The following is a 144,179-nucleotide window of genomic DNA, read 5'->3' on the forward strand; positions in this document are numbered from 1 at the left end:
CACAGATGAGTATACACTTTACTGGAACTCTGCAAGTGTTATTAACACCAAATGAAGACTTTGTTAATGCCTTGTTTAATAACAGTATAAGAGTAATACATGTATTTTTGCAGTCCCTAAACTAAAGTGTTGCTCGACTCTTTTATTTGCACAAGGTTACCAAACAGGGACAGAAAGTGCCAAATCTTTTCCCTGTCTAGTTGTTAGTTTACTTTTATTGCACATTGCTAGTTTAATAAAGTCCCAAAAGACAGTTCTTAAACACTGTATTTTAGGTAGCCCTTTAGATTTGTTATTTCAAGGTGCAAAATAAGTACTTAGTTCCATATATTATAACACTAACTTGTTTTAATTTTCCAAAGTTAAAATACTACACCCATCCCTCCAGCCATACATCGAATATCCAACTTATTTAACCAAGTGTAGGGTCATGGTGGTCAGGGTCCACCCCAGTGGCATTAGGAGCAAGGGCAGGAACCAGCTTTCAATGGTTCACCAACAAAAGCGCGATAGACATATGCGCCCCGACAAAACCGTCACGGACAAATGCGCGCCGACAAAATCGCGAGAGAGGCTAAGAGTGTGGGACGTCCTTGCTGCTCTTCCTACATATGCAGGGTGTGATCTTAAGGCCTATCTGCGTGCCGCGTCTCATAATATTGACTTCTAAAATAAACATTATTATATATGCTTTAAACTAGTAAACTTTCGCGATTTTGTCGGCGCGTTTTTAATCTCTGCTATTTTGTCGGCGCGCATATGTCTATCGCGCAAATGTCGGGTCACAGCTTTCAATATGACAGTAAAGAAATTGAAGAGTCACAGAGTGCTACAGTATTATGATGCTCCGTAGTTAAAGTGGAAAACAGAAGAGGTGGTACACCACCTCCGGCTTCTTCAGCTAAAAGTTGGACAGGAAGGGGGTATTTGGTCATATGTTAACCAGGAGACCATGGAAGTGGGTGGGTGCCCCCCTCACTACAATTCCCAGGAGATAGCTGCTGGTTACTACATATGGCATTACAGTACTGAGAGGTTGTAAGACATGCCGGTACGGAGTACTGAAAGAAATCAAGTGACTCCAAAGAGTACAAAAACAAGTAGAAGTTCTTGTACTGAATAATGGTGAGTAACGGCTGACTTCAAACATGTATGTAAGAAAAATTTTCAATAGTCTGAACAGCAAGATGGAAAAGTGCCGGTATGCTGTTCTGGTGAGCACCATTCTACTTCAAGTACTGATGATGTTCATAAAAAGGAAAAAAAAAATTCACAGTGGTTCACTTTGGTATAGCACACCTTTCCTTTGAGCACTTGGCTGCTATTAGCAGGGTCTGAGAATTTTATATCCTTAGCAATATATTTAACATAGCTGCAGGAAAAAAAAATGAATACATGTATTGATTTTCTGAACTTGCTGATTCAAACACGTGGTGCAGGATGAGAGCCATCCCTGGGTGGGTGCCCAGTCATACCTACGTCCTATCAAATAGCCCATCTTGCATCTCTTCAGGAGGTAACCAGAGTACAGTGAGAAACCATCCATGCAGACATGGTGGCGACGATGAGCAAACGCTACACAAACCGTCACCGGATTGTATTTGAACCAAGGACTCTGGAGCTATGAGATAGCAGTGCTGACTACTAAGCCATCATGATGTCTACTATAAAAATATATTATTGGAACAACAAAATCATACTGCAAAGTAACTAAGAGTAATACAATGGAGTGATGAGATGATAAAATATAAAGAAGGTTTAACATGATGAAACTTTGTAAGAAACGCTAACCCCTATGATCCCATTCCTTTAAACCACAATATTCTGCTTCATTCCTAAACTGTAAATACCCCAAAAAAGCTTTTTTTTATAGTCTACAAAAAAGGAGTAAAAATACTCATTAAAAATACTGCCTTATTTTATAAGATTATCATATCTAAGTACAGAATGCAAAATATATATAGTGTACAGTATGTATAAATATTTTAAAAGACAAATATATACTCAACAATGTAAACCTGGTCCTAAAGTTCTAACATTAGTAAATTGAATTTGCACCACTCGTCTTCGGTCCTCTCACAGAGAGTGCTCACATCATAGTCTCTACAATGGTGTGGGTTGGCTTTATCAAACCATTGTTCCCATTTGGATCCATGCGCGAGAGGGGTTCTTTCTCCTTGATGCTGTTTTGCAGGTGGAGCTCAGCAGGACATGAACTTGCCCCTACAACTGGGGCTGCAACAGCTTTAATCCGCTGAAGGAAGCAAAAAAAAGAATTCCAATAAAGCAACGAATCTACTATAAAGATTACCTATTTGTGCATGAATTAAAGCAAGAGAACATTTACAATTCAACTGCGTACATGAGTTATTAAAGATGAAAACTAATGCATTTCGTTTTTAGGGGTAATTATTGACTCTGGCCTAAATTTTAAATCACACATTAATCAGATTACCAAGACAGCATTTTTTCACTTAAGAAATATAACAAAAGTTAGACCTCTTATAACATTGCCAGATGCTGAGAAATTAGTTCACGGTTTTGTTTTCAGTCAACAAGATTACTGTAACTCACTCTTCTCAAGACCACCGAAAAAAGACAACAATCAGATACAACAAGTGCAGAATGGGGCTTCTAGAATCTTAAGAAAAAGAAATCTTAGAATCTTAAGGAAAAGCAAATCCGAGCACATCACGCCAGTTCTGATGTCACTACATTGGTTACCTGTGTCATTTAAAATTGACTTTAAAATGCTGCTTATGGCTTACAAAGCCTTAAATAATTTCGCTCCGTCCTATATCTCTGAATGTCTTACACCTTACACTCCAAATCGTAACCTTAGATCTTCAAATGAGTGTCTACTTAGAATTTCAAGAGCTAAACCTAAAATCTGGAATAGCTTACCAAGCGGTGCAGACTGCCGGCGGAGCGAGGAGAGCGAGTACGCAGGGGCTGGCAGGACACTGACTGATGAGTGCCCTGGGTCCTAGCGCCCTGCGCTCAAAGCCCGCGGCAGTCTCCTGTCGCTCTGCAGGGACGCAGACGGGGCTGGATTTGAGCTGTCACCATGCTCAGACCCATTCTTTATATGTATTTAATTATCATTATCATTCATGGTCCGAAATCCATACCAACCCTTACTTTCCCTGCTGTTCTTTTTCCGGTTTTCTGTGGTTTTGAGCTGTGCCACAACTGCCTGATCAAAGCACCGTGATGTCCCTACATTGATGGATTAAAGGCGAGAAGTCCATGACCGTCATCATCAAGTTCTTCCATGTGAACCCTAAATACAATGAGGACTGATTGAGGTCATTTATGTTAGGTAGAATGCCCAGAGGGTGCTGGGTGGTCTTGTGGCCTCAGAACCCCTGCAGATTTTGTTTTTTCTCCATCCGTTTGGATTTTTTTTTTTTGTTTTTTTCTGTCCTCCCTCCTGTCCTTACTTTTATTCTGTGTTAATTAGTATTGCCTAATTTTATTTCTTATATATTTTGTCTTTTTTCTCTTTCTTTATCCTGTAAAGCACTTTAAGCTACATCATTTGTATGAAAATGAGCTTGTGGTATCCGGCCAGGGCTGGAGCCCGACCAGGAGGACCGGAGGAGGGCTTGTGCCTCCTCCAGACTGCGAGGGGGCGTCCGCCCTGGTTATGTTGGGGGTTATGTTAGGGGCCTCGGGTAAAGGGCTTGGAAGCCCAGCCCTGTAGGGACCCGTGGCCACCGCCAGGCGGCGCCCCGGTGCCTGAATATCCCTGGATATGCTGGGGGGAAGACGACAGGGGACACCCGGACGGCTTCCGGGTGCGCAGCCAGCACTTCCGCCACACTGGGGTGTGTCTGCAGAGGAGTGCTGGGAAGCAGCTGGAGCCCATCCGGGTTCCTATTTAAGGAGCCGCCTCCCTTTGGTCGATAGCGGAAGTCGAGTGGAAGAGAGACCGAGCTGGAGAGAGGACTGGAGGCGGCCAGGAGAGAGAGGCATTGAGACTGCGAGGCCTGGACATTGGGGGAACTGTACAAGAGGCACTGGGGTTTGTGGTGCACGTGTCTTGTAAATATTGTAAATAAAGGGTGTGTGGTGGAGCCAATGATGTCCGTCTGTGTGTGTGTCCAGGTTCAAGTCCACAAGCTATATAAATAAATGTTTTTGTAGTTAGTACAAAGAGCATTATGGGGTATTGGGGGGCAATATCTGTTAGACCTCAAACAACCTGCAGGCTATTGAACTTACTTGAGGTATATGAGGAGACGCTGACACAAATGAACAAAGCAGCTACCACAGTTAAATTTTGCAGAATTAAAGCTCTCTTGGTTCTTGTACACTAGCCCTCCAGTTCAACATGACATGAAAACCCCCCGTCTGAGCTTTGGAATTTGGGTTAATGCAGGTCAGTGATATGAAAAACAGGATGTGTTCTCTCAGTTTAGATTACAAGGCCGGCAAAGCCACAAGGTGAAAATACTGTATGTAAACTACAATGACTGAGTTCTGTCTGCAGATTGCCCCACACCTTCATTTTCCAAGAATTACTTAATAATTGCTAATAACATGTGGTGCAAAGACCTACAGGCAGTAAGTGAAAAACAAACGGTGAATGTTTATTTTAGAACATAGTTTATGAACTGTGTCATGTGCACATATTTTGTAATGTGTGTACACTATGCGTCTCTCGTTATAATAGCCATGTGATGGTGCCACATGGCAAACAGATGTTGATTAAGAGATCACAGGAGGGACCTACTTTTTAGTATTCGTGGGCCTATATTGCACAGAGTGTTAGAGAGGCTATAGAGGGTTTGCATTACCCTTTAAGTAATAGGTATGGTCCAGGACTGCAGGATCACCTAGGACTGGTAGAGTTGGTCCCAGGTGTTCCAGGGGTCACCTTTAACTCTGAAAGTAATCTGAAGTTTTGATCCCTGGTCAGAACTTAAGCACCTTCCCATCAATGCTATAGACAAAAGCTTGACTGGCCAGAGAATTGAAGAGAAAGGTAAGGAAGATGAGCGAGAGAAAGCATTTTGGTTTCTGTAGAGATATGGGAGACAGATCAGCCACCACTGCTAATGAACAGACAACTGGCCTGTTCACAGACACCCAGACAGATGTCAGGTTAGTCGTCTTTTCTTGATTTTGATTCATTGTCATTCTTTGCACAGTGATTATCGTTCTCAATAACAACACATTTTTATATCTTTGGCCTCCTTGGCATTAAAAAAAAGATCCTGAAATCCATCCTTCTAACAATGAGTTGAATTGCCAGTCCAAGAGATTTTTGTCTCAATGTGAAGAGAATTTGAAAGTTTAAATCCTACCTCAATGAGCGGTCCATCTGACTGAAAAATCTTGATCACCACCACCACTGGGATGCATATCATTGAGGAGAGTGCCATGGTCCAACCAAGGCCAATTGCCCACTCCGGATATTCATATGTCTTGTTGTATCTCAACGGTGTATATTTGGCCAAGGAAAAGATAAAGCAACTCTTTTTGTGAAGAGAAGGAGACAAAGAAAATCACGTATTAAAGAAAGAGCTTATAACACTCGTAAGACTTACTGCCATCTTTGATAAAAATGAACATACAAAGCTTTATAAAACAAACAGCAAAGAAAATAATCTGTACTTTCGGGGGAAATATGGGCTTGTGTTCCATTACAACTAATCGCAACACATTTTCTAACATAAATAATATTTCTTAACATGCAAGTGTCAGACTGACTGCAGCCACTATCCCCAACACTTGGTGTATTCTCCCTTTTCCTACATATCTATCTATCTATAATGGCACAAATCCCTTTCCTACGATGTAGAACAAGGAGAATACACCAGGAGGGGTCTGGGACCACAAAATGTCTACATCTGGATGTTGATAGTTCTAAAGTTCACCTTTCAATTCAGTTCACACATTTTCAATCACGTCTACAGTAAATCCAGCCAGAGAGACCGAGATTTTTCTTTGGTCGTTCAGTCATTTCTTTATTCATTTTGAAGTGGGTTAAGAGTCTTTGCTATGCTGAGATGTCCACAATAATGCCAACCATATTATGTTTTTTTTTGTTATTCAATCACTTTGACACCTATTCTTTTACAAAAACATTAGAGCTACTTGTTCAGAAAATGTTTTTTAAATTGTTTTACAATTTTTGTGGGATAAAAACTTATCCACAAACCATGATGAGGGGAAAAATTTACTGTACTAGTATGGTATTTTTCCAGCATGTTATTTTAATGATAGACTAGTACAAAGATGTCATATTTTAGCTAGGGACTCAACTGTGTAGCTATATATTATATATTTATATTTTATCAAGTGTAGCTTAATTTTCAGTATCTTTTTGTTTTCTTAAATATTATTATTGTGTATATTATGTTATTTATTATATTTTCTTTCTTTTATTATAATTTCTTTTAAAGTCTCTTAAATTGTGCACTGAATTCTTTGTTCTCTCATGTGGGAATGAAAACCGCCATTAAACGATTTTACCATAAATGTGGAAAGATAGTGACCTCTAATAGTATTGTTGGCTGCAGAAATTCTGATACGAAAGTTTCATTTGGCTGGTGCCTGTTCCAGAGGTTGTGCTCAGTGCTTGCTGGGATAGACTTCAAATTCCCCAAGACCCTGCTATGGATTTAGAAAAGGGAATGGATGGAAGTTTAGACCACATTTATGTCAAGCGTTTGTTCTTTTTTCATTTTAGTTTTTTTGTGATGCAATGGGATAAACAGACCTTGATATATTCAACTTGCACATACAGCGAAATGAAAATCAAATACTTGTGCAACACAATAAACTTAAGAGCTTCCACTGAGCAAAGCATAGCAAAGGTGCTGATGAGCATTACACTAGCAGTATTCGAGTATTCACAGTCTTACTGTGGAGACTGATGGGATACTTGAGTTTCATTTAGACAATACAGTTAAGCTGATTTAATTATTTGACTTAAGGGTATTTCAAATTAGGTACAGTACAATAGATTAACACATTTGTGGACAAAGAAAAATAGTTTCAGCTTTATTTCAGTTAACTAAAAGGAATGATGAGCTATAATACAAAATTAATCACAAAGGAAAAAAAACTTTTAAAACATTGTGAGATAAATATTGTGATATCATAATCCAGTGTTTGTTGCAAATCCAAATTTTGTTGCCTGTTCCGCTTACTTAGATTGTCTTATTTTTTTTATGTACAGTATATTTGTTGTGAATCTCAGCTCTAAATAATTATTTTTGATTTGTATTCCAAGCTTTTGGTAAGGGTTTAGTAATAACTTATTCCATGCATGTCTTATTAGTGTTTCTGATTACAATTTCTTGCTAATCCTCTTAACCACAGTTTTTAGTTTGCATTTTGCCCTCTAGTGCTGGCTTCAGGCATCCAAGCAAGAAATGGCCCCAAGGGGTGGATGTTACTGTAGTGCGGCAACACAAATATGTAGCGATGCTTGAAACTTCAACTCCCAGCAGTCCCTGCAGTGGTTCTGATTGGTCATCTCCTGAAGGTGCAGGGGCTGTTGGGTACAAGGAGGCCGGTGCAACATTTAAAAGGGGGCTAGCATTATCAAAAAGAGGAGAAGTATTTTGTGTTTCGTGTCTGAAGTTTCCTGTCTGTCTACCTTCTGTTCTGATACCTTTGGATTCTTGTTTTGTCCTGGATCGTCTCCTGTTTTGCGTGTATGGACTGTCTGGTGTCTTCCTGCTACATGAGGACTGTCTGAGGATTTGTTGTCATCCTGCTAAGAAAGGAACGCTCCTGATCCCATTCATACACCATCATCTCATCAGGAAATACCGGTAGGACTGACCTTTACATTAATATATAGCGTGCTGATCATTGGACCATCTATTATCATTTCATTTCATTAGTTGCCATTTTCATGGACTTCATAATGTGTGATTATTGTTAGTGGTTTGTTACTGTTGAATTTATGTTTATTGTACATCACCGTAAGAGGGAAATGAGGTGGGATTGTTCTTTAAATTTATTATTGTTTAATACATTCTTTAATTTCTGTTTTATTACTGGTCACTTTTTTGTCTCTGCTTGTGAGTGTGTATGGATCAGGCCAAGGATGGCAGCGTGCCTGGAATCTCCACCAAAAAAATAAATAAATCACTGTCTCTTCAACGGTGTGAATCTTAGCGGCTCCGGACTGCTACAGATTTTTTTGGCAAGCCGGGTACACACTTCTGCTACACATATGTGCACATATGTCTCTCCGATAATTGTCTCTACAATCAGATATGTCAATAGCGCATCAGGTGGGAAGTACCTAAATGAATGTGCTGTTGTATACAAATAAGACCCCTGACCCACCCACACTCTTTGATTAGGTGTACAAAATGGGGGAGCATCCACCCACCCACCACTGCCTGTGGTCATCGTATACTTTTGAGCCAGCCCTGGGTGGATTGATTTCTTTGACTTACAGTTTTGGCCCTTTTTGTGAATTCTGATCAAATCTTTTTTTCTTTTCCTGGTCCCAGGTTTTCTGGTTTTTTTTTTCTGTTAGTTGTTGAGCTCACTGACTCTAGCTAGATATGGATGTTCATTTCAGAAGAATGAAAAATAAGACATTATTTGAAGTTGCTAGGACTGGTTTTTCCAAACTCAAATCAAACAGAACTCTTTCTGTCTAACAAGGCAAAGCTCTTAGTTGAGGGTATTGTTGATTACAAAATGGTGTAATTAGTTAGAATAAGAAGAAATGACTGGCCAGCTGGATCTGCTGTACTTCATCTGCTGTTAAAAAACACATTGCTTGAACTTTAACCTTATTCTGGAAACATTAATATAATTTTATTAAAAAGTTTAGACTTCAAAGTTCTCATTAGAAAAGGGAAATTAATATTGTGACATAGCATGACTTGTGATACAAACAATGTTTCAAAATCTGAATTGCAGCATTTTCTGAGTAGCATGACTCGATTTTATGGAAATGGACAAAGATTTTTTTTTTTTGTGCAAATCTGTGGGTGAGCGTATATATGTATGTGTGCGCACTCTGTGATGGACTGGCATCCTGTCCAAGATTGGTCCTGCCTAGGGCCCTATGCTTGCCGCGATAGGCTCCAGCTTCCCCGCAACCCTGCAATGGATAAGCGAGTTTCAAAAATGGATGGATGGAAGGTAAAACACATTTTCATCCATCAGATAACAGCAGTGACAGCAGCAGTAACCTGTTACCATTCAATGTATTTGTATGTGCTGGTGACACCAATGCATAGACTATCAAAAAAGCTTCTTTGTGTGCCTCTAATTTAAAGATGGGAACTTCTATATAGCACTACTGGATGTGTCGGGTGGGAGGCAACTCCAGCAGTCAATGAAGGTCTGCAGCATCGTGACTGCATATGTATGAGGTTCCTTAGCATAGAACCATATATAGTTGTTTCAGGGTGGTAACAGGGTGCAGTTGTGATGTGTTCACAAATGCACATTTACAAGATGATTGTGATTTACAAATGACAAACTAGCATATATACTTGTGTACAAGATGGGTCTTGAAACTCAAAAAATTGATCATAAAATCAGACCCCAACTTATACGCCCATACAAAAATCCATCCATCCATCCATTTTCTAACCTGCTGAATCCAAAGACAGGGTCACGGGGGTCTGCTGGAGCCAATCCCAGCCAACACAGGGCACAAGGCAGGAACCAATCCTGGGCAGGGTGCCAACCCACCGCAGCCATTCAAAAATACGACACTTAATTTTTTTGTTTTTACATCTTCTTGCCTCCTCCAATCTCGCTTCAGTTTCTCAGACATGTCAAATTTTGTTGCAGCAACACAGTTACTAATTTCTTTTGCCACTTCAACGCCTTTTAATTTAAAAGCAGCTTCATATTTTTTTCTGATTGAACGCTCCATCATAGATAAGGGATGCTCTTACGATAAAAGTGTATGAAGGTATGAGATACAAAAAACACAAAACTGTGCAAATTTCTCTTTGGAATAGTTCGGGAATTACTGCGTGGTCATATAGGCACAATACATAGAAAAAAAAAAGGCAGTGTGCTCCATGGTTACTCTCTCAGGAGGGCGTTAGCAGATTATAATCTCTTGGATATCCTAAAATTTTTCCGCATTCAGTTTATATGGCTGAGATTATAAAATACTGGAAATTATACGGTAAAATCAAGCTACAACTTGTGTGCAGAACTTAAACGAGAGTATATACGGTACATACAAACGTATGCAAACATGGTTTTAGAAATTTTGGATTTTTTTTTTCCACGTTATATGCAGAATTTCACACTCAGATCCATGCAATGTTTTATAAATGACATCCAAGGTATCTGAAGTCCACATATGAATAAAATAAGAATTATAAATGGATGAATTTTATACTATAAAACAGATTGAACAGCATTCCACTGTGTTTTGAAGAAAAGGGCACGGGATTCAAAATGCATCTGCCTGGCTGTTTGTAACTTCTACAGTTTTTGTGCAAGTATTTAAACCATTATTCATATTTAATACCCACATGGTGTAGAATTTAATTAAGCAGCCATTTATTTTTGTAATATCCTTACAATAAAATCAGCAGTACTAACTAGAGTTACTTACCACACATAAGACTGGGGTGATTACCGACCAGCTCCATTTCATCCAGGGATTTGGTCTATAGCCAATCATATCTTCAATTGCATCATAGAAATTATCAGCGCCTTTTTGAGGAAAGCAAAGAAAAGAAGAGAAAAATATTATTCAAAAAATAATTATACTAGTGTTACTCTATTAATAACTATTTTTAATTGACTATCATACTATCTGGGGGTTGCCAACCAGGATCCCAAGCTGATTTGTTGTGTGGTGGGTGCAGGAAAATGCTGTATCAGTGCACGCTCCCCGACCTGACCTGACCTGACCTAACATGCCATATTATTGTACAATTAGCCACGGTACCTGTCAAAGACAGATAATATCTCTCTATTATAATAAAAAAACTGGGATGAGATGTGACTTTTTTAGAGAGATACTGTCACATCCTGCGAGACGAGACTGTACCAAGAAATTTAACCACGCCCAGTGCCAGAAATAAAAGACAAAGAGTAGATGACAAAAGTAGAAAGAATTCAAAAATGTTGGCGCGATTAGAGACTAGAGATAATGAAAGTCCTAAATTCCGAAAGTCTCAAAAAAATGATAGCATAAAGATCGCATTAGCACAAACAAATGGAAATTATTACTCTATTAGAGTAATAATTAGAGATCGAATATATTATTTGGATTTAAACTTTAAGTCGTAGACTTGTAGATCGTCTAATTTGTGTTGCCATCAGGGAAAAGTATTGTTTCTTCCCAATGAAGAGGCGTATCCATGAGAATGAAAACATTTGTTGTTTGGTGAACGTGAAATCCACATACACGAGCATGAGAGAGGCGAAGTGGCTGGCATGTAGTGCTGGCCGGTGTTTGGGCGATGGGGGGTTGGTTGGTGAGCGAAGCCCCCTAGTAAAATAAGAAAATATTGACCAACTAAACATGATTTCAAAAATCAAAAACAAAAATAGAAACTCGTTCTGCTAAACTCAGAGCTTTCATGTAAACGGTGAGCTTAAACTATATGATTACATTGTTATTAATTTGGTCCTCTAAGTAGTGCCTTTGCTTGTCTCATGGTTTTGAACTTTGCTTTGTCTTATGCTTGGTATTTATGTCAGTTCAACCATCTTATTGTTTTCTTGCCAAGTTCACAGCAAGGCCTTCTTTCATATTCTGCTTATTCCTTCTAAATTTTTGTTTGTTTTTTTTTGGTTTGTTTTAACAAAATCAATGGACTGATCTTTGTACAATCATATCTTTGTCTCTTCTCCCCAAAAGTTTCCAATCTGTCTTTAAACAACTTCACTAGTTGGCGTAAGCCAGCATAACAAAAATGAATAAAAGAGTTAGAGCTCAAAAGGGCGTGAAATGCCAGTGTAACTCACAGTGATCTGATACAAGTAAGCAGTCTTGATCTTTATCTTAAAAGGTTACATGTGGGCACACCGCAACAAAACTGACAAGTGTTCTAATCTGCAAAAACCACTACAGATAACCAAGGTCAATGCACCAGAGCTCAATACCATCTGATATACTCGCTGCCTCAGGTCAGTTCACCACAGCTCAGTGCCCCTGCTTCAATTTTTAAGTCTGATAACCGCAGTCCTGGGCTGCATTGCTGTGATATGCTTTGTGTAAAGGAGCATGCCAGTGTCTGCATGGGACAAGCAATATGTAAAACAGTTTCATGTCTCTGTTTTAACCTCCTTTCACAAAAAAACATGTAAAAAGCATTAATTGTTTGGCTTGAAAAATTACACTTTTATTAAATCTCATCTTCCTACTATAAAATGACCTAAACACCAAAAATACAAAGGCTGAAGTATAATAATAATAATCATCATACCAGATATCATCAGTAGCTACTGTTTCCCATCTGTTTGAACAAGAAAACTACTTAGGTGTACAGTCATTTACCCAACATTGTTCAGCATAATAGTTAGTTTCTACAGTAGTTTTTTTTGATCACGGTCATCATCGAGAAATAACTTCAAGTAAGTACATAACTAGATCTTGGCTCTCAACATTCACTTTTATTCCTGGCTGCCCCACAACATCAAAGTGAGGTAGTGCTGGTTTATTTGAAGCAGGGTCAACATAAACTCAAACGTGAGCGTCACTTTCAAATTTATCAGAATTGCTTTCGGTTTCACTGTCCATTTCGATTTTATTTTGTCATCAATGCTGATGAGAGGCTCCTCAACATCACTGCTCATATCACTGTCAAGAGAATGTAACACCATGGCTGCTAAAAAACTTTTTCTACGAGATGCCATTATGAGGCTTGGAGAAGAAGCATGTACACCGTTGACCAGGTTATGCTCAGGTTGTGCTTACGTAACACACGTCTAATACCATTGTCCAAGTAATTCTCAGGTCTAACGCTTACACGAGACACATCTATAGAGTTGCCCGAGTAACACCAGAGACTAACACTTTTATCTCTGGTTTCACAGCCAGTGTGACACTCGGGTCTAATGCTAAGGAGGTTAAATGATTTCTCTTTTACCACTTTCTGGGCCAGTATTGACAGACGTCGATATACTGTAAAATTTAAAGCAGCATTTCCCAGTGGGCCATGATGGCATTGCAGGTGGGCCACAGCCAATCCCAGAAAGAAATGCCCACCCAATCCAATCATACTCATTTCATAGCGGCAGCATTGTAGGTAGGTCTCGGCCAATCCTGGATGACCTCCCCAACCCTCACTCTGACAAATCTGCCCAGTTCATCTAGGAGAAAAAGCACTGATGATCGCACTTGAGTCATCTGCTGCTATAATACTTTTGTGTGGGACCTCCCCTACTGCTTTGATGATTGCCCTTGTTTCACCAAGAGTGACCACGACACTTTCCCAGCTTAGACCATGATGAGGGCAAACACATTGGCATGTGAAAAACTGGGTCGTGACACCACAAAGGTTGGGGAACACTGGTGTAGTGAATGGGTGTTAAGAAAAGACACCATTAGTGATGAATCCCACAGAGTTTGCTTCACTGTGAGTTTGGCAAAATCACAGAAATGTTCAGGAACTTCACTGAACTGTACAAATTGCAGTTATTGGAGAAGAAGGAATCAAACTTGTTTTGAATGGATTATAATAGTGTAATGGTCTTTTAAGTGTCCCTGAAGGTTACAGAAATGTCTGTCTACTATGCTGGACTGAGTATTGTGGCCAAAAATGTGATTTGAGCTGTGAGCTGAGCTGAGCTGCCTCAAACAACCAAAAAACTTGGACAAAACAAAATACAACAAATGGCCACAAACTACAAGTAACAATAATTAAATAAAATATAGATTGTTGCACTCAAAGAATTCAATTTTGGTGCACACATTGGCCTTGCAGAGTAGCAGCAGTTTGAAGTTACTCCAGAATGTCTTTTTTGTTTCAAATATATCTGTGCAGAAGCTTCACACTTTTTTTCTCCATTAAGAAGAAAGTCATACCTTATAAACCATAAGAAATGTTTTGCTATTTGTATTATCTCACAGGGTCTCTTGTGTTTTCTAACAAGGAGTGGACTCCTTTAATGCTTGTTTTGAGATTAAAGCTGGGCACATGGCTAATTATACATGCAAATTAGCCATGTGGTGCTGCACTCAAGGATTAGTGTTATATATTCGGTGGCAGTACTCACTACGGTCAGCTAATGAAACCCTTAAAACGAAAATTGTGCAAGTTTTTTATTTTAATTCGACTAGAGTACTGATTGGGTCATGACATCATGCATGCTTGAAACTGATCAGAAAGGATCTTATAGTAGGATTGCATGAAAGTTCTGAACATAGATGCTACAGCTCTGTGATGTCACACTGGCCTCAAAAAAACAGCACAGGGAGCTGGGAAAAAATATTCACCTAAGCTGGCCACACACCAAAATTTCTAGAAAAATATTTGTTGAACAAGATTTCTAGAGAACGCAGCATATTCGATGTGAATTTCACCAATCAACACTAGTCACCATCTTGAAGTAGAAGGCTAGTTAGTGAGAATAGATGCTTAGCATGTATTGTTTGGTTTTATCAACTAGATGGCAGCAAAAAGAAAATGCAAGATAAACTGAAGTACTTTTGTGTCAATCATTCATTGTTAATATACCACAGGATCAAATACCGACAGACATTCTCATCAAAAATATATATACAATATATCTCTGTAGGTATTGTTTGTGATGAGGAATCTGCTTTGTCAGATGAGGATTTTGGGCTGTGAGAAGAAGGTGACAATGATAGTGCTGCTGAAATATTCCAAAGGGTGAGTAAAAGTGATCTTCCCATACAAATTCCAGCAAATGTTGTCTGGGAAGGCTATCTAGACACTGACCCCTGGAAGCTCTCTTGGTTGCCAGATTTAAAAAAAAAATACATGGGATCCTGGTGAATACTACTGATTGCCGCAGCACTGATTAGATTTTTTTTTTCTGGAGAATGCTTTTGAACTGACAAGTGTGAAAATTAACAGATATGCCGAAAACTTTTTTATTCTTCCCGTTTTATCATTTTAGAGACACTTGTGAGAACAAAAACAAAAAACACAATCTGGACTGCGTAGTCTGTAGCAACAGACAGAAAGTAAAGTGTCAGCAGTGCAGCAGGTATGGTAGACAGTGCGACTTCCCAATGCGAGTAATTACAGTAGGTCCTTTGAAAACACTTCAGAATTGTCAGGTACAGAGTGTTCATACATTTGGTAGTTGCATGTTAAGCAATTTGATCAATTTCAGTCTTTGCAAGGAAAATTCAGTCTCCAGTGATAATGGGGAAAAATTTGGCCTCAAAATAGTTTATATGACGATGGTTAACTTTAATTTTTAAAGTCTGGCTCAATAGCTCAAGGACATTTTTTTTTTCAAATGATAATTTTATTGTGCAGATTTTTATTGTATTTATTTTCTGTTTATTTACCCAGCTGCCAGAATCTTAACTAGAAAAAGAAAATCTGAGCACATCCCTCCAGTTTTAATGTCATTACATTGGTTATCCGTGCCATTCAGAACTGACTTTAAAATATTGCCAATGGTTTACAAAGTCTTAAATAATCTCGTTCTGTCCTATATTTTGAAATGCCTGTCACCTTACACTCTAAGTTGTAACCTTAGATCTTCAGATGAGTGTCTGCTTATAATTCCAAAAGTTAAACTTAAAAGAAGTGGTGAGGCAGCCTTCTGCTGTTATGCACTTAAAATCTGGGGTAGTTTACCGATAGACATTCATCTGGCTAATATGGTGGAGCACTTTAAAAAAAACTGCTAAACTCATTACTTTAACATGGCTTTGTCATAGCTTCATTTTAGTGTATCCCTTTTAAGCTATATGTGGCATTGAAATATCATTTTCATCAAGTATCCATAATCCATACTAATCCCTACTATTGTCTGCTGTTCTTTTTCCGGTTTTCTGAGGTGACATTCTGTGCCCCGACCACCTGATTAAGGAAGGCATCATGCAGTCCCTACATTGATGGATTGAAGGCCAGATGTCCACATGACCATCATCATCAAATTCTTTCATGTAAAACCTGAAAGCTATAAATTCTGATTTAGATCATTTATGTTAGGTAGAATGCCCAGTGGGGGCTTGCTAGTCTCTTGGCCTTGGACCCCCTGCAGATTTTGTGTTTTTTTTTTTATCTCCAGCCCATCTTTAGTTTTCTATTTGTTTTTTTTTTCTATCCTCCTGGCCATTGGTCCTGACTTCTTTGTTACTTAGTATTGCCTAATCCTATTTTTGTTTCATTCAAACTTTCTTCATATTGTAAAGCACTTTGAGCTACACCATTTGTATGAAAATGTGCCAAATAAATAAATGTTGTTGTTGTACCCAGGTAGCAAGCCTATATAGATCCAATATGTGTTTTATGTAACTGATTCCCTGGTACAGATATGGTCGGAGTGATCAAAAACCTGGACAGTTTAGGGGTCCTCAAGGACTGGGTTGGGAACACCTGGTCCAGATAGCATACTTAAGCTAAAAAAAAAAAAATAATAATTTACTTATTTGGCTAATGCTTTTATCCAAGGAAACATACAACATTTGAAATACCATTAGTTACATTTTGTCACACGGTGTTAGTAGCAGGTTTAGAACCCAGTCCAAGAATTTTACTTACTCCCAGCAATCCAGGAAATCAGTAACATATGATCATTGGGTGCTCAGTTTGATGGGTTCTTATATTTTGTCCAATATAAAACACATAATTGGCACATATGGGCTTGCTACCTATGTAACTTCTAATCATGGCAGTGTATTATTGTACATTGCTTTTATGAATTTCATGTTTATATTATGATCAGATGCTCTATTTAATTTTGTTCCAGTTTTTAAATTTTTTTTAAAGCTCACTAGCAACTCCTGTCATCAACAGGATCTGAAAATAGTGACAACTACTAAAACAAAATAGAGTTGCAATTAAAATAATTGAAAACAATGGTAACAGATTTTATGTACTAGAAAATTACTTTAAACTTACATTCAATGTGAATTCCCGATGCTTAGAGCCTACATTTAAACTAAAGGAATTGCTCTGAATAATGCACAAAAGATTAGGAAAAAATTCAAATCAAAATGAAATCGCAACATGTATAAGGTTGAAGGAGCACAACCACCCTTTCTTATCCTGTATTTTTACTCTATTTTTATAGTAAAAGTATGGCACTTACCATAAACCCAGGCTACAGCAACACATTCAAAGAATGCAACCCACAAAAGGCACACACCACTGGCTGCATAGTAGTCAAAGAGTTGAAACACATACATGCCACCCTGAAAAAGACATCACAAAAGGACAGCATGATGCAGCAACCATTAAAAAAAACTGATCATTAGTCAAGACTATTCCTGAAATGGAGACTTTAATAATTAGGGGTGTGCCAAAATAGGTCTGCAGTTGTGAGTATGTGAAACACAGAGTTTATTCTTGTATTATTTATTCGCTCGCCAACTCCCGAGCCTGTGCTACGCGCTAGCTTCTTTGCGGTTCTGCTGCTCGCATATAGGGATGCGGATGTACAATTTAAACAGGCTTTATATTTTCAGGGGAATTGTTACATATGCATAAAAGAACTAACTGTTTTAGATTACAGCGAGTAATTAACCATATTAAAAAATCGTAAAATGTAATAATCTGAAAGTAAATTATGTTTCATGTTACTTTAGAATTATTTATTGAGTAATACCATTTTGTTGTGTTTGGCTTTGAAATTAACACCCAAATACCTTTTAAATTTACACTTGTTGGGATTAATAAAGTATCTATCTATCTATCTATCTAATATAGTGCCTTTCATATCTATCTATCTATCTATCTAATATAGTTTTTTATCTATCTATCTATCTATCTATCTATCTTGTACTGTACAACTTCATTAAAATCTATTTTTTTGAATTACATTTTCATCAATATCGCATTGAATTTTGATTCTGTGTTTGGTCATTCATCATGACAACGCAACGTATAACTACCCGTGATTGAATTTCATTTCTTTCTCTCTATTAAATAAAATTACTTTTTCGAATGTTTGGCTCTGAGATTTGTTCATTGTCTTTGCAAAAGCTATTCTCATGGGAAACTGTTAATGTTTTAATGCGAATGGCATATTAAGATCTCCGTTGTTGTCTAATGTTACCGGTGAAGCAGCAAGATGTACTACATTACCTTTCTTGGATGCATCGTTCTTTCTACATTAATTTGAGTGGTGGAAGACCGGACAGTGTTAATGGCTGTAGATATTCTTCGAGATATTGTAAGTTGGTGTTTTCATCTTCCGCACCATCACCACCAACCGTTTCAGCATAGTCTATTGATACGTATTTAACCAATTTGCCATGTAACCGATCAACATTTTTGAAGTTAATTCGTTTGACTTCATCGCTTCTCAGTGTTAGGATTGCCCGTGTACTAATTTCTTCTGTTGATAACCCTTCATGATGAAATTCTTCAATAGGATTGGGACATAATACGTTGTCTTTAATTGCGAACTTAGTGGAGAAAATGTTAAAATTTATAAGAGCTGAGAGAGCAGGAACTGTGTCTGACAAAAGCATTCACACAAATGACAGGTGAGAGTACCGTGTGCGTGGTTGAATATAAGTTGAAAAACTTATGCTGGGTCTACTTTATCAGTCAATGTAATGAGATTGTCAGGGAGTTGTCTCCATAGGTAACTACGGTGGTAGAAATGTTTGGGACATCTGGTGAGAGTTTTTTCAATGTGGCCTCCTTACTTTTATGAGGTTTTAAAAGACCCAGAAGTGATTCTTGGATCTTCAAACATAGCATTAAATGTACTCCTGAGTCAGGCATTAAAAAAGCCTCTAGGCCCATAAACAAAAAGCATGGAACCAGGAGAACGTTTATTAGTAAGGTTTTGCCTCATGTAGAGGAGGTGCCATTTTTTTGTGTGTAATTAAGATCAAGGGGCATAGTGTTTGTTCTTTTCTAGTGTGTTACCTTGTATGAGACAATTCTGTAGGTTCAGGTTTCAGGTACAACTTAAGAGCTTCCGTCTTAAAGTTGGTTTATACTTGACACATCCGCGCTATTCACAATGGCCATTTGGTGAAAATGACGTCAAACACAGAGGCATGCAGCTAATGCACACTGGGTTTTGGTCATGTACTGCATGTGGAATGTTTTCTAACTGTGTGGTGACGCAGAGGCGGTATCATGTATCCAAAGTGGTGAATTTCGAGTACAGGCTGGTTAACTGGGTGCCAGAATGATGAATTAAAGGCTGAATTTGATGCATCAGGCCTTCAAAGTGCAAATTCATAAGAATATTATACTCAATTTTCTATTCACCACTTTTGTTCAATAGATCTAATATTCCACCTTCTCCTTTAATATAATAACAGACACAACTCTTCTTTCATCGTCAGAGTCTCACTTCCTCTGCTGTGATATTGTTAGCTATGTGACATTGACCAAACACTGTCACCTACTGACTAGGAGACTGTCAACGTGCAGGTCGAATGGGATGCAACAAGCATGAATGTGTTTCGGTTGCTGACTGGGCATGCACTTTGCGTTGCTGTCTGTGCACAGCCTTCATGGGGTAGGTATAAGGAAACCTTCAGGCACACTACATACATCTGTCAGTGTTTCTCTCCATACTCGGGGGTTTCCTTCTACATCCTGAAGATTTGCAGATTAAGGTAATCAGTGACTCCAAATTGGCTGTTTATGAGTGAGTATGGGCATGTGTGTAAGCATGGCTTTTAATAGACCTAAAGGGGTTAATTCCTGCTCAGTGGCCAGGATGGATCTGATGACCCTAAATTGGGAAAGAAATGTACAGATGATAAATTTGTGACTGACTCTTAGAAGGCCATTTTTGTGCTGTGACCCTTTTCTGAAAGATCAACAGATATTATCACAGACTCACATTCATTATACGGTATATAATGGTAGCAGTGCTAATTGAAAGGGACTACAATTCCCAGCATGCTGTAGGATCACCCTCAAACAGACTATCTTGGCATACTGGGAAGAAGCCTGGTATGGCGTAAGACTTCAAAGGGCACCAGTTGAAAAAGCGAGGCATGTTTATTTTTCCATTCATACTACAAAGCTGCAGCAAACATTTCCTCAATCTCTGGATTACAATATCATTAACCTACAAGGATTACAGCTCTTCTTGGATTTTGTGTGCATTTTGTTTATCGCGTGGATTTGTTTGCTGGAGTTTGTTCAGTGCTTGCCTTCCACCACAGGTCATCATCAGACATTCATGTTATTCGGTAGGACAAAGGTAACATCTTTTCCAAAGGCTGTAGACTTGGTCATATTTCTGTATGTCATCATCGTTTTTTTTTCGGTAAACTGGACTGTGCTTTGGACTGTGTCTGTCTTTGCCGAGTGTTGTTATCTGGCGATTTTAAGGTGGGGTTTTTTTTTGTAAATAATTGTAAATTTGCTTTGTGGTTGTAAATCGTTTCTTCAGTGCATTATTTCGGACTTTGATCTTAGTGTGGTGTATCTGTTAAGGGGACAGTGGGACATCAATCAGCCTGGTCCGACACAAACACATATCTAAATTTCTGCTATTTTCAGTGTGAATCATAGAGCCCTGGAGCCACTACAAAGCAGCACTGAGCACTGTCAACATAAAGCTCAAACAGTTATCATCATCAAGCTATTCCAATAATTGCTACATAAAATTTCATAAAACTAGCAAGCCAAATGATTGTTGGGTGATCTCAAGTAAAGGCAAATTATATTCAAAAGATTCATTGTGGACCTGGCTAGTATTTGTGACAAAAGACAGCTACCCAGTGAAGAATACATTATCGGAATACAACTTTTAACTTATTAAAATGTAAAACGAGTTACACAGCTTTACACAACTGCTCTTTTATATATAAAAGAGTGTTCTTGTACTTACTTCAGTAACCATAGTAAGTCCCAGAAGATAGCTGAGAATGCACACTATAGCTGTGAAGATTTCCCGTCGATAACCCTTCCTTAGGAAGGATGGGTACAGATCAACTAATGATGTGATCTGCCCTTCCACTTCGACAAACTGTAAAGAGAAACATCACCTATGTTAATTGCTTTTTCTCTAAGCGTAAAACACAGAGTAGCTAATCAAATGGCCAACTAACATTCAGAGAGAATCAGGAGATCACACATATCTAGACCAGGATAAAATGTGATTTAAAGACAAACATAATGACAAAGTGTCTAGGCAGAACTACAATTCTCTGATACTGTATGGCTGGCATGAAGCATGAGCCACATTACATTAGTGTTCACCAATATTAAAGCAATTCACGTCAGTAAACAGTTGGAGGGGTATCCAAACTAAAGGAAGTCCTAAAGTCACCTCTGATGATGTTTCCCAGTTTTGACTTTATATACTTTTATTTGTACTGTTTCTGCCACCATTTTGAGTTTATTTACAAAGCAGCCATTTGTTTATGTGGTGTCTGTGTTACAACTAGGTTGTGTGTGGACCCATGATGCCATTGAGGCATCAGAACAAAAGGTTATCTATCGAAACTTGTAGATAACACCCATACTTTTTGCGGATTCAAACAAATTCTACTTTTGTTTGTGCTAACAACCTCTTTGCTCTGCTCTGCTTCTCTGATTGTCGTCTGAGGTTTTGGTGCTCAACTTTTTCAGTTTGTGGGTACAGAGGCGGCCTTTGGGGGTGTCGACTAGGGCAATCGCCCCAGGCCCCACACCTGAGGGGGTCCCCGCAATATGAGATTCTTTTGTCACCGTCAGCTCATCATACAAATATGCGGGGCCTCTGCAAGACATTCAAATCCGTGTTAGACTGAAATACGGCATGTGGTGGATTTCTTCGGAAACCAATCATAAACAAGGACTTGTTATTTTAGAAGCCTTTCCCGGCATCTATACCAATAACCAAGAAAGCTCTTAGGACGACATTTTTGGTTTTAAAATACTGTAATAATTATGCCCTTCAGTTTCGGATTTACACTGGGTCAGCAAAGAAGGCGATGCTAATACCATGCAGGTGTCTCCAAATGGCCTTATTTCTTGCTTTTGGGTGAAAAGATTGGTCCTCAGCAGGGCGTTGGTAAGTGTTCGTTTTGTTACAAGTGTTCTGGTTCTCCGTAATTAAATAAATTTGCCGACTCCAGCGGGTTCGGCAGAAACAACTGTTATCTAGTTTGTTAATTTTGCGTGCAAAATGTTTCTGAATCATTAATTAAGTTGGTTAAAGGCCACTAAACCAATATGAGAACAATTACAATACGTAATGTAATCAAACGGCCAATGGTACCTACATAAGGCACCATGTTTTTTAACAATAATAAGGCGTACAGCATTAGAGGCAGACAAGCCTGTGAGCGTGGTGGTACGGTATATAGCGTACACTTATGGCTCTCAACCCCACATATGACACTCGCCCAAGGCCCCGCATACTCCTAAGGCCACCTCAGGTGGGTATGACCTTTGCTAAGCACTCCAATTACATCTTTTCTACTGATCTTTTTTCTTCTTTTCCTGTCTTCTTTTTTTCTTTATTTTGTACACCTCAGACTATAAATATAACTAAATTTGTGTAACACAAGGTCATGTCACTTAAATGAAACTGCACTATGGGTGTATTTATAAGGTAGCTAGCTGAGACAAATTAGCCAAGTCATATGGAGAACTTCATTTTTTATTTCAGAAAGAATTGTCTGCAATTTAACATCAACCAAAACACCAAGGAACTGGTGATTGACTTTTACCGAATCCAAGAGCCTCCCCACCTGTTCAGGAAGTGGATCTGGTGTACTGCCACAAGTGTTTGGGGGCAGGGGGGGGCAACATCAGTGAAAAGCCGGACTGGTCTTGTAACATAGAGGAGCTTTAGAAGCTTTTTAGGAGACTGCACCCTTTTAATGTGGGTAGTGTCATCCTTCACATCTTCTACAACTCTGTGATGGCCAGTGAGATTTTCTACGCTGGCCAGTAACATTACTTCAAGAGATGCCCACCAAATCAACAAGGTAAAAAAAAAGACAGGCTCATTTATGGGACATACGCCTGACAAAATGGAGGTAGTAGTAGAGAATGAAAACATTTGATGGCCATTATGAACAATTCTGCTCATCCTCTGTGTAACACCTTAACACTGAGGATTATTTGCCAACAAATTATTCAGCGAAGTGAGTCACGGAGTCCTTCATACCTACAGTACTGTAGTAATCCCTCACTATGACGGCTTTTTTAATCTTATCTATTTATTTATTTAATCTTATTTATTTATTTATTAAGCTTCTGTAAAATGCCAATTTCCCCCTGGAGACAAAAAGTTCTTTCTTTCTTTCTATCTATCTATCTATCTATCTATCTATCTATCTATCTATCTATCTATCTATCTATCTATCTATCCAGTCATAGGGGCAGTTGATAGGTTTTAGATGTTCTTGTAATAAATAAACCAAAACTAAGTTCATACCATTACACTGTTATTTTTGTAGCCTGATTTTTTATTTTATTTTTTTTTTTACATTTAGTCTCAGTTCAGATTCAGCCTAATGATTTGCTGAGAATAAAAGAAACATTCTTTCATTAAAAGAGTGTTACTGATTTATTGAGATTAGTGGAGATGTTGTTTTTGTATGCATATTTTATATGAAGACCTTTTCAAACATTGATTACTCAATTATAATACAGACATTTCTACTTATAAATTGAAAGAATGTATTTGCAAAAAAAGTTTTTTTTTTAATAGAAATACCAATTTAATTAATCTTCTGACATAGTGTTGCGAGGCATTTAAACAGCCCTGTTTCTATTTATGGCTCATTTCTTTTGGGTTAATATTTTTCATCTTGTTTAAATGATTATTGTAAATCGTTGATGATTGTTTTGATTTGCAGTTAAAGTGTCATTTTCGTTAAATATTCAATCTTTCATGCACCATTAGAACCAAGAGAGCTATTTAAAACATGACTTTTTCTGTTCTGTGTTGTCTTCTATTAAGTGTAAGTTACATGAAAATAAATGAGAAAACGGCCTAGCTAGTACAGCAAATCGAAGATTTGTTTTGATAAGTCATATGAAGTCTTTGTAATCAGAAAAGGCAATAACAGAATTTTTCCTCTTATTTACAATGATGGACCGTTGCACAATATAGCACCCTCAACAGGCTGTGTAAGTGACTTAGCACGTATTGTGGATTAAGGGACACATACCACACTTGTACCCTCTCAGCCTCCCATACCTTTGGTACACAAATCCAAGTCATAGGAAATGTTTTAACCAGTCAAGTTTAAGGACATCTTGTTTAGTATGAATGACTACTTCTACTACTGTATAAGCTTAGACCACAAGTTGTGTTGTCGTTATTACATATTGTGACGTGTTATAGTCTCCTGCACCTAAGGAGATCTTGATCAATTTGTATTTAAGCCAGGCCAAAAATGGCAGTACTTCTCCCATTGGGAGTTCTTTCCTCTCCGAGATGCAGAGTCATACTGATAGCAGTGCCCTTTAGGAAAATGATTTGAAGTGGATTAAGAAAGTATTCAGACTCCTATAATTTCTGCACATTTTATCATGTTGTAGATTGGATTTTAAATAAATGAACTTGCCATTTATGCCCCTCAATCAATACTCAATAACTCGTAATGACAAAGTAAAAACCTGTTTTCCGAAAGGTTTGCAAATTGCTCATCTCCTGCCTAATGCCTTCCCTACAGTAAAGCGTCATGTTATGGGGGTGCTTCTCGGCACCAGCGACAGGGAGACTGGTTAGGATTAAAGGAATGATGGATGCAGCCAAACACAGAGAGGACCTTGAAGAAAAGCATCTGCAGAGTGTACATGACTTCAGACTGAGGAGACAGTTCACCTTTCAGCACTTCAGTGAGAAGCACACAGCCAAGACAACATTGGAGTGGCTTCAGGGCAAGTCTCTGACTGTCTGTGAGTGGCCCATCCAAAGCTCAGACTTAAACCCTGTAGATCAGTGGAGAGACCTGAAGATGGCAGATTACAGACACTTCCCATCCAGTCTAACTGCACTTGGAAAAATAATCTGCCAGGAAAAATGGGATACACTGCCCAAATCCAGTGGTGTAAAGAGATTAACCCAAGAAGGCTAGTTGCTAGAATTGCTGCTCAAGGGCCTTCTACAAAGAACTGAATTTAGAGCGTGAATACTTACATGAATAAGAGATTTCAGTTTTTGATTTTTAATAGTTTTGCAAACCTGTTTTCACTTTGTTGTTATGTGCTATTGAGTGTAGACAGCAGAGCAAAAGTGTCAGATTCATTCACTTAAAATTTAATTTACAACACATTAAAGTGTGTAGAAAGGGGTCTGAATACTCTCTGAATCCACTGTAAAGAAGTTGTTCTTTACCAAAAGTGACAGATTTTTTTTTTTGACATCACTCTTACATTTTTCACAGTGGACATCTCTTTCTTGGGTCTGTGTAGGCCACAGCCTGGCTCTAAAGTTTGGAGTAAGGCTCGCTTTGAGGTTGCACCTTAGTGATGACTGAATGTAAATTATGGAGGCAAGCCTTGTTTTGTGTATCGAGAGCTGGGCAGGCTACAACATCTGTAAGTTGCCAACCTGGAATAAGAAGTACTGTGACTCTAAAGCGACTCCATCCACCCTTTTATTGGCAACCAGAATATTTTAACCATCGTAGTTTACAGTTGAAGCTCTTAATGGAAGGCCTGGGGGAGAGAACATAAACAGGTCATTATCTCCCTTGAAATCCTAGGGTTGCAGTGATGCTTCTGATTCACCACAGGGCTTCATGGGAGCTGGAGTTCGGCACAGTCCCGTTGAGTTCTGTGGGTACCGTCAGGGGGTGTTGCACAGACTGTGTAGCCCTACTTTGTTGGGCTTCCGCCTCACCTGGAAATGCTTTCTGGACCATGCTAACGGGCCACTGGAAGTACTCCTGGTCTGCAGGATAAAAGAAGCCTGCCGCCACTGCTCCAAGAGCCAGAGTCGGGAGCAAAAGAGAGACAGCTTGCTGGAGGAGTAGTGGAGGTGGAAGGAGAGACAGAGATGGAGAGAAGAAGAGAAAGGCATTGCCGTGCACTGCTTTTATTATTGCGCTTTTGTAACTGTGCTGTGCAGGTGGGAAATGATTGAAAAGTGTTTCCCACTGAAATAAAACCTGTGTGTGTTGCTAGACTTGTGCCTTGCATCTGTCTCTGTTGGGTTTGGGGAGCTGGTGCACCCCCTGTAGGCCCAACCATCTCTTTACCAGATGGTAGCAATCCCACTTCTCTCTCGTGACTGGTGTGCAATAAGCACGTAAGTTCACACCCTACTCATTAAAACCTTTATCTCAGTAAACAGGAATTGTGACTGAAACTCCATTTCATCTTTTCTGTTCTTATTTATAACTAGGCTGACCGGCCTTTTAAAGCGACTGACTTTTAAGTTGACCACTTCTTAAGGCAATTCAATATGTAGATCAATTTGATATTTTATACAAACTCATTAATTTGGTTATATTGCATTTGAGCGGTATTACTTTAATACTCGTAGTTTCTGTTATTTTTGTGATGAAATTTAAACTTTTTTTCTATATTGAGGTCGCCCTTTTGAATCCCCCTGATATTTACTATGCGGTGAGGTATTTGTACTCTCCATCAACATTAATTATTTCCAGAGACATAATTTTGTCTATTTTTCCAGCGCATCGCTCACAAAAGCAAGGGAACGATGGGAGCACCAGAACTCTGCTCACATCATGTCGCTTCGTACCACAAGCTGCAAGTAGTAAGTCTGTGGTAAGCGGAATACCGCTACGCTTTCCACTCTCGGGACGGAAGGACAATCCCGACCTCTTTTATATAGTAAGAAAGAAGAAGAAGATATCACACAGTCTGGAGTAGAAAATCATCTTTTACCTGGAAAAACGAAACTACAAATGCCATCGTGCATTGCAAAATGGACGGGGTGTGTGTGAAACTCCGCGTCTGCGTAGCACTTTTGGGACAGAAGGACAATCCCGACCATTTTTATATAGAAGGATGGTCGGAGCACAGACACTTTAGTGACTCAGTCAGTGAGTGCGTTTATAAACGCTTTAATAATGTGCTTATTCACAGAAACCTGCTTTCAGAAATGCCCTTATTCTGTTAGAGAAACCAAGATATTGCTCTCTGAGAAGCAGGATTGCCACATCTATATTTCTCCACGAGAAATCCCAGTTCTGTGGCCATGCTTACCCAGATTGCAGTTAAGGTTAGGGTTTTCTTAGATGCTTTGCACATGCATCTAGCAGCCATGGGGTACAATGCAGTGGAATTGCAATTTCCTCAGAAAAATGCCCGGACAATCGTATTATTCCTTCTCCTCGGTGAAATAATCTGTCACAATATTTCAGAAATCGCTAAATTTATGTTGATCAGCTGAACGTTCAGTGTTATGCTCAGTATCACAATCTCGGAAGTCACAGGCTCCATGCTTGTTTTCAGATTCACGACAGATGATCATGTTGTTTAATCTTTTCTTTACTTCATTTTTATGACATCAGAACATTTTACCAAAGGAGAACACCATAGGTGGACCAGTGCATACAAATGGAGATTTTTAAGTAACCAGGTTTCTGCCTTAACTGTGTTAATTAACTTATTCTGGTTTCGTTTGTGCATGTAAACCCACTCAGTGACCCTGAAAGAGTCTGCAATGGGGACCAAACCAGAACCTTAAGCTTTTAAAGGCTAATGCCCACCATACCACCCATCCTGCTGCATTCAGAAGGTCAGTCCAAACATGTGACTGAGTAAAAACAATGGCAACTTACCTGACTGTCAAGACCCAACAGCAAAAGCATTAGAAAGAAGAGAATAGCCCATAATGTTGGCAAAGGCATCATGGTCACTGCTTTAGGGTAGGCAATAAAAGCCAGGCCAGGACCTAAAAAGACCAAGAGACAGAAGATGACCATTACAAGCTGGATTTGATTGAGCTGCCTTGTCTGGGGCAACCCCGTGGCTTACTGATATGAGCCTGACGGCCTGACAGGAAATTAAGTTGTGGTGCCATTTAAAGAGAGCAGTAGCCTTGCTTGGAACTAATGCATTTTTATATTGGTTGAAGCTATATTTTTTGTGTTTTAAAAGAAATAAATTAGTTTTTGGTTCTAGTCAATTACTTCCCTCGTCTCTGTTTATCATCCTCGAGGAAGTCAGTTGTGAGCTTCTCGAAAGCCTCAGCACTTTCAGGTTTAACACTAGAATTACCAGAGCCTACGAAAAAACTCGTAGATCTGTCCCACCTTAAATCGCTTCTTAATTCAGATGCCAAAACATGTGTAAAATAGGGTTTGTTAAAAAAAATAAACAGTTAATTATGGTTGAAGTTTTTGCAGAATATTAGCAATTTTGTCAGTTTAGATTATGCTTTCTATGAATTATTGTTAAGCTTATTACAGCAAAAATTAGGTCTAAATTTTGCCCCAGACACAAGACCAGGGAGCTTTCTGAGCTCCAAACGTGCTGTTGCTACAGCCGAAGAAAGTGCACTGTGGTTCATTTATAAAATAAGCTCTAAGGAAAAAGACCACCCATTTAAACACAAGGACTCGCTTAACATACTGTATGCTAGGGTCTCTATTAATACTCCAAACTATTTTACACCTCATATGAATACACTTTAAACAGGCATATTTAGGCCCCGTAACACTGTCATCCACTCAACCTAAAAACACTACCATAAATGCATTGTGTTCGCACCTTTCCATGGCTATCAGAATGTTTGTTAATATGTTAACACAATGTTCTTTAAAAAATTTTCTGTAGTTAAAATTATATTTTACATTGTTTGTATTTTGACATGAAAATATGAATCAATGGACAATTTATGGGAAGCAACAAAACTGTCAGAGTGTACTGCAGCAGTTTGCTTGCTGTTGTCAGCGATGGGCTGGCGTCCTGGTTGGGATGGCAGGTTTTCCCTTACCATGAGCAGGGATGATGCAAGCAGATGGTTCCTTCCTGCAACCAACAGGAAGGGCATGGAAGGACAATATCATGGATGGACAGTCACCCCTTCTGGCTTGTATGGTGTTCCCTTGACTGGCTGGGAAGTTTAACACGAGGGATGGATGGACGTCTTGATCTGAATGAGTGTTGCTCCCTGCCCCAATAGTGGATGGACAGAATGGGCTGCCTCACATTCCCTCTGTTCACTTGGTGGCAGTGCTCCATTAGTGTGGTTCCACTTTGGATACCAGCTGGGATGCATGGAAGCTGTAGTCCTGTTGGTCTCCCAGAGGATTACCTTGCTTTGTTACAGTTCCACCTGACACCAAAGTATTTCCTGGGCACAGTATCTCAACACTGGCACCACTCCTGGGTCTGGTGTAAAAGCAGCCACTCTGTGAGGAGGACAAAGCTTACCAGTGGAAGGAGCAGAGGAAAAGAAAAGAAAGAGAAGATGACTCTGCATTGTCTTGTTATTAAAAAGATGTCTGTGCAAGGTATCTGTTATGAAATAAAAGGGTTGGTGTGAAGCCAGGGATGGTGTCTGTGGAGTTGTTGTGCCAACTGTTTGGGGCTCTGCTATGCCCACTAGTGGCCACAATGTCTTAAACATTAGTAGTAAAGGACACTGATTTAACCTGCCTCCTCCAAGTTCAACATGAATAGATTTGTGATGGCAAGAAATGAATACAGGGTGAGTCGAAATCATGTTAACACTAATGGATTATTTTAATTGCAACCACACCTTTCCAGGTCGTAGTGGACCATTGCCATGGCCTCCACACACCCCCGATTTGACACCCTGTGATTTCTGGTTATGGGATATGGTAAAGGAGTGTGTGTATAGCAGGAAAGTTTGTGATATCAATGACCTGAAGGACAGAATACGGACTGTGGTATCATCATCTATCTATGGTACTGTTGCTCGTTAGTTTTTGTGTGTTGAACATGATGGCGAACAGGTGGAGACAGTCCTGAAAATTATCTTGCACATATGAAGTATGTTTTGTGAATAAATTGTTTCCGCCATTCAAATGTTAACCTAATTTTGATTCACCCTGTATTTGGTTATATTTTTATGGAAACGCTACCTGCACTGCCTATCTAAGACAGGTTGAAATCTACGTAATCAACACAGACCTCCGCATTAACGTGTGCACAACTCTGTTATATGCCATTTATTATGGGATTTGAGAAAGCAGCGTTAATGTTTGTGATGCACCATCTGCTGGAAAAAAAAAAAAAAGATAAAATTATCAAAAGGTGAAATCAAGCTGTAGAAATCGTCTGGAGTATTGACATAGACACTAGCAATACCCAAATAATTGAGCCCAAATATCAAAAAAAGGGGATGTGCACCAGTAACAAGTAATCAAAACATGATGTGGCTTTAAAAAAATTGCATTTCAAATGTGAAAAGAAAAGTTGTGAGTATTAAAAGTACAAAATTAGACATTGTACTGCAAGAAAGGGCATCCATCTCAAGATCAGCATTTCTCAGTTGCTTGTTCAGTGGATTTAAAAGTGTAAAACATCTGAAACATTAATAGGTTAAAGACAAAGTCTTGTTCAGCTGAGGTTGACTTGAACGCGTTTGAAATCAACCCATTCTCGTGTGGACAAAGTGGGGATCTTATTCATTCAAAAGAACAAGACAAGAGGCAACTGCATGCACCTTTTCTAAATAGTTTGTTCTTTGTATGATCACATATATTGAATATTTTGAACAGATGAAAGAAATAAGACAATAAGCCAAACAATTTCTATTAGATATACTTTAGCAAGTTCTTATTCCCTTTTGTGATTTCTTTTGTTTCATCTCCAGGATTTTTACATTTCTTTACTCTGCAGTATTGTGTCCCGGTTCGCCATTCTTTTTAAAGCCTTTTAGTCACTCTTTACAATTTCAATGATTTGACCACTTCTTAAGCAGCAGTGCCCACCATCACTGCTACTTGGACCCATCGTACCTGACTCTGCCACATCGGCAATGTCCACCCCTTGCTCTTGTGCCATGAAGCCCAGGACGGAAAATATTGCGAAGCCAGACACAAAACTGGTACCACTGTTCAGACATCCGAGCAGCAAACAGTCCCTAAGTCACACATATGTCATGGAGTTTGTTAATTAACACAAAAGGAACCTACAGAACTGTAGTCCCCACTTTTCTACAGAACTCTACCCCCACCACCCATCCCCAGGCCATGACACTTGCCTGTAACAGTTGTATTTGAATTTGTTGTAGCTCCCCAGTGATGTCATTGCCCCCAAACATATCGCGTATGAAAAGAAGATTTGCGTCCCTGCATCGATCCACACCTGAAACAAACAATAGGACAACAGCTTAATGTGTTGAAAATTTGAAGGCCTGAAATAGAAGATGATCTCCTATTCATCAACTTTATCTTAGAGAGTCATAGGCTGAATGGGCAGTGTGGTGTAGTGGTTAAGGCTTTGGACTTCAAACTCTGAGGCTGTGGATTCAAATCCCACTACTGACAGTGTGTGACCTGAGCAAGACACTTGACTTTTTGGAAAACCAAAAGAAATGCAATTATCATATATACTCACGTATAAGTTGGGTCTTGAAACCCAAAAAATCGATCATAAAATCAGACCCCGACTTATACGCCCGTTCAAAAATGCGACACTTAATTTGAATTTTTTACATCTTCTTGCCGCCTCTAAGCTCGCATCAGTTTCTCAGACACGTCGAACTTTGTTGCAGCAGCGCAGTTACCAATTTCTTTCACCACTTCAATGATGTTTAATTTGAAAACAGCTTCATATTTTCTTCTGATCAAATGGTTCATCATAGATAAGGGATGCTCTTACGATAAAGGTGTTATGAGGGTGTGAGATACACAAAACAGTGCAAACGTTGCACTAGTTTGGGTATTACTGTGTGGTCACGTAGGCACAATAGAGAGAGAAAGAGAGAGGTTAGGAGCACACGTGATATATTGCAATGCCGCACCCACAGAGACAAAAAAAGGCAGTGTGCTCTGTGGTTACTCTCTCAAGTGGGCATTAGCATGTCATAATCTCTTGGACCAACAGCGTGAGTTTTCCGCATTCCACTTATATGACCAACATTATAAAATACCAGAAATTATATAGTAAAATCAAGTCCTGACTTATCCGCGGGAGAACTTATCCGTGAGTATATGTTGGGCTCAGCCAAATAAATAAATATAAAGGAATGCTGTCTTTGTCCTGCGTTCTTGCCCTAATGAGGCCTGCCTTGCATAACAATTACATATTAGAGAAGGATTTCCCACCAATTGAAGAAGACCTCAGGAACACAGAATTACCATTGGAGATACTCTAGTGAATCTCCCCGATGGAAGAAGACGAACTCAGGAACACAGAAGTGCCATTAGAGATCCTCTAGTGAATGCTCTCTCTATTTCACACCATCAAGATTTGACATTTTAATAAGTATAATGGGTTCCCTGGCGTCCCGACTAGAATGAATGGTTCCATACCTGTTTGGGAGGTCTTTTTAATGGAAGGATGTGGGTGGACAGGCATCCCGACTAGGTCGGTTAAGTGGTACATTTCGGGAGGTCGCTACAATGGATAGACAGTGGGAGACTGCTTCCCAGGCTGCATTGCAGTTTGTAGTTTTTGGTGGGCAGTCCTGCGTGTGTCCAAACAGGATGTTGCCACCCAGTGTAGTAAGGAAGCGCAGGGCACTGCATGTATTTTTCTGAGTATTTATTCAACAATATTTTAGCAAAAAATACAGTTTTGTAGGCTATGAGCAAATAACTGGATGAATTGATGTGTGGATTATTTGACACGAGTAACGTGATTTTTTTTTTTTTTTAATGGCCATTTTTCATAATGTTTGCTGTTGTCCTGTGCTGGTCACCATTTGGTCCCATTCAACTAAAAACTTTGGTATGTCCATTCTCCACAAAAACATTTCATTAAAAATAGATCACACAGGCATGGACCGCAATAGAAGTAAAATCCTGCAGTACTTCTTTGTATTCCCTGCTCTGCGCTCCAATAAACACACGTTATCGGCAATACACTAATAACCCAATTGTGCTCCACTCACTTAGAATCTGGAACCAATGTAGAAAGCATTTTAAGACGGAGAAGCTTCTTTCTGTGGCACCCCTGCAAAAGAACCACCTCTTTCAACCCTCACAAACATATGCAGTTTTTAATATCTGGAAAAAATTTGGACTTAACTTGTTAAGAGCTCTTTATATAGACAACGTCTTTGCATCCTATGAACAATTACAGTCCAAATTTAACATTCCAGCTACAAATTTCTTTCACTATCTTCAAATCAGGAACTTTGTTAAACAGAACCTTCCAGATTTTCCTCATCTTGCACCCTCATCCACGCTGGAAAAAGTATTGCTCAATTTCAAGGAGTTAGACTCCATCTCTACAATATATAAAATCCTTTTACAATCCCTTCCTTTCAAAGATCCAAGAGGACACTGGGAAAATGACCTCTCAATTAATATATCAGAAAAGGAGTGGAAAGTAGCAATGCAGAGAATTCACTCAAGCTCCATATGCGCAAAGCATACAATTATACAACTCAAAATTATATATCGAGCACATCTGTCTCGACTAAAACTCTCCAAAATGTTTCCAGGGCAAGATCCAACCTGCGAACGTTGCAACCAAGCCCCAGCCTCACTGGGTCACATGTTCTGGGCCTGCTCCAAATTAACATTATTCTGGACAAAAATTTTAATTACCTCTCAGACAGTCTTGGACTCACAATCCCTCCTAACCCATTAACAGCTGTGTTTGGGGTTCTTCCAGAGGGTCTTAAGGTGGAGAAAGACAAACAAATTGTGATTGCATTCACTACACTGTTGGCACGCAGACTTATTCTGATAAACTGGAAGAACCCAAACTCTCCTCTTTTAAGTCAGTGGGAAACCGATGTGTTATACTATTTGAAATTGGAAAAATCAAATACTCAGTTAGAGGATCTGTGCAGACTTTTTTCAAAACATGGCAGGATCTAATCAGTAATATTTTGAAATGAGTTTATAAAGCACAGAGAATTTGTTGATTTAGGTATTTTTTACAAGCCTTAAATTTTACACCATTTGGCTTGCTCTCTCTCTCAAGGGTGGGGATCGATCTGTTCTTAGCATAATTCTTTTTTTGTAAAAACTTGATTACTATGTATTGATTATAATAAAATTAATAAATAAAAAAAAAAAAAAAAACAAAAAAAAAATAGATCTTGGGCACCACTACAAAATACATGGGTAAGTAACATAAAAAATATATCATTTTATGGGTGCAGGGCCATCTTAACAGCATTATAGGCCCCCGAGGAAAGCAGTGCACTGGGGTTCCTACCTGCACAACCACTCACAGGAATAAAAATGGAAACAGTCGATAAAATTAAACATATATTTATTGTATTTGTATTTCTAAGAAAATCAGTGTTTAAATACGAAAATACGTGCTGTACAGCAAAGATTAATCAACAAGTCACAACATACATTGATTAAAATGGGACCCTATGGTTGTGGGGCCCCCTGGGCAACTACCCAGAGTGCCCATGCATTAAGACGGCCCTGTATGGGTGGAGTATTCCTTTAAGAAACAGCCATTGCTGATATTTTTATGGAGCCATTCCACAGTCAATGCCATTTGATGGTGCTCTACAAACAGTACTGTCCTACAACTGACACATAAGCAGGTCATTGAGTGAGGTCATTCAGTTATTCCATGTGTCTACGATTCTTTGTGTAGGAAGTTTTCCTTTACACAGGGAACCACAGACACGTGGAATGAGATACCAAGTAGTGTGATAGACAGTAGGACTTTAGGGCCTTTCAGAACTTGACTTGATGTTATTTTGGAAGAATTAAGTTGATAGGACTGGCGAGCTTTGTTGGACTGAATGGCCTGCTGTTGTCCAGATTGCTTTAATGTTCTAACGAGTCAGTGAAAACTGAGCAGGTACCCTTGTGCTTTAAAATTCAATGTCTTAGCAGTTAATGTGTTGATACCATGATGTAAAAATCAGGTGTGGTCTCCCCCAGACTTTCTCGTATACTCAGATGTGGGAATGGATATTTGAGGAGTAAACCACAAGATAATGATATTTTTACATTATGTACATTAAAAAAAACCATCAACAACAAATCAAATTAATAATTTGAACAATTAGTATAAAAGTAAAGTTCACTAAATTGGACTCTGCAGCTGCTTGAATAAAAAGGTAAAGTTCTGGTTAGCAGAAATCAAAAAAAGTTGATAGAAATCTAAGTTTTGCACCTAATACTTGTATACATAAGTGAAAGCGTACTCAAGTTATCGTGTTTACATACTGTATACACCCAGACAGGCACACAGACATAATTCCAAAAATGGTATTTTCAGATTCAGGGAGGTCTAAAACGTCGAGATTCATCAAAATCTCCAAATGGAATTTTTGGAGGATTCCAATTCTTTCCCTATCCTTCATGTACGAGAAAGTCAGGAAGGTCTAAAACGTTGAGATTCATTAAAATCTCGACATTGAATCTTTGGTAGATTACAATACTTTCCCTGTACTTTGTATACGAGAAAGTAAAAAAAGAATATTTTAAGACCAGCAAACCACTACTTCGTACATAAAGACATAAATACATTGCACCCACCTCTGGATCCGCTAAGCGTGTGATATCAGGATAAAGATAAAATTTGATTCCCTCAACTGCTCCTGGTAGAGTAACTCCACGAATCAGCAAAATGAAAAGCATGATGAATGGGAATGTTGCAGTAAAATAAACAACCTTGTGAAAAAAAGACATATATGACATCAAATGCAGAATATCATTTAAAGTATATTTGACAGCAGATGCACAATATTATTTAAAGAATACGTGACAGCAGATGGCACTATACCAGCGTTTAAACTGACACAGATGGACACATTAGGCTCACTTAAAAAACACAAATGTTTTATTTTTTCTTCACCTATAGGTAACATCTTCCCCATTCCCACAAGCTGCAACACAGTCCCAAAACACAAGCTTAACACAATAGTCTTCTTCTAAAACATCTCTTCTTTCTCCTCCACTCCTCCTCTGCAAGCTTTATCTCCCTCCTCCCGACTCTGGCTCAACGAGTACTGTCCGCTGAACCCTTATATAAGGCACCCAAAAGTGCTTCAGGTGCTCGTTGCCTCACTTCTGGCAGCACTTCTGGGTGTAATGGAAGAACCGACCACAAGGGCTCAGGAACAGTGGTAGCGCCCCCTGGCGGTACCCCCGGATCCAAACAGGGATGTGTCCAACTCCATTTCCCTTGATGCCCTTTGGGAGTGTAAGGCACAACTGCCACCCGGGGGCTGCCATCTAGCGTTACCGGGGGGAGGTAGTGTTCTGTCCATGCTTGTTCCCCCGGACCATACAAGGAAGAGGCGTCCCAGCCACACTTGTCCTGGCTACTAATTCTGGAGGGACTGCACATTCTACCAGTGCTCATGAGTAGTAGAACTCTACTCATATTCCCATCCCAAAACAGTATGTGTTTAGCTAACCTGCATCTTTATCTTGGTCCTGTATGAGTGATTGTGGGGGGTTTTATGGATGTGACCTGTGATACACTTGACATCCATGTCTAGTTGGATCCTGTCTTATACATGGTAATTTCATAAGCCGTAATTGAAATAATTAAAGAAAATGGTTAGCCTACTACTTGTTCATTTTCACTAATAACGAGAAGCCTCTGCAGTCGCTTGCTTCTTTCTCTTATTATATTTTCATTCATTGAACACAATAAAGCTAAGTTTATGTTTATGGATTTTTTTTGTAGATAAAACATGGCATGGTTCTGTCAGACTGTTGGTAAAGACTGTGAGGCAGGCACAGTAGCCTTTAATTCTAATTACCTTTAAGCTGGGCATACACTGTGAAATGGTATGGTAGTGTGGCCAAAGCGGTTCTCAGACGCAACGTGCTGCGGGCATTTCCTCGCTTATGTGCACAGGTGAGGAATCATCTACATCCGTAATTGATTCCGGGAGCTGCAAATCACCACACCTGAACCACGTCCCCATTATATATAGTTGGAGGGGGAGATAAAATAAAAAAAGAAAAAGTAAGTAAAGAACGGAGGTTAGGAAAAGAAGAAAAACGTGGAAGCTGAAAGCTTCGCTCACGCAGGTTTGCGGTATCGACAGGCAGCTGAAAGAGGTGAGCCCTAGCGGGGTGTTTGGCTGCCACCCGGGAGCAGTCAGTAGTGGTCACTCCTGCTGTTATTGAGGAGCAGGAGTGACCACAAGGAGATTGGCTCGCCACCTATGGGCGCAGAAGGCAGTAGGAGCTGGAGATTTGGAGCGGAACCCCAGCGTGAGCACCCTGGCTGTTGGTGGAACCCAAGTCTCAGTCCGGGGAAGTTGCCGTACAGAGCCAGAGGACTGAAGGCAACCGGACGTAAAGGAGGTCACCTGCAGGTAGGGTGACTACCCTGGTGCAAAGCCTGGATGGGAGAAGCAGGGGAGCTGCCAGCAGATGAAGGCGCCAGGTTTTGTTTTAAAGGACTGCTTCCAGCTATTGTTTTAACCTCACTTTTACAGGAATTATTTACTACATTTTAACCTCCACTGATTCACCCCTGTTTTAATGGATTATTTAATATAATTCTTTTGGAGCACTGCACTTTACTTTAAAAAATTGTGTTGATTTTGTTGTTTTTAACCTGCACCTTTTTGCATCATCCCCTTGCTTCTTTGTGTCCTCACTGTCCAGCTCATCCAGTGACATTACAGATGTTGTTGGGTTTAAGGGTACCCAAAAAAGGAAGTGGGAGCATGGAGCAAGAACCTGCATTGTCACATAGCCTAATGCAGTTTACTTTTAGCAGACCCCACCAGGAGAAGGCAATGTTGAAGATTAGCTGCAGACACCATTGGTTATCATCTGACTCTCAAGTCATGCAGTCTCCATTGCCACAACACAGATGTGAAGTCCAGCTCTAAATGATCGAGATTCCAAAGAGAAAGGTAAAATTAACTAACTAAACTAACTGGAAGGAGAGACACTGAAGGGCTAGAGCAGATGAATGAAATTACAGAAATATAATGTCTCAATTAGCTCAGTAGTGTGTGCAGTGTGATTTGATAAGTTGAGATCAATATTCAAAGCCGTCTATTTCTAATTATTTGTAAATACACTGTGTCTGTTGTGAACTGTTATATAGTACATGTAAAGCTTTCGATGATATTTCCCATGAAAAGCAGTACAGTCGACCCTTGACATACGACTGGCCTGACATGCGAACAACTTGATTTACTAGCAAAATTTTTGTTTTGATTTACGACCAACATCTTGCGTTACGACCTGAATGCGGCCACGTGTATCCGCTTGTGCGATTGTAAACAAACAGCCGAAAGTGTTCGTAAGCGTCAGTCGGAGCCCAGATACATGTGTTTGTGGACGTAATTTTGGTCAGTGCAGTGATTTATCTATATATATAATTCACTAAGACCATGGCAAGCAAGACGCATAATTGCTGAGGAAGGAAGAGAAGGTAAAGAAAGCGATTGTTAAGGGATGTTAGCTAGCGGGCTGGCGCGGCACATGATGATGTCATCAGGCGGAGTCAGCACTGGCTTGCTTTGGAGTGTATTATTACAGCAGTTCACAACACGGCCAGCTTTGAACTGAGTGCTCGACTACTGTCATTATTAACTTGAGAAACGGCGATCACAATCGAAACGAAGAAGGAAATTGTACGGAAATATGAGTGGTGTTCGTGACCGATCTCGCTAATATGTTGCAGCATGTCGAAATCCACCATCTCGACAATTTTACAAAGAAAAGATTTGCATAAGGAGGATCCTTCTAAACAATAACCACCTTCCGTTTCATTCTCCTCCTCCTCCTTTCCTGCAGCCCAAAGATGTCAAATTAAATGGTGAGTACAGTATGAAATTGTTGTTTCTGGTAGGCTAGGCACTTTTTATAACTTTTTGGCTAGTACATTAGAAAAATTATTGGTGTTTTGGTAAATTATGCGCATTATACAACCCTTTTTTATTATGAAAAGGTTAATTAAGTGTTGCTGTGGGAAGTTCGGAGCGCATTATGGGTATTTCCATTATTTCTTATGGGAAAAATAGTCTTGACTTACAACCAACTTGAGTTACAACCAGCCCTCATGAACGAATTGAGTTCGTAAGTCAAGGGTCCACTGTATATATAAATAGTAGATATAAAGCTTTATTGCCTGGGGTCTGTTTGTGATTGTATAGAAGTTTCTTTGTTATTACTGAAAGAATGGAGTGCCAGCCCCTAATGCACACAACCACAATGGGCCAATTTAGAGTTATCACTTAACATAACACAGAGTTTTGGGTTTTGAAAGGAACACCTGAGTACTTGGAGAAAAATCCACACTGATATGAGGAGAATGTGTTATCTCCATGTAGACAGTAGCCAGGAAGGAGATTACAACCCAGAATACAGGATCTGTGAGACTGAAGCACAAGCTATTGACCCAACATGCCTACCCAACAAAAGACAACAGCAACAATACAATTTCTTGTATTGCCCAAAATCACACAAGGAATGCCTCAGTGGGCCCCATTTCTTGATGGTCTTGACTTTCTAAGAAGAAAAGAAAAAACTCAAAAAAATAAAAGAAAACCTTGTAGGAAAAAAAAAGAAGATTGGGACAGGCAATTCAAAGAGAGACCCCCTTCCAGGTAAATGAGTGTCAAAAAATGGAGTAGATTCAGCACAAAACAGAACACAAGAATAACAATTGATTCAGTATTTCAAGTTACATTTTGAATACTCTCAATTTTTTAAATTCATGTGTGTATGAAAGCCACAAGCAGCAACCAGACTGCAAAAAGGAAGATACAGTAGTTTCCTTATGTGTTTTATGTATTTGCATACTAATAAACTGCCCAGTGCTGTCCACTCTAGAAACTCATTGTCAGCTTATCTAGCAGTTTAGTGAATCCTAGCAAAAGTCCGGCAATCTGTGCCATCTGTCCATTCATTTTATAAAGCCACTCCATATGGCTGGCCAGAGCTTATCTCTGCAGCATCGGTTATAGGAACAACAGTTCATTACTGAAAATACTCATCCACACTAAGTCAATTTAGAGTCAGCTGTTAACATGACATCCACACCTTAGGGACCTGGGAATAGACTGGAATTCAGAGCGGAAACCATTCTGGAAATGGGCAGGATGTGTGCGCTGTGCACAGGCAGTGACAGAACTAGCCACTGAACCCAATGGGACAGCAGCCCTAACCACTCTGAATCACTTTCATTCATTTATATGGCGCATATCACTTTTTATTTTTCCAACAAAAGGAAATGGGTATTTGAGTGTAAAATGTACAAATAAAAATGAAAGCATTTGTCAAAAGTCATCACTCTAGCAAGTTGCACACAGTTGCACTAAAGGCTGACTGAATGAAATGTTGTTATTGTGAAAGTTTTGATCAGGCAGGGCACAAAGATGAAAGGTAAAGGAAGGATTCCTTTAGATTAAATGTGTCCTCAGAATGAGAAGGTGTCTGTGCTGGAGGAGACCTGCCAAGTTAGTTAATGATCAGAAGACAAACATGAGGGCAAGGGATGGGTCAGCAGTAGAGAGAGAGAGCGGATAACAGTGTTACTTGATCTAATTGTAAATGTTAATTTCCCCTGGGGATTGATAAATTATCTATCTATCAATCAAATAGTGCCTTTTACATCTATCTATCTATCTATCTATCTATCTATCTATCTATCTATCTATCTATCTATCTATCTATCTATCTAATTTAAAGCAATGCTCTGAACAGACAGAACCTCCACTAGTATGGCTCCCATCTGAAGATCTGCAGGGTTACAGTTGTAGTTCTAGTGGACAGCCCTCTTGGTGTCCTTAGGTGTCGCTACAGGGGCAGGGTCCCTTGTCATGATGAAGTTCCAACTGACTTGGAAGTGTTTTTCTGGTTACAGTGCTGAGGTCCTGGAGGTACTCTCAGGTCCAGGTTAAAAAAGAGCCCTTCACCCAGGTGGAGAGTACCAGGAGCGGAGTAGGATAAACATGTGGAAATGTTGTAGAGTTTTATGGAAGAAACCTGCTAGTTGAGTTTATAAAAGAGTTAATTTGAACACTGGAGTTGTGTCTGAGGTTGAGGATCTGACATACCCCGTGTAGGACACACCTATATACATGCATACTCTCGCACACACACACACACACACATATCTTGTATATATACTTTAACGTGTGGAAATGTGTGTGTCTGTCTGTCTGGCCTGGAAGTAAGAGGTGGAGTTGGAGTAAGGGCTCCACCTCTGAGGATACACAAGCGAGGCCAGCACGGTGGCAAAACAAAACCTCCACTTGTGACGTGCTGCATGATCTGCATGTCGCGCTGCGCAATGGTCATTTAAAAGCCTGTACAGCCTGTACATCCTTTAAGCCAGCTGCTGCTTTAAAGTCTTGTTTCCTAAGGTTGTAATGTCTAGTCTCGCGTGATGTCAAAGTGTCTCTCTTTGATGATCACTTCTCGACCCAAGATTTTTTTATATAATATATATATACTAGGGGTTGCCCCCTGTTCGCTTTGCCTGCCAACTCCCCCAGGCCTGCGCTACACGCCAGTCACTTCACACCTCTCCCGCTCGTGTTGTGAAGGGGGGGGCTGAACGCACCCCAAGGAGACGCGGTCGCTCCTCCAAAACCCCCTCTTAAACGGTGATACAATGGGAAACAAAGTTTTGGGGTTTTTTTTTTAACTCCTCTTTGCTCAATTATCTGATAAAGAATGATACCAAACATATACAGTGGGTGCGGAAAGTATTCCGACCCCCTTCAATTTTTCACTCTTTGTTATATTGCAGCCATTTGCTAAAATCATTTAAATTAATTTTTTTCCTCATTAATGTACACACAGCACCCCATATTGACAGACAAAAAAAAGAATTTTTGAAATTGTTGCAGATTTACTAAAAAGAAAAACTGAAATATCACATGGTCCTAAGTATTCAGACCCTTTGCTGTGACACTCATATATTTAACTCAGGTGCTTTCCATTTCTTCTGATCATCCTTGAGATCACCTTCATTTGAGTCCAGCTGTGTTTGATTATACTGATTGGACTTGATTAGGAAAGCCACACACCTGTCTATATAAGACCTTACAGCTCACAATGCATGTCAGAGCAAATGAGACTCATGAGGTCAAAGCAACTGCCTGAAGAGCTCAGAGACAGAATTGTGGTAAGGCACAGATCTGGCCAAGGTTACAAAAAATTTCTGCTGCACTTTCACAAGAGCACAGTGGCCTCCATAATCCTTAAATGGTAGACGTTTGGGACGACCAGAACCCTTCCTAGAGCTGGCCGTCCGGCCAAGCTGAGCTACCGGGGGAGAAGAGCCTTGGTGAGAGAGGTAAAGAAGAACCCAAAGATCACTTTGGCTGAGCTCCAGAGATGCAGTCAGGAGATGGGAGAAAGTTGTAGAAAGTCAACCATCACTGCAGCCCTCCACCAGTCAGAACTTTATGGTAGAGTGGCCTGTCGGAAGCCTCTCCTCAGTGCAAGACACATGACAGCCCGCATGGTGTTTGCTAAGACTATCTGTAAGATTCTCTGGTCTGATGAGACCAAGATGGAACTTTTTGGCCTTAATTCTAAGCGGTATGTGTGGAGACAACCAGGCACTGCTCATCACTTGTCCAATACAGTCCCCACAGTGAAGCATGGCGGTGGCAGCATCATGCTGTGGGGGTGTTTTTCAGCTGCAGGGACAGGATGACAGGTTGCAATCGAGGGAAAGATGAATGCGGCCAAGTACAGGGATATCCTGGACAAAAACCTTCTCCAGAGTGCCAAGGACCTCAGACTGGGCCGAAGGTTTACCTTCCAACAAGACAATGACCCTAAGCACACAGCTAAAATAACGAAGGAGTGGCTTCACAACAACTCTGTGACTGTTCTTGAATGGCCCAGCCAGAGCCCTGACTTAAACCCAATTGAGCATCTCTGGAGACACCTAAAAATGGCTGTCCACCAACGTTTACCATCCAACCTGACAGAACTGGAGAGGATCTGCAAGGAGGAATGGCAGAAGATCCCCAAATCCAGGTGTGAAAAACTTGTTGCATCTTTCCCAAGAAGACTCATGGCTGTATTAGCTCAAAAGGGTGTGTCTGCTAAATACGGAGCAAAGGGTCTGAATACTTAGGACCATGTGATATTTCAGTTTTTCTTTTTTAATAAATCTGCAACAATTTCAAAAATTCTTTTTTTTGTCTGTCAATATGGGGTGCTGTGTGTACATTAATGAGGGAAAAAATTAATTTAAATGATTTTAGCAAATGGCTGCAATATAACAAAGAGTGAAAAAATGAAGGGGGTCTGAATACTTTCTGTACCCACTGTATATGTAGATTTTAAAATAAGCCCGATTTAAAGCATGACAAAAAAGTGACATAAAAACGCCATATAAAATCGTTGCACTTTTAGGCTTAGGATTTTATATACAGAGAGTAGATATATACACACAAACACACATAAAGATATGCCCAGTGATCAACTGAAATCCCTTAGCTGAACTGCCTTTACCAATTCTGTGACTTCTAAAACCCATTCATTAATTATTTGTGTCACTTTATAGGGGGTGAATCTGCGATCCATTATTTTGTGGTTTATATTTATGATTACTTTACACCACTTTGCAGAGATCTGTTAAATGTAATTTTTTTGCCAAATAGCCAAAGCAGCTGATTACAGTTTATAGACACTGTACACATGGTACTTTATACACACTATATATGTGTGTATATATATATATATATATATATGTATGTATATATATATGTATGTGTATATATATATGTATGTATATGTATATATATATGTATGTATATATATATATATATGTATGTATATGTATGTGTATGTATGTATGTATATATATGTATATGTGTATGTGTATGTGTATGTATATGTATGTATATGTATAGATAGATAGATACTTTATTAATCCCAAGGGGAAATTCACAATATACAATATATACAGTATATATATAGAACTACCAGAACACACCGCTATTTAACAGCAATCAAGTGATATTTTAGCAACAGCAAATAAGGAGGTGGCGGCGGCAAAAACAATTAAGAACCAATTTGGCAACTTTCAAAAATGGGGCAATACTTGTAACATTGTTAAATTGTTGTAACATATCCTGATTTTGTAAGTTTCCTTTAATAAAGGAGCTTAAGCACAATACAATAATAACTGAGTGTAAATAAAATGAAACTTCAGGGTTTAAGTTGTACTATTCTTATTATGCAGCTACTTAACATAAACTATAAAAAGACCAATAGAAATTATATTGATTAGATTGTATAAAATGTATGTTTATTGGTTATATTGTATATTTATTATACATGGTAAGTGAATGGAGGGTGATTTCTTGCCTTTCTAGGACGCCATACTGGAAGAACAGTGGGAGTGGAAGACCCAACCGGGACACCCTGCAATCTTAGTCCTGGTTGGGAATGAAGCCTATTGGATGGACTGGGAGATGCAGTTCATTTCCCTGCATGACAGGTGGCAGTGTTCCTCTTGGCTGATCCTAGCTACGACATCTGCAGGTTGGCGTGGGAAATGGAGTTCAGAAGTGCAGCCCTGTCGGGTGCCATCAAAGGGTACTGCATGGGGAGGACTTCTCTGCTTTCCACATGACCCGGAAGTGCTCCAGAGAAACAGAACAGAAACAATCCCATCTCCTGGGCAACACTCAGCTGGAGGACAGAAGGAGCAGAAGAATCTTTTGATTGTGATTGGGTATTTTGGATGTGTTCACTAGAAAAGGGAGTTGTTGAGAAATAAAATCCTTTACTTTTATTCAGAGTTGTGTTGAGTGATATCATGCCTATGGTTTGGGGCTCAGTGGTGCTCCCTTGGGGTTACAATAATATTTACGGGGGTGGGCAAAGTAGATTTACAGTTTTATTAACTTTATTAACACAAAAGAATTTCACAATGGTACAGTGCACTCTCCTAAATGCTCAAAGTGCCAGCCTTGTATATTCACAACTCAAACCTATATTTTATATATATATATATATATATATATATATATATATATATATATATATATATATATATATATACATACTGTATACAGGGAGAAACCAACTAAGAGAAATATGGGCCCCTGGTAACTCCATGCTGTTAAGGTTGCATAACACAGGTGGAAAGCATAATAAAATCCTTATGATAAAAATGATACATAAAGTAAGTTTTTAATGTTATTTACCTTCCCTGTAGATCTGACCCCCTTCCAAATGCAAAAGAAGCAAATGACCCAGACAGCCAAGAGGCACAAAGCAAGGTCCCATTTCAGAACGCCCACTTCCTCAATTCCACTAGAAATGCTAAGGACGTTCCTCCTGAAAGAAAGAAAATCAAGCATTGTGCTAAATAAAAAGCAAGTGAAATCCAATGATAATGATAGTCGATTTGCCAGTGATTAAAAGCAAGAATATAAGAGCGGGTCTGTTGCTCAGCACTTATTTATGTTGTGTTTTTCACTGTGTGCATTAATCCAATCTATGGTCACAGGGAGCTGGAGCCTATCCTAGCAGAAGCAGATATAAGGCTGAAACCGTCCTATATGGGACATCCGTTTATCAAAGGGTATGTTTGCACAAAACCTGCATTTGCTTTTTAGGTTTAGCATAACGTGATTAACCTAACGTGTACAGGAGCACCGAAAGCATGCGTAGTTTTCATAGATAACTAAGCTGGGGCTGACGCCTGCTACTGTGGAACTGTAAGACAGTTGCACTACCAACTCGGCCACTGTGGCATCTCACAAGCACACACCCTTTTATATTTGTAAGATAAAGAATACAACCAACATACCACTATATATTATACAGTAGCTTAAGCATATAATTTGTCAAAGGGGGTGAGCAAGAACTGCAACTGTAATGATATTGTGATAGTATAGAACATGAATCAGGGTAGGATGCCCAGTTGGTAGCTATACAGACAATATTGTCACTTGTAGTAATAGCAGGTCAATGAGGACAAGCATATGGAGGAACCTGTTTGTGCATACGTGAATAATTTAGGCCATATATTTGCATGTGCGATGTCATCACCTGATCGGAGCCCCAGCTGGATTTGCATCTCACATGTGTTAAAAACAATAAAATAAAATAACTTGAAGTATTTTCACTTGATGGGTTCAATAGCTGACCATAATAACAATAATATGGATATATTTTGATGTTCTGCACAGATCGATTGTGCTTTGCGTCTTCACTGCTGGATTAATCATATCGTAGTGAAACAGACATTTAAAACCTGAGCAAACTCTCTCTGACAGTGAAAACCAAAAGGCAACACTGTTGTGTAACAAAGAAACAAATAAATACATTTCACACGGAAATGATAATGCAATAAGGACAGAAACACAATATTTCACAAGCCACACAGGAAATGCATAGCAAGACCGTGACACCACTGTGAATATTTCCATCTCAAATGCAGGAGCTTGTCTTATCACCAATATTCTACTGTATCTGTAAAGTCATTAATGCTAAATCATAAAGTAAGATAATTAGATGAACTATGTCTCTCATTTACTAGATCTAGCATAGCAAGCTTCTCTTTGAAAAGATTAACACAACGGAATTGGAATAGCTTGGTACAGTGGGTCATGGGTCCACAAGGCTACATTTAAATCACAATCAAGTTTGGCTTTGGATACTTTAGTTTTCTTCTGCTATCTCATAGGCAAGCATTTTAGGTTTATTGGCCCAGAGTGAGTGTGCTCTACAAATGACTGCCACGTTGTCCACAGTTGGCTTCTTTTTGGTGATCAGTGCTTCTGGGGTAGATAATGGCTTGTCCACTACTCTGGGGTAAACTATTGGGAAAATGGATAGATGGGTGGAGCATTGGACAATATCTGTCTCGGTGTGGTGCATCATAGAACAGCATGGCATTTGTCTGGAGAAATTCTCCTATCAGCCCAGAGCAATAGGGTAGAGAAATCAAAATTCATAATACTAACTTCAACAAAGAGCAACATAGTAACATAATTTTATGTCCTTTTTAAATTATCCTTGCACATGTTCCTTGAAATGTCTGCTTTTTGTCTCTTATTACTCTTAAGTCTTCTGTGTTTACAAGATGGCTTCAAGATTATGACAGCACAATTGTTGTTATATTTTTGTAGGCCGCAGAACGGTGCGCACAAGTGATATTCTGCTTTGCATGTACAGTGCAGGTATGTGCTAATGTGTAAGTTGGAGCAGCCTTTTTAATGTAGACAATGCAGGAGGATTCAGCCTTGATGTAATCTAAATGATGTTTATTTGCTTACTGTATGCATTAATAATTATGAGATTTACAGTACAGTATATACAGTATATTTTCTTATGTAAAACACCTGGACTATCTTGCTTTGCTGCTCCTCTTATAGTATAAGTAACCTCCATTTATTTTAAATGTGATCTGCTGAATAGCCTATAGATACACACCAGAATGACTATAAGAAATAAAAAAAACAAAAAACTTTTAACTTGGCTAAGGATAAAAAAAATGTACCAGTTCCAGTGAGGCAATATAAAGACACTAGCTGTGTAAATCCTTGCTGTAAAAACTATTGAAATTGTCAGAAAAAAAAACTGAAATGCACAGTCGGCACTTTTGTTTTGCAGACGTGCTCGCCCCTCTAAGCGAGTTTCTCTTTTGTTTGTCTTTCCTCTGCATTTTCACTTTGGCGATGGAGTCACTTTCTTTCAGCTTCATGCTGTAGCCTCGTCCTTCTTTCTTCTTCCGACTAGTTAACTTGGTGCCGGCTTGCCGGCTCTTTTGAGCTTCATACTGTAGCCTCGTACTTCTGGGCCAGACAGACAGACAGACACACTTCCATGTGTAGACGTTGTGATGGACGGCTGACAGCTCATCCCGGCTGACACATCCAGGCCGCTAGATGGCGTCTTCCCTGCAGCATGGAGGTGCGCCGGATTCCCGCATGGCACAATGGGAGATGGAGCGCGGCTTCACAGCCCTGCTGGATGTCATGGGTGCCATCGTGGGATGCTGCAGGGAGACGCAAGGATTTTGATTTTCCCTATAGCCCGGAAGTACTCCCAAGTCACAGGGTCGGAAGAACAGAAGTACTTCCGGGCTGAACAAAAATATAAGTCTTCATCTGACCCAGAAGGGCTATTGAATCACATGGACTGAAGGACAGAAGCACTTCCGGGTCAAGGACTATTTAAAGGACTATGGGAAACCCAGCAAGCTGAGCCTGAGTTGGGAGATAGTGTGACAGAGCTGCTGGGAGGAGAGGAGGATTGATTTATGGAATTATATTATTGATTATGTATTGTTGTGGTGGAGTTGCTTTGAAGGCACAATTTATTTAAGAAGAAAAGAAATTAAAATATTTCTGGTGCTTTTACTTGGTGTTTTGGACGTTTGTCTGTGGGGTTTGAGGAGCGACAGTACTCTCACAAGGTTTATATATAAGATATTGCTGTTGATATAAATTAGCTCTTGTAGTGTTTCTTAGCCCACTTCTGCTGAGAAATCTGTGAATTGAAATTCCTCAGCGTTAGAATGTCACAGAGAGGATGTGCAGCATTCTTCATAATGTCCATCACTTCTCTCTTCATTCTCTTCTTCCCAACTATCTCCAGTGAGTTGATAGTGCATTGTATAACTGGGCCTGCCTTTTCAATAACCTTAGGCAGATCCCACCATGTGGGATTGGTGCCCCAAAGATCGGTGCTGAGTTCTTTACACTTCTCTCTTTACATGACGTCACCATCCAAACCCATGGTTTCTCATACCAGTGTTATGCTGATGATACACAACTGTACTTGTCATTTCCTCCTGAGGATAACACGGTACCGACTACAGTTTCTGCATATCTTACTGATATTTCACTCTGGATGAAGTTCCACCATCTACTGTTTTGGCAAAGATGGAGATTCTTGTTTTACCTGTCAGCCAGTCTGTTCAACTTTCCATCACTCTCGAGCTTGACTCATAGTCACTAACACCTGTCAAGTCAGTACATAACCTTATGGTGGTGACTGACGAGTAGCTATCTTCCACTGACCATATTTCAACTCTCTCTCATTCATGCAGATTCACTGTACACAGCATCCACAAAACTAGAGCTTATCTGACTGAACATTTAGCACAACTTCTGGTCCAGGCTTTGGTGTTGTCACATCTGGATTACTGCAACTCAGTACTAGCAAGTGGACATGAGTATGCTATCAAGCAGATGTTTCAAAAGGCAGCTGCCTATCTTGTATTCAGCCTGCCAAGATGGGCTCATGTCACTCCTCTCTTCGGTTTGCTATATTGGCTCCCTTGTAGCTGCCCATATTAAGTTTAAATTCTTGATGGTTGTCTATGGAGTAGCCAATGGATCAGCACATGTTTAAATGAAGACACTGGTGAGGTGCTATGGTTCTTCTCATCTCTTCAGGTCTGCCAGTGAACAGCATCTGGTATGAAATCTGAATCTGGACACTTTTCATATGTAGCTCCTAGATGTTGGAAGGAGCTGCCAACCTCCATCTAAACTGCTGACTCCGGAGATTTAAGAAGTTTTAGAAGTGTTTAAGAAGTGATTGAATACCCTATTGTTCTGTGAAAATCTGTCACATTGGTAATGAATGTCTTTTGCTCTGTGGATATCTGAAATACTGTTAATTGATATTTTTTTTTAGTTATGCTAGCTTCATAGTTCTTCAGTGGTGACGATCAACTTTTGTAACCTGTCCTGTAAAAATTTTTTGTAACCATCTCTAGACTGATGTTACTCAATTCCTTTGGCCTACTTTGCAAGTTGCTTTGGATAAAGCTAAGCAAATCAATTTAAATGCAAATAGCTTGTTGATTTAGTGAGCGCCCTGCGGTGGGCTGACGCCCTGCCCGGGGTTTGTTTTCTGCCTTGCGTCCTGTGTTGGCTAGGACTGGCTCCAGCAGACCCCCGTGACCCTGTAGTTAGGATATAGCAGGTTGGATAATGGATGAATGGATGGATTTAGTGAGCCATTCTTAAAGTGATGTTACTACCCCAGCACAGCACAGAACAGTAAACTGCATTGGCCATCACAGAGTTGTAGAAGATGTGAAGCAAGTCACTATCCGCATTAAAGGAATGCAGTCTCCTAAGGAAATAACAGTCTTTGCCCTTTCTTATATGGCTCCTCAGTGTTTTGAGACAAGTCCAGTCTGAAGCATAACTAAATGAAATAGCTTGAATAAGTAAAACTAATAAACTTCAAAAGGAAATGACTAGCATGAATAAACAAATAAACCCCATGAGGAAATGACATTGCAATGTGGGCACAAACAAAAACACATTTCTCAAGTCACCCTAGAAATGCAGTAATGTTCTCAAAGGATCCACTTACTCCCAGAATTCAGTGACAGGTGAGGTAAAGTTGGTGATGTTCACTGAAAGCCACAGCGTCTTGTTCTGACGAAGGGTGTCCTCCACGCAGCTGGGCGTATTCCATTCCTGATCACACTTGGCCCATGGCAGCTCTGAGCGGAAACTCTGAAACAGGTAGTAGAGACCCCATGCCAAGATGACGATATAATACACGTTAAGCAAGGAGACAATCACAATGGAAGCGTAACCAATACCTAAAAACAAGAGAACAAGACAAAAAAAAAGGATGTCAGTTACTGGCTAGTTACTCATTTTCATAGAGATGTAGTTAGTTTTCAATTCATTCGTCATCATAAGGAAGCACTATTGGTATTAAATCATAAAGTAATTTTGATACTTTCTCAATTTTCAATGGCATACATTTTAAAAGATACCCTTTCATATCTGATACCTTGAAATTGTTATATTACTTATTGTTCATGTGAGCTAAAATGGTGTCTACTGAGAAAAAATATATATATAATAACTAGGGGGCTTCGCTCGCCAACCCCTCCTCTCCCCCCCGCCAGTGCTATGTGTTGTTGTGAAGAGAGAGGCTGAATGCACCCGAAGGAGATGGGGTTGCTCCTCCGAAACCACTCTTAAATGGCGATAAAATGGGAAACAAATACAGTTTTTTTTTACCTCCTCTTTGCTTGATCAGCTGCTGCTGATGCCACCATACAGCGTGATCTGCATTTTATGCGGCGCTTCGAACGTTTAAAAGCCTGTACAGCAGCTGTCCTTTTGTCTCACTACCTTGTCTCTCTTCTCCCCCTCAAACACTATGTGATCTCATTTCACCGAGTAATATTTTCTGTTTGTTTGCGCTAATGTGATCTTTACAATCATTTTTTTGAGACTATCGAATATACCTACTACCATTATCTCTAACCTGCTCTGCATGTGTATTGTGCCAATGTTTTTGAATTCTTTATGACATTCTACTTTGTCTTTTTCCGGCCCCAGGTGTGGGTAAATCTCTTGGCACAAAGTCTAGTCTTGCAGGATGGGCTGATTATTACTTTCTTTATTTTCAGAATTTGCACATAGATTATTTTTGTTCTTTTTTGCTTTCTTTTTGGCATTCTTTTCTCTCCAATGCTTTGGGGGCTCTTTTCGACATGCTGCTCTTTCTTCTTTGCTTATTCGTTGATGTGTCATCTAGAACGTATAAACTTTTTAAGAGCTGCGAGCACAGGAAGTGTGTCTGCCAAAAGCATTCCAACAACTGAGAGGTTAGATGACCGTGGTCTTGTTTGAAAATGTTGTAAGTAGGGCGTGGCTTGCAAAAGTCACCATCTCATGAGACTTGCTTCGAAAGGTTCTAAGTATGACATGACTTGACTGTCTCACAGGATGTGAAAGTGTCTCTCTGTCTCTCTTTAAAAGATCACGCCTCATCACAGGAAAAAAAGTCTTGTCGAATCCCAAGATGTTTTTTTATAATAGAGAGATAAATTTAAGACTGAGTGGAATGTACCCAGCATTCCATCCAGGGTAGATTGCTGTCTCTGCCCTATGCAACCAGGAATAAGCCTCACCGCCCTCAACTGGATTATGCAGGTTTGGCAAAGTACAGATGTATGGATATGCCATAAAGCTCCATATACATTCAAAATTATGAAAATAATTAATATAGTTGTTCCTGGCTGTTATTTTGCAATGAGTTCTGCAACAAGAACATTGCGCTATGTTTAAGGATAAATTTCACACAAACATTAAAAAGAGTTTCTTCACTAAGAGAATCATAGATACATAGAATAAGTTGCCAAGTAGTGTGATAGACAGTAATTCTTTGGGGTTCTCTATTAACTCAGCTTGAAGCCATTTTGGAGAAATCCAGCCATCCATCCATCCATCCCAAATGTTATTGTCATGAACTAGGAGTCACAATGCACGTATTCCTAGAAACACTTCCAAAAATGCCCACCAGATGGGGATATCACCACCAATCTCCTGCTAGTAATAGGGCAAACACGGAGTCTTTATAAATAAAAAGATTTATTCTGCACAAAACCGCTTGCAACAAGAATGAAGTTCCATAGGAACACAAAAGACGAAAAAGGAGTTGCCGGTAACACCAAAGGCAATCCAAACGAAACAAGTCCCGATACAAATATGCAAAACACAGAGCAAAGTGTCAAAAATCTAGAAATACAGCAAATCACATAAACACAAGTAAAATCACCATTCCCAGGTACGTTCACAATGAACCACCAGGAACTGTGAGAAAACCTCTGGATTTATAGGACAGAGGACAGTTCCTGGCCGTGACTGCCAGATGGATCAATTTCTTGGGGGACCACTCAAAAAATAAAACACAGACAACTTACATACAAAAACAAAATCAAAGAATAACGCACATAATCAACAAAAGTAACATTAACATAATCAACATAAATCAAAGAATCATGAACCCCTGAAACATGGCAGTTATAGTTTTGTACAGCTGCTGTACATTTTGAACACTGCCATGTCCATAGAGTCATTTAGTGAATTCCACCACTGTATTTAAAGTGCCTTGTTTGGTCACTACCAATAAACACATCCTAAACGTTCTAAAAAGTAGGGTCACTGCTACTACAGGCTCAAGACCGTCAATTACCGTATATACTCGCATATAAGTCGGGTCTTGAAACCTGAAAAATCAATCCTAAAAATCAGACCAATTCACAAATATGACGCGTATTTTTTTTTTTTTTTTTTACATCTTCTTGCTTCCTCCAATCTTGCACCAGTTTCTCAGACACATTGAATTTTGTTGTAGCAGTGCAGTTACCAATTTCTTTTGCCACTTTAATGACTTTTAATTTAAAACCAGCTTCTTATTTTCTTCTGATCAAACGGTCCATCGTAGATAAGGGATGCTCTTACGATAAAGGTGTATAAGGGTGTGAGATTCAAAAAACACAAAACAGTGCCAATGTCGCTTTGGAATAGTTCAGGTATTACCGTGTGTTCATGTAGGCACAATACATGGAAAAAAAAAGGGCAGTGTGCTCCGTGGTTACTCTCTCAGGTGGGCGTTAGCATATCATAATCTCTTGGACCAATAGCGTGAGTTTTCCGTATTTGACTTATATGACCGACATTATAAAGTACCAGAAATTATACGGTAAAATCAAGCCCTGACTAAACGCGAGCATATATGGTAATATAAAACAGGCGTATGGTAAATGTGATGTCCAAGGAACCTAAAAGGGGGCGGAGTCAGAACATATGGTGGTCATGGTAATTTATAGTAGTTTGAAAATGGATTGATGAAGAACAATGGGTTCTTTAATTTGTCATCTGCTTTGAGTCACTGGGGCAGAGTGGTGGCCCTGAGGCTACAGATCTACACCGGCAGTTGGAAGGTTGCCAGTATGAATCCTGTAAATGCCAGAAGTGATACCACTTTATCGGGCCCTTGAGCAAGGCCCTTAACCTGTATTTGCTCCGTCCGGGTTATGACATTAACCTGTATCCAGCCCTGCAAGGAGGTCCTCCAACTTGTAGAGGAAACTTGGAGGTTGGTGGCAGGATTGACACTCCAGCCACTGTAAAAAATAAACCTCACACTGTTCCTCTCCATTTGAACGAGTGTGGTCCTGAGATGTTGCATGGCTGCGCTCGAGGACTAATTTGGGATCCTTAGGTGATTTGTTGTGTGGTGGGTGCGGCAATGCATGCTAGCAAACTCCTTTCTCCTTTGAGTCACCTGTTCTAGCCATTAATCTTTCCTACTAAGTCTCTACCTGGACACTGTGACCTTTACTCGTTCCATTTTTAAAATTGCAGACACTCCATGAACTTATTGATTTGTGAACACCAATTGTGCCACGTTGTCCCAGCTGGACTAAAGCTTAAACTTTGACTATTTTTTTTTCCCTAAACATTTGACTTTTCCTTTCTAAGACACTTCAGTGGAGCTTTGCTGCACATTTTTGGGACATGATGTAATTTGAAGATGAACCTTTCTGGATTCCTGTATAGATGGATTGACCAATCATCGCCATGTTACCCTCAACAGGAATATAATGTTTTATTAACCCCAAACCCACTGTTGGAAAAGATAATAAAAGTGCCTGGTAAGGAAGAACATCAGTGTCATAGCTGATCTATGGGTGTCTGCCTTAATAAGTGAAATCAAAGCCTTCCCATTTTCACATCTACAACTACTAAAATTAAGAAACCTACTTTGTGCCAGCGGGAGGGAGCAAAGCCAAAAAAATTCAGTATGGCGCCAATAATTGTTGCACCTGTTGACACCGACCACTTTGTGGTTCTTCTGTAATGCCATCTCAGAGCCAGTGCCTCAGCTGTTTACAGGGTGTAGGAGGAAACAAATTTAGCCTGGCAATACATTTTAAGGTCCTGATAGCCTGACTGCAAACAAAGCACTCTTTATTTCCATAAGCACTGCAGGCCATATTGTTATTGCTGCTTCCCAATGCAAGCACATTCAAAGATGGAATTTGCTTATCACTTACAGTTGAAGTCAGAGGTTTACATACACTTAGGGTGAATTCTTTACAACTCACTTTGTAACCCTTCCACAGATTTTATACTAATAAGCTATACATTTGGCAAAGCGTTAAAGACATCACAGTACTTTGTGCAGGGCAAAAGTAATTTTTTCTAACCATGTTCGCAGACAGATTATTTCACCTGTTATTGACTATATCACAATTCCAGTGGGTCACAAGTTTATATTTACTTTGTTAATACAATTGTATGTAAATTTTTAACTTCAACTGTAAGACTAGCACTAGAGAAAAACAGACATAACCATATGACTACAGATGGTGGTTAGGTGCCAACCTAACTAGGGTCACACATTGTATCATATGATGTTTAAAGTATAAATGACCTCTCCACTAGGTCAAACTGACTCATTCAGCCAGCTCAAAATAAATTAAGCCCATCTATGACTGGACAACTTTTGCATCAAGCAAGCATATGCATGTAAATGTTTGTTCACAGTTGTTGATTTATATGGTTGTTTTATACAGAGGAAGTAGCATGGCGGTACATTGATCAGTATTGCTGCTTCATTCTGTCTTTAATTTATTTCAACCAATTTATGCAGCCTATTTTGGTTTGTGCATTCTTGGTGGGGGTCTTTGAATTCTAGGAATTCATCTCTGATGTTGTTTTCTGATTATGACTTTATGCAATGACTAGCTGTGCTACATGTCTAAGATGGTTTGAAATTTACAGTAAGTAATCAACAAAGACCTCACTGTTAACATTTGCAGTGCACCATGCAATGCGCAGGTCCTTGTTATATGCAAATTTGGTGTGGGAATCATAAAGGCGGTGTTAATGTTTGTGATGCACCCTCTGTTGGAATGACTAATGCATTTTGTTACTAAAAATGTTCATGCTGTACCATTTTATGGGACGACAAAAATACAGCAACCAGACAGACACACACACATACTCTTCTTTTTTTATTAAGGTGGATTTTTACACTTTTAGTTTTGCTCACCCTTTTGCTTTTCTTATGGATGCAGCATTTTGTTAATGTGTGGTCAGGGTTACCCATGATAAAAAGGTTACCAATTAGGACATGTCCCTATATGAGATTACGGCTAACACCCTCACTCTTTGTGGGTAAAAAAAAAAATCGACTTTGTTTGTACTTTACTAACAACATTTTCTCCTTTTTTGACTATGGTCTTGATGCTCCATCTGTTCAATTCCTGGTTCTAACCTTTGCTAGCCCTCCAATTACATCTTTTCTCCTGATCCTTTTCATTCTTGTATCATTTTTATCCTTCTTAATAACTGCTTCCATTAATTTACACATGATACATGTTAAACTTATTTTCCTACATTTGGATCAGACCAAACACCTTTTTTTATTGAAAAGGGATGATATTTGCTAGTTTCTGGGCTATAGGGACTTCCCCAGAGTGCAATGATTATCAATAAAGATAAGTCAAGGGTTTATAAACTGATCAGCCACAGCAGTAAAAGCACCTGGCTAATATTGTGTAGGTCTCCCTAGTGCCACCAAAACAGTTCTGAACCATTGAGGCATGAACTCCACAAGACCTATGAAGGTGTCCTGCAGTATCTGGCACCAAGACGTTAGCAGCACATCCTTTAAGTCATGTAAGTTGTGAGGTGGGTCCTCAATGGATTGGACTTGTTTTGCTCAATCAGATTGAGATCTGGCGAATTTGGAGGCCAAATTGAACTCTTTGCATATCCCTCAAATCAATCCTGAGCAATTTTTACAGTGTGGCATGGTGCATTGCCCTGCCATCAGGGAATACTTTTGCCATGTTAGTGGTCTGCAACAATGTTTAGGCAGGTGGTATATGTCAAAGTAACATCCACATGAATGGCAGAACCCAAGGCTTCACAGCAGAACATCACCCAGAGCATCATACTGCCTCTGTCCACTTGCTTTCTTCCCATAGTGCATTCTGCTGTCATCTCTTCCCCGGGTAAACAAGACACACACACCTGGCCATCTACATGATCTAAAAAAAAAACATGATTCATTAGAACAGGCCACCTTCTTCCATTTCTCTGTGGTCCAGTTCTGATGCTCACATGCCCATTGTAGGCACTTTCTGCAGTGGACACGAGTCAACATGGGCAATCCAACTGTTCTGCAGCAACACAGCCCCATATACAGCAAGCTGCAATGCACTGTGTGTTCGGACACATTTTTCTCATGGCCAGCATTATGTTTTTGAGCTACAATAGCTCTTCTGTGGGATCATTCTAGGCAGGCTAGCCTTCGCGACCCATGAACATCAATGAACCTTGGGCGCTCATGATCCTGTCACCTTTTCACTGGTTGTCCTTCCTTGAATCATTTTTAAATTGGTAGTAACCTCTAAGTACTGGGAACACTCCACAAGACCTGCCATTTTGGAGATACTGTAACCCAGTTGTCTAGCCATCACAATTTGACTCTTGTCAATGTTGCTCAGACCCTTACGCTTGCCCATTTTTCCTGCTTCTAACACATCACCTTCAAGAATGGATTGTTCACTTGCTGCCGAATATATGCCACCTGTCAGTGAAGTAGCAGCAGCGAGCACATCACACCCATCCTGCTCCGTCTTCACTCACTCCCTGTGTCTTACAGAATCAAATATAAAATCCTACTAATAACCTACAAAGCCTTAAATAATGTCACACCAAACTACATCAGTGACCTTCTCCATCACTATGTGCCTGCCCACTCACTAAGGTCCTCCGATTCTGGCAATGTTGTTGTACCCCACACTAATCTACACTCCATGGGTGACAGCAGGGCCTTCAGCGGTATAGCGCCCAGACTCTGGAATGACCTACCGAAATTAATCAGGTCAGCTGACTCCATGAATTCTTTTAGAAAACAACTCAAAACTCATCTGTTCAGGAAGGCTTTTAGCTCTACTTGACTTTATTACCCTTCTCTCAGTTTACCTCTCTGTCAAGATGCTCATGTAACCTGTGTGTGTGTGCGAGACCATCAATTCTGTTGTCTGTTAGGCTTTCTCTGAATTTACTGTCGTAATCTTCTTTATTTATTTATCTGGTTTGTACAACTCTATATGCTGTATACCCTGACGTTTTTTCTTATATTCTGTAAGTGCCTTGAGCATGGGAAAGGCGCTATATAAATAAAATGCATTATTATTATTATTATTATTAGTGGTTTTATTGTTGTGTCCTATAGATGTATATGCAGTCATTAATGTTCTTAAGTACCCAAGGGCAGATGTTATCTGATCTTGGTGATTTTTTGATTTTAGTATTTTTAATCTAAACAGCACTTTTCTTCCTACAAATTTCCAGATCACCAAGTGTCTCCTTGATATTACCTGAAATATGGGTGGTTATCAACTTCTTCTTATACAGTCTGTGTATTTTAATTCTCCCTTACTTCTTCTAATGCACTTCATCTCCTCCTTTACCTTTATTTTACTACTAAAATGAATGTCTTTTGGCCACTCTATGCATGTTCTGTACTATTTCTCTCTAATTGCCTTTTAGCTTTCCCATTATCCTTTTTAACCATAGCTCTCATGAGACCTATAGTTAGCACTGAAGTTATTTGTCTTGTATGCCTTACTTGGCTATTTTTTATTTTTGAAACATCTATTTTAGCTCCTTATTTATTCATTATGAAGTTCTCTTTAATTTCTTAAATATCAGGATGTCATTGATGGCATAATCCAAACGTTAAAGTGAAACTTTTGTTTTAATTTTCACTGTAATCTATTAAAAAAATGGGTATTTAGGGTGGAGCTGATTTTCTGTGCCTGCTCTTCAGTGATGTTTTATGGTGGTTGTGTACTTTGCATGCAAGCCATGACATTTTGCTTATCTTTAAGGCAAACTAATCTCCATTCAAATCACTGTTATGTTTTACACACTTTACGACATCCACGTGGTGCATTAGCTTGGGTGAGTGTGGTTCAATGAGTTGTGCCCTAAAGTGGTGGGTTAGGTACACCTTAATGCCCAGTACTAGTTCAATAGGCACTGACTCCCTGTGACTGTGTATTAGATTAAGCAGATTGAAAAATGTAAAGGGTGGAATGATCAATTTGGCGAGGGCACATTGAACTTTACGTCAAATACTAATACCACAACAAACTTTGCAGAGTTTTCATATTCTCCTTGTGTCTACATGGACAATTTCTTGTTGGGTTTTCTTGTACACTGTAACATAAGAGTGTTAGTTTAATTGATGGCTGTAGATTAGAAGTGTGCATGGGGACATGTGTGTGTATACCGTAATAGACCCATGTCTTCTGTTCAGTACTCCAGAGACAGACTTCATCTCTCTGTAATCCAATTGTAGTGGTATCTAAATGTTAATACAAATATTTGGATAGCGGTTTTGAGTCTGTGTCAGTCAGTCATTTTCCAACCCGCTATATTCTGTCACAGGGTTAGGGTTAGGGTTAGGGCTGGAGCCAATTCCGCCACCACAGGGCGCAAGGAAGGAACAAACCCTGGGCAGGGCACACACACACACACACACACACACACACAGCAAGAACACACTAGAGACAATTTGGGTCTGTGTGCTGGTTTTGTCAAACTACCAGTAGTAGCGATGTGTAGCTCATACTACACATCGCTAGCCCTTTCTGTCATCAGTATATATTTATCACTGTGTTATCACTGCAGATACAGTATAAATATATATATAAACACAGACTTTGCACAGTTCCCTAAGAGATGTTGACCTGTGCAACACACAGTTCCTCATTTGACAAGCAAATACTTCAGATAAGACAGCTTCTGCAAAAGGGATTGCAACTTCTACTATCCAGAGCCCTCCACTTCCCATATTCAGATGGGCCTGAAGCCATACTAAGCTACATTAAAAGTTATATTTGTAAACAAAGTGATGGGGTCCCCGAAATTTCTCAGCCTCAAAATTCTCATGACAAGTCAAGTAATTTAGAGCAGGGGTCACCAAGTCCTGTCCTGGAGGACCACCATGGCGGCCCTGTTTGTGCTGCTGTCCTGTGAATTCATTTGAATTGAATTGTTTTTTAAGATTTGCTCTACTGAATTTCTTCATCGTTCCTCTGAATTGCTTCATTTCTTTCCTGAAACGGCACTCAAAACAGAAATGAAATGTGAGGTGAGGGAGCCAACAGAAGACCAACTAAGTCAGGGCCTCAAACTCCAACCAATTTCACTCTAACCAGCTGCTTAATGAGGTGCCGATTCTTGTCATTAATTAAACCCGTTCTATAATTCCATGGCTTGTTGCTGCTCTCATGGTGCATTAGCAGACATTACAGAAATTGCTGATTTTCTCTTTCTAAGAGCACAGTTAATATGTTTTGGGGACCTGAGAAGATCGACATTCCGGAGACCTTCAACTTTCTTTATTTTCAGATATTGTATGATGGACACCAGTTGTTTTGGTTCATTTTGTATCTCATTATTGTTTGGCAGCTAATTAAGGAAAAAGAAACAAGGGGTCTGAGCAAGTCAGTTAAAATTAGTTCAAAAGAAGTTAATTAGCAGCAATAACAGGTCACTCATTAAGAAAATGGTTAGAATGAAAACCTGCAGTCACGGTGGTCCTCCAGGACTGGAGTTGGTGACCCCTGATTTAGAGGCACTTAATCAAATTATTGCTTACAACTTTTGGTTGCACCAAAGAAGAGTAATCATCAAACCAAGCTTCTCTTTCAGAACTTCACACTCTGTATTCGAAAACCAATTGCTAAGAATCCTCGAGTCTGATTCTGAGAAAGAAGATGATATTGAATTCTACTCAGCACTGACTTCCTGGGCTCAGTGCTCTCTGTTGTGAAGAGCTGCTGCCAGGTTGCTGTGTAAACACAAATTAAAGTCACTCTATCAGTGTTAGGTGTTTGAAATAAAGAAAGTAAATACAACGGGCCCCATCTGGTGTTTCGCGCACCTTAAAACCCAAGGGATGGACAAGATATTTATGACACTAGCCAAAGTACCCAGTGTTGCTGGGGCGTATTTATATTATGGGTCAAGGTAGACTTTATGTGTTGACGCTGTTGTCAAGGCTTGCTGAGATGGTGTGTCATTCTTCATCTACACTACCTCTCTTATAACTATCACTTTGCTTACTCTCATGAGTCAAGAATTTGTCCTTTATGTGTATGATTATATTCCATAATTGTGGTGAGTCCTTGCTGGATTGGAAACATGAATGATAAGACTTTGTATTTCCTGGTTTAGTGTGGTTTTACAAAAAGATTTTTAATCCCACATTAATAAACTGGATGGCTTGTTGTGTGACTGAATCCATGGACTGAAGAAAACAGCTACAGTAGTGGGAGCCAAGGGCATTTAAGTTCACAGACATCGCTGGAGGTCTCCATATTATTACAGAAGACAGCAACAGTGCAGTGTTTGATAGTGTTATAAAGACGATTCAAAGGTGATTCTTCAGTGTTGATTCCAAATTGCTAGAATTTATGATGCTTTATTAGCATCAATGTTTAAATTATAAGTGCTTCATCAAAAAATGAACTTAAGTTAATGTCTTATAGTAAAAAAAATAAATAAATAAAAGTTACCAACGTCATCCTTAGTTGTTCTCTTTCTACCATGTTCTGCACTAAAAATCACGTTTCATTCTGTTTCATCGTGGCTTGTCTCTATCACACTTAGTAATGATATGCAGGTGTACAATAGTTTTGACTTTTTCAAAAAATTAAAATTGAATTTCTTTAATAAAAAATGTAGTATTAGTTCATTTCACAATTATTGTCACATGCAGACAGTGCAATGAAATCCTTATATGCGTGTTTGACCAACATGGAGCAGTCTGCCACTGTCCTTACGTGGCGGTCCAAATCTCGTTTTGATGGTTTAGGTATAATACAACATCACAAAATAATACGTAGTGGTAAGTGAAACAGCCAAGCTTCCTTTCACATACAGTTTCACCAATTTGGTGCTAAACTTCATTTTGCATGCAGTTCCACAACTAATTAAAATTGTGTGCTAGGGTTTCAAACGCTTTTTTGTGGAGAGCTAAAAGAAAGCAATATTGCTTCTTAAGGGTTTAGCTGCACTGTACACCCTTTTTGGACTAATACATTTCTCAGAAAGGGGTCTGAATGACAATAAATGGGAAAAACAGTCTTTTGGAAGTTCAACATAGTAAAACACAACCCACGATGAGATGAGACAAAAAGACATACTGTTAGACAGAAGCTGTAGTCATGAAAGACAATCAAATTCCTATCCACCATGAATGAGAAGAAAGCGTTTTGGTCTGTATAAACCTTTATGCTGGTTTGTTACCATGTACCCCCATCACCCCCAGTGCTTTCTTGCAGACTGATGGGAAATATAGTCCCTATGTCAGCAATATTACTCCATTACAATCCCTGTCCTTGAAATGGTATATAGCCTGTATGATAGATAGATAGATGTTTTATTAATCCCCAAGGGGAAATTCACATACTCCAGCAGCAACATACTGATAAAAAATAATATTAATTAAAGAGTGATAAAAATGCAGTGCAAGTTAAAAAATGCAAGGTGGAGAGGGCAAGCCAGGTATAATTGAAAATAATCTTGTATAGTGTTAATGTTTACCCCCCTGGGTGGAACTGAAGAGCTGCATAGTGTGAGGGAGGAACGATCTCCTCAGTCTGTCAGTGGAGCAGGACGGTGACAGCAGTCTGTCGCTGAAGCTGCTCCTCTGTCTGGAAATGATACTTTTTAGTGGATGCAGTGGATTCTCCATGATTGACAGCAGCCTGCTCAGCGCCCGTTGCTCCGCCACAGATGTCAAACTGTCCAGCTCCGTGCCTACAATAAAGTCTGCCTTCCTCACCAGTTTGTCCAGGCATGAGGCATCCCTCTTCTTTATGCTGCCTCCCCAGCACACCACCACGTAGAATGCGGCGCTCACCACAACCATCTGATAGAACATCTGCTTCATCTTATTGCAGATGTTGAAGGACGCCAACCTTCTAAGGAAGTATATTCGGCTCTGTCCTTTCTTGCATAGAGCATCAGTATTGGCAGTCCAATTTATCATCCAGCTGACCTCCCAGGTATTTATAGGTCTGCACCCACTGCACACAGTCACCTCCTAAAATCTACCACCAACTCCTTGGTTTTGCTGATATTCAGTTGTAGGTGGTTTGAATCGCACCATTTAACAAAGTTCTTGATTAGGTTCCTATACTCCTCCTCATGCCCACTCCTGATGCAGCCCATGATTGCAGTGTCATCAGCAAACTTTTTTACATGGCAGGACTCCGAGTTGTATTGGGAGTCTGATGTATATAGGCTGAACAGGACCGGAGAAAGTACAGTCTCCCTGCAGTGCTCCTGTGCTGCTGACCACAATGTCAGACCTTCAGTTCCCGCGACGCACATACTGTGAGGTCTGTCATTAAGATAGTCTACAATCCATGCCACCAGGTATGAATCAACTCCCATCTCTGTCACCTTGTCCCTAAGGAGCAGAGGTTGGATGGTGTTGAAGTCGCTAGAGAAGTCCAGAAACAATTCTTACAGCACCAAGATGTCCAAGTGGGAGAGGGATTGGTGTAGCATATAGATGATGGCATCCTCTGCTCCCACCTTTTCCTGGTAGGCGAATTGCAGAGGGTCGAGGGCGTGGCGGACCTGTGGCCTCAGGTGGTGAAGCAGCAGCTGCTCCATGGTCTTCATCACATGTGACATCAGAGTGACAGGCCAGAAGTCATTCAGCTCACTAGGATATGATATCTTTGGGACTGGGGTGATGCAAGATGTTTTCCAAAGCCTCGGGACTCTTAGAAGTCTACATGACCATCATCATCAAGCCCTTCCATGAGAACCCTAAATACAAATAGGACTGTTTCATTAATGTTAGGTCGAATGCCCAGAGTGGGCTGGGCGGTCTTGTGGCCTGGAACCCCTGCAGATTTTATTTTTTTTTCCCCAGCCATCTGGAGTGTTTTTTTTTTTTGTTTTTTCTGTCCTTCCTGGCCATCGGACCTTACTCTTATTCTATGTTAATTAGTGTTGTCTCATTCTAATTCTTACTTTATCTTTTATTTCTCTTTTCTTCATTATGTAAAGCACTTTGAGCTACATTATCTGTATGAAAATGTGCTATATAAATAAATGTTGTTGTTGTTGTTCCCTGTTCCAGGCTCAGGTTGAACTTACGCTGTAGAGGACTCCCCAGCTCCAATGCACAGGCCTTCAGCAGTCATGGCGATACTCCATCTGGACCCACTGCTTTGCTGGCACAAAGCCTCCTCAGCTCTCCGGTTACCTGGGCTGCTGTAATTGTAGGTGGGTATGTCTCTGCTATGCTGATATAAGCAGAAGGATGGGTGGGGGGTGCAGTACTCCGAGATGAGAGTGGGCTAGGGTGGTCAAACATATTAAAGAAGTTGTTCATTTGGTTTGCTCGCTCCACGTCTCCCTCGATGGTGGCACCCCGCTTCAAGCTGAGCCAGTGATGATCTTCATCCCATCCCACACGTCCTTCATGCTGTTATTCTGCAACTTCTGCTCCAGCTTTCTTCTGTACTGCTCCTTTGCCGCCCTGAGCTGGACTCGGAGTTCCTTCTGCACACGCTTGAGCTCATGCTGATCACCGCCTTTAAAAGCCCTTTTCTTCTGGTTCGAAAGGCCCTTGATGTCATTTGTAATCCATGGCTTGTTGTTAGCATAGCAGTGTACTGTTCTTATTGGAACTACAATGTTCATACAGAAGTTGATGTATTCAGTAGTGCACTCAACAACCCCCTCAATGTTCTCACTATGTGACCCCTTCAGGGTATCCTAGTCCGTAGTTCCAAAGCAGTCTAAGTTGGACCAATGGCAATGCACATGGAAAACTTTATGTTAATCGGTTTAGACATTTTTGCATGATTGGTAAACACACTGATTTCATGGATTATGATTTTATTTATACAGATATACTGTACATACTGTACATACAAATGGAACAAAATGCGATGCAGAGGGAGCGAGAGCGCTAGATACATACACTGTCTAGAACGTGGCCATTCGTCAAATGAAGGAAAACACAACGAGGGCTTGTAGGAGAAGCCGGTGGAGTCACTTGCCTGTCTCTTTACTCCATAGTCCAGAAGTAGATGACCTAACGAACCTTGTTCCTGACTTGTACCTACTAACATGCCCACCATTCTGTGCCCTAACAACCAGTTCAAATCTGTTTTATGACCCAAAGGGACTACTCTGCATAATCATACTAATGGCAGGGAGCTCATGTGCTTATGTAGTCAAATCAAACTCAACAATAAACAAGGTTTGTTACACCTGGCACCCCAGTCCTTTTGACCTCTCCCTTAGCGCTTATTTATACTACGTAGATCCACCCATCCATTTTCCAACCCGCTGAATCCGAACACAGGGTCACCGGGGGTCAGCTGGAGCCAACACAGGGCACAAGGCAGGAACCAATCCCGGGCAGGGTGCCAACCCACCGCAGGACACACACAAACACATCCACACACCAAGCACACACTAGGGCCAATTTAGAATTGCCAATCCACCTAACCTGCACGTCTTTACTACGTAGATACTGCTAATATTAAAACTCTTAGGTATATATTTAATTTATATTTGTAGTGCATGCTGGTTAAGTGATTTAGTCCGTGTCACATGCTGACACAAAGCTGGAGACTAAATTTACAATGTTACGATTAAGAACTCCAAGTTTTAGTAAACAATTAATCAAACATTTTTATAGTGCCTTTCACTCTATACGTAGAAAACAAGGCTGTATTATTTATAGGCCTGAAGTTCTGTAAACTCTAGATAAGTTATGTTTCTTTACATGCATACCTTTAACTTCTTTACTTTGACCACACATACAGTGAATATATAAACATTATAAATAAATAGTGGCACGGAGTGTATGCTCAGAATTAATAGAAACTAAGCATGAAGTAGAATTTTGGCTTCATGCTACCACAGTGCATCTGGTGAATTGCAATTTTCCAAATACTGATGTTACCACAAAATTAAAAATGGGACATTCTTTTTGTAGCCATGCTCAATATCTGATGGTGCCAGGCAATGCTATTAGCACACTTCGCAGCCTCTTATTTGTTTAGTTTAATGATTTATAGTCTGGCATACAAAAAGATCTCTTTTATTACAATGGTGATTTGTGTTCACAGTCACTGGTTTTATTTTCGGAGCCTGTTTACTCACAGTCTCAGTCTTTGCCGCGACTGCACTGCCTGCATTGGTAATAACGAGATGAGGCTTTCCTGAATAATCTAATGAACTGATCACATGACACGCATTTCATAAGCAACTCCTACACTTAACAGCTATCACCATGTTGCCATGGCAACAAAACTAACAACTCGCTTTAGGAATTGCACCTTATTCTCACAACATGAAAATCACATAAGCTGGAGAAAACAAACAATTCACTTATCTGGTAATTCTGCATGACTATGGACTACTGCTTGTATTCATCAGCAATATTTTTACAGTATTACTTGTGGCTAAGAGTCTTTCATTTGTCAATACATTTCCCCTCTTTTTAACAGAACTGGATCATCTTTTGTGTCGGGACTGCATTTTTACCAGCATTTGTGCTGTACAAATAAAAGCTCAGTGGTATAGTTAATGGAGTTGCACCTTTCAAATCCTGGCCTGTTCACTCTCTGTGGGGTTTATATGTTCTCCTTGTGTTCAGCTGAGTGGTTTGTAGAGTATGTCAGTCTCCTCCCATAATAAACAGATGACTGGTGACACTACATGAGTGTAGGTGTGTATGTTCATGACTGTGTTGCATACCAGTATTTGATCCTACTTTAAAACCTGGATAGGTTTAGGGTAGGGGATTCCCACATTACTGCATGCGCTGGCTCACTACTCTCCTCGTTAAACAATAATTCCTTTTAGTTTCTTAAGCAATTATCTGGAATCAATAACAAATCTAACCCTAATGTAATTTAAAAAGATAAATAATAAATAGAAATTCTAATAAAATAAAATACCTTACATTATTTCCCTAAATATATCAGACTCCTAATTGGACTCTCTCTCATTAAGTCCATCCGGATAATATGTTCCCAGAGTGATGATCCACTCGTTCACCCTTCTAAGATGTCTATTCAGATTCCAATCCGCATTCTGTTCTAGACCAAATATAATTGGTGAATGTATATTATTTGAAAAATGTTGGTAAAGTATTGTCTGTTTATTTTGATTATGAATGAACCTCAAATGTTGCACAAATCTTTCCCTAATTGTATTTTTAGTCTGACCAATATACAGTATATCATCCCACAGTTTGCACATTGAATGGCATAAATACAGTTTTTAGTTGTTAATTGAAAAGTTTGAAAAATTGGCAATTCTGTTCTAGTAAATTTGTTTTTAATATTTTTATTCTGTTTTAAGGGAACCACCCAGGCCCTTTTTATTTAATTTTTTCTTTTTATTATTACAGGAGGCATGTACTAAAAGATCTTTTAAATTTAAGTAGCTCCTGTATGCTATAGTCAATCTGTGCAAACCTGTTATGGGAATCAGATGATTCGGAAAATAAACAAAAATATGACAGCCTTAATCTAACAAAGATAATTACCCAGGATGAGATACTGTTTTAAGGATTAGTTTCAAATACAGGCTTGGTCATTCAATCACCTTCTCTTGTCCATACAATCTTACATCCTTGCTCTTGCCTCTTTTTTTTCTGATTATCTTATCTGGCTGCTTTGTCATTCTACTTGTGGGTGTTCACTGCGTCAGCTGCTGCTTTGACAACACAGAAGTACAGACATCCCACACATATTTGAAATGTAAATGACATATAAAAGTGAAAAATGTGTTGTATGAAATGCTCCTCCGGCTCTAGCAATCTTGATTATATAGACTTAAAAACTGGAGTAATACACAGTTGGAGAACACCCCCAAAAATTTCCACTTGCCGTCTCTGAGCCTGTATTTCATAAAGTGCAGCGTTCGCAGCATTTGTCTCCTTTCAAAGGGTAGCACACACCTACTGTAACCCTGCATTTTTTATAATGATTATTACAGGCAGGAGGAATTACAGCCTTTAATTAAAGACACCCCAGGTATTGGAGAGTAAAACAGGACAAAACATTTATTTTTGAAATGGATTGTTGTTTGAAAATCTTATGAACATGCAATTCCACTGACATCATGGATCAATAAGAACGGAGGAAAGAAAAAAGAAGCAGCAAAGTGTCACTGGAGGAGACCATTAGAACAATCTGGATAAGAACAGGAAATTCAGCCTAACAAAGCTAGCCAATCCAATCCAATTAAATCTTCCAAAAATACAAGTCGAGTTTTGAAAGTCCCTAAAGTCCTACTGTCTACCACACTACTTAGTAACTTATTCCAAGTGTCTTTAGTTCCCTGTGTAAAGAAAGATTTCCTAATGCGAAAGTTACCCTTAACAAGTTTCCAACTGTGTCCCAGTGTTCTTGACAAACTCATTTTAAAATAACAGTCTCGATTCAGTCCATCGAGGACATTTGCTTAGCTCACAGCCAAATTATTTTAACATCCCATTCAGATACTCTTTTAAAATTTGTCAAGGTTTCCACTTCAACTACATTACTCAGTATCATATTCCACATTCTTATGACTCTTTATCTGAAGGAGTGCTTCCAGGCTTCAGTTCTTGAGTGCACCTGTTATTAATTTCCACTGGTGCTCTCAAGTGTGTGACTCACTGTTTAACCACAAGGACTCTGCTGGATCAATTTTACTGATGCCTTTGCTTATTATAAAGACCTACATGATATCATCACGTTGCTTTTTTGGTTTAGGACTACGTGATTTAGCAGAAATAAGAAGAAGACTAATGTGATTCTTAGCTTATCGCAGTAGGCCATGACCTTTGGCTGTGGGATGAAGTGCTTATGCACAACTTCAAGTGCTGCTTTTTTGTTTGTTTTTTTTTTCAGTCAGGGGACTCTAGATTCACCTTCACTAACACATTATACTGTCCAAGCATACCAAACCTTGAATTTTATTCAACACTGTTTACATTACAGCCATCCATCCATCATCTTCCGCTTATCCGAGGTCGGGTCGCGGGGGTAGCAGCTTAAGTAGAGAAGCCTAGACTTCCCTCTCCCCGGCCACTTCTTCCAGCTCTTCCGGGAGAATCCCAAGGCGTTCCCAGGCCATCCGGGAGACATAATCCCTCCAGCGTGTCCTGGGTCTTCCCTGGGGCCTCCTCCCGGTTGGACGTGCCCAGAACACCTCACCAGGGAGGCGTCCAGGAGGCATCCTGATCAGATGCCCGAGCCACCTCATCTGACTCCTCTCGATGCGGAGGAGCAGCGACTCTCCTCTGAGCCCCTCCCGGATGACTGAGCTTCTCACCCTGTCTTTAAGGGAAAGCCCAGACACCCTGCGGAGGAAACTCATTTCACCCGCTTGTATTCGCGATCTCGTTCTTTCGGTCACATTACAGCCTAATATTCAATTTGATTTTATTGTTACCTGAACTTTGTCTAGTCAATGAGAATATTGTACCAATATAAATCTGAAAATTCTTTACAGGGGTCACTTCACGTAGGTCGGTGTCACCCCCCCTTGTATTAACAATTAAAAGTTAATTTTGTCTATGTATGGCTTCTTTCTACCTTAAAGGAATACAACACCCAAAAATGATCATTTTTATTTGTCACTTACCTCTAGTACGGTGTAGTGATGGCTGAGAACATTTTTGTTTTGTTTGTTTGTTTTTATATTGAATGGCAATCACAATATTTCTGATAAGGATCTATACATATAATGGAGAGTTGGGATCCGAGAGACTGTGTTTGTGTGTTTGTGGAGGGATTGAGAGTTAAGGCGGGTGGGAGAGTCACGTCGTCATCTCCCCTCCCATTCACGTCACTTCATTTCGCTCCGAGCTGAGCTCTGCAGCTGACACAGTCTTACCGTTCTTTTTCCTTATTATTTAGTCCTCTCTCCTTTACTGATTTATATAAAGGAGAGTTGGGATCCGAGAGACTGTGTTTGTGTGTTTGTGGAGGGATTGAGAGTTAAGGTGGGTGGGAGAGTCACGTCATCATCTCCCCTCCCATTCACCTCATTTCATTCACTTCATTTCGCTCCGAGCTGAGCTCTGCAGCTGACGCGGTCTTACCGTTCTTTTTCCTTAGTGTTTAGTCTTCTCTCCTTTACTAATTTATATAAAGGAGAGTTGGGATCCGAGAGACTGTGTTTGTGTGTTTGTGGAGGGATTGAGAGTTAAGGCGGGTGGGGGAGTCATGTGATCATCTCCCCTCCCATTCACCTCATTTCATTCACTTCATTTCGCTCCAAGATGAGCTCTGCAGCTGACGCGGTCTTAACCTTCTTTTTCCTTAGTGTTTAGTCCTCTCTCCTTTACTGATTTACTGTTTACTAGACGCAGTACTTACCGAATAGTATTTTTTCCTTTAGTGTTTCTACTTAGTGTTTCTTAGTGTTTAGTAGACGCGGTGTGCCAGTGTTCCCTGCAGTGTTGCGGTTTACTGTTACTTTCTACTTTGTTTTTGTACTTTAGTGTTTAGCAGACTTTTACTTTATCTCATTTAATGTTGTTTTTTACTGTTGTTCCTGTCGCTGTTGCCCTTTTTTACTTTATCTCATTTAGTGTTTGGTACACTTTTACTTTATTTCATTTACTGTTGTTCCCGGCGGTGTTGCCGTTTTTCCCCGTTTCTATTTATTATGTAGCATGTTCACGAATTAGTCATAGAGAAAATTTATATATTTTGGCTCCAGGAGGACAAACCAAAAATGTTGTATATAAAGAAGCTCTATAAGTCGCATGTAGATACATAATTATTCCAACTACAGCGACTGCAGCGACGTGCACGTGGTCTGCTAATAGGTGTCTATATTGACCAATGCTGGGCAACAGCAAACAATTTCATATTACCAGCATCACATAAGCAACATGTCAAGTCATCCAGTTATATGAGATATTTGGGGTTATAGGAAGAAAAAGGCATAGTCAAGATCAAAATAAAGGTCAAAACTGGGAAATCAGTCGTACTATTACCAAAACCAAAATGAGACACAAAATCAAGGTCAAAAAGTTCAGGCACAAGTATTTCAGAATAAGATACTTTTTCAATAGCAAAATGGTGTTTTGAATCTGCAAACCTGGATCCCAAGGATGATCTTTAAAACCCATTGTGTCATTAGCCAAAGTCACAGCCTCTGAGGGAATGACACTGACAAAGCGAAAACTGCCTTAACAATAGGAAGACATATAGAGTAATTCAACATGGCAATGAAAATGCACCAATATTTTAATAAAAACAAAAGTATGCACTAAATTAAAAAATCTAATGATGGAATCAAATTCTAGGGCATGAGAGACCCAATGTTTGAGCTGTAGATCTCTAAAAACAATGACAAAAAGTGCAAAAATGTAAACAAATTATTCAATCTTAATAGCAACATCCAACACACAAGCATTTTTTGCTAAAATATTATTAAACAGACCACTTCCAGAAAGCACTCTTGTAGCTGAAAATGGGACACACTCAAACATCATATGATTTGAAGACCCGCCTTCTTCTTCATTCATCTATCAGGAGTCCTGCCCAGCAGCAGCTTTTCCATTGGCTAACACTGAGTATCACATGATGTCAACATTGCAAGGTCCACTAAGAGACGAGTACAATTGAAGATTAAAAGTTAAAGACAAGCAAGTGAGAACATTATCAAACAGAGTATACGCCTCACACTCATGCATATCTAAGATACTTCAACAAGCAGAAGGTCAATTCACCCAAACACTTTCACAGACTGACGCTAAAAAATCCTGAGGTACTCCAGTTGCGAATATGAATATAAATGTAACAATGCGTGGCGGGTCTAAAATTCAAATGGTTGTTTGCATCTAAGTGTGTTTTGTTTTCATTCACATTTTTCAGAAATGGTTTGTTAAAAAATATTTTAGTATAAATACAAGTTTGGGAACTGATGAACATACAATCGGATGACTTGACTCATGGATTATGCGACACGAGTAACGTGAGATTTTTTTCATGGACATTTCTGATATTGTTTTCTCTTGTCTAATGTTGGTCACAGGCCTGTTCCATTAGAATCTTTGTTATCTCCATTCTGTATGAACATATGAGGTTAAATATTCTTCTAAGCCATCACTACAAATTACACGGGGCATTTAACATATAACAAATGTGTAATTTCAGGGTGGAGTACTCTTTTAATCTGCAGTGTTGAAGTGTTCTCTGAGTTTTGAAGATTGCCCAGGCCAATTCTTTCTATTTCTTTTTTCTATTCTTCTAATTTAAATGATGTCTGAGAACTTCACACATTTACCGTATATACTTGTGTTTAAGTCTTGGTTTGATTTTACCGTATAATTTCCAGTATTTTATAATGTCGGTCGTATATGTCAAATGTGGAAAACTCATGCTATTGGTCCAAGAGGTTATGATATGCTAATGCCCACCTGAGAGAGTAACCAAGGAGCTCACTGCCTTTTTTTTCTATGTATTGTACCTACGTGACCATATGGTGATACCCGAACTATTCCGAAGCGACATTTGTACTGTTTTGTGTTTTTTGTATCTCACACCCTCATACACCTTTATCATAAGAGCATCCCTTATCTACAATGGAGCATTCAATCAGAAGAAAATATGAAGCTGGTTTTAAATTAAAAGTCGTTGAAGTAGCGAAAAAAATTAATAACTGCGCTGCTGCAACAAAATTTGATGTGTCTGAAAAACTGATGCGAGATTGGAGGAGGCAAGAGGATGTAAAAAAAAAAAATTTAAGTGTTGTATCTTTGAATGGCCGTATAAGTCTGGGTCTGATTTTATGATCAATTTTTTGGGTTTCAAGTCCATATTTATATGCGAGTATATACATTACTAATTCTAAGTATTTGTCATTGTTTTAAATTAAAAAGAAGTATTTAATACTCCACAAAGAAAACCATATATTTAGTTTCCAATAGTGACCGTTTAGCAAAATTTATTGGGAATGACTTAACGGGAATATAGAAGACAGTGTTGAGCTTCATCACAGTTACATATCTGTTCCTTCACCACAGCCAGGCAGAAGCCAGCCTGGAGGAAGATCCCTGAGCATTGTTAAGTTTCATCCATCATTAAATATCCGTGGTGCACCTGCATATCCAACACCCCTGGACACTCAATCTGTTCTCTTATAACTAGATGGGGACATTTCACCAACATGCATTCACTGGCAGCATTAGTGCTGTCCTCGGGCTTTTTATATCCTCCACATTTCTACAATGACTCATTATTCGGGGATTTTCCCATTTGTGATCCTAACCTTGTGTATTTACTGTTTTTACTTTTTCTTCATTACCCAAACACCCAATATTTCCTTCTGTCCCCTGCTCAGTGATTGCCATTCTTCTGCCCCTGGATCACATTAAACTTGAACACTGAGATGGTCTTCATAATTCATAGCGTCAAACGGTTGAGTAAAGTCATAGTGACTCCAAATGACACTGCAACACAAACCTTTTATTTGAAAACTTGGACGTATCTGCTTCTATTTCCAGAAAGAATTTGAATGTGCCTTCATGCTGTTAATAAATCTAATCTGTATAATTAGTTTCAATTGACCAGAAAAATTAAGCAGCATATTGAGCTACATATGTTTTGTAGATAGAAACGTACACAGCAATGAAATCAGAGTCTTGTGACTTTCCTTTTATAAATGGGGAAATAGCTAAACAAACTCATTCAGTACACAATGACTAGACAAAGCATCAAAGAAACCACTATGTGATATTGCTACAATGTTTGTGCAACTTTGTGTTGCACTTTTGTTTATGAATTTCACCTTAAGAGAGCATTACTCACCTTCCATGATGTCAGGTGAAGCAAGCTTTGGTGGACTAAATAATAGCGTCTTGCTTGACAGGAAAGTAATGAATTGGCAGCAGTGCATGAAGACATCTGAACTCTTAATATTAATATAAAGCAGAGGAGTTGGATTTCAATGTCTCTCACTTGTTGTTTTATTTCTAGACTTTGTCTTTCCTTTTCACCTTCAAAGGTCATGTTAATGGTGTGTGATCTGAATAAAATACAGCAATGCATGTCTTGCAGCACAGTAATACTATTGCTGCCTCACAGAATAAGAGATTGGGGTTCACGTCCTGTATTGCTTTTTACGTGTTCTCCTGAGTCCTTATGGGTTTTCTCCAGGTGCCCTGGTTTTCTCCTGCTGTCTGAAGCCATGCAGGTTATGTGAACTCACAATACTAAATCAGCCCCTGATATGTGTGAGTGTGTGTGTTCACACTGTGATAGACTGGTGACCCATCCAGGGATTGTTCCTGTCCTGTGTCCAATGGTCGCTGGGATAGGTTCCAGCTGCTCCAAGATCCTACTCTGGATAAAAGAGTTTGGATGATGGATGGATGTAGGCTTTGAAATGAAAAGTCAGAAAAACAATTTAAGAAAGAAAAACAGAAGTGCTGTTTTGGTCATTTTCTACCATATATACTCACGTATAAGTCGGATCTTGAATCCCGAAAAAAATTGATCATATAATCAGACCCTGACTTATACGCCCGTTCAAAGATACAACACTTTATTTATTTATTTTTTTTTTTTACATCTTCCTGCTTCCTCTAATCTCGCATCAGTTTCTCAGATGCATCGAATTTGTGCTAAGCAGCACCGTTATCAATTTCTTTCGCTACTTCAACAACTTTTAATTTAAAACCAGCTTCATATTTTCTTCTGATCAAACGCTCCATTGTAGATAAGGAATGCTTTTACGATAAAGGTGTATGAGGGTGTGAGATACAAAAAACACAAAACAGTGCAAACGTCACTTCGGAATAGTTCGGGTATTACCGTGTGGTCACGTAGACACAATACATAGAAAAAAAAAGGCAACGTGCTCCGTGGTTGCTCTCTGAGGTGGGCGTTAGCATATCATAATCTCTTGGACCAATAGTGTGAGTTTTCCGCATTCAACTTATACCACCATTATAAAATACCAGAAATTATATGGTAAAATCAAACCCCGATTTATCCGCGAGAGAACTTATTCGCGAATATATATGGTAATTAAGATGCTGTCTTGCAACTTCTGTATTTTTGTCCCAGTTTTGGTTTTTTATAAACTCTCACCTCACTACCAGAGTTTTCCACTGCAATACTCATTCAGTTTTAAAGCTTGTTAGAGACTATTAGTCAGTGTGGTACAGTGGCGAAGACTCTGAGGTCCTGTGTTCAAAGCCCACTACTGATGCTATGAGACTTTGAGCAGGTGACTTCACTTACCTGTGCTATAATTGGAACACAGAAATTAATGTAATTAACTGTATTTCAAATCTTAGACAAAGGTGTCAGCCAATTAAGAAATGGTCAACATTTTTCAGTTGTGGTCTGCAGTTTACATGCAATTAAAAGCAGCTGTGTCGTTTATATTTCATTTACAATATATTTACCACAAAACACATTAACTTGAATTTGTATTGTTGATGAGATTTAACAATTTAAAGCTGTTTTAGAAAGACTCTTGCAAAGGTTAAGAGTATTGCAGACGCTACAGAATAAAAAAGGTTCCTGAGTGCATGGGATTTGCATTCCACTGCTATGTCCAGATCCACGGCCTTTTTCATACTTACATTTACTTTGCATTTATCCACAGAGATTTAACCAAATACGTTTTTCCATATTTCTACCATGCGATTACTGGTAGGTCAGTTCAGACCATAAACAGATCGATGGTGGGACTTGACCAGCACCATTGAGACTTTTAGCCAATAAGTGACAAACATCCCACTGCTAGTGAAACTCAAAATTGTGCCTTACCAGTAAAAATGGGGCAGAGCTTCTCCCAGCAGGTGATTCCACCCTGAGAGGTGAACTGGCCTAAGGCCACTTCTAGGAAAAACACTGGTAGCCCTCCGCCAAACAGGAAAATGAAGTACGGAATGAGAAATGCACCTGGAGAAATGGAAAACAAAATATTAGCCACTTGTCGATACAAAATAATTATAGTTTATTACATGACTTAATATTATCACATCCACTTAGTCCAATCCAGGTGTCAAACTGAGCACCTAAACAGAAGGCACTTACTGCATGTTTTCACTTCAAACAGTTTACTGATGCCTAATATAAAAACATTATATAGGATGATCCAGATCTAATTATGCAATTTTCATTACGCTATAACTTATTAAGTTTATTATATAGAAAACCACCCAAAAAATCCAGTGTGAACTGACAACATGAAGAATCGTCTTCATGCCGAACTGGAATCATCCCCGCTTTAATCAAAGTCATCCAGACGATCTGGATCTGCATAATTAGATCTGGACCACCCTGTATAGCATTTCGTGTTAGTGCTCTTAGACATTTCTTATATTGCAGACTAGCTAAGGGACTTGGTGCTGCTCCGGTATATCTATAAAATGTAACAAACATGGGGCTATCACTGAGCCCCAAACCACAGACACAATATCACCCAGCACTATCTGGGTTTAAATAAAAGGCACTTATCTGCTACCACCATGTTTGAATTAAATCATCAGAAAAACTGGACCCAGAACGTCTTCTGATGTCACACAAAGGTTATCCAAAGCACTTCCAGATCGTGTGGAAGCCAGGGCAGTCCTTCCCAGCAGCGCCCTCTGGTGGCACCCAAGAATGCCAACAGGTCTGCGTTTCCAGACTTAAATTATTTAATGCCACCCTGTGGGTGTCCGAAGCAGTTTCAGCCCTGAGGAGCCCTGCCACCTGCTGTGTCTGAGAATGAGCTGCTCCTGGCACCCATGTTCGCCAAGTCCATCCATTATGGTATTTACAATAAAAAGAACAGGTTAAGGTAAGAAAGCAAATGTTTATGTGGTTTTTAAATGTTGGCCCTGTTGCGAGTGTTGACTGAAATGCAAATGTCCCGTTTGTCATCTACACTACCCATCTATCTAGTATCCTTCTGCTGTCATGAGTCAAGAATCTGAATACTATGTTTTGGTGTTTAATGTTTTATATTAGTTTGTATCCATTGTAACTAATTTCAATCTTCTTCTGTGCTATTATTGCCTTTTGCGCCTATTTGAATATTTGTGAAGCACTCTGGGCATATAAAAGGTTCAATATAAATAAAATGCATAATAGTAATAATAATACTGTTCAATATAAATAAAATTCACTATTATTATTAATAATAGTGCATTTTATTTTTAATGAACCTTTTATATGGTGTTTTTCAAAACAAAGGAGAGACTTCTCACACAGAACTATTTTGTTTAGAATATGCTAGTTTTAAATTTAGATTGGATAATGATTTTGAGTTTACCCATCTCATGGAAACTTCATAAATGATAATTTGACCTTTTGTGCATCGACTTTGGTTATGTCTGACTTTTCTTCTGTAACATCTTTATAAATATTTCAGAAATACTGAGACAAATATACTGTGCTATCCACAAAATAAGGAAAAGAGAGAAAAGGAGAGAGAGGAAGAAAGAGAAAAATTCTACTTGATTAATAAAATTCTATCTGTCTGGACTTTCCAGTAATTCACCAATGAGTGAAGTGAGTAAGAGACATGACCTGGTTGAAGGTATGTCATATTGCTCTGGGATGCTAAAGCAGTGCTACTCAGCCATTTTGGTGTCTCAACTCACTGCTTAATGTCATTTAATTATTTAGTCACCAGCTTCCTGATGTAGAAATTTCACAGAAATTCAGATAGAGCCCATTCTTTCCAGAAACATTACATACATTTACATCACCTGATAGTTAAAAGTAATATAAAAATGACAATAAACCTTGAAACACCTACAGAAACAAAAGAAGATACTCACCTCCGCCATTTTTATAGCAGAGGTATGGAAAACGCCAGACGTTTCCTAAACCAACAAAGCCTCCTGCTACCGAAAGAACAAAGTCGAGCTTGCTTGCCCACTTCTCCCTCTGTGGTGGCTTTCCCTCAGCCTCATCTTCAGGTCTTGTTCCGGGGCTCTTTCCAGGGGATGGTTTCAGGGTATCCTTGTGGAAATCCTTTAAACACTGCAGTTTCTCTTTCTGGGCCATGTTGCTCTAGAAGAAAAACAACCAGCTTATCATTCCTTGTGTTCACTTGTAATAATTTTAAATATGTATTTTAAGCATTCTAATTAATTCATCCTTCAAAATAAGCTCCGAGTCTTAAACTGTTATGGACTGCTTCGTTACAAACACAAAACCCCAAACAAAAAATTATATTTTTTCATATATCAGAAATGATATGTAGTGACACAGTGGATACTGTGGCCTCTCAAGGGTCAAATCTCAGTGCAGGCACTGAAAGTGCTGACTCTTCACGTTCTTCTTGATGTTTTTAACCCAGGGGGCTTGGTTTAACTGCCAATGTTCTGTCTTCCTTGTTCACATTTGATTCCTTGGTTTATTGTTGGTCATTTTGTCTCTATGTGTCATATGTATCTCCTTTTGTGTTTCATATGTTTTGTGGTAAGTCACCTGCCCATCTCTGACAAGGGTCTGCCTTCAGCCCTTTAAAGGCTAAGGAAAACCCACAGTCCCTTGCGGTTCATTGTGAATGCACTTGTGGTGTTAGTTCTCTTTGCGTCATTCTGTGCTATTTGTGATTTATTGGATTTATGACATCGGTGCTCTGTTTTTTGACCATTTTTGGATTTCACGTCAGGACTGTGTTTGCTATTGGGATTGCCTATTTTGAAGGCATTGCCTTCTGTGCATTTTGCCTTGTGCTCTTCGTTGCTTCTTTTTGCTCAACAGAGCTTATTGTAAAAATAAACCTTTTTATTTATAAAGGATTTCTTTTGTAACTAGCCGAGGTTTGATGGTATTTCCCACATTTAGTGGCCATTTCTGGGATTTTCATTTTTAGAACTTTTATCTTTTTTTTTAACTTATTCTTTAGCTCATAAACCTTCTTGTGTCTGTGTGGGTTTTCAATTAGCTTTCCTGGTCTCCTCCCTGATCTTAAAGTCTTGCATATTACAGTACATTTTTTTGTCAACCCACAATGACCCAGCATGAGGGTGAGTATTTGTGTCAGTGTACATTCTGAATTAAACTTATTAGAAAGATGGAGCCCAGGAATGGTTTCATCCATCACATCAGTGCTGCCACCACCCACCACCCCCAAACTAGATTAAGCATTTCAAAACTGGACAGACGAACAGACAGATTTCTATTTTGTTCCATTTACAAACTCCTCATGGAGCTTTTTATTTATTTTTCACCATCAATAAACAAGTCATGTGATTTCAGGTTCAAATTTTAAATCTGTAACAGGACTATATTTGTGTAATGTGTATTATGGATGTCAGACAGTATGCATTGAGGGATTATATCCAAGCTGTGAAATATGGTTGTAGGGGTTTAGGACCCCCTAATTAACCCATTTGACTTTAAAGTTACAAAACTAAAATTGTGGGTAAGGGGGTGTTTAAACAGCAAAACATTTGAAAACAAATGGTTGTCTCGTTATATTTCTTGGCTTGCCTGGGATCATCAAAAAATTGTCAATGAGAAGCTGAGAAAAGGTTGCTGTGGACAAATTGGACTGGTTTGTGCAGTTTGGCCACCGCAACCCTTAACAAAAAAATGAATGAATAAAGAGTACACTATGCATTATAACATTTGTATAATGCATAAGCTAAATAAAAAGAGTTAACATGTTTCATTTAGTAAAACAGGTGACTATATAAAACAAAGCAATAGAGACAATCTTTGTTTTTTTTTTGTTTTATTTTTTCTTGTACAATTAGATATATTGTATTTGCCCATATTAAGCCAGATGACCTTTAATTTGGACACAACTGTACTTTACTCATTAGAAAAATGTCATTCTTACTTAAACTAAACACCTGCACTGCTGCAGGAAAAGCTGTTCCAAAGGTCGGTTCCACGATATCAAAAGCAAACATTAATGGCGAATGGAAATAAACAAATTATTTGGCTGAGAGTGAAAAATCATTGTTCCTGCTTTCTAATCCCAGATGATAAAATGCAAATAGGAAACCAATGACTATGTATATTACAGCTCACATTCAATTTATTAAGCCTCCATATGTACTCAGATTGTCACACGAGACCTTCTCTGTTGCATTGAGCTGGGCTGTTTGTGATCCCTGGCTTTTCACCACCTGGTCAGCCAATCCAGCTCTCCTAAAGCAGTCTGAGTACAAAGATTTCTTATGTAATCCTGTCTGTGCTGCTCCCACCCCTCTATTGTGCTACTTAGTGTATGTGGTGTCATCTCTGCAGACTGCCAATGACTAGATGAGTAAGTGTGCACTTGCAATAGAAATATGCTGCAAACAGACGTCTTTAATAAATATTCAAACTCACTATTCTGAAGTGTGAATTATCTATCTATCTATCTATCTGTCTATCTATCTATCTATCCATCCAAGAGCAGCATTTGGGGGTGGCAAGTGCGGCGACCACCCCAGTCCCCGCATCTAAAGGGGCCCCGCTTTTAAGGTTTGCGTGTCCCATTTGAGCGGATTTTCAAGTTATATTCTCTTATATATATATATATACACAGTATATACTGTATTTACTCTTGTACCACACGCTCTCGTGTAAGACACGCACCCTAATTTTTACAAAGAAAATCTAGAAAACTGCTTTGCCCCGTGTACGACGTGTGTTGTGATTGTATAGGAAGAATTTAGAGAGACAGTGTGAGAGCGCCAGCAAACGAGAGAGAGAGCGCGAGCGAGAAAGCGAGTGTGTAGCAAAGTGTAAAATGTTATCTAGAATTTTATTTATTTATTTTTTTTGTTATGAACTTCCCCAAAAGTGTTGATCCCTGTAAATAGTTAATAGTATACCAACAATATAATCGGTTGTAGCACGAGCGTTAATTAGCGTCACACCTCACAACCTGCATGCACCACATTTTTGGCTCTTTTTTGGCTCTAACGCCAGAAGCGAGGTGGATGCTGTAGGGGTAGGTTGTGGTTTCAGTTTCTTTCCTGATATTTTTCATTTTTTTCATCTACTTTGTGTTAATAATTTCTAGTCGATTTAATTTATTATTAATAGGCAGAGGGAAGAAGGCTTGTATGTGACGCTCTGTCTATTTCTTTCCTTTTGTTTTGCAACGATTTACTGGAAGAGGAAAATAAAAACTTGTGTTCTAGCCCAATGTGCCTACGTGATAATCATTTACACAACGCAGGAAAAAGCTGATTGCAGTCAGTTACAAGTGTGCGAGCAAGTGAACGAGAGAGAGAGAGCACGAGCTAGCGAGTGAGAGAGAGAGAGAGCGCGAGCAAGAAAAGAGTGAGTGCGCAAGCAAGTGAGCAAGAGAGAGAGAGCACGAGCTAGCGAGTGAGAGAGAGAGAGAGTGCGAGCGAGCGAGAGAGAGAGCGAGTAAGTGAGAGCGCGAGCTAGCTAGCGAGCGAGAGCGAGAGAGAGAGAGTGAGCGAGCCCAAGCAGAAGAAGTAAACATTACAGAATTACATTTCCTCGCGTATGACGCGCACCTGATTTTCTAATGCTAATTTTCGGGAAAAAATGTGCACGTGGTACACGGATAAATACGGTGCATATATATATACTAACAAAATATCCGCGCTTCGCAGCGGCGAAGTACTGCCTTAAAATTTTTATTAAGGAGAAAAGTAAACCTTTTTAAACTGAGGGAAAATATACCAATAATTAATTGTTAAGGATCTCTTTGTATACCACATTGTGAGTTCGGCCCTCCGGTTGTAATATGACCAGACTGTGCGCTGAGCTTACTCTTGAGCATGCAACGTACAGTTGGCCATGTGAAAAGCAATCTTGCCTTAAATCAATGCCAACCTTTTGTAGGTTCTGTCCCAGAGACTTATTAATTGTCATTGCGAAGCAGAGCCTTACTGGAAATTGGAGGCATTTGAATTGAAATGGGAGATCAGAGGGTATAACAGGGATGCAAGGAATAAAAACTCTCTCCCCTGAGCCACTGCCAGTAAAAACAGTTGCCTCAATTAGGTTCTTTTGCAGACACGTGACCTGAAGTCTCATGCCGTTACAAAGTTTCGGTGACTGTACGTTTCTCACTAACATTACTGGTGCCCCAACCTTAAAAATTAGATTATGCTCAGGAGTGCCTGGAGGATTCAGAGTGTGGAGAAACTCTACCAGATAGTGCACTGCGTCTTCCACTTCTACAACTGAATCCACAGACTGATATGTTTTCTGTTGTGAAGGTAGTTCTTGAAGTAAAATGTGGTTTATAGCTGTAGTCGTGTCATTTCTTGGTGTCAGGATAGCTCTCTCCCTCAACCATGACACGTTGTTTTCGTTGGAAAGTTCAATATGGCGGCCGACAGTGGCGTCATACCACTGAAATAAGTACGTAAATCTGTTTTGGTTAGCGCAGGGAAGCTGCCTACCAAATTTCATGAAGATGAAGCCATAAATAAGAAAGTTTAACAAGGCAGACGTTGTCAACCGTTATGACCGTTACACGTAGAATTTCGAAATGAAACCTGCTTAACTTTTGTAAGTAAGCTGTAAGGAATGAGCCTGCCAAATTTCAGCCTTTTACCTACACAGGAAGTTGGAGAATTAGTGATGAGTGAGTCAGCGAGGGTTTTGCCTTTTATTAGTATAGATATATATATATATATATTTGAGATGCTTCTAAGAGGAACCATTTTAAAATCCTTCTTCAAAGTCAAGTTCCATACATGTGCGTCTTTGAAAACATTCCATAGTCAACCTTCATTGCCCGAAAAGGGTCACCAGTATAATCTCTTCCTAAAATAGGCATGGCCTATTAGTCTCTGGGTTGGCTTCTCCTTCCTATAGAAAAAGACATTGCATCCAGATTAGACTACGATGATGTCATCAATGACTTTTCCAATTGGAAGACAAGAAAAGTGGATATTCGCCTCTGAACCTGGAAACTGGTAAGTGATTTCATGATGATACCTCTAGTTTAATTTCACACTTCCTGTCGAAACACTGAAACTCTTTATTTTTAGGCTATAAACATGTCCAAACATTAACATACAAAAACATGTATCGCTAATGATAACCAGCTGACGTGATATCAACGTGAGTTATCACTATTACATCCTGCATATCGAGACTTAGAATATACTTGCAATTTGGGTACTTTTCAAGAAGAGGCCCTGCTAATTTCTGCATGACACTGCATTGCATTTTACACTCTCGTGGTACTCATGAAGTATGAATAGATTACCTATATACATAATTCACTAAGGGCACGCAAGACAGTGAGCGCAAGCAAGACAGAGAGCGTACGCAGGACAGAGAGCCACGACCGCCAACTCACAGAGCCCTGCCCGCCAACTCTAACTAAGGGCAAGAAAGACAGAGAACGCACGCAAGACAGAGAGCCACGCCCGCCAAAGCCCACCCGCCAACTCTAATCAAGGGCAAGACAGAGAGCCACGCCCACCAACTCTAAGACCATGGGATACACACGACAGAGCCCCGCCCGCCATCTCTAATCCTACTTCCGCGTCCACCATCGCTCTCGATCAAACAGCAATAATTAGCAAACAAACAAAGATAACTGGCAGTAACAGTGCAAAATTCACAATTGCCAGTTTGAAAAAATAAGTTTTGAGGGTAGTTTTAAAATGTGTTATTGAATCAAGCTGACATATATGACAGAGAAGAGAATTCCTGAGTTGAGGAGCACTAAGAGAGACGCTTGAGCTGCCATAGCACAGTTTGATGTGTGGTACAGAAAGTAGAGCTGCAGATGAGGATCAGAGTGAGCGAGACGAGTGTCAGTCTGGAGGAGATCAGTGAGGTTGTGGAGAGCTTTAAATGTTCAGAGCGGTGTTTAGTATTGAATTCTGTAGTTAACAGGGAGCCAGTGAAGTTGAGAGAGAATCGGTATATGTTCAGTGAATTTAGAACAGCAGGTTACTATCCTAGCAGCAGAATTTTGAATAAATTGTAAGCAATAGATAAATTTTTGTGGGATGCCAGATAGAATAGCATTACAGTAATCTATACGTGAGGTGACTCGGGCATTAACCAATACTTTAGTACTGTGTTGCGGAAGAACAGGACGAAGTCTAGAAATGTTTCAGAAATGGAAGAAGGCAGTTGGAGAAATGTTACTTATATGGGAGGAATTATTTAATAATAATAATAATTAATTGCCATTATTAGTGTATAAATGGATATAAATAATTGCATGTAAACGATTCGCCAAAATCTGTTGTATGTAAACGATACTGTTTAAAACGTTGTTTTTTCATCAGAAAACCCTGGTTCCCACGTCTACCTGTATTAGTTTAAATGGCACTTTTACCACTCGCAATAGGACGGACACGCTGACTTATCGTGTCGACTGGGCAACACAGTGAATACGCCGTCTATCTATATACTGTATGTCTATGTTTTCCATAGCCTGCTACAGGCAGGTACTCTCTCGACCATTGGCATTGGTTTTGCTCCTTGCTATTTTCGTTATACTGCGACGGTGGTTTTCTAAGCCTTTGTTATACTGAATTCCTTTCTCACCGTTTTCCGTTCCTATTCTTACACTGCTGTATGCTACGGCGGGCTTCGGCTAGTATTGTTATATTCTGAATATAGTCCGAATGTTATCTTGCAAAAATTTAGATGAATACTGTAATGAGAAAATCCGGTATATGTTAACATATTACTGGCACCCTGCCCGGGGTTTGCTTCTTGCCTTGCGCCCTGTGTTGGCTAGGATTGGCTCCAGCAGACCCCTGTGACCCTGCAGTTAGGATATAGCGGGTTGGATAATGGATGGATGGATGTTAACCTTATTTTTATTAAATTTGTGCACAAGTTTATACAGTCAATACATACTGGTAACAGCGTTTGATGTAACCGGCCCTGCGTGGGGTTGGTCAGGCCTAGGCTCTGCATACCACTAAGGCTGCTTCTCTATCTATCTATCCATTGTAATCACAAAGAGGGGTGGGATGACACTGAATCTCAAACCACAAACATAATGCTACCAAACACAATTCCGGTTAAAATTAAAGATCCTCATTTTCCACGAACACTTTTAAATATGCACCAGCCAAAGTAATTCAAAATAAAAAGCTTCTCATCCTTCTTCCGCTTCCAGTTGAGTGTTGACCACTGCATCCTGACTCTGACTCCTAGAGGTGAGGCCATAGACTTCTTTTAAACTTGATCTGAGCACTTCCAGGTCAGATGGAAACTGGGGTAGTCTTCCCCTGGCAGCAACCCCTTGAGGCATCCAAAGACCCTGAGAAGGTTGTACTTCTCTATTCTAGGTCCCGTTCCACCCTGCAGGTGTCACAATTGGGCTTAGACTGGAGGAGTAGTGCCACCTGCCGTGTGGGTGGAATGAACTGCTCCCAGCACTCACATTCGTCCAGTCCACTTATCACTGTTCTCTCAATGCCAGGATGAAGAATGTAAGATGTTCTGGCTGGGTTAAGTTTCAGCTCCCGCCATTCTTTCATTATGGCCTTCAGTCTGGACAAGAAATCATCATCTATCCCTCTGGGATGCCTGTCATTCCTCTTGGGCACGTTCACTACCTATCTATTTATTTTTCCGTGCACTTTATAGTTATTTCTTTTGTAATACTTCTTCTATCTATCTTGGTATCTACAGTGGATTCAAAAAAATTTGCCCAATCTATTCCTCACCAATCAATTTCATCAGGGAAGTCTGTAGAGAATTCCTTGGAATTTATGGCCTGGTTTTTGTTCAGACATGCAGACTTACAGTTTTTTTTTAATTCTGCTTTATTGTAATAGTGAATATATATTTTTTGGTTGGAATAAGGTATACTGTAGTATTAACAGTCCCTAGTGTGGGCGATTGCCATAATCCCACAGGGGTTAGTGACTGAGAAAGGACACCTTCAAAAAGAAGCAGTGTGGTGAGGGGGCACCTGCTTCGGTGATTGGGATAGGTGTTGACTGAAGCTCAGGTCTGGAGACAACCGTTTGGTCTGCTTATGCCAAGCTAGTACATCTCTTTGCTTATGGCAGTTGTCCATGTACAGATGAAGCCATACACATATGGCACTATAAAACAGCTACATAACAGTCTTTGCTTGAAATAGCTGTTCACATGTAGGTAAGCTATATATACTGTATGTGTAGTGCTATAAAGCACGTATATGTAGCATTCATACTCACACCACAGTTAACTATGACTACATAGCTATTGAGCGCATCTGTCACGTTTAAAATTATCTAAAATGTTTCCAGGGCAGGATCCAACCTGTGAACGTTGCATTCGAGCTCCAGCCTCACTGGGCCACATGTTTTGGGCCTGCACCAAATTAACATCATTCTGGACCAAAATCTTTAAATGCCTTTCAGACGGCCTGGGGGTCACAAACCCTCCTAACCCATTAACATCTGTGTTTGGTGTACTACCAGAGGGGCTTAAAATTGAGAAGGAGAAACAAACTGTAATGGCCTTTACTTCACTATTAGCACGTAGACTTATCTTGCTCAGCTGCAAGAATCCTAACTCTCCTATTCTAAGTCACTGGGTAGCTGATGTTACTATTTATAACTGGAAAAAATCTAATTTGCACTTAGAGGATCTGTACAAAACCTGTGTAAAACCTGGCAGGATCTAATCAATAACATTTTAGAATAAGTATTTAAATTGAGGAAGCAGGTTCTCTCCCCTCTTTTGCTCCATTTATTAATTTACCTATTTACTTATTTTTACTAGCGTAAAGATTTATTCTGCAATCCTAGCTCTCTTTTTCAGGGATGGGAGTTGATTTGTTTCAAACCTACTTTTGTAAAACTTGAGTTATTGTATGGAATATTATTTGATTTTAATAAAATCAATAAAATCAAAAACAAAAAATTGTGACTACATAGAACAGGTGAACCAAAATAATGAAGGGAGAAACTTCCACAATATTACAGCACTAAACAACTGATTTTTCAGTTTGTGTTTAAGTACGTTGCTAAATGCCAAAATAAATATTACCTTAAAGAGCAAATGACCCTTTGTCCATGACTCTGTGTTATCAAGTTTTATTTTGTCACCATCAAAGACCTACACAGAGAACAAGTGTTGCCAGCAATAATACAAAAAACAAGGCCACAGCCATGCCAATCCATGCTGGGTCATGCTCAGTCAAACGGTATGAGGACCACTCTAACTGATGGCGGAAGGCCCAGAGAAATGGCCTGCTGGCTGGTAGTAAAAGCTCAGAGGCTGCGCTCAAAAGCTCAAAACTAACTTTTGACTAACATTAACAGCACTGGCCAGTTCTACTCTGTCACTTGGTGACCTTGGACTGGACAAAGAGTTTGTGAGTAAGGCTGGATGAATGGATGGGTGATATCACAAGGATCCAATCATCAAGTAGTAAGTAGAGAGCTACTTTTCTTTTCTGTTTTATAAACCGTAACCGATTATGGCCTTGGTAAACACTTTGCTTAGTCATTGAGAGAGTTGACTATGTGCAAATAATTCTTACACAAGATGCAGCCACCACACCAAAGTAGTTTTGTAATGTGCAAAAGGCCATGTGCCCAGTTTTGAGATCACTATAGAATTCAGGTAGACTCTGTACTGTGATTCATATTCCAGGTGGAGCCCACTATCGGGCTCATTTATATAAGATTATCCTAAACTGACCTTTCCCAGAATGCTGTGCATGTCATGCTTCATGCACCTATAAGCATGTGCAGAATATTTCCCAAGAGTTATCAGTTCACATCGGTATGCTCCACTGATTTTTTTCCATTCACGTTCAGGTTTATTGTCAGTTGTACAGAGAAAAAAAGAGATTTCTACGTGACTCCCACAGGCTAGTGACAGAGGTATAATAATACATTAAATACAACATCTGACAATAAATATGAAGCTGATGTACTCGGACAGTTGACAGTAACTTTTCCACAGTACATGAAGAAAAACCATTTGAATGAAGGAGTGTGAGTGACTGTTAGCCAGGACGGTAGAAAGAGAAAAGTGACTGTGCAGAATAGCAGGGGTCTTTTACAATATACTTTGCATTTCTAAAGCAGTATTTGTTATATGTACTGTATATGTCCTAGACTAGGAGGTTCTCAACTTTTTAACTTGGCATACCACCTTCAGGAACTGAAATGTTCTGAAGTATTTGTATTGAATTCTTACCAGGCACACCCAAAGGTGACATTTCTTTTAAATCTCACTCACATATTGCATCTGTAGATTTTAACAAGAGATTTCACTTGTTTTTTGCAATTGTGTGTCTTTCAGGGAAGCCGTTTTCAACCTTTTTGACTCGTAGGCCAGCAGAATATCTTTGCAGACAGGGGAAGTAAAAAATATAATAAATATATTTACTCTCTGTTTATTTACTCTGTGTCATAATTTGTCCAACCAGTGCCTGCGGTGGAAATGCATATGTGCCAGAATCTCTGCCTTCCATATTTAGTAACATTAGATCAGAGAGCAGGTGTGGGAAAATCTCTCTTGGAGTTTCTAGTATCAGAATTTACTAATAATTGATCGAAGGGGTCTTGAGAGTCCTCATTTGCTACAATTAGATCAGAGGCACAGGATCCCCTTATAATTTTAAGTATGCAGATTTACTAAGGAGGAGTGGGGTTGGGTTTCCTTGGAGTTCCAGTTGTCCACAATTACTAACATTAGAGTGGAACAGCAGGACCCCCTTGTAGTTTTGAGCAATCAGATTTATTAACATTAGATTGAGGACTGGGTGGTGTGGGGGGAGTTCTAAGAATACAAATTTACTAACATTAGATCAGAAGCCTGGGAGAGTCTCTCGCATCCAGACAGAGCATGACATAATTTTTCATTCAAAATGTTATCTCAAAACATGATCCAGATATGCACAGATTTTCACAAATGGGCAAAAATATTCTGTGGACTGGTACTAGTATACGGACTGGCGGTTGAGAAACACTGTTTAGGGTACTACATGTAGTATGTGAAGATGTTAGATCTGAATACACAACTTGAAATTTGAAAGTATCTATTTTAAAGAGGACCTTGAAGATGTCAGTGGACTCATCACAGTCTACATCCAGATAGTGTACAAAAGTGATGAAGAAGGCTGACAGACTATTAGGACGTATATCACAATGTGTGCAGTACAAGTCAAGGGAGGTTACAACTAATTTTATAACGCACTAGAGAGGATTTACCAGATCTACAGCATGCAGTTTTGGTCTTTGAGCAAAAATAACAACAGAGCAGGGCAAGAAAAGGTCCAGAAAAGCACGAGTGGGCTGCCACCAGAAATGAGAGGTATGAGCTATGAGGAGAGATTAAAGGAGGTGAACCTTTCAGTTTAAGCAAATGGAGATTAAGAGGTGACATTAATATTATGAAAAGATATTACTACAATGGCTCAAGACTGTTACTTTAAAATGAGCTCAACAAGAGCACAAGGATGTACTTGGAAATTTGTCCACAGCAGATTTTGCACAAATGTTTGAAAGTTTTTTCTTAACACAGAAAACCACAGACACATGGAGTAAATTAACGAGTAGGTTGGTGGAGAGTGAGACTTGTGGACCTTCTAAACTGGACCTGATATTATATTGTTGAAATTAGGTGAATAGGATTGAGTTTAATGGCCTGTTCTATCTAAAGTTGCAACATTCCAGTCCATCACAGATGCATATAACATCACACATATAATCTAGCAGGTCACATCCACCTTTACGGCTAGAAATGTATTTGACTTTAGGGAGCCATGTAAATGCACTGGGCTTCACTAGTGGTGACACCATACCATTCAGTAGTTGACAATTCCCATAAAAAACTGAAGAATATTTTTCACAAAAAGAACTGTAGACACGCAGAATAAAATTAGAAAGTCACTTGTTGGAGAGCAGGACTTTATGGAACTTCTAAAATCAACCTGATGCTATGTTGGAGAAATTGGGTGGATAGGATTGGTGAGCTTTGTTGGGTTTAAATGCCTATTCTTGTTAAAAGTTTACAAATGTTATGATTTTGGCTCATTCTATGACTATGGTTCATCTCTCCATCATTCTCATTAAATAACCTTACTGTCTCAGTGTGGAGTACTGTGAGATGGTGAGGTGGACCTGAAGCACAGATAAGAATGGAGATTTGGGTTTGGCCACCATATAACCAACAGTGTTTTTAATTACACTTTTTCCCACTTTTCTTTGGGAGTGTTCCTTCATTTACCACCTGACAGCTGCTTGTACCACCAGTGATATCCAGATCACAGGTAGAGAACCACTATCTTATATAGGTAGGAGTTGTGCTGGGCATAATGAACAGGCACTATGTAGAATAAAAGGTCTTTAACTATTTTAATATGACATAGGAAATGAAAAATTGTAACTTTATGCACGAACCTTGACCCCAGCTCAACCTTAACCGCTTTCCAAAATAAAGTATATTTAAGAAAAGAACATTTATGGAAAAAAACAGTGGTGCATTTTTTGTTTTGTAAATGTGTCATTCAATACCATTGAAGCACTAACTAAATAGCTCTTTATCAGACACACATTATAGTTAATGCACTACGGTGCTGATATCACTCATTTAGCTGCTGATAACAAGCCTTTTAAACCTTTTAGTATATTCGTTAAGGTTCATTTCCATGTGGCTAATAAACAATGATTAAACTGACTGATAGTAACAGCAGGAATGCTACTATGACACCTTAAGTCGACAATAAGAAACCTTCGAGTCCTTCCACTATATTTAGTGGTGACTCATTCCTATGGTATTCATGAACACTGGAGACTTGAATGGACTGATAGCAAAGCAATATGATGAAACCAATTGGAACAGCCAGTGAAGTTGCACCAAACAGTTAGGTATGCAATAATTAAAATTTATGTTTATTCTTTACATTTCCTGGTAGATCATTCTAGAGTCAGGGCCTACAGGAGGCGGTAATGTCAGTAGTAGTATTGTCATGTGTACAGAGTACAGTGAAATTCTTACTTATATGTACCACCAACATGCAACACATTGCCACTCTTCAATGCCATGTAATGGCTGAGTTTTCTCTCAGCCAATAGTTTTATATGTCTTGGGAGTTTTATGAAGAACCACATTTCATGATCGCAGTATAAGCTCTAGTGGGTTGGCTTTCGGATGAGACATAAAGCTGAGGTCCCTGGGAACTTTTCAAAACGAGCAGGGTTTATCCTGATGTCCTGAATAAATTGCCCATCATGTCCCCATCCATTCTAGTCCCCTAATTATCCCCTTTCTGTAATTGGCAATTTCTCGTACCCCTTAACCCCCTAATAGCTAATGTGTGGCAAGCATACTGGTTCAATAATGGCTATATCATATAAAGGTTATATCATAAAAACTGTTGAATTTAAGTCAAGGGACGTTCTGCTTGAACTATATAATTGACTCTTAAGACCGTATCTGGAGTATTGTATGTAGTTTTGGTCTCCACAGTACAGGAAAGACATAGCAGCACTTGAAGCTGTGCAATGGAGAGCAACCAAGAGCATCCCAGGACTTCAGGACATGTCCTATAGTGATAGACTCATCAATCAGAGGAGAGCGTTGGGGACCTCATCCAAGAATTTAAAATCCTCAAAGGCACTGATAAAGTAGATCCAGCAACATTCTTTTGGCATAGGGGTGAATCACGTAGTTGAGGGCATCAGTGAAAATTAAGGGGAAGTGCATTTAAAACTGAAATCAGGAAGCACTTCTTTACACAGAGGTTGTGGGACTCTACAACAAACTACCAAGACATGGAGTTGAAGCAGAAACCTTGACAACCTTAATGAAGACTTGAGATGAGATATTGGGACAGCTTAGCTATTAACGAAACAAACAGGCTTGATAGACGGAAGAGTCTCCACTAGTTTGTCAAATTTCTTATGTTCTAAATGCTGTCAGTCACACAAATACACATGAGCTACTGGGGCTAGATCTTTGATACTTGGTCTTAACCGAAAGTTTATGACCTGATATATCCTGGAAATTCAACAAATGTTAGGTAATAAAAGTAGGTCCATATGTTTCACTAGTTTAACAATATTTTAGCATTGTGATTATTGTGATTGGATAACAGATTTTGTAGATTACATGAGACGCATAACTTGATTTTTTTAGGGACTTTTTGGTATTGATTGCTATTGTCTAGTTGCCATAGACTACTATTCTATCATCATTTTTTTTACTTCTGCTTTTCATTAAAACAGAAGATTAATTTTGTTCTTGGTTGTCACTACATACTACATGAAGTCCATCCATCCATTATCCAACCCACTATATCCTAACTACAGGGTCACTGGGGTCTGCTGGAGCCAATCCCAGCCAACACAGGGCGCAAGGCAGGAAATAAACCCTGGGCAGGGCGCCAGCCCACTGCAGGACACACACACACTCCCACAAGGGACAATTTAGAATCGCCAATGCATGCTAACCTGCATGTCTTTGGACAGTGGGAGGAAACCCACACAGACACGGGGAGAACATGCAAACTCCTAGCAGGGAGGACCCGGGAATCGAACCCAGGTCTCCTAACTGCGAGGCAGCAGTGCTACCCACTGTGCCACCCTTCTACATGAAGTAACATATAAAAAAATTAGCTTATAATTTTTTGTGAGGAGTATTCCTTTAATGCCATTTTATAGCTTCAGTGGACTGAAGGCTATCCTGGCTGCATTTGGGCCAAGGCAGGTTGCCAGTTATTTTAACTTTATTACAGTTGGTCTCTAAATATGTACATTGCTCAGGGATGTCAACAGGATGTTCTCTACATGATAAAATGAACTTTGCAAGGAGCAGCTATTACATCACGTTGTAATGAGCTATTGTGACTTGACTTGCATATGAACAACCAATATAAACTTAATTGTTTCTGCTAGCAACTGTTATTACAACTAACACCTTAATGAGACTCTGGCATCAGGCCCAGAGCACTTTTTGTGCTCTTTTGTAGATACATATCTCTTTCAGTTTTTTGCTGTCTCTACATGCTACAAATAAGCAGGAAATCATGTTGAACAAAGATTAAGCAACTGGTGGTAACAGGAAATACAACAAGGATTTCTTCTTTAACAGTGATACAACAAAAGCTAAGATCTAAAAGCTGCAATAATAAAACAACATTCTCAAAGCTACATAATCCATTTTAGGGTCACGGGGGGGCATGACCCTGACAGCAGGAGTCGGCCCTGGACAGGACGCCAATCCATGAATGAATGAAACGTCGTATTTCTTAGCCAACTCTGCCTTCGAAACAGCTGAGTCATGTCAAAAGTAACAGAGGGTCCACTTTTTAATATTTCTTTCTTATTAATGTAAATTACAAAGTCATACTGGACAAAAGTGATGAGGAGGTTACAGACCACTTTCTGCTCATTTTGCTGTGTTGCGGCTTGGTGCTAAAATAATTTAAATTCATTTTTTACCTCTTCAAGACGCACTTAATACCCCAAATGACACAGCAAAAACTGGTTATTAGGAATTTGTACAAATTTATTTAAAGTAAATATGACTGTAAATTGACACTGACATAAGTATTCAAACCATTTGCTCTGACAACTGAAATCTGCTTTACAGTCTGCCTGTGGTCAATGAAAATGATTGGACAGGATTTTAAAAAACATGCACCTGTCTACAACAGATCTCAGAGATGAGCAAACTCCAAGCCATGAGGTTGATGGAATTGCCTGCAGAGCTTAGAGACAAGATTGTGGAAGGGTATAAAAACAATTTTGCAGCAGTGTAGGATCCCAACAGCACAGTGGCCTCCATGATTCTTAAAGAGAAGACGTCTGGAACAACAATGACTCCTCCTAAAGATGGCTGCCTGCCCCATATGAACAATCAGGGGAGAATGACCTTGGTAAAACGGGTGACCACTTTGCCTGAGCTCCAAAGAACCTCAGTGGAGGTAGGATAACCATCACTGTAACACTCCACCATTTTGGGCTGGGCTGGTAGAGTGGCCAGACAACTTGCAAAAACCCGCTTGGAGTTTGCAAAAGGGCACCTAAAGGAGTCTCAAATTGTGAGAAACAAGATTCTCTGATTTGATGAACTTGAGATTAAACTGAGAAATTGAGACTAAGAGGGAAGTCTGGGCCTCTCTGCTTAAGCTGCTGCCCCCGCGACCCGACCTCGGATAAGCGGAAGAGGATGGATGGATGGATAGAGATTAAACTGTCTGGCTCCAATTCTAAGTGTCATATCTGCAGGAAACCAGGTGCCACTTGCCACCTGTGTAATACCATTCCAACAGTGACACATGGCCTTGGAAACATCACGCTGTGGGGTTGCTACTCAGTGGCAGGGACTTGATGTTTAAGACAGAGCAGAGGGAAAGCTGAATAGAGCAAAGTTGAGAGATAATGAAAACCTGCTGGACCTCAAAGTGGGTTCACCTCCCAATAGGACAATGACCCTAAGTTCAAAGCAAGGACATCACAGGAGTGGCTTAGGTTAACTCTAACCAGTTTTCTTCACCATTTGCCTAGATGGGATTCTGGTTAATGCACTGGGCTCTGAAGTTTCAGAGAGATGACACTCTATTCATGGTGTGTGCCATTGACTGCCATTGGGTCAGGACTAGTAAAACGAAGAGGCTGGAGTGCTGTGGTAGGATGATAAATTATCTTCAGTGATGGATGAGTCTCATTTCAGTTTTGGGGTTGATGACCACTGGATTTGCATAAGATGACCAAAAAATGAGTGAAATATCCTAAGCCATCAGAAGTGCTTTGTTCACTTTTACTTTGACTATGAATGAGCCACGTTGTAAGCTTTCTGGGTGTAATCCACCCTCTGCTATTATGAATTCATCAGCACATTAAAGCAAAGCTGGAGTGACTGCTGTTGTTGGCCTGCCCAGAACTCATAATTCATGAAGCCAGCGACTAACAACTGTATTGTCTCCACACACATTTTTTAAATGCCTCTGAATGTCCTTTATTGATTTCATCTTTGCTATGATAAATTCCACAATTGCCCATTGTACAAAGGCAACGCAGTTGCAGGAGAAAACTTTAAAATTAAGTATAGAATAAGTTACAGACTTGTTTATTACTCTAGGAGAATTCAACATGTTGCAAAATAATTATAAATAATTAGTCTAAATTCTAACATATTGAACTTATTGAAGACTCCTTGTTTGCGGTGGGCTGGCGCCCTGCCCAGAGTTTGTTTCCTGCCTTGCGCCCTGTGTTGGCTGGGATTGGCTCCAGCAGACCCCCATGACCTTGTAGTTAGGATATAGCGGGTTCGATAATGGATGGAAGGATGGAAGACTCCTTGTTGTGTCAAATAACAATTGTTTTATTCAGCTGATACTAACATTGCTTTTATTTCCAAATAATATGATGTAGGCTGCTGCTTCATGGATCAGTATCTGGGTTGGGCCCACTTGTTTTGCATGTGTATAGTTGGCACTTTCTCCCCGTGTTTGTGGGGTTTTCCTTTCACATCCATAAAGCTGTTCGTTTTAACAGTGATTCCAGACTGGCCCTGTGTAACTGTGAATTGGCACCCTGTCCGGTGTTCTTTCCTGCCTTGCGACCAGTCTTGCTGGCACAGGCGCTGGACTTTTACGAAGCTGAACTGGAGTGAGTTTAAAAATAGTATGGTGTATTACATTCTTCTGCTGACTGTGTAATTCTCTTAAATGTGCTCCATGTTTGTAGCAGACCCAGGGAGTGCCACCAGCAGCCTTTTATTGGCTGATTCTCCCTCCTTGAGGAATTATCAAAATTAACCTTTCATAACAAAAAGGCTTTTTTCAGAGTGATGATTGAGGCCGGTGATTGAGAGGGACTATTGACACTTGTACATTTGTACACTCTCACACTTTGTAAAAGGCTCACTCACTTCATCCCTGAACCCTGTATCTGCTGTAATGCAAGTGAGACAAATGGACACTCTACAATAGATGTGGACACTGCCTTTGTTACCCCTATGTTTTCCTCTTTTTTCAAACTGACATTAAATGGGTGGTCTACTGAGCACCATCCCTTTTTTTTACTCTCTTTGGTTTTATCCACTTCTTGTTTGTCAGCTCTCACACTCGCATTCCTGCCCCTATGATTTAAGACAACTTCAAACCTGTTTGATTTTATTGGAGTCAGTCACATTTAAGATTATTCAGGTATTTCAAACTAGACGACTGGAGAACAGGGTAGTGCGCTGCAACTGCCTTAAAATCTCAGATTATGCAAATAAAGTGTGCAAGTGAAAATCGCTGGAAAAGTCGTATAATGTGACATGGCCTTTACTTCACATGTCTCATCTGCTCCTGCACAGTTATGTAGATGGAAGTCTAATGTTTCCACTCCAGTTCATATGTACATCATTAATATTATAAAATATTCTCTGTTTCAATATGTGCTATCATGATAATTGTGGGATTCACTCCATAAGATAACAAATGGCTTGCAGCGTACAACTGTCATGTGCATGGCATAATAATATTATGAGAAAGATATGCACTTACAAAAAAAAAATAGATAATAAATAATTTAATGTACTGCAAAAATGCATCTGTTTCTCATTTACTTTTATTTCATATGACCTTAACAAACACTTCTTTGGGTCTTCATAAAACTTACAAAGCATCAGTAAAATGTTTGTTCATCTCTGCAATGTGACCAACTAACAAAGCGTCACTTTCAAGTGGTCTGAGGTGGCTTAACTGAGCCTCATTTCTATTGATATGATATTTTTAGCGTATGATCTGTGAATCCTTTTTACTTATCCTATTGATAAGTAATTTTACCATCATGTCAATATGTCACACTGCATAGACATGAGTACTCTATCTACTGATGTTTTAGAAGTGTTACGAAGGCCAAAAGGAGTCTTTGCTAAGGTCTTGTTACATTACAGTAAATGAGTAATAGATTCATTTTTGTAATACGTTGTGAACCTTGCCCCGGACACAGACAGGCAGATACGCTAATGTCACCCACAAACACACGTTTATTTTCCATCTCTTTTTACAATTCAGCTCACTAATCCCCAATACCCATCAGTCCAGGCCACTCCAATGTCTTCTCTTTTCTTCTTCTCTTTTCCTCTCTCTCTCTCTTTTCTTCTTACCGCCTCCTCCCTTCTCCAGACGTTGCCACTCTTCCACCCAACTCTTGTCAATGACTGGAAGGAAGCCGTCCGGGTGTCCCCTGTCATCTTCCCCCCAGCACTTCCTGGTGTGGCGGAAGTGCTGGGCTCCCGGGATATTCTGGCATCGGGCACCGCCTGGCGGTGGCCACGGGTCCCTACAGGGCTGGGCTTCCAAGCCCTTTACCCGAGGCCCCCAACATAACCAGGACGGATGCCCCCTCGCGGTCTGGAGGAGGCGCAAGCCCCCCTCTGGTCCTCCTGGGCGTCCCGGCCAGGCTCCAGCCCCGGCCAGGGACCACAAAGTGTTACCAATAAATAATACTTTAGAGGTTACTACAGGTGAAAACTAGTAATGATAAAATCTCAGAAACTGACTAGTCAGCTAGTCTTGGAGAACACAGGAGGACTGAGATAAAAGGACATTAATGGACTGGCATAGCCTAAAATGGACGGGATTGGTAAAATTTATGCCACCCACCCTTCTCCTTGCAGGAGGGAAGCCTTAGGCTAAAATGGACTGGAGGACTGAGGCTGAATAGGATTGGTATGAAGTTGGGAGTCAGTTTATCTCAGTGGTCCAGGGGGTACATCAAGAAAGCTGGATTAAGAAAAAGACAGAGGTTACAAAGAAGCTCAGTCACTCTGCCATTTTTCTTTCCTGAGAAGATACAATGTCATTGTTTTCTCCATTCAAAGACCATGCAGGAGCAAAGACGAGCCACCTGGTAGTCTAAACAAAATGAATTGGTAATTACCCAGGTTGTATTAATATTATTTTGTTATTACTCACATTTGAACTCTGCTTATATTTTGGGCATGATATCTATAACACATAAAATGTGTAACTTTCTCACTTGTCTGTTGTGGTACTCTGTCTATTTGCCTGGGGTTACAAATATTAAAGGGGGTGCTGAAGTACAATACCTGACAATGTGGTAATAGTATGGCATTGGAGGCATTCTACACAACAAAGAATGTAAAAGGAGAATAGGGTCACCCTAGCATCCTACCTACATATAAAAGCCCTCTCTAACCATGTGCTCATCAATCGCACCCTTTAACACATCCCACACCTCTTTCACCACATCTGTCCTTTCCTTCCCCTATCTTCCAAGCTCTTTGCAGCCCTAACTCCAAGTTTACCAATACTTTGCCTGGAAGGGCTTTTTTCAAAGACTTAAGGTCCCATTGGAACTACCTATGAGTGGAGACAAGTTTCCCTTTCGATCATTGGCTCCAGATAAAAGCCACTGTCTGTGATACATAGCAGGGACCCATTTATAACACACTGTACAGTATACACTGTGTACAAGTCAAGTCAAGTTGGGGAGCATGCACTGGTACCATCACACAACAAAACAACTTGGATCACCCTCATGGAAATGCATCACATCGCCGTAGTGCCGTAACTGACGCTCCTCACAATACAGGTAATGTGCCTCATTCGGGACTCCATGAGCAACTGCTCATTCGACACAAAGTCAAACCAACGGTACCCAAAGATTTTCCAGAGAGACACAGTACTGAAGGAGTCCAGACTTTGTCTCAGGTCACTGGATAGCGTCCATGTCTCGCAACCATATAGCAAGACAGGAAGCACCAGGACTCTAAAGACTTGGACCTTCGTCCATTTACATAGATATCGGGAGCGCCACACACCCCTTTCCAGTGACCTCATGACCCCCCATGCTCTCCCAATCTGTCTATTGACTTCATAGGAAGAGTCACCAAAGACATGAATGTCACTGCAAAGGTAAGTAAACCTCTCAACAAGGTCAACGCTCTCTCACTCGCAAACAGACACACTGCTGATGGCTGTGCCCAAGAGGTTTTTTATCCAGGACACTCGCAAGCCCAGGCACTCATACTCCTCACTCAGTTTCTTGAGTGCCCCAATCAGAGCATCCATTGACTCCGTAAAGATCAAAGCTTCGTCAGCAAAGTCAAGATCCGTGAATCTTTCTTCACCAACAGATGCCCCACAGCCGCTGGACCCCACGACCTTGCCCAACGCCCAGTCCATACAAGCATTGAACAGAGTAAGAACAAAACACACCGCTGACAAACCCCAGAATCAACTGGAAAAAATGCAGAGGTTCTTCCTCCACTCTGCACAGCACTCACAGTACCAGTATACAGGCCGGCCATAATATCTAGCAACTTCGAGGGGATCCCGCAAACCCTGAGGATAACCCCACAGGGCCGCTCGATAAACTGAGTCGAACGCTTTGTGAAAACTGACAAAGGCTACAAAGAAACTCTGCCAATATTCGTGTTTATGCTCCACGAGAACCCTCAGTGCCAGGATGTGGATGATGGTAGATTTCTTAGGTGTAAAACCAAACTGTTCCGGTCGCTGGTAGGTGAGCAAGTGATCACGGATCCTATTGAAGATGACCCGAGCAAGGACCTTACCCGGCACCAATAGCAGTGTTATCCCCCTGTAGCTGCTGCAATCCAGGCGAACACCCTTCCCTTTCCAGATAGGGACGACAAGTCCCGTTTTCCAGTTAGTTGGGACAACTGTGTACAAACTGATTAAAAAAAAATCTGACATAGAGCTCTCTATTTAAAAAGTGCTTTGGAATCGCGTTTCATGTACAACAACTTTATATAAACAAAAGGTTGTTTGTCTGACGGTGGAATAACCAATCCAATACACAAATACAAGTATCTGCTGAATTATTAGGAATCTAGCCTTTATAAAACATACAGTGGTGTGAAAAACTATTTGCCCCCCTCCTGATTTCTTATTCTTTTGCATGTTTGTCACACAAAATGTTTCTGATCATCAAACACATTTAACCATTAGTCAAATATAACACAAGTAAACACAAAATGCAGTTTTTAAATGATGGTTTTTATTATTTAGGGAGAAAAAAATCCAAACCTACGTGGCCCTGTGTGAAAAAGTAATTGCCCCCTGAACCTAATAACTGGTTGGGCCACCCTTAGCAGCAATAACTGCAATCAAGCGTTTGCGATAACTTGCAATGAGTCTTTTACAGCGCTCTGGAGGAATTTTGGCCCACTCATCTTTGCAGAATTGTTGTAATTCAGCTTTATTTGATGGTTTTGTAGCATGAAGCGCCTTTTTAAGGTCATGCCATAGCATCTCAATTGGATTCAGGTCAGGACTTTGACTAGGCCACTCCAAAGTCTTCATTTTGTTTTTCTTCAGCCATTCAGAGGTGGATTTGCTGGTGTGTTTTGGGTCATTGTCCTGTTGCAGCACCCAAGATCGCTTCAGCTTGAGTTGACGAACAGATGGCCGGACATTCTCCTTCAGGATTTTTTGGTAGACAGTAGAATTCATGGTTCCATCTATCACAGTAAGCCTTCCAGGTCCTAAAGCAGCAAAACAACCCCAGACCATCACACTACCACCACCATATTTTACTGTTGGTATGATGTTCTTTTTCTGAAATGCTGTGTTCCTTTTACGCCAGATGTAACGGGACATTTGCCTTCCAAAAAGTTCAACTTTTGTCTCATCAGTCCACAAGGTATTTTCCCAAATGTCTTGGCAATCATGGAGATGTTTCTTAGCAAAATTGAGACGAGCCCTAATGTTCTTTTTGCTTAACGGTGGTTTGCGTCTTGGAAACCTGCCATGCAGGCCGTTTTTGCCCAGTCTCTTTCTTATGGTGGAGTCGTGAACACTGACCTTAATTGAGGCAAGTGAGGCCTGCAGTTCTTTAGACGTTGTCCTGGGGTCTTTTGTGACCTCCCGGATGAGTCGTCTCTGCGCTCTTGGGGTAATTTTGGTCGGCCGGCCACTCCTGGGAAGGTTCACCACTGTTCCATGTTTTTGCCATTTGTGGATAATGGCTCTCACTGTGGTTCTCTGGAGTCCCAAAGCTTTAGAAATGGCTTTATAACCTTTACCAGACTGATAGATCTCAATTACTTCTGTTCTCATTTGTTCCTGAATTTCTTTGGATCTTGGCATGATGTCTAGCTTTTGAGGTGCTTTTGGTCTACTTCTCTGTGTCAGGCAGCTCCTATTGAAGTGATTTCTTGATTGAAACAGGTGTGGCAGTAATCAGGCCTGGGGGTGGCTACGGAAATTGAACTCAGGTGTGATACACCACAGTTAGGTGATTTTTGAACAAGGGGGCAATTACTTTTTCACACAGGGCCATGTAGGTTTGGATTTTTTTTTCTCCCTAAATAATAAAAACCATCATTTAAAAACTGCATTTTGTGTTTACTTGTGTTATATTTAACTAATGGTTAAATGTGTTTGATGATCAGAAACATTTTGTGTGACAAACATGCAAAAGAATAAGAAATCAGGAAGGGGGCAAATAGTTTTTCACACCACTGTACATGTCTTTCAGCTGATATTAATTATTATACAAGTAGATCTAATGCAATAGGGCCTAATTTCATGTTACCATAGGAGAGAGAAACCATCTTTTTATAACTTACTTAGCATAATTGGGGAGTGTATGGATACCAAAACCCCTGAGATAAAAATCTGTGTTACCCAGTAAGCTGAAATGGAGCTGTGCCCAGGTATTCCGAAAGCATTTTTAGTATGGAGGTCAATTACATGTGGGTCACTTGGAAATCACATCACGGAGCTATTTTAAGCACTACTATGTCACTGAATGTTGTGATATTAAATTATGTCTAAATGTTGTCTTAGATAAATACTCAAGCATGTACTGTATATACAAATCTGAGAAAAAACAGTGCAGAGCTAAGCAGGGTTGTGCCAGGTTTTCTTTTTTTCCATTTTCACTTCTGATTTTTATCTAGCAAGCGTCCTTCATCCCAACAGGAGTGAACTGCCACTCTCCAGCTGCGATTAGTGAACTGATGTCACTTTCAGTGTTACTCACTGAATTGAATTTTAAAGGTTAGCCTCAAGAAGAGGAAGCTGTCAGAGGACAACAATGACACATTGAATACGATGGTTCTATGCCACCTGCATGACTTCAGTTGTTTATGGTAGGCTCAGCGGAAAAACATTCATAGTCATGCCAATGAAACTGGAGTGGACATCTTGAAATGGTAAGCAAATTTTATAACACTACTTAAACATGAAAAATTACCCATGGCTGACAGCAGTTACTGTATATCATTATAATTTACAGGGCAAACACACATTTCAACATGCTGCACATCTCGGTCATGTAAACAAACCCCAGATGTTCAATTGCTAAACATTCAAAATAAAGTATATTGCGGCATGCTATAAATGTCTTTGGCTTATCACAGTTTACTTTGTAAAAACTGTCTGGGACACTTGAGAGTGCCTGCTTTACCCATAGGACACTGCTGTCCTTGTTAATAAATAATCTTACTCTAGCGTGGAATTAAGCAGGTTTAAGAATGGCAGGACCCTGTTTTTTTATTCTTTTGCAATGATAATTCATTTATATAATACTGCCAAATCTTCTGGGCATGGGAGAGGAATGTTCCTTAGAATAACATAACTTCTTAAAGATATGTCATTACGACAAGACGGGGGGCCACTACCAGTTAGCAAGCTTTGCACATTATTGACAGCCCAAGAATGGCAATCAGGAGGATAATCAGATGAGATTAGATACAAATGGAAGAGAGAGACAGTTGGGACCGAGGTAGTAAAATGATGCACTTTACCGCACAAATGGTTAAAGGCAGGGGACAGGGGTTCAGCATTGCTACTGGTGGGCCGGGGTGGGCAGCATGATTTTATTTCACTTCTGTTTATTTTAGCAATTTGTTCTTATTCCTCATTGGTGTGATATTTTTAATGTACTATTTTGTAGACTTTTCTTTATTAAAGGTGCAGAAGTGTGCTATGAGTGAATTCCTTTTAATTACAGTACAGAGGCACGTGCAGATAATAACAAAATGTATAAAATCGGCAGTTGTTCCAGCATTTAATTGCAGGCGTATGTGCCAAAACCACAAAAAGCAAGAAGTATCTGGCCAGGAAATGATGATTGAAGTACCGGGGCTGTGGAGATGTGCACCAGGCTAAAAATGAGATCTGCCTAGTATCTGATCAGATAAAATAGAAATTTGTTGCCAGAAGGGGAATTATTTTTAGTCACTACCTCAGACTTCCTAATTTAGATGGCACAGTATGATGGGAAATGTCTTGGGGAAACCATATTGGTGGCCAGACCAAGTCCATCAAACTGTGTGATATTAGAAAGACATTACAACAAGAATTTTTGGATCTCTACTGCTAATTAAAAAATGGCTTTCTTGGGTACCTAACTGGATCTTACAGGTTAGAACACAAGAAGGCCACTAGAAGATGAAATGTCTCACTGGCAGTAGTATCAGATTGTGAACTGTCATGATTTTTAATTTATGTTTGACAGTTCCTTGAACAATAAAAATAAATTTATACATCATTTTGGGTTTTTTGATTTCCCAGGAGTCCAATGGTCACATTTATCTTTTGTTTCAATGCAGCTTATCTTATATTAGTCATTTTTTGCTGGCTTTTAGAATCACCACCATTTTAGGACTTTAGTGTTGACAGTTGCTATGTGGTTGTTAGGGATGACATTGGGGTCACAGACAACATGACATCACAGGTCAAGGCATATAAAGGTCATCCCTTTATACTTCCTGGTTGATCTAGTTTGGATTCACTAAAAAGAATTAGTGTTTTGTTTGTTTGTTCATTTGACCAGCTCTTCGATTTCAAAATCTTTCCTGTCTCTTACTACGATTTACATCTCTTACGTTGCTCCAGTTCCAGTACATGTATCCTTCTGGCTTATGATTTATTAATGTTCATCCCTCACTAAAATTCTTTGTCTTACTTCTAGACTTAGTTTATTAGATTCTTACTCACCTGGATATGACATTAGCTTGATTTCTACCACTTTACTCCGTTGCCTCCATTATTAAAAACAGCTCCTCCAATGCGTAGACAGTACTTCAGCATTAGCAGGATTCTGTTGGCATTAGTTTTCTACTTTTTACAGTTCTGCTCAGAAGATAATAATAATGTTTTTGATATTTTCTATTTTGTTTTGTCATTTTGCAGTTTAAGCCTGATAATGGGAACATTTTTGCTCTTGTCTAGAAGGTCAGCACTCATTTCTTGCCTCTCCATTTTGCGTATTTGGTTTTTCGTGGGCACCGACATTTCATGGATCATGTCGCTAAGATGCTACATGGTTGCACACCACATGAAGCACATGCCATATGACCAGTGAAATGGCGACAGTCATGATATATGAGATATCTGCTTACACAAACAAGATCTGAACTTTAGATAATAACAACAGAACACATTTCCGATTGTCTAGCACAAGAGCCTTTCAAGAAACAAAAGAATCATTGGGTTTAGTTTGGTATCGAATCAGTTTGGAACTTTCACTACGCATTTTGGTTTAAGATACTAAGTACACTTGATCTCTGTTTTTCAATTTTTAAGCAATTTTCCCAGCACTTTTTTTTCTGATTACCCCTGAAACTATGACACTTCTCTGTCACTGTAATTATTTATTCTGTCCATTTGGACCTGACATCATTTCCAGTAGTGATGCAACCAATACATAGACCCAGTTCAAATAAACTCAAAAGTCCACAAATAATTCCACCTGTCAATGTGCCAGTGTGCTAGTGAATTCAGAGTAATAGGAAAATTTATATAAGTAAATATTTTCAACTTGATACTATTGGCTCCAGCAGACCCCCTGTGACCCTGTGTTAGGATATAGCGGGTTGGCTAATGGACTTATGGATGGATGGACTTATTAGGCTACTGTTATATTTCAGCCAGGTTTCCTTGCCCTACTTATTTTATGTCATCTTTGTTCATTTTAGATTGATTTGTGTGTATTCATTGTATTTGTTATTCTTTGTTTTGCCTGTGTTGTTTTATTTATCTTTTGGGTGGTCCACAGGAGGCGGGGCCACCTGCCCATCACCATAAGGAACTGGCATCAGGCCTACAGTGTCAGGGGCAACCATTTCATTGATTTGAATGCCTACCTAGAAGAGGTGAGTGTTCTTCTGTGATTTTCTGTGGTTTTGATGATTTTGTGAATCCCTGGGTTTTGTTTTTTGACTTTTCCTCTTGGATTACAGATTTTTGACTTTGGTAATGCCTCTGCAGGCATTACCTCTATACCCTTTGTACTCTTCAGGGCTTTGCAGTGCAACTAAGCTTTTTTGTGAAATTAATCTTTTTATTTATAAAGATTGTACTCTCAGTATTACTAGCAGGGGTTTATGACAGTGTTTCTCCCTCTAGTGGGTATTTTTGGAACTGTTTAGGATTTACTATACGTGCCTGGAACGCTTGACATTTACGGCAGCTGCTAATTGTTTAAAAATGGTGTACCTTTCAACTTGAATCAACACACTATTAGAAGAACCCTAAGTAAAGAACCCCTATTCCATCCAGAATAACTTGCAAAATAAAATGTGTTCTTTAGATCTGGAATGGACTAACCAGGGTCTAGGCACAGTGTGAGAGGCCACCTTGTGAACATAATTAACTGATGTGAAACAACATCCATCGATTTTTAGAAATGTACAATCTTCAATTTGCAAAGGTTTGTGTGTTCACTCTATCTGTTCTAATGATGTTGGTTATCAAGTCTAGGCAAAGTGAAGACTCAAAAAATTCTTCATATCAGAATTATTTCCACTGCCATGGACTAAATGGATACTCAGCATTCAAAACATTGACCTCTGTAGTGTTGTTGCCTGCATTAGCTAATGGTAAACTGTGAGCCAAAAACAGTACACTCCTTTCTAAATTCTCTTTTTTTGTTTTTTGCATTACTCACTACCCGACTTCCACTTTTGCTTTATCTTCACCAACCACTGAACACTAACAAGCATGCAGTAACTACAAAGTAAAGTTTTCGATTATTCAGTCTTACAAGGGCACAGGTCACCCAATGATTTCTTAACCAACAGTAGTTGCCTGATTTGGATGAAATAACCAACTGAAATGTTGTTTGCACACCAGTGTTTTGGATAAAATCTACCACCACATGAAATGTTAAGTTTACAGTATTTATTCCAGAGATAACTTACCTCTCCCTCTCTTGCTTATGCCAGGCCCTCTTAGGTTAGAACCTGCATCAGTTGTACCCCGAAGGCACCATCCTTGATCATCCCCAACAAACTCAAGAGCACTGTCTGAAGTTCACCATGCTACAAGAAGACATGGCAGCTCTAAAGACTGTGGAGACGGACTAAACCTTTGCCATCTTCAGCAAAAAGGCTACATAAGGACCTAATTCAGGCAATCAAAATTTTCTAAAGTTAATCTCATGGAAATTCAGTTCAATTGGAGAGTGAATCACGAAGTTGAAGACGTCTAAAGGAAAATAAATGGAGATGCATTCAAAATGAACCTCAGGCAGCCATTCCTCACTCTTGTACTAGTAGTAGTGGCAGTATTATCACATTTACAGAGTATTCAAAAAATACCAAATTAGACATAGTAGGAAAGCATCATATAAATAAATTCTAAAACCCAAGATATTTAGATAAACTGAGATTTGTGATTCTTCTTCTGCATGCCAGCTTTCAAAAATTGTTCTCCCTTTTCCTTACTCATAAAACACCCAGACCACAACTACCTACAGCCATACAGTTGCGGTCTGCTAGCACTAAGCTCCAAGTTCAAAGAAATAATTTCAAATGCAAATTTATTGAAATGTATACAAAGTGCAATAAATCTGTATTTACATGTCTAAATAACGTGTGGAGTCCTCATTGGACCAGTGAAGGTGCTGGAACTAATATAGCTTTCATGGGAGTTTACCACCTGAAAGCTTTTGATGAACTGTCAGCTGTCTTAGAGGGTTCCTGAAAAGAACCTGCTGATCTTCTAGTCGTGCAGGGTTCCAAAACATCTATCCAGAAGACCAATATGGACACCTTATGTTGAAAGAACCAGGAATTCTTCATGAAGAATACACCCTTGGCAATGTTCTTCTCCTTTCACGCCTAGGAAAAGTTATTGAATTTTATTTCTTGCACACCTATGTGCGGGGCTTCACACTGTTCCACTGTGGTGCTGAGGTGTCACCCGCTGCACGTGGGTCGCAATCCAGGTAGGAAGAAATGGCTGGCACAATGAACCCCTTTTCAGCCATTCATTTACTGAGTCTACTTATAATGAAAGTGTTCACTCACTTTCTAAACCTGCTAGTCTCAATACAGGATCACAGACCCTTCTGGTAGCATTGGGCACAGGATGGAAACCAACACTAAACAGGATGACAGACTAAATCAGGGACAATTTAAAGTTGTCAATGAACATAAAGTTCATGTTTTGTGTTGCATAGGGACTGCAGTTAAAAGACAAAACACAACGACCCAAGGAGAAAGTGCAAACCTGTTCTAAAGTTGAAGCCAGGAGTTCTTAAAACACTGTGCCTCCGTTGTTAAAACTCTAACTGCAAATCATTTTTTCCCATGACCTACTTAACCATATTCTGAAGATGTACAGTGCTTATAAAAAAGTACTTAACCTTTGTGAGTTTTCCCATTTTGCTGTTAAAAAAACGTTGAATCGCAGCAAATTCATTTTCACTTCTTTGACTCTGATCAACAGAAAAAGACTGCTTAAAGTCAAAGTAAAAACAGATCTCTGCAAAGTGTTTTAAATTAATTGCAAATAGAAAACAATACAAAGCAACTGATCAGTTAAGTATTCATCTCCTTTAATATGACCCACCTAAATCATCACTGGTGCAGCCAACTGGGGAAAAGAATTAGTTCAATGGAGATCAAATTCGATAGAGAGAGACCTGTGCGCTCAGACTCAAGGGCCTCAGGGGGCCTCAATCGCGGTCCTGGAGGGCTGCAGAGGCTGCAGGTTTTTGCTCCAACCCAGTTGCTTAATAAGAAGCCCTTATTGCTCAAGTGACACTTCTGCTTCACTTTACTTGTCTCGCTTATTAAGATTTTGAACCCTTATTGCTTATTTTAGCTTAAACAGCTGTATTCTTGGTTTTTAATTTCTCATAATTAGCAAAAACATACAAATGACAAAAGAGACCAGCATTTCTCCATTTAGCTTGTTACCATTGACACCTGTGAGTGTTTCACACACTACTGGGTTTAATGAAATACTTGGAAGGAAAGTGAAGAGAAAAAAGTGAAGGACTGAGAATTACTCCTCCATTTTGGCCTTCAAATCGTTTGGATGATATTCTAAGAAAGGAGAAGATAATCTAGGATATGAGAATGACCTGACATTACCCGGCAGAGTTAAAGCACTCACAAGCCATGAAATGAAATTATTGGCAAGAACTGCTTTCTAATTAAGCAACCAGGTTAGAACAAAACCCTGCAGCCACTGTGGCCCTCCAGGACTGTGATTGAGGACCCCTTCTCAAGGCTATCCCAGCTTTCAAAGGTCAGTCAGTCAGTCATAATCCAACCTGCTATATCCTAACACAGGGTCATGGGGGTCTGCTGGCACAGGGCGCAAGGCAGGAACAAACCCCGGGCAGAGCGCCAGCCCACCGCAGGGACAATTTAAGATCGCCAGTGCACCTAACCTGCATGTCTTTGGACTGTGGGAGGAAACCCACGCAGACACGGGGAGAACATGCAAACTCCATGCAGGTAGGACCCAGGAAGCGAACCAGGAAACTGCAAGGCAGCAGTGCTACCACTGTGTCACCGTGCCACCCGCTTTCAAATGTGCACCCACTAAATACTGACTTAACAGGATGAATCCTTATGCAATCAATTATCATGTGTTTATTTGTAATAAATTTGGAACACTTTGCAAAGATCTGTTTTCACTTTGATGTTAAATAGTCTTCTTCCGTTGATCAATATCAAAAAAGACCAATTAAATCCATTGTGATTCAAAGTTGTATAACAACAAAATGTGAAAACTTCCCAAGCGAAGATGAATACTTTATATATTTATTAATTTATAAAGCACTTTAAAAACAACATCAAGGTTGACCAATGTGCTATACAATAAAACCCAACATATCAGACACACAATAACCAAAGGGTAAAAGAAACAGAAACACAAGCACATAAGAGCTGAAGAAATTCATAATAAAAAGCACACAGATAGTCAACATATTATACTGAGTTAAAGGCCAGGGCCCTTAGACTGTGAGATACTAAAGTAAAGCTTTTAAACAAGTTGGTTATAGTGATTCAGAATAAACCAGCAGCTCTCAACAACTTACTTAAAGTAGGGTTACCAAATGTCTGGGATGCATGAAAGTGAGAGTGAAAACATCTTAGGAGAACCCATAGAACATACAGTACACTCTAGATATCTGTTAAAGTAACCTCAAAATTATGATAAAACAAATGACAGAACAACCTGGAGAAGTCACGTCCCTGAGCCTCTGGACTTGCACCCCGTTCATCCTTCCTGTCAGAATGCTGCTTTTAATGAACCATACAATGTGGATTCTTTCAGTTCTCTCATAGGTTGTATACTGGCAGGTCTATTTATCATTGGACGCAGATAGGAAATTTGAACTTAGTGAAATTGTTCTTTCGAGGCTTTTGTTTTAGGCTGTACGTGTTGTGTTGGGGTGGTGGATGGAATTGTTCATTTTGTATTTATTTGTTTTTGCTCTCTGTGTTTTATGGTAACCACAAACTTCGGTTTATTGTATCTTTTTCAACTAAGATCACTTAAATACTAGAGAAAGACATTGAGAGTTTTTGCTATTATGTTGTTCTCGTTCTCCTCATCAAGCCGCCACCTTATCGTGGTGGAGGGGTTTGCGTGTCCCAATGATCCTAGGAGCTCTGTTGTTGGGGGCTTTATGTCCCTGGTAGTGTCACCCAAGGCAAACTGGTCCTAGGTGAGGGACGAGACAAAGAGCGGTTCAGAAAACCTACCATGAAGAATAAAAACTTTGGACGGCGTTTTCCCTCACCCGGACGCGGGTCACCGGGGCTCCCTTCTGGAACCAGGCCTGGAGGAGGGGCTCGATGGTGAGCAACTGGTGGCCAGACCTGCACCCATGAGGCTCGGCTGGGCACAGCCCGAAGAGGCAATGTGGGTCTCTCTTTCCATGGGCTCACCCCCTGTAGGATGGGCCATGGAGGTTGGGTGCAGTGTGAGTTGGGGGGTGGCCGAAGGTGGGGACCTTGGCAGCCCGATGCTCTGCTACAGAAGCTGGCTCTTAGGGCGTGGAATGTCACCTTTCTCATGGAGAAGGAGCCTGAGCTAGTGAGCGAGGTCGACAGGTTCCGGCTAAATATAGTGGGGCTCACCTCAATGCACAGCGTGGACTCTGGAACCCATCTCCTTGAGAAGGGCTGGACTCTCTACCACTCTGGAGTTGCCCCCGGTGAGAGGCGCCGAGCGGGTGTGGGCATACTTATTGCCCCCCGACTTGGAGCCTGTTCATTGGGGTTCACCCCAGTAGATGAGAGGGTAGCCTTCAGGTGTGGGTACGGGTCCTAACTGTTGTCTGTGCGTATGCGCTGAATTGCAGTCTGGAGTACCCACCCTTTTTGGAGTCCCTGGAGGGGGTGCTAGAGGGCACACCTTCTGGGGACTCCCTCATTCTGCTGGGAGACTTCAATGCTCACATGGGCAATGACAGTGAGACCTGGAAGGAAGTGATTGGGAGGAATGCCCCCAATCTGAACCCAAGCGGTGTTTTGTTATTGGACTTCTGTGCTCGTCATGGATTGTCCATAATGAACACCATGTTCAAGCATAGGGGTGGCACCAGGATACCCTAGGCCGCAGTTCGATGATTGATTTTGTGGTCGTGTCATCGGACTTGCGGCCACATGTCTTGGACACTCGGGTGAAGACAGGGGCGGAACTGTCAACTGATCACCACCTGGTGGTGAGTTGACTTCGATGGTGGGGGAGGATGCTGGTCAGACTTAGTAGGCCCAAACATATTGTGAGGGTCTGCTGGGAACATCTGGCAGAGTCCCCTGTCAGACGTAGCTTCAACTCCCACCTCCGGCAGAACTTTGACCACGTCCCAAGGGAGGTGGGGGACATTGAGTCTGAATGGGCCATGTTCAGTGCCTCTATTCTTGAGGCAGCTGACTGGAGCTGTGGCCGTAAGGTGGTTGGTACCTGTCGTGGTGGCAATCCCCAAACCTGTTGGTGGACACCGGCAGTGAGGGATGGCGTCAAACTGAAGAAGGAGTCCTACAGGACCCTTTTGTCCTGTGGGACTCCAGAGGCAGCTAATAGGTACCGGCAGGCCAAGCAGAATGCGGCTTCAGTGGTTGCTGAGGCAAAAACTCGGACATGGGAGGTGTTTGGAGAGGCCATGGAGAACGACTTCCAGATTGCTTTGAGAAGATTCTGGTCCACCATCCGGTGTCTCAGGAGGGGAAAACAGTGCAGTGGTGGGGATGGTGCACTGCGCACCTCAACTCGGGATGTTGTGGGCCGTTGGGCAGAGTACTTTGAAGACCTCCTCAATCCCACTAACATGCCTTCCAGTGAGGAAGCAGAGCCTGGGGACTTGGAGGTGGGCTCTCCCATCTCTGGGACTGAGGTCACCGAAGTAGTCAAAAAACTCCTTGGTTGCAGGGCCCTGGTGGTGGATGAGATACACCCGGAGTTCCTCAAGGCTCTGGATGTTGTAGGACTTTTTTGGTTGACACGCCTCTGCAACATCGCATGAACAACAGGGACAGTGCCTCTGGATTGACAGACTGGGGTGGTGGTCCCCCTCTTTAAGAAAGGGGACCAGATGGTGTGTTCCAACTACACAGGGATCACACTCCTCAGCCTCCCAGGAAAAGTCTTTTCGGGGGTCCTAGAGAGGAGGGTCCATCAGATTGTTGAACCACGGATTCAGGAGGAACAGTGTGGTTTTTGTCCTAGTCGCAGAACAGTGGACCAGCTCTACACCCTTGGCAGGGTCCTGGAGTGTGCATGGGAGTTTGCTTAACCAGTCTACATGTGTTTTGTTGATTTTGGAAAAGGTGTTTGACCGTGTCCCTAGGGGAATCTTGTGGGGGGTGCTCCAAGAGTATGGGGTACCGGACCCCCTGATAAGGGCTGTTCGGTCCCTGTACAACTGGTGTCATAGCTTGGCAGTAAGTCAAACCCATTTTCGGTGAGAGTTGGACTCTGCCAGGGCTGCCCTTTGTCATCAATCCTGTTCATATCTTTTATGAACAGAATTTCTAGGCGCAGCCAGGGCGTTGAGGGGGTCTGGTTTGGTGGGCTCAGAATTGGGTCACTACTTTATGCAGATGGTGGTGTCCTGTTTGCTTCATCAGGTCATGATCTTCAGCTCTCTCTGGAACGGTCTGCAGCCGAGTGTGAAGTGGCTGGGATGGGAATCAGCACCTCCAAATCCGAGACCATGGTCCTCAGCCAGAAAAGGGTGGAGTTCCCTCTCAGGGTTTGGAGTGAGATCCCGCCCCATATGGAGGAATTCAAGTATCTCAGGGTCTTGTTCACAGGTGAGGGAAGAATGGAGGATCGGTGCGGCGTCCACAGTGACGCAGGCTCTGCATTGATCTGTCATAGTGAAAAAGGAGCTGAGCTGTAAGGCAAATCTCTCAATTTACCAGTCAATCTACATTCCTACCCTCACCTATGGTCATGATCTGTGGGTAGTGACAGAAAGGACATCGCGAATACAAGTGGCTGAAATGAGTTTCCTCCGCAGGGTGTCTGGGCTTTCCCTTAAAGACAGGGTGAGAAGCTCAGTCATCCTGGAGGAGCTCAGACTAGAGCCGCTGCTCCTCTGCATTGAGAGAAGTCAGATGAGGTGGCTCGGGCATCTGATCAGGATGCCTCATGGACGCCTCCCTGGTGAGGTGTTCCGGGCACATCTACCCGGGAGGATGCCCTGGGAAAGACTCAGGACATGCTGGAGGGACTATGTCTCTTGGCTGGCTTGTGAACGCCTCAGGATTCCCCCGGAAGAGCTAGAAGAAGTGGCCGGGGAGAGGGAAGTCTGGGCATCTCTGCTCAAGCTGCTGCCCCCACGATCTGATATCGGATAAGTGGAAGAGAATGGATGGATGCATGGTTCTTCTCATTATAAAATGTAATGTTTTAAGACCTCTAGCCCCTTTTCATCTACAATTTTATATAATTCTACTAGCTGCCCTCTGCAGCTCTGCCCATGTATTAGTGAAACAGGACAAACTTTAAAAACCAATAAACAAAAAGTTATCGCTAGCTAAGCGGAGGCAAGGTACATTCTAAAACACAAAGGTAGACTGACTCCCCACTCCTAACATCATGCTTCGCCCTCACCTCGGCCTGCAGCCTTTGTCGCAATTATATTGCTCCAGCAAGCAAACTATGATTCTCAGTGCAATGACAGAAGTTGCAAAATCAACCGGAACATTCAAGCAAATTATAGAAAAAAAACCCTGATCTAAATTCGCCAAGCAGTTCTCTCGTGAAAAGTGGACAGACGTATAGACAGAGAGACAGACGCTGGATTATACATAGAGATATGTAGGTCAGGCATGTCATCGTGAATACTCACAAGGTTTGTAGAGTCACAGAAATCTGTCAAATTCCAGTTGGGAGTCTGTAGTGTAAAATAACAAGTAGAAGGGGATGCCTTGTGAAAGGTTTGAGAACCACCGATCTATTCACGCTAAACAGAAAGCATCGTCACGGCCAGAAATGTTTAACACGTACCAAGCGCATTTTACTTGACAACATGGATGGTGCAACTGAAACCAACAGCCTTCATTGGACCCGCACTGAGCGATTCCATAACCCTCACTCTGAACTCAGCTACTCAAATGGCTGATGTTCACGCATGTCAAGGTAACTACTAGGAAAACTTGAAGTGAAAAGAACTTTAAAATGACAGACATCAACATCATTTCAAGAATGATTCTGTCGATTTACATAAAAAAATGAAGGTGCTCCTGAAATACTCTGTGATCGCTGAAGCAGAACAATGCTTGTATCAAATAACAAATGACTGGGGGTGGCTTGTCCTGTGTTTTTTGTTAGGGGAAACAGAGTAGGAGTTTAAAGACTGAAAGCAAATATAAATTATTACTTGTCCGGTTACTATCTTGTACAAATTACAGTGATAAATAGGATAAGCTACCAACCTACGTGCATTTCTACATCAACTGCAGGCAATAAAATGTGCCACATTTCCCAGATGGGACAGGAACTTTCTGATGCACTCAGACCGTATTAATATGTGTTTATAATGAAGCAGGACAAGCATAATTCCAGCTGGCAAATCAGTTTATTGGGTTGTTTTTTTTCAACTTACACTTTCACAGCGCTGTCTGCATCCAGGCTTTAATCCAACAGCAATATTATCTGTGATTTCTGAAGAATACATATCATTTTATTTTTAAAAATCTTGTTTAAAGAGTTCCCCACCCATAATACAGTAAGCTGCTAGCATAACGTTCTCAAACCCACTTAACCCAGATTTGGTTTCATGACGGGTTGGGTGCCTATCCTGGGAACACTGGGTGCAAAGCTGGAAAACGGCGCCAGCTCATCATGGGGACAATCTAGAATTACCAATTTAGCTAACATGCACGTCTTTGGGGACACCTGAAGAAATCCTGCACAAATGGAAGAGGATATGCAGACTCCGCACAGACAACCATCACCCAGGCAGGTATATAAACCCAGGTGGGAGAATCTCTCTCTCTTTAAAAATAAAGGCATCAGACTGGTGCTTAGAGCAATGCCATAGGGGAACCATTATTGGGTCCCAAAGAAACCATCCATATGAAGAGCCTTTATTTGATTTAGATTCATATCAGGCTCCATAAATAGCCAGGAATAGATAAAAGCAAATTTGCGAAATGCTAATAGGCTCCTGGTTTTTAAAGGACCCTCACGGTGTACAATCACACATAATAAGTTGAGGTTTTATTGAGCTGTGGTATCCTGCTAGGTCACCTACTAGACATTAAAGATTTTTGTTTCATCCACCTTTTCAGGGCACAAAGAACCAACATCACGTACAAAGAAACCCTTCATAGAATGAAACAGAGCCCCAACACTGCTTCTTTAATGGCACTTCAAGGTTCTTTACTGGATTATGCAGTTCCTTGTTGAACCTTCTCTTGACAAAGCACCATTTCATTCTGAGAAGGGGTCTTTGCATATGAAGTTGATTCTTTGTGCTTTCTATGTAGAAAAAATATTTAGTGTAAGGGAGGCAACCTAGCAGGACACTAACAGGGTAAGAAAACCTGAATTTAGCCTGAGTTATTGTATTGTATTGTACAAAGGTTGTTACACATCTAAATAAATAAAGGGTTCTTCTTGTAGTTAGGTCGTTTGGGAACCAAAAATGGTTCCCCCTATAGCATCACTCTTAAGGAACACTCTGGCACCATTTATTTCTAAGAGTGTAGGATGCCATTTCAGAATGAATAGTTTTAAGAGCGTAACCACTATGCCATCTCAAGGCATCACTGTTAATAACTTCACTCCAATGTACATCCCAGCACTGAGAGACTTAAGAGCTGCTGTAGTTTTATTTATTAAGTGTTATGAAGAGCAGCACCTTTAATTGAAAAGAAAGAAAAAAAACAGACTTTTTTACACTCAAGGAACATAATACAAAGGACTCCCCCTGGTTATTACAATCACTCCTTACTTATTCATTTATTTATTTTGTTAGGGGTGGCAGATTATTCTAAATATTGTTAACCCTGCCCTAAACGTGTTGGCACATTCGTTCCTGCTTTACACCCCATGTTGCCAGGAAAGGTTCTGCTCCCTAACAAACTTGATTTGGATTAAGCCGTTTTGAGAACGTTACGCTATTTTGAACTGACTTTTAAAACTAATAAAACAACTGCCGCCCAAAACGTTCGGATTTTTCAGAAAATGCAAAAAAATAACCAAAGCTGGCCTCATTTTTCTTTTTTTTTATTAATAGCTAAACGCCAAAGATATAGAACGAGGCACTGTAATAAGAAAAACAGATATGCCTGAAGTATGGCTTACAAAAATGAGTATCCAGTTTCTCAATGTGGGCTTTCCATTATATGTCCGAGGAAAGATAGCAGTGAAAAACTAGCGGGCTCCTGAAACAAGATGTAAATGTCAAACCAAGAGTATGAATGAATTTTTTATTAATAAAAATGCAAAAAAATGTTTCTTGCAGCCCCCTAGGTCAATGACTATTCATAACAAATGTTTCTAACAAAAATTAATCACATTGCGTGAAGGCGGTGTGCGGCGTTAGGCACTTCACTCACCGTGCGTTTCCTTCCCAACCGCAGACTGATCGGTGACAACGACGCCGGCGGGTGGGAGTGAGTGAATGCGCGACGGAGTGTGCGCTGTTACGGACGGACTAGACACTCGCTCCGTAAAATCAAAGATTAAAGGATCGAAGAATGCAGTAAAATAAAGGATGGATGGATGATAGATATGGAAGGAGTCAAACTGAGAAATACTACTTTCGCTGGATTGTGAACGTCTCTTTCATTTGCCTGCATTTCTTTGTGTAATACGAATATATCCATCTATGTGAACACCCAGTTTTTATTTTTCTTTACATCGTTTATCAGATTCCTGTTTATCATATTCACCTGCACGGACTGCAATACGGTACTGTCGAACAAAAGACAAACTGATAATAAATCGAAAGGACCGCCTAGTGCACGGCAAGTCGTCTCGGGTGGTGAATTAAAGTCGCTCATTCTGATGAAGGGACGTAACTTATAAAGCACGCTTCAGAAAACAGGCGTTGGTTGTAAATGGTTACCGGAGCGGACCTGCTGTAAAAAATCTGACCGGTCGGTGTTTCCTTCCAAACAATACGGGTCCTGCATTGTGTGATTACCAGCAGTAAGTCCATAACGTCCAATAAGGGCTTATTACCTGTGGACACGTCTTATACCCATAATTAATTAAAATCACGTTATGGAGAAAAACAGCCGTCGATTGGTAAGACAAATTCTAAATATGCTTCTTCTTGCTGTTATTTTTTCAAATAATAATTCAAGACGACAGTTTTGTAAAGCCAAAAATGTTTAATCGCTGCTGAATAATCAAAGCGTTATACGTCTTAAACCTTTGTGCTCTGAGTCGGTATGAGGTCGCGGAGCTCCGCGCGTATCCAATGTAGCGATCTGTCAAAGGCCACTTCTTTCCCTCTCAAGAAGTCCACTTGAACGTTAGAGAAAAACAAAATCTATAAATAAATAACATAAAATTATACTGTCTGGCTAAACTCTTTTTGCACTTCACGTTAAAATATGTTGTTTTGTTTTCTCCTAAAATAAAAGCATTAATGCAGATGGAAATTTTGTTTTGGTGGTAAAAATGATAAAATGAAACGCTTTTTGCAAAGCAGCTAAAATGCAACAGAAAAAAGGAAGTGAAAATAAGGCAGCGCTTTTCATCATTGGTAAAGACGGCAGTGCTATTAAGACAGCGCGCTGGTACCTGCTATTGTCTGCTTAGGATTCCTTTCCAGTTATTGCTGTCCTCTTGTCAAAGGCGAGATCTCCACGCACTGAGTAAGAGAATTACCAGACAAAAAGTAATTTATAAGCCGTTCTTCCTGACCTTTGTCTTAAAATGGGTAGCCATCAGAAAGCCGGCGTGAGTGGAAAAACACCGGCCAGCCCTCACTTGCTGTGTAACAGGATCGCGTTTTCATCTAAAGGGGGCAGTCAAGTGCGATCACACAAGCCTGTAGCTCATCGCGCGTGCAGTTTTACTTTCAATTTCAGAACATCGCGGCGCATCCTGTCAAGGCTTTCTGAGCTTCTTTTTTCGGTGGCAGCTTTCACGGCAATTGAAATAGATGCAGCTAGACCCCCGTATCTTATAAGAAGCGCCGGAAATGGCAAACACGTGGGATCACTCATGTCTGTAATGCTTTATTTTCATATATAGTAATAATTGCTGGAAAGTGAGTGCTTCACTTATACTTGCATGTCCGTTGATGCGCTTGTTGTAGCCTACGTGATGTGCTGCAAATAAAAACGGAAAGCTCGTGTTAAAATATCGGACCACAAATTAAAGTTAGCAAGGATTCAGACTGCGTGGCTAGATACGCATAATATGTGTGTGTGTGTTGATCAGCACGTTTAAGGTAGCAGCAGTTGGTCCAGAGCTGTCAAAAAGGAAAATAAAAACACAGTCTGAAGTGCACGCTTCCTGTAGAGGTTTCAAAGACTTGCAGTCAGGCAATTCGGCCTCTTCATTGTATATCCTGTTAAACTGCCATTTACTGTTGTTCAAGATCTGCTTCTACCTTCAGACCCAACTGGAAAAAAGAACATTTCAGTGATGGATGAACAAAACTTTCAAAGCTCTCCCTGTAAAATTTTAAAATCCTCACAATTGCCCCATGTCTCCCAGAAAAGAGGCAACTTTTCAGGACCTATACAGATTTCAGCATTGGTGTACTGTATGCAGTTAAAGTGCAAATGTCCATACTAGTTTCTGATTTAAATGATACCGGTGAAATAAATGGAAGTTAAATTTTTGGTCTTAGATTAAAAACAGCAATACATTAAGAAGTACTCGAGGTAAGACTACATTCATCTATATGTTTCTCTAAACTGCCTCCTCAGCTCTGCAGTGAAGATACTTATTTCTTATTTTAGCTTGTAACAGAAAATAAAGTATTCACAATTTGAAAAGTGGGTGAACCTGAAAATGTAACTTGATTGGCTAAGCAATAAGCCGTCCTGGTCACGTTGAAATCATGAGCAGCTTGGTTTATTGAAGCTTGAACTAAGGTCCGAGTGGAAGGGTTGTCCCATCTTCAACTTTTAGGTAGCCCAGTTTATTGGGAAAAGGATGTTGAGGATAGAGCTGCCTGGAAAGAGGAAAAAAGGAAGGCCTAAGAGAAGGTTTATGGATTTGGTAATGCAGGTCGTGGGTGTGAAAGAGGACAGGAAGGGATGGAACAAGATGATCCACTGTGGCAACTGTGGCCAAAAGAAGAAGAAGTTTATTGCCATCAATCAGATAAACTAAGGTTCTGGGACTGTGACTCCCTTGAAGTTTTGCAGATTCAGTTTATTGACCTGAATCAAATAAAAATATTGGGGGGATTATAGCCACTGAATGGTAGGGCTAGGCATCTAGATGGGGGGTTTGGACCCTCAAACAGCTCTGTAGCCTTGCCTTGACATCTATACAGTATAATTGTATGTGTACAGTGCACATATATGCACAGTATACAGTAGTTGCCTGCTACTTGTGTCTGACACTGCATAAATGGGCCTTGAATAGTGATGAGCAAAACAGGCAGTAGGGATGCACCGACTGATTTCACTAAAAAGACTCGATTAGTAATCTGTAAATTGGACGATAACAACAATCAATCTTTTCAGCACTTGCTTTTCTAAGCCTGTGGTAATTTAGTTGTAGTGCTCCTTTACACAAAGTATTACGATAGTTGAGCGAGCACTCTTTATTTATTTATTTATTTAGCAGCAAACTTCCTGCAATGTAAATAAAGAGCAGCAAGTCGAGGTTCGTTTTACAAGAGAGCTTAGCTTTTACACTAAAGAAGGTGGAGCAATAACCTGATAAAAAGGAAACAAAGGGATCATCCTGTGTAATTAGACAGACAGCAAGAAAAGCTACCTTAATTAATTCATACCTTTTTATTTTGTCCTTTAACTCTTTGAGGGCTGGATATTTTTTCCAAAAAACAAGTTTCTGAAAAGCAATGGTTTCACACAGAAATTAACATAAAATGTCTGTTGCTGCATACTGTGGCTGCCAGTTTGCCAAGAATGTGCAGCAGGTTTGCAGCCAGGCTGTCTTCACGTGGCTGCGGCAGCAGCAGCTATCACAGTCGCAGAGCATTGCAATGTGGTTTCTACCTCTTATCATTGTTAAGTGGCAGTTCTACCTGGTGAACATTGTCAGTACCATGATTAGCTGGGGACCAATCAGCTGAAGCTGGAACCTTACATTTGTTTTTGATCACTTGTATCAAAATCACAGTCCGAAAAGTCATAGTCCAGTACTCTGTGTAGTATTTTGCTTTACACATTCGCTTTGATCTCTCGCCAGATGTCAGTCCCATTTTTGCCATTGTTGGTGCCTTGCTACTCACGCAAGCAAAGGAAACCTCGGTCAAACCAATGAATCTAACGTTCCTTCAGGCAACAAGAGTCCAACTAAAACATAAAATTTGGTTTTCTCACAGATTACCATCATCAACTCCTCCTTTTGACAAAAGTCGACATCAGCCCTGAAAAAGTTAAATTAAAATGGACCCTGTTTGAGTTTGGACTGTAAGCTTTTTCTAAGTGAGGCAGCTTATATTTTTAACTGAAATAAGAAAAGATAAAGACAAACTGGAAATTGCTCCTTAGTAAACAATAGGCTTGTTAGCTTAACAGCAAAATGTGCCTTTTACTTATAAACCTGTTAAGCATCTTAATCTTGTGTCTTCCTGATGAACCACTTATGAGCATTTGATACATTTGCAGCTTTTTTAAAGATTTGTACTGTGTTTTTTATTTGTTGCAATGTGTCAGACAGTATTAGGTTTGGCAAGAATCAAGTACTTCTTCCTCTTTCAGCTACTCCCATTAGGGGTTTTCCATATTGCAAGATTCATGTACTGCATAATTAAAATTATAATCCATATTTATAATTAAACGTCAAAAAAATACAAATGTCTAGTTGATTCACTGAAGAAAAAAACACTTGTAAAAATATGGTCAATGTTTAACAGCAAAAAAGCTATAGTGCAATTAAGCTGCCAATATCAATTAATTGATTGTGTGAGAATATATATATATATATATATTGTTGTGGACAGCTGGGGCTCTGGCCCAGCAGGGATGCCTTGAGGATGGAAGGATCGGGACAGAGACAATACCTACCCCATGATAGGAGAGGGCAGCCCCCCTGGTTTACATCTGGGCGACGGGATTGGAGCTTGGAAGCTCAACCCTGTCGGGGCTAATGCCTACTGCCAGGGGGCACCTAATCAATTACAGATCCTTGGACGGCAGCATTTCTGAGATCCAGGGACACCTAGAATACTTCCAGGTGCCCATGCAGCACTTCTGCCACACCCGGGGAGTGCTGCTATAAGCTAATGGGTGCACTATAAAAAGAGGCTGCCTCACTCCATTCAGGGAGCCAGAGTTGGGAGGTGGAGGACAAAGCTTACAAGAGAGGACTAGAGGCGGCAGATATTTGCATATATATTTTTCTTTTGTTACAGAAATGGTAATTTACTGGGTTAAGCTTAATCATTCTGTTCAAATTTAAATAGATCTCCTGATTCAGGCTCTGAGCTCTATAGCCTCCAATTAATAGGAAATCATGAAGCATGAATTGGTCTAACCCAGGGGTCTTCAATCCCAGTCCTGGAGAGCCGCAGTGGCTGCAGGTTTTTGTTCTGACCTGGTTGCTTAATTAGAAAGCAATTCTTGCCAATAAAGCACTAACAAGCTATGAAATTAAATTAACTCTGCTATGTCAGGTCATTCTCATATCCTAGATTTTCTTTCCCTTTCTATCATGCAAATGATTTGAAGGCTAAAATGGCCGAGTAATTCTCAGTCCTTCACTTTTTTCTCTTCATTTTTCATTCATTTATTTAATTAAACCCAATAGTGCAGATAAATACACACAGGTGTAAATGTAAATAAGCTAAATGGAGAAATGCTGCTCTCTCTTGTCATTTGCATGTTATTGATAATAAGGAGCAATTAAAATAGCTGTTTAAGACAAAATTAAGCAATAAGGGCTCAAAATCACTAAAGTGAAGCAGAAGTGTTACTTTAGCAATAAGTGCTTTTTATTAAGCAACTGGGTTGGAGCAAAAACCTGCAGCCACTGCGGCTCTCCAGGACCATGATTGAGGACCCCTGGTCTAACCTTTTACTTTATACGTAATAACAGAGATACATTTTTTCTAACCATCCATCAATTTTTAAAACTCGATTTTATGATCATAGAGAGCCAGAAACTATCCCATATGGGATAAGACTACCATGTGTAATTAATTTATGAGGTGTTGCACCGCTACAAGTACTTGGTAGTCCACATCAGTGCTGGAGTGGTCTCATAATACAGAGGAGCTACCTGTATATAAGCAAGGGCAGAGCAGGCTCTTCTTCCTTTGGAGACTGTGTTGCTTTAATGTGGAAAGGGACATCTTCACATCTTCTACACCTCTGTGATGTCTGGTACAATTTTCTAAACTGTTGTGTTACTGGCTGGTAATATCAATTCAACATAGGTCCACTGAATTAGTAAGGAAGGCCTCATTTATGGGATACACTCTGGACCCCCTGGAGGTCATGACAAGGAACAAAGGAAAAGCCATTATGAAAAATGCTGCACATCTTCTCTCTGACACATTGACACTGAGGATTTTCTGCCAATGAATTATCCAGGAAAAGTTTGTCAAAAAAACACTACAACATGCCCATATAATGCCCCGCTGGGACTATAAATGCCAAGTCAGAGGCTTACATTATTTTTAGTCATTCTGGTGTATACTTGAGGAGGGTTTGTTGTTTGTCATAATATAATCTTCTTCTTCTTCTTTTGGCTGCTCCCGTTAGGGGTTGCCACAGCGGATTTTTATTGTACTTCTATTAAAAGGCAAATTTCCCTTTGGGATCCAATAAGGATTGATTATTACTCTTCTACGCCTGGGGATCACCTTCCACGCACCATTGAGGTAAGCAGGACAAATCCCAAAATGAGAGATAGCACTGTCATATCCTTCATAGTTCTGAGAGGCTGTCAAAGTAAGGAGCTTAGCCCCGCCTTCAGCAGGCCCCTCCCCATCTCAATTAATCCTTGTGCCGAGAACATAGGCATATATAGATAGACACCGCATTCACTGTGTTGCCCAGTCAACGCGATACGCAGTGTTTTAAACTAATACAGGTAGACATGGAAACCGGGTTTTCTGATGAAAAAACAATAACGTTTAAAACAGCATCGTTTACATACAACAGATTTTGGCGAATCGTTTAAATCCAATTATTTATATCCATTTATACACTAATAATGGCAATTATTAAATAATAATGATAATTATAATTATTAAATGATTCCTCCCATATAAGTAACATTTCTCAGACTGCCTTCTTCCATCTCCGAATCATTTCTAGACTTTGTCCTGTTCTTACACAACACAGTACTGAAGTATTGGTTAATGCCCTAGTGACCTCACGTATAGATTACTGTAATGCTATTCTATCTCGCATACCACAAAAACGTATCCATCGCTTACAACTTCTTCAAAATTTTGCTGCCAGGATAATAACCTGCTGTTCTAAATCCACTGAACATACTACACCTATTCTCTTTCAACTTCACTGGCTCCCTGTTAACTACAGAATACAATACTAAATACTGCTCTGAACATTTAAAGCTCTCCACAACCTCACTGATCTCCTCCAGACTGACACTCCTCTCGCTCACTCAGATCCTCATCTGCAGCTCTACTTTCTGTACCACACATCAAACTTTGTGCTATGGGAGCTCGAGCATCTCTCGTAGTGCTCCTCAACTATGTAATTCTCTTCCCTCTTATATACGTCAGCTCGATTCAATAACATTTTAAAACTACCCTCAAAACTTATCTTTTCAAACTGGGATACCAATTGTGAATTTTGCACTGTTACTGCCAGTTATCTTTGTTTGTTTGCTAATTATTGCTTTTTTATTTATCATTCTCGTTTTAATTTTACTAATGTTGTTTAATTGTATTGTAAGGTGACCTTGAGTGCTAAGATTATAAAATGGGATTTTCTAATGGCCAAAAATAACCAAAAAATTGTTCAGCCTTACCTATGAAATGTAATTCTCCCGGGATCTGGTTTGGAGCAAACAGCGGTTTGTACAATCCTAAGCAGCACGTGCGTGAGGCATCTTTATCCATTACTTCACTCCACAGCAGTGCCACTCACAATATGGCGGCGACATTGACTTACGATGCTGCTGGTCATGCGGCATCTAATAATTCGATGTGTATGGCCAAGAGCACCAGTGTTTTACTTTGTTGTTTTCTGTTTTAACACAATGCCTTCATTTAAATGGAGTAGCCTGGCTAATGCCACAACTATTCTGCAGTCTGTCCACCGATTAATCTATCTATCTATCTATCTATCTATCTATCTATCTATCTATCTATCTATCTATCTATCTATCTATCTATCTATCTATCTAACAGACAACAGAACATGTGCATATGTTTTACATCTTCTAAGGTTACACGTTTATAATATCAGACTGTAAGCAGCCTGATGTTTAACTCTTCGATCCCATCTACAGAATGTTTTTTTTTTCACTTTTGCAATTTACATTGTACTTTAACAACCTTCATCATAAGAATACATTTTAGTCATTGGTTATTAATTATTAATTTAGTGCTTCCATTGTATTTGTCACAAACAACAGTTAAAAAAGGCAAAGAAGAACATCTGTGACCCAGTTTTGTTTTCTTTTTATTTTTATAACATTTTATTAATTTTATTAAAATCAGAAAACATTCCACACATGCAAGTCAAGTTTAACAAAACTAGGTTCGAAACAAATTGATTCCCACCCATGAGAAAGAGAGCTAGGTCAGCAGAGTAAAACTTTAACAATAGTAAAAACTAGGGAGCTTCACTCCCTGCTCACTTCGCTTGCCAACCCCCAGACCTGCGCTACGCACCAGCAACTTCACGTCTCTGTCACTTGCGTATGTGGATTTCACTTTCACCAAAAAACAAAACTTTTAATTCTCACAGATACACCTTTTCATTGGGAAGAAACGCTACTTTTTCCTGATGGCAACACAAATTAGACGATCTACAAGTCTCTGACTTAAAGTTTAAAGCCAAACAATATCAACATACTTCTGTCATATCACCTATGTCCATATATTCAGTCTCTTTCGCTTTTACCTTTTCATCAATATCGCATTGAATTTTGATTCCATATTTGGAGTTACATCGTGACAACACCTAGAAGAAATGTGTCTGACAATAGCATTCACACAAATGAGAAATGATTGAACCGTGTGCATGGTTATGTGGGCAGGACTTTTCCAAATCTGTTTGCATACGCTCTTGTTTTGCGGGGCTTGAAATTTTCTCTCAAGGAATTTCACTTTCACCAAACAACAAATCTTTTAATTCTCCCTGATAGCAACACGAATTAGACGATCTCTTTTCGCTGTTATTTCACCGAGTAATAATTTCCGTTTGTTTGTGCTAATGCGATCTTTACTCTCCTTTTTTTGAGACTTTCGAATTTTCGTATTTCCATTATCTCTAACCTGCTCTACATGTGTATCATGCCAACGTTTTTGAATTCTTTATGACATTCTACTTTTGTCATCTACTGTTCGTCTTTTATTTCTGGCCCCGGGCATGGTTAAATCTCTTGGCAAAAAGATTCGTCTCGTGGGATGTGAAAGTGTCTCTCTGAGAAAATCACGTCTCATCTCCTTCCAGTATATATTTTTTTATAATAGAGAGATATGTAAGTAAATAAATAAATAGAATAAAAAAAACAGGGGAGAGAATCCAATTCATCAATTTAAATGCTTATTCTAAAATGTTATTGATCAGATCCTGCTAAGTTTTGAAAAAGTTTCGAACAGATCCTTTAAGTGAGAATTTGATTTTTTCCAATTTTAGATAATATATAACATCATTTATCCACAGACTTAAAAGAGGTGTGTTAGGATTCTTCCAGTTAAGCAAGATAAGTCGGCGTACCAATAGTGAAGTTTGTTTGTTTGTCCTTCTCCACTTTACGCCCATCTGTGAGCCCACCAAACAAAGCTGTTAATGATTTAGAGGAATTGTGACACCAAGGCTGTCTGAAAGGCATTTAAAATGTTTGTCCAAAATGATGTTAATTTGGTGCACATCGAAAACATGTGACCCGATGAGGCTGGAACTCAATTGCAATGTTCGCAAGTAGGATCTTGCCCTGGAAACATTTTGGACAATTTTAAGCAAGACAGATGTGCTCAATATATAATTTTAAGTTGAATAATTGTATGCTTTGTGCATATGGAGCTTGAGTGAATTCTGCACATTGCTGCCTTCCATTCCTTTTCTGAGATGTTGAGTGAGAGATCCTTTTCCCACTGTTCCCTGGGATCTTTAAAAGGGAGAGACTTTAGAATGTTTTTCTATATTACGGAAATGCTTTCTGACCCAGTTGTCTCTTTTTTTTTCCCTAGCTGGATGCTTCATTGAGTAACATGGGGTCAACACAGCTCCAGGGTCCAAGGTTTGATCCTTGACCGCGTCTCCATCTGTGTAGAGTTTTTACATTCCGTTCTTTTCTAGGTACACTGATTTCTTTCCACACCCCAAAGACGAGCAGATTAGATTATGTTTGATTCTAATGTGGCATAGTTTAACCAAAGGTGAATTTGCACATTATGCATGGATTAACATTCCATTTAGATTTGATTCCTGCCTAGAATCAAATAATGACAGCATAGGCTCTGGCTCACACTTCCCATCTAATGGGAAATATTCCTTTAGAAAGCAGCACTTCTTCCTTTAGGCCGAATTTAGACTTTCATTATTTGCTGTTCATTTGCTCTCTCTGTCTATGCATCTCCTCCTCCTGTACATCCATTCTCTTTTTACTTGTGGGAGTCTCTCACCATTTACTGTATAACTGACAGTTTAGATTGTGCTTTCAGTGGATTCAAAAATAATTCAAACCCATTCACTTTCTGCACAATTTATTGTGGTGTAGATTTAATTTTAAATGGATGAAGTTGCCATATTTGCCCATCAGTCTACATTCAGTAACCCATAATAACAGTAGTAATTTGTTTTCAGAAAGATTTGCAAATTTCTTAAAAATCAAAGACTGAAGTGTCTTATTCATAGAAGCATTCAGACCCTTGATTCAGTACTTTGTAGTAGCCCATTTGGCTGCAATTACACCCTCAAGTCTTCAGTAAGTCTCTTGAAGTGCTGCACACTTGCATTGGGTGGTTTATTCCGTTCTTCCTGCCAGATCCTCTCAAGCTCTGTTAGATTGGTTGGAAAGTGTCTCTAAACTGCCCTTTTCAGGTCTGTCTACAAATATTGTTTGGGGTTTAGATCTGTGCTTTATCTGAGCTGCTCAAAGACATTCAGAGACTTGTCTCGAAGCCACTTCAGTGATGTCTTTGCCTATGCTTGTGGTTTTGGTCATGCTGAAAGGTGACACGTCTCCCCAGTCTGAAGTTGGTAGCACTCAGGACCAGGTTTTCTTCAAGAACCTCTCTGTATTTGGCTGCATTGAGCTATTCTGATTAGACTCCTTCACCTGCCCATTAAGAAGTGCCCCTTGCACTTAATTCTGCCACACCATGCTTCACTGTGGGGATGGTCTTAGGCCGGTGATGAGAAGTGCCTGGTCTTCACCAGACATAGTACTTGGAGTTTTGTCAAAAGAGTTCTATTTATCCACTTATCAGAGCAGATAATCTTTTTCTTCACATTCTCAGAGTCCTTTATAAGTCATTTGACAAACTTCAGACTCTGTCTAGTAACTCTACCATAAATGCCAGATTGATGTAGTGCTGATGAGATAGTCATCCTTTCAACAGGTTCTCTCATCTCAGCAAAGGACTTCTGACATCAGAGTGACCATTGTGTTCTTGGTAACCTTCCTGACCATTCATCTTCCATTTCACAGTTATTGAGGCCATTGTGCTCTTGGGGACACTTAAAGTATTACAAACTTCTTTATATTCCTTGCTTTGTACCCCAGTAAATACAAGTCATCACCAATATACTAACAACCCAATTGTCCTTCATTCACTCAGAATATGGAACCAATGTTAGAAGTATTTTAAGATAGAGATACTTCTATCTGTGGCACCTCTGCACGAGAACCACCTTTACCCACCCTCTCAAATGTACGCAGTTTTTAATTTTTGGAAAACATCTGGGATTAAATCACTTAGAGACTTGTACATAGACAATGTCTTCACATCCTCCAAACAATTACATTCCAAATTTAACTTTCCAGCTGCACATTTCTTTCACTACCTTCAAATTAGAAACTTTGTAAAACAAAACCTGCCCAATTTTTCTCACCTCCCACCTACCCCATTCCGAAAAAATATTGATCAGTCTTGAGGATCCGTAATATATATAAAAAAAATGTACAGTCACTTCCTTTCAAAGCTCCCAGAGTACAGTGGGAAAAGGATCAACCACTCAACATCTCATAAAAGGAGTGGAAAGTAGCCATGCACAGAATTCACTCGAGCTCCATATGTGCAAAGTATAGAATTATTCAACTTAAAATTATTTATCGAGCGCATTTGTCTCGTTTAAAATTGTCCAACCTGCAAACATTGCAATCAAGCTCCAGCCTCACTGGCCCACATGTTTTGTGCCTGCACCAAATTAACATCATTCTGGACCAAAATCTTTAAATGCCATTCAGACAGCCTGAGGGGTCACAATCCCTCCTAATCCAGTAACAGCTGTGTTTGGTGGACTTCCAGATGGGCGTAAAGTGGAGAAGAACAGACAAACTGGAATGGCCTTTACTACACTATTAGCATGTAGACTTATTTTGCTCAACTGGAAGAATCCTAGCCCCCTTCTTTTGGGTAACTGATGTTATATACTATTTGAAATTGGAAAAAAATCAAATTCTCACTTAGAGGATCTGTTCAAAACTTTTTCAGAACCTGGCAGGATCTAATCAATAACATTTTGGAATAAGCATTTAAATTGAGGAAGCAGATTCTTTCCCTTTTTTATTCTTTTTATTTTTATTCATTTATTAATTTATCTATTTACTTATTTTTACTAGTTTAAAGTTTTACTCTGCTGGCCTTGCTCTCTTTCTCATGGGTGGGGGTTGATTTGTTTCGAACCTATTTTTGTTAAACTTGACTTGCTTGTATGGAATGTTATTTGATTTTAACAAAATGCTTAAAAAAAGCATTTAGAAATAGTTCTATGCCCTTTTCCTAGTTTATGCCTTGTCACAGTTTGACCACAGAGTTCTACAGTGAGTTCCTTGGACTTTGTTCTGACATGCAGTGTGAATGGTAGGACCTTAGAAACACAAGTGTGTGCTTTTCTTAATGATGTCCAATCAATTAATTTCGCCACCGGTGGGCCATGATCAAGTTCTGGACACATCTCAAGGAGAATTAAAGCAAACAGGATTCACCTGACCACAATTTGGAGTGCCAAAGCAAAGTTTCTGAATATTTATATAAATGAGAGATTTCTAAAAACATGTTTACATTTTGTTGTTTTGTGTTATTGAGTGTAGATTGATAGACGCAAATGACAAATAAATCTATTTCACTATAGATCTACAAAACAATAAAGTGTGTAGAAAGTTGAGGGGTCTGAATACATTCTGAATCCACTGTATATCTTTTGGTGACTAATCAGATGTCTTTCACAAATAGGTTCGGAGTCCAGGTAAGTTGTACATCTTGGAGATGCATTATGAAAAAGAGACTTCACCTATTCCAGTGTCGTCTTTAAAATTTCCCTGTTGATGATGGACATGAGTGTGCATAATAAAATTCATCAGAATTTGGATAAACTCTTTCCAAGACTGAAGGTGGACATTATTTACCTCTAAATTAACTCATAAAGCATGTGGCCATAATGGGTGGAATGAAGCAGGCATCAAAGGGAATGGATTGCTTCCATTGAGATCCAGTAAGCTTTGGATCTCTTGGATTTGTCTATTATCCATTCCCACGGTGAGTGCTCCTCGTCTCAGAATCTGCTTATCATCTCAGTATTTAAACGAAAGGATACACCATCGCTGACCTGTGCTCACAGAATGCTGCTGTCCAAATACATTCCTTCTTTCTAATTATAAAATTACCCTGAGTTTGTTTTCACTGTCTGGTGGTCTGCTAGGAGCCCATTTTATTTCATTGTAATCTTCCTTCTTGGCAGAGGACCGAGTCAGATGCCTAAAACTCACATGATGAAGACTCAGTCTTGGTAATTATGGGATTAGGCTCTTCATGCTCATATCCATGCTTTCAGGCTGAGCAGCCCTTCTTCATTATGTCTCCTTTCGATGACCTGTTTCCAACATTTGTAACCCTTGCCATTTTCATTCACTTAAGATTATATAAACCATGTTGTTGTTATGACGGCACGGTGGCGCAGCAGGTAGTGCTGCTGCCTCGTAGTTAGGAGACCCGGGTTCGCTTCCTGGATCCTCCCTGCGTGGAGTTTGCATGTTCTCCCCGTGTCTGTGTGGGTTTCCTCCCACAGTCCAAAGACATGCGGGTTAGGTGCATTGGTTATTCTAAATTGTCCCTAGTGTGTGTGTGCCCTGCGGTGGGCTGGTGCCCTGCCCAGGGTTTGTTTCCTGCCTTGCGCCCTGTGTTGGCTGGGATTGGCTCCAGCAGACCCCCGTGATCCTGTAATTAGGATATAGCGGGTTGGATGATGGATGTTGTTATAAATTTATAGAAAGGACAGAAGTATGTGGAGTTTTACTTATTCCTAAAAGTCATAACAATAATGAACTTTGCACAAACCCCTATTTCAGTGTTCTTTTTTCAATCAGTTTATCAGTCTTCTGAACCTGCCTATATTCATGACATGCTCATGATACTGTATTTGGAATCTATCATGGCAACATGGAGTTCAAGGTGGCAGGCAGCCCATCCCAGGATACGCTAACTCACATACACCCACCTTCACTAAAACTGAGCCAATTTAGAGTCATTAATCAACCTAACATACACTCACAATGTTTTACTGTGAACAAGTGTTTACAAAAAGCCCTTTTAACCTCTGCAGATTCATTTTTTATATTGGTGGACAAGTTAATACAGGTAATACCTAAAATATTAGCCTTGATTTACATTCACAGCCTATCAATGCTTACCTGTTTAGCATTCCCTACCTTAGGCGAGGCAGAGGGGTGTGTGATAGTGGCAAAAAATGACATTTTGATACTTTCTGGGACTTTGATGATCATGATAATTTGACAATATTTTGCATGCTTTAAAAAGGTGTTTGTAAAAGTCTTATTGATCTAGATTGGTCTTGATATTAATTGTAGCATACTAATGAGATTAGTGGAAGCAACAGTTAAGGAAAACAGGTCTTATTTATTTACTTAAAACTGAAGTACAATAACACAAAAACATTAAAATCATCTGTCAAAGTACTACTGAGATCAAACAGTGCAAGTATGAGTAAATATTTCATAGTGGCCTACAGGATTTACATAAAAGACCAACAAAACTATTATGGGAGCATTTTAAATAGACACTTACCCTTAATGTAGGCAAGGTACGAATCCATCCATCCATCCATCCATTATCCAACCCGTGATATCCTAATTACAGAGTCACGGGGGTGTGCTGGAGCGAATCCCAGCCAACAGAGGGCGCAAGGCAGGAAACAAACCCCCAGCAGGGTGCCAGCCCACCGCAGGGCACACACCCGTACACCAAGCACACATTAGGGACAATTTAGAATCACCAATGCACCTAACATGCATGTCTTTGGACTGTGGGAGGAAACCGGAGCACCCAGAGGAATCCCACGCTGACACGGGGAGAACATGCAAACTCCACGCAGTGAGGACCTGGTAAGCGAACCCAGGTATCTTTACTAACTGCGCCACCGTGCCGCCCGAGGTACGAATACAAAGGGAATAAAATGCTAATCATAAGTGAACTACATGGTATGAACATTACAGTCTGGATAAAGATAAACTGCTTTGTTGTAAAATGAATTGTGTGGCATACAAGCAACAACATAAATCTAACATATTGTACAGGTCAGGTCAGGTCGGGGAGCATAAATTGGTACACCCACCATCGAACAGCTCGGGATCATAGTTGGCAGCCCCCCAAGCAGTCCCCAGTCCCCAACCGGAAATGACCATCCATCTACCGCAGCCAGGTATTACATGGGCTTTCCCCTTGGCCTGGTCCAGCTGCTCAGGTCCTCAACTTTGAGGATCCTATGAGCCGGATCACCCTCGGGAAATTGCATCACATGGCTGTAGTGCCGTAAATGGCGCTCCCTCACAATGAAGGCCGTGTGCCTCATTCAGGACTCCATGAGGAACCACTCATTTGACACAGAGTTCAACCAGCGGTACCCAAGGATTCTCCAAAGAGACACAGTACTGAAGGAGTTCCGTCTTTGTAAAAATCCAAAGTTCTGTCAAATACTGCATAGGGAAAAAACTATAGTATTTGTAAAGTTCTGTCCAATATTGCACAAAGATATCAGAAAAAATGAAACAATAGTACAGTTCTACTGAGGAACCTTCAAGTTGTGTGACAGAAACATCAGTCGGTCTATAGCATCTGACTTCAGAGCAGTACAGTTACATGTTACAACATTTTCTCCAGTGCTGAAAGCCCCCTCAGATGGGCTGCTTGATGAAGGATTGCACAGGCACTTTTTTTTCAAGTTTCCCCAATTTGGGGAAAAGTACTTCTTGTGTTTCCCTCCACTCTAGTGGATTAACATCACTGTCCACCTCAAGTATCATCAAGCAGCTCTTGATCTCTTTTTCAATAGCAGTGTGCTGAGCCTCACCTTCTCTGAATTCCTGCGATTTTTGGAAATAGCTGCTTAAAGACTTAATTTCTTTTTTTTCCCCAACCATGGTCGGTTCAGATATATACATTGAAATGAATAAAACGGTTGGGATTTACGGGCATGCACAATGTGTCCATTCTGCTGCATCATTGCTTTAACATTGTTGTCATTATTGTACATACATTATACACAAGTTGGGGTTGGGACAAAGAGGGGCGAGCAGGCGGGGATCTGTGTGAGCGTTTTAAATAAATGAAGAAAGAAAAGTGCTTTGGAATTGAAGTTCCCCCAACCAAGACTGCTTGCGAAATAAAACACACCCAATAGGCATATGCTTGTTACAGAAATAAAAATAATGCATTCGAATGAATTATGTAATTCATTTGAACTGATTTTTCTCCTTGTGCCTGACACCTACAGGGCTCTGTACTTGTGGTGCACTCGCTTTGTACACATGCAGTAGTCTATCCTGTTTGGTTGAATGAAACAGTGAATGCATGCATTGCCAAGGTGTATTTTTGATTGTTTATTGCAAAGTGAGTGACATACTCGATAATTTCAGCTCACACATTGTTAAAACAACAAGTTAGGAATTATTGTATATGATACATATTGCACACTCCTACAGAGGCCAGAACCCTCTCTGCTCATGAACCACACTCTTGCCCGTATTCACAAATATGCCTTTGTACCTCTTCCACTGAAAGGGCTACATTTTACAATACCTTAGCAAAAGCCAAGAGTCACTTCAAGAGTTTCCCTCCTTCTGGGATTCTCTGATGTGGCACTCCTCATCCAGATAGCTGCCTATGAAAGGGTTGCACAAATACTCTAACAGAGCCAAGGGCTCACTTGAATGTTACGGATATGACAGTCTGCACTCAAATCACTACCCATGCAAGAACTTACCTTGAATGAACACAGTTTGTTATTTTAAAATTTATCAGGTCATTGCTAAATGTTTTGGAAGATGAATGTTCTCTTCGTTCCCTTGTACTAATTCATGTCTGAGAAGTAAGATTTACAAAACCATGTAATAGCATGCTTTGTTTTAGCAAACAGAAAAATATTTGTGCAAAGGACTCAAGGTCTGAGCATTCCACACATGAGTCTGCCTTATCACGTTTTCCCTTAGCTTACATCTGAACACCATAACAAAAGGGGCCAAGAAGTCAAGTTGCATAAGGGGCGTTGAAGGGGCTCAAGGATTGTGTATAATAAAGTGTTGACTGTTACATTTTATAATGATATTAAATCACGCATTCTAGGGGTATAAAACTGGACCCCACCCAACAGACGTGGTTCTTAAGAGCCCTGACGCTGTCATGTATATTTGATTGTCTGCTTTTCTGGAACGCTTCTCACTGTGACTCTAAAAATAAAGCTGCTTTATAACCGCACCTGCTGTCGGGTCTGAGTTTTCGTCCACAGTTTTGGCGCCCAACGGGCAGGAGACGGAAGACGGCTCCTCGTGCAGGATCGTCCAGATGACCGTGGTGGAGCCGATTCCGGCTGGGTCGGGTCCAGCTTCGGTAAATGTAGGATTGGCCTGCCTTGGCGTTTCCTGTGTGGGGAGTCCCTGACCTCCTCCTAGCCGATACGAGGCACGACTGGATGGGCATTTCCTGGCAGGTGGACGGAGTCACGGTGAGTAGATCGGGGGATTCCTGTTAGTTTGACTGGTGTGCTGGAAGTAATATGAATATAGAAGGAAAAGGAATAAAAAGCATATGCAAAATAAAGAATAAGAAAGCATACTGTATGGAAAATGCATAGGAGGGTTCTAGGGGCTCACGGAAAGTGGCTTTGGGACCCTACGGAAAACGGCACAGTGTGAATGTTAGCTAGTCACCCCTGTGGAAAGGATTAGAAAAGAGGCGAATGGCACGCTCCTGTAATAATTTGAGGAACAGGGGTGAAAGGGCGTATTTAGAGAATGTGTGTCTAAATAAACGGGAGGTCGAGTTTTTCATCCGCTGTCTGGTCATACTCTTGTTTCAACGGGTTGCTAAGGTGACGGAGACAATACCCTGGCAGATTGACGCATACAAACCGTCTAATGAAGGGATCGGGGTAAAAACCTCCATATCCTGGACTCCACGGGGCGTATTGATGTAGGATTCTGCTGATGCGAATAAACGGACACGAAGTCACCTGAAGCTGTAATCCAGGAATAGGAGCGGACGGCGGGTGGAACGGGGTTTATCGAGGGCTGAGTCACTTTCTGCTGAGATCCTGCCACTCACTATGGGAAAAACAATCAGCAAGCCAGTCAAACAGTCCCCCAAGAGTCCTAAAAAACCTAACGTTAGAAGGATTATTTTCGGGGGATCGCCAGGCTCCTAGTGCGCTGTCGGGATCAAAAGGCGGGTCCCCTAGAAAGCTCATTGAAAAGAAGACAGGATTAGATTTAAAAAAAAAAATGTGGGAAGTGGAATAAAGACAGTGGAGGTAGATGGCCAGTGGAAGGAACTGGAAATATGAATGAGATAAAGGACATTAGAAAAATATTGTGCAGAAATACACAGGATTGTTGTAATTGAGGTCCCTAACCCCCGACACGATCCCACACAATCCCCAGAAAATGCTTACCCCGCTACTGTAATGATACACCGTAACTGGCATATTCAACAGCTGAAAGACGTAGTATCCGAATTGACTGATCGTAAGGTAATCGGTGGGTTGAAGTTTGTGGAACAGGTGCAGCAACTAGATAATATGTACAAACCCGGTGCAGCCGAGTGGAACCAAGTGCTACGCAGAAAGTTGGGCACTACTTGGGCTACTGTCAATTATGGGCAGCATAACAGAGTACAGTGGCAGTGGAATGAGGCATTGCCTCGTGGTCAAAATAATGAGGGTCCTTTCCTTGCCCAATGGGAACCCGTGAAAACTGCAATAACTGCAAAATATAAAAAGGGCACCGACTACCTTTTCAGCTGCCAAACAAAAGAAAGATGAGACGGTAGATGAATGGGCACACCGCATTCAGGACTTGATGACAAACCATTCTGGCTTAGACAGCCCAGACGACCGTAACAAGGCAGCGGTTCCTCCTTTTCTGTCACAACTCAGAAGTGATATCCAAAATAAAGTACGCACGTCTTGTATTTGGATGGGAAAGTGCCACTTTTGATGAAGTTAAAAGACACGCGGAGCATGCTGAACGACAGACTAAACAAAAAGAGTCAGACACTCAGACCAAGTTAATCGCGGCACAAATGAATTATTATGCAGGTGGAGCTGCCTCAGGCAGGGGTCGAGGACGTAAGGATGTGGATTTTTCCGAGAACAGGGCGAAGCCGGGGGAGAGGTCGTGGATTTTACTCCCTAATCCGAATTCTTCGCCTGCTCAGCCACCTCTCCCCTCAGATCAAGCACCTACACATCTTGCCTGTTACGATGGGACACGTCTGCCGCAATTGCCCACATCAGCTTCCTCCCCCGCCTTCCTTACCTGAACCTGAGGATATTCCTTTCACAGGGACTCCCAGCCACTCTCTTCAGTTGCCTTTGCTCACTCGCCATCAAAGGAGTCTTTAGCCCTGTATTTCCCTGATGATCTCTGAGCTATTGCCAGCTTTCCTTTTATGAGCTCTGAGCATGCACTTCACTCACTTAAAAGCTACACCTTTCCAAATAATCTATAATATAAGCACTAAAAGCACATATTAAAGGTTACAAGTTTATTTTTATATATTTCACAGTCTTATTCTGTCTTATGAGCAACATCATATGAGTCATTCATTCTGTAGGTCCCTTAGGGTCTATGAGCTAATGCTAGCTCTTTTGTATGAGCTCTGGGCACACAGTTTATTCACTTAAAGGTACACTTATGCAAATAATCCTAATTAAAACACAAAAAAGGAATAGATTGAGATGAATTTACCAAACTATTAAACCGCAATTTGTTATTTGCATCACACACGCCTTCACCAGAGGCCTTATGTATAAACAGAGCATATGCAAAAAATGTTGTGTATGCCCATTTCAACACTCAACACATTTTCACAGCAGCCTGCCCCATTACGTACACACATTTCTGCTCGGTTTTGCAAACTGGTGGCACCCAGCATCAAAGCAGTGCTACTGTTTCTTTGCAGCCTCCCTTTTTTCAAATTTGCATCAGTGACAGGGGATTTAGTAAATATTTCAAAATTAACTGCACATCATTTACAAATTTAATTCACTTGATTGTGATCATTCTGTGACAATATAATGAATGAACAGTGAATGCACAGAATGAACAAACTATTCCAAATACTATAGCTGCTTTAGAGTTGTTACTCTCAGTACACCACTCAAGAGTATTTCAACCCATTGTATGTGTGTGGTATCATAGCTGCACAGCAGCTGATAGGAAAGCACTACGGCACTTTATGTCGAGAGTGCAGAGGATTATTCGGATACGGCTTCCAGCCCTGGAAGACATTTATAGAACATGCTGCCTAAAGAAAGCCACCAGAATTTGCATGGATTCCACTCAACCATGCCATAGTCTATTTGAACTTGTTCCTGCCTTGTGCTTGATGCTTGATGGGGCTGGCATGACCCTGGATGAATGGAATAATTAAACATGTATAACAGAAATCTTTCAATGTTCCATACAAATTTTGAAGAATCTGTGTTCTAACCTTACATCTGGCTTTACATTTACTGTAATACAGCGCTCATTGGGTGGCGACTGGTTACGTGGAGAAAGAAAATGGAAGTAAAGGAATTCGGGGTTGGTATGTTTCATGCTTAATACATGATTTAAGTATTTCATCATGAAAATGTAATCAAGTATACATCTTACTCTTCTAAAATATCTGTAATAACATGAATGTAATGTATTCTGTGTGGCAATCAGTGCCTGCACGCTCCTGTCAAGGAAAGAGAAAGCATGTTTAAGAAGTAAGTAGTGATTAATGACTGGATCAGGGAACACATACTACTTTAGTTACGATGTGATTTGAGAAACTCCAGCAAATTAAACATAGATTACAAGATGAAGTTTACAACGTTCTACTTTAATGACAAAATAAACTATGAGATTAAAGTGGAAAGTTTGAGATTAAAGTCTACATTTCACCCTTTTTTTCTTCACTGTGTCCCTAATTTTTTTCATTATTTTCTCTGTGCCCTCATAAATTTCCATATGTCACTCTGACGGTGAGCACTGTGCGACTTTCTGAACTTGAACTTTTGAGTGTCTCTGCCATGCTATATCACTCCATCACTTTTCTTTTGTTGCTTACATAACCACTTAAGCCAACAAATAGTACGTTTTTCCATGCTTTCATTTTGCATTCGCTGAAGCTGATTTTTTTTCATGCTTTTGCCATCGTCTTTTCACAAAATACTGAATGTAACGGACTATTTTTATTAATTTGGATATTCAAAGAAGCGTAATTCTGGGAGGAGTCAGGGTGGGGGCGTCAGGCGTGTGCATGTGCGTTACTTTTCACTCTGACCGGGATTTATGGAGCTGAAGTGTGTGGAAATTGGCTTACGCACAGTTTACTGCTTCTGAATTTTTTTGTGCATGCGCACATTTCCACTTTTGTCCGTACACCATGTTTTAGTGTGAATTCTATGCATGCCGTTATAGATGAGGCCCCAGCTCCTCTTCTGGTAAAACCTGATTACACACACTGTGTCTGCCTGCTCATGCAACCTTAACTGACTTCTTTCAACCAAAAGAATCAGCTATTGTACAATTGTATTAGTACATCTGTTATGGACAGTGAGTCCTGCATCCATGTGAAGCTATTTCATTTTGGCCATTTTTAGATGCAACCTTATTCTTTCAGTCACAATCCAGAGTTTGTGACTAATGATCAGTAAAATAGCAAGGTTATATTTTGTATATGGTTTCCGAGAAATTACACTAAAATTTCTTTTGCATGCAATTTTGCAATCATGAAAGGTGAAACAAAATTTTTTTTGTGGGGTAGTTGGGATTTTTTTGGTTAGTAATCAAGAGAAAAGCCAAGCAAAATGACACCTTTTATTGGCTAAAATTCTGCTCCCTAAAGCTTCATTTACTGGCATTTTTTTCCGCAGCTGCGTAATGTAGGTAAATCCACATCAAACCAAGAATATCAATATTATTTTATAGATCTCATTTACATTGCTACTGACCAATGAATTGTTTTTTTTTTTCTATACTACATATTGTCTACATGAAGATACACCAAAATGCACTTTCAATGCACATTACTGTGTTTTATCATCAGGGAAATGAACTATGTAGGCCGTTATCTAGCAACCACACTGCCCTGTTTCTTCATTCCTGCAAATGCAAAGTATCATTCTGTATCCAGCATTTGAGGATGGTGATTGCCAAGATTATCATCATAACTAGCAAAGCGGGTAGAACATAAGAACACAAGGAACTTGACAAACGAGAGGAGATCATTCAATCCATGTTGTGGTATGAAATTTTGCATATAAGTTGATAAACATTTTGTTTTTATTTGTAACTTATAACACTAATGTCTATGATTGATAAGAACACCAATGGATTGATGGTTAAGAAACCGTCCCCTTTTAGGACTGAGTCTCTTTGTAATTTTACAACAGGATTGGGGGAATTGCCTGGAACCAGTTTGGCAAGCGATTCTCTGTAGGACTTTCTCAGTCAGTCCCCACAGGAAAGCCTGAATCGGAGGCCATTCTGTAGCACAACTCCCTATTGGCTTTAGAATTTGAACAAAGAAGATATAAATTTGGTTGCTTTACGCCTCCCTATCTCTCTTATAAACATCACAGTGAAGAATTATCTGTCTGTCACACCATTGCCATTAGGAGCACAACTTGGCAGCCGTATTGAGACAGGCATGTGGCCTGTTCTGAAGAAAGCTGACTGAAAATGATGCCTTAACTAGAGACATTTTAAGTAACTACAAGTCTGTGTGCCGCCTGAAACTACACATCAGCATTTATCAGGTTGTACGGTTGCCCCTATCCACTTGTACTTTGCTTCTTGTTATTATTTATGAATATTATCAATAATACATTATTTAAGTTGAAAATTAACTCCTGCTTGTCTTTTACTACACCTAATTGCCTGAAGTTATGAATGTAGAAGGGAAGGTAGGGAGAAGTTATATGGTGCGATACCTTAAAAACAGGGGAAAGTCTGTGAGATTTGAGGTATTCTGACAAAGGCTACACATTAATAATACAAATGGGGAAAGCAGAGTAATAGATAGATAGATACTTTATTAATCCCAAGGGGAAATTCACATACTCCAGCAGCAGCACACTGATAAAGAACAATATTAAACTAAAGAGTGATAACAATGAAGGTATAACAGACAGACAATAACTTTGTATTATATATCTCTACTACCAAGACAAAACAGTCCACCGAGCCTGTTTGTTTAGCTAATAGCTAAGCTATCCCAGTATCTCCTCCAGATTCTCCAGGTTGTCAAGATTTCTGCTTCAACTACAGGTCTCGGGGGTTTGTTCCAGTGTCCCACAACTTTTTGCATAAAGAAGAGCTTTCTGGCTTCAGTCCTAAAAGCATCTCCCCTTTTTTTCCACTGATGTCCCTAAGTGCGTGATTCACCCTTAAGCTGATAGAATTCTGCAAAATCTAGTTTAATTGAACTTGATTTAAGCCCACCTGTGTCAAACTGAGTTGAATGAACATTGTGTAGGAAGGCACCTAAGTATCTGTGTAGGTCCAGAAAATCACACTGCATGTCAGAAAAAGAAAAAAGAAAACAACAAATTGTGCTGAGGCCTACAATGTAGATCAATCAGGGCAAGGATATAACACCAATTCTAAAACTCTGAGTATTATCAGAAGCACAGTTGTAGTGCTCATGTGGTATGGCTCTGGTCTGGACACCTACCGAGCTGCATGGGAATTGTAGTTTGGGGGTGGGAGGGCAGCCCTGTTGGATTTGTTTAGGATCCCAGGGGTCTATGACAGTGGAGGACTCCCTTGTTTAGCAGCATTTCCACCGGACCCAGAATTGCTCCAGAGGGAACAATGTTCTGGAACTGGAATTACTGCAGGCTCCGTTATAAAAGCAGCCAATCCACCTTATTTGGGGACTTGGAGTCTGGAGAGGAGGAGGGCAAAGCTCACTTGGGGTAGTTTGGAGGAAGTAAAAAAGGAAAAAGAATCGTTAATAATGTGTTTTTGCAAAAAGAATCCCGTCCAATGGTATGTTGCCAAATAAAAGGGATTATTTCAGCCTAGGACTCAAGTCCATGTAGTTGTGTAAAGGTTTTGGGCTTCTACCAAGCCCCCTGGAGGCCACAGTATTGATAACATTAGTTGAATTTAAACATAGCATATAAAAATACAAGATCAGTGAAGACTTTATAAAGCATCTGTTTTCACTCAATTTGTCATCATATCTACATTTTTTGGTTGTATGAGTTTAATCTCTTCTTGTAGTATTAAAAAAATGACAATGTGACAGCAGTTTCAGAACTGGCCTTAATACATGCAATAAATGAGCTTAAGTCAGCTAGTAAAACAGCTAATAATACACTGCACAAGAGATTTTAAGAACCATAAATAAGTCTGCAAACGCTATCTATAGAAATTGTTAGACCTTCATGACAAGACTGAAAATTGGGGCAACGGCCGTCAGCAAAGCTATAGATATGCAAGAGCAACGGGGTCAGGTCTGTAGATGCACTTGTCCTCAAGGTCACTTCAAAGCTGATTAAGCAGACATTAGTTATGTGGTCCTTGGGATTACCACATCTTTATTGTGCCCTTCTACCACTCCACAACACTCGGTATGAAAGCAATATGATTACATGCTTTTCATAGCTTTTTCCAAAACCAAGTGAGGAACCAAATACTGTAGTTGGAGAATTCCAGCTTCATTTACACCCTGGCAATACCATATGACATATTTTACCTTGAAGTACTGTATAATGTCATCAGCAGAAAATTACTGATAAATACAAAGTAAATAAAATGGCTAGCAGGTTTAATTACTTGAAATTTGCAAGGTATTTAAAATTCGAATCCCACATGTGAAGTGAATTGATAAATATTTGTTGCAAAAACAGCTCATAAACAATACCAGCACATTTTAATGCAAATGAGGGGGCTCAAAGTGCCCTTCAAAATGTCAAAGAAGTAGTTACATGCAAAAGAAAAACAAGTCAAAATTTGATAAGAAAAATAATGCTTAAATGGCATGCAAAAATCAATAATTACAGTAATACATGATTATTTCATCTGGCATAGTAAAATGACAAATTCTGTATCTCTGTTCATGAAATGGAGAACCTGTGCATAGGCATTAGCTACACACGAACCTTCTCTGAATAAATGGGGTAGAAAATAGGTGGAAGATAAATGTCATTGTACCTTTGTAGCAAAATAAAAAAATTAGGGCAGCTTGATGGCACACATAGCGCCTTGTGGCACTTTGCCTAAGTACTTTGTCTGTAGGGTTGGAATATTCTCTCCATGTTCATGTTTGATTCATCATTTGTATCCCACAGTCTAAAGACAAGATTAATAAAAAACGTAACTCACACTAATGACAGTGACTAAGTGTGAGTTTCTGAGTATCCGTGGGGTCTCTGAAGGGCTCATTCATTGTGTTCATCTCTTTTGATCGATAGATAGATAGAACTTTATTTGTTTCAAAGGTGAAATTTTGCTTTATGGGTGGCACAGGTTCACTTGCATAAGGAGACCTGGGTTTGCTTCCCGGGTCCTCCCTGTGTGGAGTTTGCATGTTCTCCCCGTGTCTGTGTGGGTTTCCTCCAGGCACTCTGGTTTTCTCCCACAGTCCAAAGACATGCAGGTTAGGTGGATTGGCGATTCTAAATTGGCCCTAGTGTGTGCTTGGTGTGTGGGTGTGTTTGTGTGTGTCCTGCGGTGGGTTGGCACCCTGCCTGGGATTGGTCCCTGCCTTGTACCCTGTGTTGGCTGGGATTGGCTCCAGCAGACCCCCGTGACCCTGTGTTCGGATTCAGCGGGTTGTAAAATGGATGGATGGAATTTTGCTTTATACAAAAGATCTTTAAATAAATACATACATATACAGATAAGTAAGTAAATATGTAAGTAAATGTACACACCCTTATGTGTTGACATGCTCCAGAATGCCTATAAAGCAACAAAATAAAGGAGGCCCGGTAAATGAGCTTTCCCTTTAAATTAACATTTTGGTTTGGTGGGCCTCTCTTGAAGGGATGTTACCAGCCCAGCACACCACAGTGTTGAAAATCAGACTGTCCATCTCAGAGTTAAAAAAGATGTGAAGGATGTCGCTTCCCAATTAAAAGAACACAGTCTCCTAAGGGAGAAATGACCACTCTGCTCTTTCCCCAGTGTTATAGGAGTGGACCACCTCTGCATGCATTTCATGATTAGCGACTGTACATAGAGGCTGTTTGGTGCAGCAAAAGTCAAAAAGCAATTCCTTGGTTTTACTGTTGTTAATAAATTTCTTTGCACCAAGGAACAAAATTTTCCACCTGAGTGTACAGAATCATCTGAGAATTTCTTCAAGTGACATGATCTGTTGTTATATTTATAGTCAGAGGTGCACAGAATGAAGAGAAAAGGAGACAGGACTGTTCCTCATGGTGCTCCAGTCTTGCTTACATCTGTATCAGAAACACAGTCGAGGAATCTCACAAACTGCAGTCTGCCTGACATTATCCAGGACACCATTACTGCTGTCATTATTATTATTATTACTGCTGCAGCACAGAGTGCTTGGGTAGTCTAACCGGCCGTATTACAATAGGACAGTCAGCCACAGGGCAGGGGTGAAAGCGGTCGCTAACCACCTCTTCTCTCTTCCCTACAGACCAGACTATGAGTCCAAGGATGGACCATAATGTCACTGCCAGTGCAACCCTGGGACCTCCTGTAGATAGATGTGTGCCTTTCCTAACCATGCCCAGTCTATTGAATTGACTACACATGGACTGAAAAAGAATGCATTGAAACATCTCAATGGTGATCAACAGAATGGAGTGTACCTGAGCCAAATTTCAAATGTCACTGCCAAGGGCCTGGATACTTGTGTCAATGGGAAATTTCAGTTTTTTATTTTTAAGGAATTTGTGAAAATGTATAAAATCTTGTTTTCTGTTTGTTAATCTGTGGCATTGAGTGTTGCATGATGAAGAAAAAAAATATTTTAGCATAATACTGCAACATAACACAATAACAAAAAATCAGGATTGGCCTCCCCTAGACTTTCTCGTACACTCAGATATGGGGATGGATATTTGAGGAGTAGACCGCAAGACAATGGTTATATTCAATCTCTTTTCACTTATACCTTTTCATCAATATCACATTGAATTTTGATTTCAACATATAACTGAGTGAATATCGTTTATTTCACTCTACAAGAAATGTATCTGACAATAGCATTCACACAAATGAGAAATGATTGAACTGTGTACATGCTTAAAATTTTCTCTCACGGGATTTCACTTTCACCAAACAACAAATCTTTTAATTCTCACAGATACACATCTTCATTTGGAAGAAACACTACTTTTTTTTCCCTGATGGCAACACGAAGTATATGACCGACAAGTCTCTGACTTAAAGTTTAAATCCAATCAATATATTTGATCTTTTCTCGCTGTTCTGTTATTTCACCGAGTAATAATTTCCATTTGTTTGTGCGATCTTTACTATAATCTAACCTGCTCTGCAAGTGTATTGCGCCAATGTTTTTGAAGTATTTACAACATTCTACTTTGTCTTCTACTCTTTGTTTTATTTCTGGCCCCTGGCGTGGTTAAATATCTTGGCACAAAGTCTCATCTCATGGGATTTGAAAGTATCTCTCTGAGAAAATCACGTCTCGTCTCCTTCCAAAATTTCTTTTT

The 144,179-nt window shown here is 40.1% G+C and overlaps 1 protein-coding gene and 1 long non-coding RNA gene across 3 annotated transcripts; one reads left to right on the forward strand and one right to left on the reverse strand.

The window, feature by feature from the left end:
- Positions 1 to 697: 697 nt before the first annotated feature.
- On the reverse strand, positions 698 to 117,769 carry slc6a6b (solute carrier family 6 member 6b). Its single transcript, XM_039771135.1, has 14 exons — positions 117,250 to 117,769; positions 77,702 to 77,936; positions 75,699 to 75,833; positions 50,393 to 50,627; positions 45,253 to 45,385; positions 35,624 to 35,758; positions 31,198 to 31,301; positions 30,953 to 31,077; positions 27,803 to 27,915; positions 20,935 to 21,072; positions 17,212 to 17,314; positions 10,574 to 10,674; positions 5,313 to 5,483; positions 698 to 2,254 (listed from the first exon to the last, which is right to left on the reverse strand). The coding sequence occupies exons 2-14, from the start codon at positions 77,928 to 77,930 to the stop codon at positions 2,090 to 2,092; spliced, it is 1,887 nt and encodes a 628-aa protein (XP_039627069.1). The 5' UTR covers positions 77,931 to 77,936; positions 117,250 to 117,769; the 3' UTR covers positions 698 to 2,089.
- LOC120540405 lies at positions 86,958 to 106,597 on the forward strand. Of its 2 annotated transcripts, XR_005635809.1 has the most exons (4): positions 86,958 to 87,209; positions 101,685 to 101,939; positions 104,789 to 104,885; positions 105,957 to 106,597. It is a non-coding gene; the product is annotated as an uncharacterized LOC120540405 (long non-coding RNA). The 2 variants fall into 2 exon arrangements; XR_005635810.1 differs by lacking the exon at positions 101,685 to 101,939 and having other exon boundaries at positions 86,969 to 87,209; positions 105,957 to 106,592.
- Positions 117,770 to 144,179: the final 26,410 nt, after the last annotated feature.

Source organism: Polypterus senegalus, chromosome 12 (assembly GCF_016835505.1).
Source record: "Polypterus senegalus isolate Bchr_013 chromosome 12, ASM1683550v1, whole genome shotgun sequence".
Classification (NCBI taxonomy): Eukaryota; Metazoa; Chordata; class Cladistia; order Polypteriformes; family Polypteridae; genus Polypterus; species Polypterus senegalus.

What these genes read in the sequence shown, in the direction of transcription:
- slc6a6b (XM_039771135.1), bottom strand. Translation starts at nt 77,930, where the DNA reads ATGGCCCAGAAAGAGAAACTGCAGTGTTTAAAGGATTTCCACAAGGAT. An exon ending in TGCCGATGTGGCAGAGTCAG is followed by an intron (nt 27,916 to 30,952) that starts GTACGATGGGTC and finishes TGGTCTTTTTAG; the next exon opens with GTCCTGGCCTGGCTTTTATT. An exon ending in CAGATGGACCGCTCATTGAG is followed by an intron (nt 2,255 to 5,312) that starts GTAGGATTTAAA and finishes TGCTTCCTTCAG; the next exon opens with CGGATTAAAGCTGTTGCAGC.